This window comes from Argiope bruennichi, chromosome 11 (genome assembly GCF_947563725.1).
Source record: "Argiope bruennichi chromosome 11, qqArgBrue1.1, whole genome shotgun sequence".
NCBI lineage: Eukaryota > Metazoa > Arthropoda > Arachnida > Araneae > Araneidae > Argiope > Argiope bruennichi.
Genome location: NC_079161.1, coordinates 77,500,232 through 77,617,860, shown reverse-complemented (window position 1 = coordinate 77,617,860; position 117,629 = coordinate 77,500,232). Strand labels below are relative to the sequence as shown.

At 27.1% G+C, this 117,629-nt stretch overlaps 4 protein-coding genes across 5 annotated transcripts; 2 read left to right on the top strand and 2 right to left on the bottom strand.

Annotated features, from left to right (window-relative positions):
* Positions 1–11,806: 11,806 nt before the first annotated feature.
* LOC129957650 (THAP domain-containing protein 2-like) lies at positions 11,807–14,081 on the bottom strand. The gene is made up of 3 exons (XM_056070087.1): positions 13,848–14,081; positions 13,435–13,535; positions 11,807–12,734 (listed from the first exon to the last, which is right to left on the bottom strand). Exons 1-3 carry the CDS (start codon positions 14,001–14,003, stop codon positions 12,602–12,604), a joined length of 390 nt encoding a protein of 129 aa, XP_055926062.1. The 5' UTR covers positions 14,004–14,081; the 3' UTR covers positions 11,807–12,601.
* Positions 14,082–18,732: 4,651 nt separating this feature from the next.
* LOC129957644 (protein RRP5 homolog) lies at positions 18,733–60,952 on the top strand. 2 transcript variants are annotated; one of them, XM_056070080.1, is made up of 24 exons: positions 18,733–18,808; positions 19,223–19,315; positions 23,389–23,463; positions 23,869–24,045; positions 24,575–24,730; positions 26,496–26,714; positions 30,803–30,871; positions 31,010–31,105; positions 32,167–32,364; positions 33,268–33,332; positions 35,901–35,957; positions 38,089–38,149; positions 38,241–38,387; positions 40,412–40,591; positions 43,496–43,612; positions 44,498–44,616; positions 46,154–46,247; positions 51,345–51,551; positions 53,715–53,798; positions 54,631–54,751; positions 57,907–58,153; positions 58,627–58,939; positions 59,676–59,773; positions 60,838–60,952. In XM_056070080.1, the coding sequence occupies exons 2-23, from the start codon at positions 19,280–19,282 to the stop codon at positions 59,733–59,735; spliced, it is 2,898 nt and encodes a 965-aa protein (XP_055926055.1). In that variant the 5' UTR covers positions 18,733–18,808; positions 19,223–19,279; the 3' UTR covers positions 59,736–59,773; positions 60,838–60,952. The 2 variants fall into 2 exon arrangements, with proteins under 2 accessions (XP_055926055.1, XP_055926054.1); XM_056070079.1 differs by having other exon boundaries at positions 18,738–18,808; positions 19,276–19,315.
* Positions 60,953–61,656: 704 nt separating this feature from the next.
* LOC129957646 (coatomer subunit gamma-2-like) lies at positions 61,657–90,017 on the bottom strand. Its single transcript, XM_056070082.1, has 22 exons — positions 89,889–90,017; positions 87,208–87,260; positions 84,550–84,630; positions 83,758–83,909; positions 80,649–80,673; positions 80,453–80,503; positions 80,188–80,280; positions 80,001–80,087; positions 79,031–79,147; positions 78,876–78,916; positions 77,957–78,158; positions 76,193–76,404; positions 74,746–74,897; positions 73,922–74,086; positions 72,186–72,365; positions 70,791–70,919; positions 70,112–70,174; positions 69,873–70,018; positions 68,741–68,909; positions 67,602–67,702; positions 64,309–64,444; positions 61,657–62,940 (listed from the first exon to the last, which is right to left on the bottom strand). The coding sequence occupies exons 1-22, from the start codon at positions 89,926–89,928 to the stop codon at positions 62,702–62,704; spliced, it is 2,634 nt and encodes an 877-aa protein (XP_055926057.1). The 5' UTR covers positions 89,929–90,017; the 3' UTR covers positions 61,657–62,701.
* Positions 90,018–90,859: 842 nt separating this feature from the next.
* On the top strand, positions 90,860–107,568 carry LOC129956703 (testis-expressed protein 11-like). The gene is made up of 10 exons (XM_056068635.1): positions 90,860–90,908; positions 91,794–92,405; positions 97,064–97,249; positions 101,028–101,092; positions 102,300–102,556; positions 104,710–104,905; positions 105,913–106,023; positions 106,138–106,260; positions 106,741–106,925; positions 107,388–107,568. The coding sequence occupies exons 1-10, from the start codon at positions 90,860–90,862 to the stop codon at positions 107,566–107,568; spliced, it is 1,965 nt and encodes a 654-aa protein (XP_055924610.1).
* Positions 107,569–117,629: the final 10,061 nt, after the last annotated feature.

Below are 117,629 nucleotides of genomic sequence, written 5' to 3'. Positions count from 1 at the left end.
CTTGTGATTTAAAATCGTGAAGTATTTCTTTGTGGTTTTAATATTTAGACAATATTTGATTCTTTTCTTATTGAATTAAAAAATATCGTGTGCACTTTTCTAATTAATGAAATGAAAGGAAAAGAAAAAATAAACAATTAGAAGGAGTTATTTTTTAAAATTAAATGGAAATTATTTAACATTTTTTTTTTGTATTAAATGTACATTTAATATAAATTGTTTATTTTGAATTCGTACCTTATTTTTTTAAGAACAAATTATATTATCTATAAAATTTGGTTTTGTAAAAATTATAGACTTTAAAGTTAATAATATCGTTTTATGAATTATATTTTAGATCAATATTTATATGGTATTAATTATTTTGATTGTAAATGATTAATTGATTAATATTAATCTAACAAAATTAATGCCTTTAAAATCATCATTTTAATTTTATATTTTAATTTTTTTTCTTTTACTTTATTCTGTTATTGAATTCAAATAGCATTACTTATCTATTTTTTGCTATTCAAAATTTGTGTATCGAAAGAAAGAATATTTTGGATTCATAATGTTTGCTTTTTAACAAAATCTATTTTCTGATATTTTCTTATTTATTTCAATGATCGTGAAACAAGTTCAATGATTTTTTAAAAATGCATTATAACAATTATAGAATATTATAATAAATATGGAATATTTTTTTGATATCCACAAAAAAAAAGAAAAAAAAAAAGGAAAATTGTAATTTTCAGTTTTTTTAAGATTTATTTGTGCTTAAAATGTATTAAAAATTGGTAGAAATAAGATTTGGTATCATATTCAAAATATTGATTTTTATGTTAATCAATAAAGAAAGATTACCAAATGTGGCAGCTAGAGATTTATAAAACGACAAGTAAAAAAAAAAAAGTTATTATAATCAAGATTGAAAACGACTTTTTCGAAGTTAATCATGATATTAAGCCTTATAATAAATTTAAATGTGGTATTTATCCATATTTGGTTGGATGCAAATTGATACCGAAATCTTATACAAATGGATTAACTTTATTTGTGAAAGAATGGGTGTTTATTCCAGTATAAAAAAAAATGTATAAATTTTCATGTTTTCAAGGAACTGGATTCACCCGGAAGTTTTTATCTCTGTACAGTTATAGGAAGTGCTGTGCACATCCTTTTCATATCATTTCATCAGATGAATGAGCGTAATGTTACCAGAATGTGTGTTATTTTTTGTGTTATTGGTAACAAATAGAAAATTTGAAAAACAAACCATTTTGTTTTACTTTTTAATTTGTATACTCAAATCCTGCTATAACGAACACTTGCATAGATGGTTCGTACTGTTACTTTTGTTTTAGAATGGATTCCTAATTTTTTTGTTATGCATTTGTTTAAAAAAATAATTAATACGGCTTTCAAACGACAGTGAACAGTAGTTTGTGCTATAGAATTCGGAGTGAATTATACTATGTAAAATATGCCTTTCTGTTTTTTTTTAATTGAATTATTTTGTAAATTATAACGCTCTCGATTCATTTTGGAACACTTGCTTGATATTTTATTTTATCTTGTGAGCAGATGTATTTTTTTTTTATCAGTTTATTATTATTTACGGTTTCAGATAATCACTGAAAACGATTTTTCTAAAACGAAGCAACAGTTGCCAGATCATGGCATATTATTCAGCAGTAAATTTGAAAAATAAATTACATGTATATAATAAACTTCTTTTATAAACAGTTTTAAATAAGCGTAATAATTTTACAATCATGTTTACTATTTACAAGTATAACAATATTAATAATGAAGCGATCTAATATTCTAATCAAATAGGATGGAATAAATCAAGAAGCTCGATTTTTTTTAAAATTCGTTATAGCGGGATTTGACTGCATTTGTAAAAATTGTGAATATTCGGATCGAGTATGATTACTGCTGTCTATATTGCTGTAAAATGTGATCATATTTGAAATTTTTAAAAATGAAACCACGTCGGCATTTGAACAGTACTTCGCAATGTCCGGTTTCATTGAAATCTGCTCATCCATGGGTTGTTTTGTATAGTAGAATTTTTAAACTGTTTTCTTTTGTACAGATGTCTCTTATATATTTGTAAGTTGAGAGACGGACCAATTGCGGCCTTTGTAACATAGCGCTCTTCTAGTTCAGCTTCGTCTGTATTGAGATGAATTATTTACTGTTAAATAAAATATATTCAAAATATTTTTGTCTGCTTTTTTATAGTAACTAGTTCTTACACCTGGCATTGCTCAGAATTAAAATACACTCAGTTCTAATATTTTTATTGCAAAAATTACTTTTGTATAAAATATTATAAAATTATTTCATCTGAAAAATTTAAATGAGAATATTAATCGAAGCAGGCGATTTATTGGAACCACAGATAAATTTCTAATTTTAAAATCGTCTGCATGTTCTCAATTATTAATTACTTTTTAAAAAAATTGAAGGAAACATTGCACTGAAATGAAAGTAGTGTCATTGAAAAGGTAAAATACTGAATTTAACGATGGTATACAAATATTTTTTCTGTGGTAATTTTCTACGAACTTATGTCAAGAAAACGGCAAAATTTCTCTTAATTTCTAATTACTTGCATATTTAAACGTTTGCCCTTTGTAAAACTGGTAGTATTTTTTTTCCTTGTCTGAAATAATAAGTATTTAAAATTTGAGTGAATTCGTCCAAGTTGCTCTAGAGGAGATGTGGCGCATGTGTATATAAACACTATGGCTTTCATATATATCTAGAAATAAAAAGGAAGCAATTATTTTTTTAATCTAGAAAAGTACAAAATACTTTTTGCTACTTAAAAATTTGGAATTTTCAAATTGTAAAAGCGCAAGGCGCTGATAGAAATACTTTTAAATAGATTAAAATTTTTATCCTATCAATCAAATACCACAAGACATACTTTTAAATAGATTAAAATTTTAATCATATCAATCAAATACCACAAGAGATTGACCGTCTGTCGATCTATACTTTCAAAAACCATAAACTTATTGATGTCAAAACTTAAATATACCAAATTTGGTATGGAATTTCACAACTAAGATTATAGTTTTGTGTCAAATTTTTGTTTCAGTCAGTTGGGAGAAAACGTCTAAAATATTCATTCGATTTTCAGATACTATTAAGCGCGTGCTAGAGATTAATCACCAAATAATTCGTCGCTGATGACACGATAGATTCGGTAAAAATGCTATATTCACGTGAAAGGTTAATATTTCGTAACTATCGTATGCCACTGCCATGCAAGGCCTTCTCTGTGATGATGACTTTATTAGAGAATGTGCGAGAAAGTTCTGGGGAGACTAGTCCAGTTGGTTTAAGTTGTGATAACGGATATTTGCTATTTAATTTTTAATTACAGATCTTTAGTTTCCTTTAACACTGTATTATCATGATTCGGTTTTCTTTTCCTTTAAATGTTTTGACAGAAATATTAACAAAAATTAAAAAAAAAAAAAAAAGTTGTCATTTTTTTTTTTTTTTTTTGAAAATTCTGATACTTTTATAAATGATATTTTGATCTGATTAAAAAGACGTCGCGACCAACAAGGCTAAATTTTTTTCAGTACTTCCTTGAGCTTGCCAAATTTGGCATCAGGTTTAACAATTGTTAAAGTCGAAAAGATTTTTTTAATATTTAATTGGGAAAGGAATAATGATAAAAATAGAAAATTTCCATTTTTTTAATGGAATTGTCAAATCAAAATAAATGGAATTTCATAATGGAAAAAAAGTAAAATTTCCTTGAAATTATTTTTTTTTTTTTTGTTCTTTCTTTTTTTTAGTCGTGCATTTAGTCATGCACATAGTCGTGCATTTCGCAAAACAATGGATTGGAAAACAGGATATTTTACAGGAAACAGCTCAAAAGTGGTATTCTGTGCATTTTTTCTTATTTTAAAATGCATTTCTACAGAGATGACAATTTAAAACTACAAGAACACATAGATTCGTATTAGGTAGATTCCTATAGGAAAATTACCTACTGCAATGGTTCTCATGACAACACTTTGGGAAATTTTCTGCAGTTCTTTACCGATCATGGTCCCTTAAACCCCAAAACCACTCTTCGTTCAAAAGTTTATAAGTATATATAACCGGCTTGGAATATGTTGTAAGAGGTGTAAAACTCTCGGATGAATTCGTAGAAGGGCCGGCCATCTACGAAAGTGGAAATGGTGGTGGTTGAAATTTTCATTTCCCTATAACTTCCCTAATACAAAAGACAGAAAAATCAATCAAAGTAGCCAAATTAGAACCTCATTATAACGAACAACCTTTGTAATTAAAGTTTTCGATAACTGCAATATCTTAAAAGTTAGAGGTTAAAAAGTGATTTTCAAGCCCTAATTTTGACTGTTTTTAAAATTAAGAATTTATGTTGCCAGTTTTGAAAAAGAAAATAAAATGAAACTTTTCTTTCACTTCCATTGGTTGAAACTCTTTAAATGCACATGGAGTAAAGATTTAAAGCTTGAATAAAACTAATTAAATAAAAATAAAGAAGAGAAAAATTTAATGGCAACATTATGCACAAAAATCAGTTTTAAAATTTTCAAAAGCTGCGTGTTTCTTAATACTTTATACATTTTTTTTAAATGAATATTTCTTTTCCTTTGGTTTGATGTCTGCCGTATTACTGAGAGTATACTATATTAAAAGTATTGTAATAATAAAAGACAATCGTTGTGACTGTCACCCAAGTATTATTAACTTACTAATAGCAATTTATCACCAAAAATGATCCACAAAGGTATCATGTTAGTCTATTATGTTCGCCAAGGACATGCAGTTAAGCCAAAATGGCAATGTCGTGCAGTTAATAATAAATACAATAGTTCCATAGAATATATTTTTTTAAAACTTAATAATAAATTTCTTTCTACTACAATTAATGGTTATAGTTGAAATATTTAAATATACAACAATAAAATCTAGAATCCTTTATTAATTAACAAAAGCAGACGATTTTTTTCTTCCAATATAAATGAAAAATCAAACGATAAATTTGTACTTTCTACCATAAAACGTTTTTGTTTGTATTTAATTGAAAGAACAACATTAGCAAATAATAATTTTTATCAAATATGTTTAAAATGCTGAGATAAACTTTCAATTGTAACCGACTAACACAAACTTTTGTTAATAAACACAACTTTCCAATAATCTAAACTTTGTAACAAGCCTAAATTTATAATTATTTTTGTATTTGATATTTTTTTTCAACAAATACCAAATTATTCGGTACTTATTAATTAATGGTGAAGGATTGGCGATTCGTTGGCGATAATTTTGACATCTTTTAATATAAATAGTGTAAACAGATGCTTGTTTTCTTCTCGTAAGTTAGAAGCGCTTTCATAGAGTTGCAATGCGATTTTGGTTTTTGTGCTACATTTAACAAGTTTTGTCTTTTTCACTGTTAATTAATAAAAACCAATTTTCGTTAGCAATATAAACATTACCTTTGGTTGCTTCAGTATGTAATATTCCATTTTACTTCATCGTAAACGAAGTATAGCGAAGATATTGTAATTGTCAAAAAAATTGAAACTCGAGATTTTGATGAAACTCTTTGTTTCGGATGTACCTGAGTCTGAAAAACATTTTTTTCATTATGGCTGTTTGTCAAACTATAACTTTGCGACAAAGATAATTAAAAAAAAGCTTTGAGCTAGAAAATGATATATTTATGCAGTCTTTTCACCAAATTTACAGATTACTATCAACTGTTAAGCAAAATCTGTTCAGAGGAAGTCTGTTTGTCTCGTTATTTGAATAAAAATGGACTCAATATTTACAAAACAGAAATAGCTATGTAATTGGTACATAGCTTTAGCATCTAAAATAAAGATTCACATCAAATTTTGAATATATATGTCAAGCAGTTGACCGTCTGTCGGTCCGTCCTTTCTCATTCATGTAAATGCGAAAATTTGTAAACGCGCTGACTTAAATCAATGAAATTTGGTATATTGTCTTGTGACTACAATTGTTGTCAAATCGGTTTGCAAAAAGACGACCAAAACACGTATTATCAAAATGGATTTATTCATTCAATGATCATGCTAGTGATCTGTACTTTCTAACTATCACCAGATCTGTAATTTGCATGAAGATGATGATCACCATGCAAGGTACATGCGACCTTATCCAAGGTCCATAATTTATACAGTGACATGGGGGAGATTAATTAGAGGATATGCGAGAATGTTTCGGAAAGACCATTATAGTTGGTTTTTGTCTAACCCATTGAAATGAATTTGAAGATAGTATCTTAGATAAAAAATAAAAAAAAGAGTCTATCTACCTTTGCCTTCCAGTTTGTTTCTTTTGGCTTGGCCAACTTACAAATGGCGGAACTAATTTGATTGTTGTATTTATTCTAAAATAAAATTTCACTTTACATTTCATAGATAAAAAAATTCGAAATTTGGATGAGTTGAGAAAAAGATTAATTTAAAGCATAAATTCTACGGGAACTAATAGAAAATTAGAGAGATACATATTATGTTATGGTTGAAAGCCGTTATAATATTATGGAATGGATTATATGACTATTAAAATTTGAAAATATTTTGATGAAGAAGCTATTAAAATAGGAGTTACATAAAATATTTAATTATTAAAATTTTAACGAGCATTAAAATTTGCTAACCGGCTGGTCGTCAAAGGCGGCTAGTTTTAATTAAATCTATCACATGATCCTATGCAATTTTTTTGGCGATGAATCACAGACATTTAGCAATAGATATCCGAAAACTGAATTTGTTTTTTAGATAAGTTATTTCCACCCGATTAAAATCGAAATTCGTCATAAAACTTGAGCTATCGAGTTTAAATGCTGGTGAAAGTACAGACTAACAGAAAGTTATCCTCTTGATGGATTTAGTCCCAAATTTGATAGGTATCTATATTTCGATGTTAAATATGTGTACCAAATTTCATATACATTATCTTCTTTGTTTTGCAGTTACAGAATTTACTTATATTCAGACAGCCAAACTTCCTCTGATTTGATTTTGCTCAAAATTTGATAGATATCTACAAGTCCATAGACCAAATTTCATCTGTCTGCACCAAACATTTTTTGAGTATTTGTCAAACAAGTAGGCCTAATGCCAAAAATGAATTTTTCGAATTAGAAGAGGTTTAAAACAGAAAGATTTGTCAAAATCTCGAGTTCGAATTTTTTCCGGATTTCAATTGCAAAAACAGTTATTGAATATTAAATCTTTATCAAATCATCTTTAAAGGTAAATAAGTTTTGTAAAAATCAATCCTTTCTCTAAAAGCATTTTCATGCCTAATAACAATTTTTTTGTTTGTATAGTAATTTCAGATAGTTTTCTTTACAAAAAAAAAAAAAAAAAAAAAAAAAAAAACTGCTTTTTAATTCCCCGCGAACAATTTTGAATAACAGAAAAATATTTCTTGTTTTATATATTGGCAACAATTTATAATAATTTTTTTTTACGAAGATGCTGTTCCGAAAAGAATTCGGAACTACGAAATATCACATCATTATCTATTAATTATTGAGATTCTATACTAACTGATTATACTTGCCATTGCAGGGGGTGAAATTATTTTCGTGCAGTTTACTATTGAAAAATTTGATATTTAAATGAATGTTATAAAAATTTTTATTAAAACATTTTTCGTGCTTCAACATTTGCGAACAAAATTTATATTTATAACGTAAAAAAAATTATAGCTAAATGCAGTAGCTTGACGCAAAAATTCTTTTATATAAATAATTATAATAAGCAAAATCTTTTTATCGTCTGAAAATTTATCTTTCATTAAAATAAGAAAGTCTGTTATATTATACAATTTTAATATTTCATAGCTTCTCAAAAAGTTATAGACAATCACAAATAATCTATAAACACATTTTTTTAAAAATTTTACCTTGTTATTCATTAGATTCAAAAACATGAATTTAATGGCATCAATCTGCTACAAATAACTGTGGATGGAATGTAAAGAATGTATATACTTTGAAATAAAAGCGGAAGTGAAACTCCTATATCGGATTTAAAGTTCAAAGAAAGCATTTTTTTTTAAATTTAAATTTTAACATTGGCATAAGTACGCAATTGAATAAATGAGTTTGAATTTAAACATCGATTAAAAACATTATTATTGATAATGTATAAAATGTAAACAGTTTTGTACAGGGATGAAATTGATATAATTAAAAAGGTAATTTTTCGAATTTTAAGATAATGCAAAAGTTATTTTTTCCGTTAATATTTTCGGTCATCAATTTCTACTGTAAAGTCATAGTGATTACCTAGCTGGTGACGATTAAGCCTATTTTTGTGTTCGATTTATTGTTTGACGCCTAGGTCTTGATTTCTATGACATCTTGTTTCTTCTGACTGTTTCAAGGGGGTGCGGCGAGCCCTCTGTAGAGCATTTCTGATTAAATTTTGAATTTCCATTAATAAGCGAAGCATTAATTCCATTCCATTAATTAGCTTAGAATGAAGTGCAATTGTAGCTGCAATGAAGCAGTCTGAAACGTTCGTGTAACAATTTGTTTACATTTGATAGTTATCTTTCTGTAATAAAATATAAGCAATTTATTTCTGTGGCACGTACGTTAATCTTTTATTTATAGAGATTTATTAGTAAAACTACACGCTTTTGAATTTAAAAAATTCTTTCAGGTGCTTGTTTGAGTTACCACAGGTATTGCGAGTTCTATCACTCATTTTCATAGCAAGGGCCGACACATCTGCTTTCAAGAAATTGATTTCGCGATGCCTGGAGCATCTCAAGTAGACAAAAATAATATTTTTAATAACTTAAACAACATCCCACAGTTTGGGTAGTCACATGAGCTTGAACCTACTATTTTCACGTGGGGATTGTAAAAAAATGTAAGAAATCTACTAAATCCTCTTGACGATTTTCAGCTGCGTCATCTAAGAAATATTAGAACATTTAGAGCATCTAGAACATTAGAGCATTTACTGCAAGAATACCGTTTAGCTAATATCATTTTGAATATCATCACATTTTTCCTTCTAATTTTAGGAGTTTTAAAAGGGTTACTTGCTCTTGCTATTTCAATGATATTGCATCATTCGTTGGAAATAAAAAAAAAAAATAGATTTCTTTTATAAATGGCGTAGTGTTTTCGAAATCACATGAATTTTTTTACTTTATCGTATACTAAGTACGGAGAAAATGTTGTAATCGTCAAAAAATTCGAACTTGAGATTTTTGCGAATCTTTACGTTTTAGAATTTACTTCCCTGTATTCGAAAAACACATTTTTGGAAAATGTCTGTTTATCTATGACAATGACCGCTTAGATTATTGCTTTTAAATTCTAGATTTTTACTTTCGTTTCAATTTTGCAAGCACCAAGTTTCTTTTCCTTCAAACATTTTGAAAAAAAAAATTAACTTTTCCTTTTCACAGAATTTTCTATTTGGAAAATTCTTTCAATTATTTGTTTTCAAACGATATTTTAAATATTTTTCTTATTTCTGTTATTGGAATTTTAGTTTCTTTTCTGGTTTTTTAAAACACCGTCATTAATTAATATATATATATACAGTGGCTCAAAAAATTGAGAGTACACCTTACTTTTACATCATAAATCCGATTTTAAATATAAATAACACATTACCGGGAAGTGCAAACATGATTTTATTTTTACACATAACAAATGGTTTAAGTTAGAGTAAAAATAAAAAAAAATCAACGAAAAATTTCAAAATTCAAAATTTTCAGAAGCATTTTAAATAAACATACGCAGAATTTTACCTCAAAAAATTGAGAATACACCAATGAAATTTTTGCAATATCACGCATAGAAATAAAGTATCACTATTAAATTGCATGTCTTTTGGTTCTTATAATGGCCTCTAAACGTCATTGTACCGATTTGACCAAATTTTGTTGGTATTTGAAGATATTTTACGCCATTCTTCTTGCACCATTTGTTTTAAATGGGTTTTGTTTCTAATTTTGTGTCTTTGAACGCCTCTTTTGGGTATAGCCCACGAATATTCAATGGCATTGATGTCAGGGTACTGTGGTGGTGTGTGTAACTGCTATTTACAATGAAAAAGACTCCATATTTTGAAGTTACGTGTATTCTGTTTGGGGTCGTTGTCTTACTGGAAAATGAAATTTCCATCTAAACCCAAATCTTTAGCCCTTTCCTTTAGATTTCTGCGAAGTATATCCAAGTAAACCGTATCATTTATAATGCCATCTATAAAAATTAAATTTCCTACCCCGAATGAAGCCTTGTAACCTCAAAACATCACGGAGTCACCATCATGTTAAACTGTAGGACTTAAACGTTTTGGATACAAAGCAGTATTAGGCTTTCTCCATACAGTAAGATGGTTGTCACTGCCAAAAATGTTGAGGTTTCTTTCATTACTAAATATAGATTTCTTCCAAAGGTTATTGGTCTTCAATTGATGAGTTTTTGCAAACTTCAAATGCTTTTTCTGAATTTACAAGCTGGTGAACGGTTTCTCTCTAACAATGCTACTTTTATATCCAGCTTGTTTAATGGCATTTCGCACAGTTTCAGCACTTACACATCTGCCTATCATTTGAAAAGTTTCAGCAACAAGTTGGATAAACCATATGGTCGCAGCAATCTAAAGGAAAGTGTTAAAAATTTGTCGCAGTGAAAGTCGCATTTATCAAGTAAACGTAAGGTGTACCACGACCTCCGTAATACAAGGCCTCACAACTAGTTTGTGACGTCACACGATTAGGATGATTGCCTGCCGTGAGCAGAATTCTGCTTTCTTCCTTGATGTTTAGATATATTTTAAATTCACTTAAAAATAACTTACTATTCCAAATATTAAGACATTAATCTTGCATAAAATTCAAGATTTATTTTTTCCCGTGTGAATAAAAGAAACGACATGATAGAAAATCTTGAAAGTCCTCTATAGCGTATTGACCATTTAATAACATTAAAACTTTCGAAGTTGTAAATTTATTAGATATATACATTGAGGTATTGTTAGTTTTCTTGTTTTAATAGAGTTTTTTTTATTTTATTAAAAGCTGTTAAAAATCGTTTTATTTTTTCCTTGAAAATATTTTTTAAAGCTTGAAATTAAAGTTTTTGATGATTTTTTTTATTGTAGTGACAGGTAATACATGTATTTTATAAATTAACATATAATTGTTTACTTCTCAAATTACTTATGAACTTTCAAATAAAATATTAATGTATTTAATATCAGATTCAAATTTTACACCAACTAATTCTGTTGATAAAAAAGAATTGCTTTCACACCTTGTTTTTTCACATTAAGAATTGTTTTCATTTAATATATTAGTAATTCATACAATTTAATAAACTAGCTTTCACATTTCAATGCATTTATACTTAATCTGAAGTAACAATAAAAGATAACACAAATAAAAAAAAATCACACACTATTTGAATCATAACATTTTATTTTCAGAGAGACAATAACAAAATACATTTTGTTTCCCAACTTTATTATAAATTTCACACAGACAAATGAAAATAATTATAATATTAAATAAAGTTAAAATACAAATTTATAAATAAAAGTTAATAACAATATTAAAAGAAACAATTGTGATAAAAGTCAATTAACAATTTAAACTGATATTACTTGTTATGCTTGAAAGTTTAATATTAAATATTTTTATCATCCCTCCTCTGTTTCAAGTTAGTAATTTTTAATTTTTTTCCTTTCTTTTTTCTGCTTTCTTTACAGCTAGGTTTTTTTTTTCTGAATTAAAGCTTTTGACCATAAAAACTTGGGAACTAGAAGCAGAAGCTTCAGAATCACACGACATGCCCGTTACACAACCACCTTTATACTCAAAATATTCTTTTATGTGAACTTCATCTAGCAATAAAGTCACAATTTTATCTTTCTCCAGCAAATATTTAAATTTCTGTTTTATGTACAACAAAAAATATGAATCTAGCTGTTCTAATTGTGGGCTTACACTATACTTTGAACACAGATGATTTATAGTATTTGGATGAGGCAGAACCAAATATCCACTTTGTCTTAGGAATTTATATGCAGATGGTGCTATAGTATACAGTAAAGATGAAAATATCTGCGTGCATATTTATTATTTCCAAGAAAAGAAACTTGCTCCATCAAAAAATTAATTGCTTGCGAGCTAAATTCAGAATTTTCAGAAAGGGCCTTTAATAAGTTGCCTATTAACTGGATTGTATCTTTTACTTCAATTTTCCCTTTTAACTCATACATAAAATTTTCTAAATGATCTAGAATTTCTATAATTGTACCTGATTTACTTATGACTAATGGAAAAGAAAAATTGCCTAAACTTCTAACCTCATGATCTGCAACATATGCATGGGCTTCTAATTTGGAAGAAATTAATAAAGAATGACTTACCTTAGGAGCTTGAGAAGTGTCTAGACAAATAAAAATTATTTCGTTTGCTTTTTGAATTGCACTCCATATATTTGATTCAAAGTTTTTAAATTTTAAAATTAAATCAGAAAAAGTGTTGATTTTTTCTAACTCCTCTTTTTTTGCTATGTCCTGGAGACTGCTATTTAAGCTGCTTTTAAGTTTTCCATATCCTTACGTGTTGCCCTATCCATTGGAGTTTCTCTTCTTGCTTTTGATTCTGAGGAAAAATATGAGGGTAAATTAGGGAAAATTGAAGGTACAGCACCAGGTACAAGCCTAGAAAAAAAAAAAAGTAGAATTCATTAGATAAAAAAAAATTAGTAATTTTATAATGCATAAACTGAAAGCTAACGTATGTTGGACAGTATTAAATAAAATCATACTATTAAATAATAAAATTTAAAATCAACAGATACATTTATTCATCCAAAATAAATAGTTCAATATTGTGTTGGAATATCTAAAATAATTATTTATTATTACTACCATTCAAGTAATACAATATTCTACATGAATTAATCAATTGATTTTACAAGGTATGAAAAATTGATTTAAAAACAGTTAACTTTTCATTACTTTTTTTAAAAAGTTTAAGATATTTTGTAAAAGTTGCATTCATTTATAATTAAAGATTGTGTATAACTAATGATATTTAAAAATAATAAATATTAATTGTTTTATATATAATCTGATGATTTATAGATAAACAAATAAAAACTATATTTTCTAAACCTATATGAGCATGCAATTCATATTGTTTTACAACTATATCTAACTTTTTTTACATAATATTTTAGAACAAAATATAAATTTAATTTGCTACAATCTATAGTCATGATATATATAATAAAAAATTAAGTTTTATTATTTATTAGATGATTTTAAACTTTTTTATAAGAGTATAATAAGAGTAAATCACTTAAATACTTTGTAAGATTTTGGTGATAATTATTACATATTTCTAAAAAAAACTTACCTTTTATACTCCATTGGTACTTGAATAAGTTCTCCTGTACTGGTATTAAACGCTTCTCTAACAGTTAAAAACTGATTTTCTGGAAAATGTTTAGCACAGACCTACATATATGAAACAAATATTAGGCTTAAGTCAAATTTAAAAAATATATATATGAAGTATAATTAAAAAGATACAGAAACAAAACATTTTAAATATTAAGAACAAATTAAAAAAAGACTATGAGAAGTAACAATAAAACAAAGAAATTTTTTATTTAGCTCAAGCAAACAATACCAAAGTAATTGGAAGCATAAGCAACTAAATGTAGAGAAAACAAAATGACAGAAATGGAAGTTATACATAATTTTAAATGTTTCACAGTTCAAGAGAATTAATTAACTAAAAACTGTACAAAAAAGAATCAAACTTACCTTACTATATTTAGTTGGCACGAAATTGTCCCGCTTTATTGCAGAGATCCATGCTCTTCTAGTGCTTTCATCTCTTGGAAACGAAAATACTGAAATATTGGGGCTATTTTTCGTGTAATTACTTTTACAATTAGGAACACAGCGCGCACTAGGCATCTTTTTTACAATAAATTAAAATTAATATGAAAAAAAGATAAGAAAACTTTTAAATAAAACCAGTAACACATTACCCGCACTTCGCTACGCCAACATCTACCGTGACTAAACGCACTCTTTTACACCAGCTGCCTTTAGAATTTTCCTGAAAATTCATCCTAACTCGTGACGTCACGGGCTGAACGCGTTGGGAGTTGTGAGGCCTTGTATTACGAAGGTCGTGGGTGTACTCTCAATTTTTTGAGCCACTGTATATATATATGTATATATATATATATATATACAAAAGTATTAGAATCAAGTTAATAGGAAAAACAAAAACCAAATAAAAATTAAACCAAAAAAATTATTAAAAAATATTAAAAAAGAATCCGGCCTGAAGACTTTTTCAAGGGTCACCCTCAGGCAGGGATTCATATAAAGGGATTTTTTCTGTGAGGACATACAGACATTAAGTCTAATAATGATTCCTCGTGACCCGAAAATCCCCCGAAATTATGCTCAAGAGATACCATTTTAACAGAAAGGAAATACAAAATAACAAATTAGAAAAAAAACCACAAAGTAAAAATACAATAAAAACAATAACAATAAAAACAAAAACAGCATTAAAATTAAAATTAAAAACGAAAAGGCCAAGACATACCATCCAACAGTGAACGAAACTTTAAACAATCGATTGTGATTTCCTGTTTTTGAAAGTTAACGGTAAATTATGTAAACAGAGGTAGGCAAACTAAACTAAAACTAAAACCAAAGTTCCTTTTTGGTTTTAGTTTAAATAGGTAATAAATTTTAGTTGCGATTTCGAAACTGTTTTGTTTCGTTTTCATTTTAGTTTCGTTTTCAAACTTTTTCTTACTTTAGATTGGTTACTTATATATATATATATATATATTGATCTTCCAAAAAATATGTATTTATATATAATATTATAAATGTTTTGAAACATCTTCATTCGTTAAAATTATAATTAAATAGACCGTGCGTAGACATTTATCTCAAAACGCTTAGCACTAAAATACATTATTTCAAAGACAAGCTTAGAAAACGATATTTCATTTTCTATTAATCCATATTTTTGAGTCTTACAAATAAACAAAAGTAGAATTTTAAATAATTATGCATTCCATGCCAACTGTTTAATTCTCACGAAAGCTACGAGTAAACATTCAAATAAAAAAAGTAAGCCATCAAATGTTGATAAAATGTATTTGTTTTCTAACATCTAATATATTTTTCTGTGTAGTGCATGATCAGAAATATTTTAATTAAGAGCGCTTTTCTGAATATTAGTACAAGTTGTCTTTAAAAGAAATTGATAATCGACAAATAGATCCTTTTTCTATAACGTTGTATCTTTCAATATGACTGTTTTATATACAAGAAGAATGACGAGTTTCGATTAAAAAATGCCAGAGATTTGTTTTTAGAAATTTAAAGATTTCAGGTCTTCTTAATTTGAACACTTGACAAAATTTCTCGGATTTTAATCTTTCTCAATAAATGATTCCCCTGATTTCAGCCCATGTCTTTTTCTTTTCTCCCAATACAATAGCTACAGATTAATAGGATTACTTCGCGATTTAAAAATTCCGATAACAGTTATCGATTGATATAAATAACCGAAAATAACCCATCAACCATACTTTTATCTCATTGACGAAAAACACACTTACATTAGGGCTAGCTGCAATTCAAATAAAAAATAAGAATGGAAAAAATTCATTAATTGTTGTTTGTCGGCAGTTATTTCTCAATAATTCATTTATGTATTGTTTGTAATTGAATTGTTTTTTAAAAATTTGTTTTTAGATACTGCACGCCGAGTTTTAAAATGTCAATAGTTTACTTGTTTCGGTGTTCCTTGCAAGATTTTCTTCATAACATTCGCAATCTTAGGAACCGTCAACATTTATTGCTTGATCTTGCTTACAAAAAAAAAGCTAACAATTTTTGAAAATTTTAAGTTGTAAAATTTTCGAATGTACCACAGCGTAATGTTGAATCATTTTAAGTAAACTTTAATATGTGTTAAAAATCTCAGTTTGTCTTTAATACTTTAATCAATTCTTTTATATTATACACGGTAGTTGATCGGTGAAGTCCTTTTAAACTCTTTAAATTTAAAATGGCGTTTCGTATTGCCAGAGAAGTAATGTGAAGTTGTAGTAAAGTGGCTATGCTGAGTTTATTGAAACAGGTTACAGCGCCCTTAGAAGCGAAATAAGAAAGTTACAAAAAACAATAACAATAATAAAAAAAGGAAATCGACTAAAAAATCCATTGGTAAAATGTACTCCATAAGAGTAAAAATACAGAAAAAAGTTTTATGGAGTTTTTTTTTTTTTAACAAAATTATTGTAAATATTTGCGATTACAATTATGAACTTTCCGTGACTTAAAAAGAGGTTCATATTAAAATTAGAAAATGTATTATCCGGTATTCCCTCCCTCCTTCCCTAGTACGTTTTTATGTTTTTTTTAATTATTTTTGTTTCCTTTCCTCGTTGCTTAAATTTCGCTTCGTCGGTGGATAATTATGATAATATCGGAGAATACATTTTTCAGTTTAGGATATATCTGTAGTGATGAGTACACAAAAATGCAGACCGGGATAGCCTGGTTGGTAGGACGTTAGATTCGCGTTCCTTGGGTTGCGAGTTCGAACCCCGTCGCTCTTTCACCTCTCCATGTCCTCCAGTCCTACATGTCGAGAGTAATACCACTGGGGGTATTGGATCAGAAGTGATCGTTCTCTGATACAGGGCAAAAATTACGACCTGTGGGTGAGTGAACGAAATGCATGAATGAAGTCAGCCCTGTAAAAAGAGTTGTGACGTGTGTGTAGCTAAGTCGTACTCTTAGCACTAGATGGTTTTACTGAAAAAACAAGCGACGCACAATTGGTTTAAAATCACAAACTTCTAAAGTCAGTGGGCTTGTCTATGACAAGTGCCATTAGTAACAACAACAAAAAAATATGTATTTAATATAATCGCAATGTACCCGAAATGGCAATAAAAAATGAATATATTGTTGTAAATATACTGAAAAATTTATTAAAAGCAGATAGAAACTGTTTGGAATTAAAAATAATAACACTGGAAGTGTCAAATTGGTATAATATAGTCGAATTTCAAAGTCATTAAGGCAAATGATAAAATTGTTAATTAAAAATATGATTTAAATTTTGAAGAATTCTTTCTTAGAGAGTGTCTACTGTCTAAAAAGTATCTAATTTCTCTAATTCCAATGAACGGCCCTACAGAACATTTTGAATGATATATATACATATATAAATATTTCATTAGGCATGGTGCAATTTACAACTAGTATTCCAGGCTATGCACATTATAATTTAACCTCCTTGGAAATGTGTCATTAATTTAGTCTATACACATTCTAATTTAACCATTTTGAAGTTAGCTACTGAAAAACGCAAAACATGGATGGATTTTAGAAAGGTTTATTTTTTGGAAGATTCATCTGAAAACAAGATTTATTTTTTGGAAGAACATTTGGATCAAAATATGACTACATATTTTTTTTTCAGTCATCCAAAATATAGATTAAAAGATTCTATCAATTTTATAATCCTGTAAACAATGGTTTTTCGTATATTTTCAAGTGCTGGACCTGCTTAAAGTAGTGATGACGAATATTTTAAGAGCGTTATTACGTAACCAATATCAAAAAGTCACAAATACAAGTGATCAATACTTTTCAAAAAGGGGTGTGATTCAAATCCTTGAAACGTTCTTACTGCTGATATTTCGATTACAGTTTTGGATCACGATAGAAAGTATCAATCGATACGATATCACTGAAATTTGTCGGAGCGGTGACTTCACTGGAAAGTAACAATCGATACGATCTGTCCAATCGAAGCTCTAGAAAGAAATCTGTGATTGGATTGAAAAGTGAACGGACCGGTTATTGGAATTATCGTATCGTTTCATTGAATTGCATATCACTGAAATTTATCGGAGCGGGGATTTCACCGGAAAGTGCGAGGCTTCACTGGAAAGTGCGAAGTTATCGCTCCACTTTACAGGAGTGACCGATATTCGTATTTGATGATACACTATTCCATACAGATCATTTTTAATTGCTCGTGACATGAATGACTTTGATTACATGTATTCTGTTTACTGCTGGCGCCATCTATTGGTAGAATATAGGACTAAAGTAAACATTTTAAAGAAATGACATATATTTTTAACTCACCTTTTCCAGAAAATAGTTCACTCTAATAAATAAATTAAATAAATAGTTTTGAGAAAAAAAAAATTTAAGAAGTAAGGTGAAACAGATAAATTAATTCAACCACACGTTACTTAAATTAGTAAATTAAGTATTAATTACAATTAATAAATTTTATATTTAATATTAAGTAATAATTTTTAATTAATAATATGATTGAAATAACAGATATTTGGAACGCATATTTAAAAATAACAATAGCAATATTATTTGTTATTCAAAAGATCGTGGATTATGCATCTCTAGCTTAAAGCTCCTAAATTTTACAGCTCTTGTTTGATAATGGTTCTTATATTGTCAATAAGACTGAAGGAAAGAAATACGGAAAAAAACTCTTCACCCTTGCTCATGCATTTTATTTAGCATAAATATTTTAGTATTGAAATATAACTTTATCATATAAAAATCACTGATATTTGAGACTCGATAATTACTAAAAGTAAGTACTTCAACTATACCTTTTCCAGTCGCAAAATTTGTTTTCAAACAGCACGTGTAGTTACCCAGTCCGGCTTCTAAGTTAAATAAAAGGATAAAAGGTGAAAATTATCATCTTATCATTTAAATAAATGTCGACGATTAAAAACTTAAATAGTTTGTGTATTATACTTTGTAATTTTTTTAGAATATTTGCGCCTGAATGTTTGTTTTATGGAAATTATTGCTTATAATTCTTAAATTTTTTTTGATTTGTGTAGTAATCTAGGGGAAAAAAAAAAAAAAAATTCTTTTATTAAAATGTTTTGATTTTTCAAATTTTGAACCAAGTGCATGAAATTGATTGATATAATTGCTACCATAAACAAAGAAGAGCTTTAAAACTTTCACATTATGAATATTGTCTAGAAATAAGTTTTCTTTAGCCAATTAATATTTTTTTTCTTTGCTTTGTGAATTGACTGAGTATGCCATTCGAATTTTTTAATTAAAAGATATTTTTTGCTTTATTTCAGCATTTTTTAAGGGTATAAACAACTGTAATTTATTAAATTTCTTCCTTAATTAGCACAATGAAGAAAAAGCAAGAAACCAAAGAACACTCCCATGTAAGTAACAATATGTATTCTTAAGAATTTGTTTACTATCTAATTCAGAAATATTAAAATAAGTGTTTTTTCAAAGTATAATATCTACATAAAAGCACTTAAAATTTACATGAAAAATTTCTTTATTCTTAAAATAACTACAGAATTGTTCTTTTTGTCATCAAAACACTATATGTAGTATTCTTGATTGTTCTGAAATTGTTTTAGAAAAGTAAATATAGTATGTTTTATTTCTTGGTTGAATTTCAGATGAAAATTACTGAGTTTTTTAAAGAATTATAATTTAATTTTTGTAATTAATGATAGATATCTGTAATTTATTTTTAGATAATAAATAATCTGTAATACTTCTTGCTATTTCTGTATAATTGTCTACATAATTGTTTAAGTTATTCTGCATTCTTCCTTTGTTAATTTGATTTTAGATATCCTCAAGTGTAAATTCTGGTATCAAAATTCTTTGTTAATGTAGGAAAAAAAAAAAAAAAAAAAAAAAATGCTATAATGTGCCCCCAAAACTTAGAAAATTTGTATTGTTGTTCTGAAATATTGTTGCATGCTAGTAATATCATGCTGAGAAAGCATTATTTGTTGTGTAATCTGCATTTTTATGATACTGTATTGCTGTCATTTCTAAATAAAGTTTAAACAAATTCATAAAGTTTTAATCAAAAGCAAGATGTTTAGATTAAATTTTAAAAAAAAGTGGAATAAAATTGAAAAATTAATATTTTTGAAATACAAATTTATCTTCTTTTAAAATTAAAGTAGTTATAATGTGGCAATGACTTCATCATTAAATAAATTATTGAAGGGATGATAACAAAAAACTATTGTATTCATTATTATAGAGTAATTTTTAAATATTTTACAAAAATAAAAGGCTGTAAAAATAAATTATTACTGAAATTTTTTTTAAATTTTAAAAGTAGTTTAAAAATGGTTTTTATGCACTTATACACTATAAAATTAAATATAACAATCTTACTATATGAATTGCATGCACTATGATGCTACTGTTCGTGGGAAATTCAATGCTCATTTTTTGTCTGTTACATTAATCAAAATTAGATAACTGTTTTACAGTAAAATCAAACTTACAGTAAAAAAACAAACAATAAATAATATTTAATTTTATGGCTATTATATTTATAATTTAACTCTCTTGAAAGTCTTTTAATGTGGTCTTAATCTCACTCAAGTCTAATACATTTTAGCAACAGATCCTTCCAACCTGATGTAATCTTCAGGCAAATATGTTGTTTACGATTATAAAAGTGTTGATTGTTATCAAATATTGGACTAATTATTTCAAATATTTATTCTATTCAAGATGAAACTTGGTTATAAATTAGTTTATAATGCTGGTATATATTATTAATTTTTAAGATAATTAATGTTTTTTATTGTTAGAAAGTAGTGACAATTTAAACCATTTGGAACAGGATGTCTCTATTCTAGACATTAAATAGGGATGGAGGGTACGTGAAAGGAATCATACTACAGGGATTTCATGTCGTTAAGCCTTTTAAAATAAATAAAATCAGAAATAAATAAAATAAAGTTTAAGTCCTAATGTTGTAAATTTTGGAACCTATTTAAATTATTTGTTAGCTGTCACATACTTTAAAATTAGCATTTAGTAATCTTATTAAAATATATTTATAAAATCTCATTTCTGTTGTGAAATAATTTTCAGAAGCCCTATTCAGTTTTGGGTAAAATACATGAATAAATTTTAAAATAAATATTAAAAAATTCAAACCTGCAATACAAAATAAGTAGAACACTGACACACAGTGAGCTCAGATTCAGATAAAATATCTGCATCAGAATCACTTAAAATCTCTGTTTGCTAATTCTTTAGGTCATGAACTGCGCCACTAATTGCATTATTCATAATGTGAAACTTTCTTCCTTTGATAAATAATATTTTCTTACCAAAAAAATCAAATTCAAGGCATTCCAAAATTAAAAAAAAGAAGTACACATAACATATCTGAATGCTAGGCTAAATGCAACAGAACTGATGGGGAAATGCAAATAGGCCTTGCATAGTAGCAAAAATAAAATAAAAAATAATAATAAATAAAATATGGAGTGAACCCAGCTCTGTTTATTTACATTACAGTTACCCCTCTCTGCCCACAACACTAGATGAATAAAATTACAAAGTGAGGCAGATTATAAGGTAACTGGAGATAAGGACTCTAAAACCACATCCATTTCATAAGTAATGGATACATGGAGCCATCTAGTGACCTTTAAAAATCGTTCCAGTTTAATTTTTACATCATCTGTCCCCTGAGCTTAACTTCCAGCAATGCACGGTGGTGCATTGCCGTGAGAGACATTCATAGGTGATGCATATATGGCATGCCCATCACAATAAGATATAAATAATGATTTTTAATTCAATTTTAATTTTATATCCTACAAAATTACATAAGAAAGTATAATGGCAAAGCAAAAGAAAAGATTAAATGCAAATTTAGAAATTCGCAAGAATTATTCTTAACTTGGGGAATATTAGGACACAATACACAATATGCACATTTTTTACTTTCAGCTCTGATGTCAAGATATGCCATCATATCAAATAAAATTCTTAATATTGTCATTGATTCTTATGATCATTACAAATAGTTAAAATTAAAAAAATAATAATAAAACAGCATTTCAAATACATGAAATAGAAAAGCGTTTTTTTCCCCCCCAATAATTTTTATCTGTTCATATTTTAAAATTTCAATACTTCATTCACATATTTAAATTTCAGAATATATATTTAAATATATGTAAGGAATTTTATATTTATTACAAGGAATTTGTTTTTTTAATATTTGAAATATTGCATTGATTTTTATTAGATGAGCGTCCTGTCTGGACTAGAATAAAACAATATAGAAGTCTCTGGACAACCAATTAGAGCTTCCTTTCCCTTCCCCAACTTTCATAATGAGATATTTTTAGTTAAGTTATTCAATCTTTATTTGTTAGTTTAAATTAACAAATATTTAGGCAGCTTCAAATAACAAAATACTTGCATCTGATTCACCTTCGTGAGAGGTAGTTTTAATGTTTTATATACAAAAAACAAACAAACAAAAAAAACCCATCTTTTTCCTCTGTCATTACTGAAATGTTTTAATGCAAAATTTTGCTGCATAACTTGTCATTTAAACTATTGCAAAAACAAAAACAAAATCTTTGATTATTAAACATGAAAAAATTGTAAAAAAAATTCCCAAAGATAATGTACTTAAATTTAAATTTGGTTAAATTTAATTTGAATTTGAGTACATGGGAAATATGTTGTTGTTGTTGTTGTTTCTTATGGCACTTGCCATAGGCAAGCCCGCTGTTCGAAGACAGCGGATTTAGGCCTGGGGGGGAGCGCTTCTTGTTTCTATAGTAGTGCCATCAAGGGCCAAAACAACGACTTAGCTACACACACATCATAACCCTTTTTACGGGGCGGACTTCATTCACGCATTTCATTCACTCAAACACAGATCATAATTTAGACCTGAATCAGAGAACGATCACCCCTGATCCAGTACCCCCAGTGGTATTACTCTCAACATGGAGGACTTTGTGACCACGACAGATTTAACGCTCATCAGCCACCAAGCACGCGGGGAATCTTCGGCCGGCGGGGTTCGAACTCGCAACCATAGGGACGCGAATCCGACGATCTACCAACCAGGCTATCCTGGCCTCACATGGGAAATATAAACATGATAATTTACATGGTATAAAAAAAAACCTCTGAAAATATCACAAAACAAATCTCAAGGCTACCAAAAGTTGCAGAACCTTAAGCAGTAGTCTGTTTGATAATCTGGTACAATGTTAGTGTTCTGGGATTCTTAAACAGTTACCTAGGTGTACTTGATGGTAAAACCTACATTTCCTCTCTCTTAATATTTTGAACACTTTTTAATGTATGCGTTCTAATTTAAAATAAGTCTTAAAAGTGTGGAAATTTTCTTTAATTATCTGCTTACTTTATTTTTATTTCAAGCCCATTTTAAGGAATTATCTATTTTTTTAAAAATTTATTTTGACAGAAGAGGAAAAAGCAAAAGGTAGCAAAGGAAACAGAGAATTCTGACTTTATAAAAGCTGAAGTTTTAGATTTGAAGGTATGTTTATGTAGTAATATATAATATCACCATTGTCTTAATGTTCTTGGAATATTTTAGTATCTATATTCATTGAAGAAAACTGAAAATACTTTTAATTTACTGAAAAACACAAAACTATTGATAAAAAAATTATTTGAAACATTTATTAAATTAATTTATAAGTTCTTTTGAAATAATTTTTTTTTATTGTTCTATGAAACATTGTATTAAATCTTGCATTCATTCTTTCACTTAATTACAAAATTTATTCATTCTAAATATGTACTGAAAGCTTCTAAAATTACAGTTTACAACTCTAAATGTTATTGTATATAATACTTTTGTAGTTGAAAAATTTATAAAATATTCATTAATTTTATGGAATTTCTTTATAAAAATATTTTTTTTGTATGCTTTAAACAGACTCTGAGGGAAGGTATGCTTCTTCTTGGTTGTGTGATTGAAATTCGAGCACATTGTTTTCTCATGTCTTTGCCTGGATGTCTTGTTGGAAGAGTTCCTTTAGCACATATCTCAAATAAATTCACAGAAATTATCAGAAGTTCTCAAGAAGAAGAGGACCAAGAGGAAGAAATCGAAGTATATAATTTTTTTATAAATATTGTTTAAAAATAATTTTACTTCTCATTTTGCTGTGATATATTTTATGCTATTTTTAGAAATATTTTGTTGGTATCTTTATTTATAAAGCAATTTATTATTATTTTTTTATTCATCCACATTTAAAAGTAAATCTTATATTTTTATAAAATGCAGATCTATTTAATTTGTTTTGCTTTTGTATTGTTTAATCACAGTTTAAAAAAATGGTGCATTAATGTGTTTAAAAAAACATTTAATATATTTTTTAAGCTGATATGTGGGTGTGTTTGTATTAGCTTAACAGCAGTCAAAATATGAACTCAGTTTATCAAATGCAGCAACTGTGTGCTGCAAAACATTCGACATCTTTGCAGTCAAAGTTCTTGACACATTGCATATATTTTAGTAGAGAATGCTCTAATCAGAAATTGACATTTATGCTTTGTGTCTGTCAACTATTAATTTAATTAAAAAAAATTAGATTTATTATCTTATTTTATTAACAAATTTTTCTTTCACATTCTAGGCAGATTTGCATTCAGTTATTGAATTAGGTGCTGTATACCCTTGTAAAATCCTTAATATATCTCAGGAAGAAAGAAGGAAGCCATCTATTATATTATCTATCAATCCACAAGATGTAAATGCTGAACTGCGATTATCTTCTCTGTTTTTGAAAATGGTAAGTTTTTTCTCTTTTTGTTGATGGAACTTACATGTATTTTTCTTGCTTATGAATGTATTTGAAATCGAAAGAATACTGGAATTTTTACTGTACAGTTCTTTTAATTTATCAGAAATTTGTTAAATGATTATACTTGTAATATAAACTGAAATCTGTTTTTAATGCTTAATTTTCTTTGGTGCTTATCATTTTCTGATCAGTCTTTTAGGATTTCTTAATCTTTCATTAAATACTTTTGTATCAGTATTTTTTAAAATTGAGATTTTTTCTTGAAAATGAAATTTAATTCTTCTAGAGTTTTAAATCTGAAGCATATATAAAAATATATTTTAAAGTGTGTGGTTTAATGCATTCCATGAAAAGCAGGTTATAGTGCATTTGATTAAATAGAAAATTTTTACCAGAATCTAAATAGTTGACATTAGTCTTTATTCTCTTTCTGTTGATGGCTTTACTGGAGTGCTTGTGTATTTCTGGTTCCACTGTATAACAGTAATGCTAGGATGGATTTCGTATCTAGAACATTAAATTGTGTAGCTTAAAATTTATTATACAATTATAATCTAAGAATGGAACCTTAAACATTTATTACCAAATGAAAATAATTTTTAACTCTTTATTTACAATACTGGATTCTCTCCTTTTCATTGTATTGTTTGCATATATGTACTATGTTAAGGTAATCAAGGTAAAACATTTTAGAATAAAAATTTCAGAATAATTGTAAAATGAGAATTTTTCTTTTCTATGTTTTTATTGTTGCATCAATAAGCAATAGTATAATTATGCTTTCCTAGACTCAAATAATCAAATATTATATATTAGGTTATTAATTATACATATGTCTATTATTCTTATTTAACCTTGTTTAATAAATATCTTTGTATAAGTAACTTATTAATTCAGTACTGATTGGATATAATGTAAAATTTTAACATTCCCCCCCACCTTCTAACTATTTAAGTTAAAGTGGACTTAAAAATAAGCAAAAATGGACAAAAACATGAAATTTTATTTTTATCATTTCGGCACCAAAATATTTGTTTATATTCAATAAAAATTGTGTTGCATGATATATTGTTCAATAAAATAAGTATTTCCAAATCCTAGAGACAAAAAACAAACAAACATATTTTAATTACTTTCCTCAAAATGATATTGTAATTAGATTTTAATATCTTTGAAATGTTCCAGATGTCTTAATTTTTGAAAAATTTAAATAGAATTGATAATAAAGAATTCGGTTGAACATTAAAAGAAAATAGGGTTTGCATTTTATATTTCGAGTTTTTTTAATAGTTAAAAGTCAATTTCAGTATAAAAAACATAAAATTCTTATGAAAATTCAGTAAATGTGCATAAAAATATTTCTAAAAAATTAGCATTTCATTGGAATTACAAAATCATACACAGGTTTATTCCAAATAAATTTATGTTGGGTAATAAAGAAAAAGTAATAAAAAAATTAAAAATTGAGTTTTCTGAAATGTTTTGAAATTTTAAAAAAAATTATGTCTTTTAATTTTTTAAAAATAATATTTCGTTTTAAAAAGAAATTTGACTTATTTATATTTTAATACATACGTATAAAAAATTTCCTTAAGTTAAGTAAATAATCTGCAAAAATGCCTAATAGTGTCCACTGTTTCCTTAAAAATACTTGCTAAAAGTAATAACTTTGTGTTTTGAAAATTAAGACATGAAATATGTTCGAAAACTTTAAATTCTTAAATTATATTTCATGTTGGTTTTATCTTTTAAGGTTCTACATGCTGCTGTACAAAGTATTGAAGATCATGGTTATGTTATGGATATTGGTGTGAAAGGTTCCCAAGGATTTCTTCCTTTTAGTGCTTCTAGTGGTCAAAGGAATTTAGTTCCTGGTCAAATAATTCCTACTTCTGTTAGGAAACTACCATCCCAAAAGGGTGGAAATGTGGTGTGGCTGTCTGAACTTAGCTTTAATGACCAATTTCCAGAAGTAAGAAAGGGGGAAAAAAACCCTTATTATTTAAGTTTTAATTTTTGAAAAAAATTATTGTTTTTAAATTAAAGTTTTGCTGTTGTCATCTTTTTTGTATATAAATATTAAATGCATTACGTATTTTATGAAAATGTTTGATTGAAATTATCACAGATTATAGAATTATTTTAGTGTTGTATTATGAACTGAATTTGCATTTAATGTTATGGCAATTGAACAGCATTCAGTGTTGAATTAGAATTTGAAGTACGCACCTTAATCCCTTTACTATGTCCTCTACTGTCTAATTAGACAATATTCGCTATTTTGGAAGAGTATAATAATAATTCAAGAGATCAGATATTCATACATTCCATGCTAATTTTTTATTGATGTAATAATGTCTGTGATTGCCTGAACTTTAGTACAATCCTTCATTTCTGAATTAGCAATGTCACCTTTCTTAATTTTTCAAATTTGACAAAAAAAAAAAAAAAAAAAAATATTAAAGATTTTTTTTTTTTTTTTTTTGTAATTTATATGATTATGCTATCCCATATTTGAATTCATAACGATTAAGCAAGAATTAAAAGTATTTCTGATAAAAATTAGAAATGTGGATTATTGGTTATGAGAAATTCAGTTATTAATTTCACCAGTTAAATTTGCTAAACTGATAGGTGATATTAGTCATTAAGTAGTTATTTGGAAATATTATTAAATGTTATAGAAATGATCAGGCACCATAGTTAAAGGATAAACATGTCTTGACTATGAAGAACTCTTTGCACTGAGAATATGGTTAATGGAATGTGAAGGTCTTAAATGCTCTGTTCAGCTCAATTAAATACTCCTGAAAGTCACCACAGAACCATCAAACTCAATAAATTACCCAAAACCTGGCATATATTCAGGGGCGGCGGCAGAGATTTGCCGACGGGGAGGCAAGACAAATCCGACAGGGGGGCAAGCACAATATCTCTAATTTGGCTTCAAAATAACTCATAATAATTAATTTTATATTTAATTAAAGAAAATAAAGTATTATTTAACTTTTTTTAATTCAGATACTGATCCTTTCTTTCATAGTTAAAAATTTGCAAAGATATTTATAAAAAAAATGTTGTTTTCAGTTTCTTTTACTGACTGTCAAAATATCGCTAATATTTGAGCCTATTTTTTATGACTCTTGAGATTTAATTGCATTAAAATCTAATTTTAGAAAAAAATATGATTATATTCTTTCTATGATTATTATTTTAATCTAGGTTGTAGTATATAGATAGGAACATAAATTGCGGCAGAATGGTGTGTCATTCTAAATGAATAAATGCATGTTTTTATCGTGGAATCTATATAAAATAAATGTTGAAAGAAAAAGTTTTATAAAAGAATTTTTTTTTAGAAATCTAGAATAATAAACAAAAAATATTCGATGTTTTCTTCAAAAAATAGATTTTTCAGCGTAGTTCCCTACCTAAAATATTTGTTAAGTAGGGATTGCAACAATGAGCAAATGTGTTCCGAATTCGAGGAAAATAAGTGCGTGTGCTCAACAAAAATTTACTATTGATCGGACACGAACAATATAGAATGCTGAAAAGATACAATGTTATTGTTTCTTAAGAAGGCCGGAGAAAATATTTTCTAAATTTATGCATAAACTTACTGTTTTATGTAAGATATGAAAAATATTCTTATGAAAAATGGACTGCTTAAACGTTAGATCCCCCATGTATTTATTTTTCAATATATATTTAGGCTTAAAAACCAATGCATTTTATTAAAAAACAATTAGATCTTGAATATGAATTCCTCTATCTTCATTTTTAGGCACGCGTTCTATGGTTAAGTACATTTTTAATTCGAAGTTATTGCAAACTAGCAATCCACCCAAAAACGTGAGTTTTATCTCCTCAGTTGCATGCATTGGGTTTGCTTAACCCCTTCATATACAATAGCGAATCTGGCTCGCTTGTGGAATTATTGAATTTCAAATTTTAAATCTGAAATTAAGTGAAAGCATTAAGTAATTTAAAATGCAAAAATCCCTTGAAAAATGCATCATTACCACAAATTCCCCTATATTATTCTAGGGATTAAAATAACAGTAATTGTCCAAAATAAGATCTGCCATCTTAGTAGGAAGTTAAGTAAGTTCGTATGTCAAGGGATTAATGTGTTATTTATGAATATTCTAAAAATAACTTTTAATAATCTTTTTATCAAGACATCTTTATTCAAAGTCTATTAAAAATTTAGAAGCATCTGAAATTATATAGTTTTTGCTGCGAATAGTAATTGAAATAAAAAAATAATATATAAACGATACGTTCCCGATTACATAGTCTTAATATTGAATGGAGAGTCTGAAAATAGGTTGTAATTTATTTATTTAACAAATTGCATACTTGGATAAATTCTTTTAGTGTAGCTAAAAAGCTATCAAACCACAAATATTTATTTTTGTCGTCAACTGCAGTCAGCAATATTTGTTTAGTGTAATAATTGTAGTCTGATAAATTAGATTGCAAAAGAAAACAGATATTTTACTATTAAATAAATTTAATTTACAATTTTACAATTTACTTTCTTCAGTGATTTATAATGAATTCACATAATGTGGCTACAGCAAAATAACTCTTTTTAGCTTGCATATTCACAAGACTTTCAAAAGAAAAGAGTGTTTTATTAAATTTAGTTTAACCATTAACTAGATTTTAGTCAGACTATTCTCATAGTGAAATGAATAAAATAAATTTATCAGTTCATTACTGAAGAAGTAATAATTATATAAATATGATGACGATAAGTTTTAGAACTTGATTTTTAATGATGAATTATGGAAAACAAATCTATCGTCTTATTCATGAATAATATAAAAGCATCAATTTCTCTAATAATTCCACTGAAAGTAATCGAAGTGATGAAAACAATTTTTTTCCATTATCTATGATAAAATCTTATCCGAAGGACAAAGATTAGTCAGGAAAAATGTGACGTCTTATTCATTGGACAGCTTATTGATTATTCTACTAAATTTAGCATAAATAAAATGCTGAATGAACATTATGACATTTAAATAAAATGACTGAGAATTTGGACTCGTCGACAACCATTCACATTGAATTCTTAGTCGACCCATCAAAATTTTTTGACAAAATGGGACATATTTTAGGTCTTATTCACATGTCGTCTTATCGGTTATATTTCCAAAAGTAATGCAAATTAAAAACTTGATGAATGAATTTGAATCAAATGTCTGAAAATCTGTGGATAGAGTCTTCGACATTCATCACATTCAGTTCATAGTCGATCGCCTAAAAGTTGCTGGCAGAAAGAGATATCTTATTCACTTGTCTGATATATTGCCAAATCAAGTGTAAATTATAAGCTAAATGAACGACATTTTAATCAAGTGTCTGAAAATCTGCAGATTTAATGTCTTCGGTATTCACCGCATTGAGTTCATAGTTGGCTGACCAAAAATTGCCAGCAAAACGAGAATATCACCTTGTCGGTATCTTATTCACTTGTTACCTTGTCGGTTATATTAGCAAAAGTAGAACAAATTATAAGCTTAATGAACGACATTTGAATCAGATGTCTGAAAATCTACGAACTTAACATCTTCGACATCCATTGCATTCAGTTCTTAGTTTGGTCTATCAGAAATTATGCGCAAAATACGGTATATTATTGACCTACCACCCTATTGATTATTTTGCAGAATATAGTCAAATTAGTTTAACCATTACTGGAAATACTTCAACTGTTTACAATATATTAACTGAGGTGGATTTTAAATAATCATATTCGATAATGCGCTACTCTCTACAACCGTCCTAAAATGGGAACACTTTTGCCAACGAAACTCTCAATCTCTCGCCGACGAGGGGGGGGGCAAGAGGCTGTCGATAGGAGGGCAATTGTCCCCCTGCTACCGCCGCCTCTGCATATATTTTTGTTTAAACAAAGTGAATAAATTTTATTTTGCTGTTTATATAGCATTTTAATCATGGTATTATGTTGAAAATTTTTATGTTTTGTATTAGATTCATGTTTTTTTAAACATTTTTTTTTTTATTTTTTATTTTGTCTTTTAGGTTGAAGATGAGAGCTTAAAACTGACATCTCTCTTACCAGGGACTAATGTGACAACTTACATTACTGAAGTATGTCTCCTCTCTGTAGGATTGTAAAAATGTATTTTAATTGAGTAAAATATTTTTTTAAGTGAATAATAGGTGTATTTTTAACCTATATAATTTTATAAGACATGTTTTTGAATTTAACTCTTTAATTTTTTTTAGATAAAAAGCTCATTTCTTTATGGCAAGTGTATGGATTTTAATGCATGCACTAATGCAATGTCACTTGGAAATCTAAGTATAACTGAAGCCTGTAAGGTAGGTTGCTGTACATTTTCCTCATTTTTTTATTAAAAAAATTGCAGTTTTCTTTTGCTTTTATGTCACTCTAATCACCTAAGAATATTGATTAACTTTGTTTTCATATAAATAACTTAGATATGTCATGTCTGAGATTTTACCAAATTATCCAATTTTATAGCTGTGTTATTTTAATTTTCTTATGTTCTGTTTATTATATACATGAACCTTTTTATTGGAGACAATCCCATTACATCATAGCACTATTAAAAATGTAATTGTGCGGTTCATATGTCTTCCGAATTTCATAATATTATATTTTCACTTTCTCATTTGTCTTGTAAAATACACAGATATTAAATAATCCTTCTTCCTTAGCTTTCAACAATGGGAGAAACTCATGCAATTAAATATTTGATGAAACAATAAAAACAGTTTGAATTTTAAGATAACAATGCAATCAGTTGTTGGAAATAAGGCAAAAAAATTATTTTTAAAAATTACTAAATTTTGTCAAAAGTTCCTGCAATTATTTAATCGGGTGTCATTTAAAAAATATTTTTTTTTATATTTTAAAATGATGTAAAATTCATTTTTGTGTGGTAATATTTTTGGAAGTTATTGCAGAAAAATGCCAAAATTTGATTTAATTTTTAAGTAATTAAATTTAAAAAAATTGTTTAGAGATGCACATTCCCATCTTCCAAAATTTATTGGTAGCTGTAAGTCAAGTAATCTGACGTGTAGAATGCCAACACACATATATTCAGCTTTATTATTAGTGAAGAAGTGTCTAATGTTTTTTCCCCTTCTTAAAATCCAAGATAGTGTTACAAGAAATAAAAGATGACTTAATATTAGCATTCTTAATTTATAGAAACATATTGAAATGACTCGCTCCTTATCCAATTGTACATTTTATATAATTCAGAAATTTCTTGCATTTTTGAATTCACTAAAGAAAATGGTCTGAAAATATGTTATATATTTAATCAAAATTTATCTTTTATTTTGTGGCACGAGTTCTTTAATTGTTTAAAAGAATTTCTTTCTTTTAAAATTTTCTATTGACATTTCAGGTCTCTGGAACAATTTTGTATATTCATCCAGTCACCCATATGATTTATTTATTATTAGGGCCAAAACCTACACCAAAGTCATTTAAGAATTTTTTCAAAGTAAAGAAGTTTGATATTTTGAAAAATGTAAAATATCAACATACTTGGCATCACAGATTATTTTTTAAAGCCCATCATGGCACCACAGGCTTTGTTAAAGTAAGTTTAAAATGTTTCTTACATGTTATTTTGATAATATATTTTACAATTTACATTTTTCTATGATTTGAGTTCATGAAATTTTCAATAACAAAATTGATGGGGGGGGGGAGACGAGCAGTGGATATTATCTTTCATTCTAATTTGAGATTCTGGGTATCCATTATGTTTAGAATTGTAAAGCATTCATAATTTAATAACTTAATTGTCTTCTACTGGGTTTCATTAATAATGATGGAAGTAAGAAAACCTAATGCAACAAAACTTGTTTGGATTAAATTGTGACAAAATAATCATATGCAAAAGAAAAAAAAAAGTAAAATTAATTTCAAAATGGAATTTTTATTGAAATTTTAAAATTCTGATTCGTACTAAGATGGGAGTTTTAAGAAAAATCTGATGCAAATAGAATGCAATTTATTTATTCTCTTCTTTCTTTGCATTTTTAAAGGAATTGATACATTGTTATTCTTTATTAGGATTAATTTGTAAATTATTGTCAAAAAAGCAATAGAAGATTTAAAAAGTCTTATTCAAGTTTATACATTGCTTTTATTTATTAAAAAAATTTCCATTTAAATAATGCCAGATAAAATATTGTTTGGAAATGATATGCATTATAATTTATTTTATTGTTATTATTTTTTACATAAAGAAGATCTTATTAAAAGAATAAAAATAAGAATCAATTGTAATATATTCTCTTATTAATAATTGCAATATTTATCTAATTACTAAATTCATGTTAGTACTCTTTAAAAGTCTAATCAGTATCAATTTTTGAAATGACTTAAATTTCCACAAATAAAGTATTATCAAGTATCAATACCTATGTTGTATATTAATTATTGAATAATTAAAAATTATTATATGTCTGAAATTCATATTATATCTTTTATTTAGCAAAATGAAATTGAGAAAACTGACATATCTGCAGATTCTTTGTTGAAAAATCCAGTTGTTTCAATGTAGGTTTTTTTTTTTTAAATCTTAATAATAATTTTAGCTCCTTAAATATCCCTACTAAGATATAGAAATTATTATCTTTATTGTTATTTTAAAGAGTATAAGATGTATGAAATATTTTGACATAAACTTTTTAAATAATTTTTTTAGATTGTCATGTAGTTATTTTAGCCATTTTCAACTATCTTGGTATGTTACTCTCCTTTGTTACTTTTCAGTAGAATACAAATATTTCTATCTAGTTGCTTTTGGTGACCAGCTGGTTAGTCAGGGATATTGGTTTTATTTAATATTGATTTATTCTATCAAATTGTTTAGACATATAATTTTATGTTCATGATTCTGCCAAATTGTTTGATATTAAAGCCATGTTATTTCATTATCTTACTTAAAATGCAAATATCCAATTCATCTTCTAAATTTCACAGCACTGAGACTTCATTTTTATTTTCTAGTAAACTACATAAATATTAAGCATAATCCTTCTTTAGCTTTCAACAGTGAAAGAGAGAATAAAACAATTAAATATTTGGTGAATCAAGGAAAATGGCTTAAATTTTAGGTCAACCATGTAATCTGCTGTTGGGAGAAAAAAAAAAAAAAAATCTAAAAAAATTGCCGAAATTCATGACAAGTTTGCATGATTATTAAATTGGTATAATTAAAGAGGCATTAAAATTTTTCTTGAAATGATGTAAAATTTATTTTTGTAGTGTTATATTTTCACAGGTAAATATTGGAAATTCACTACATTTTTAATTAAGACTTTAAAAATTTTAAAAAAATTTGATTTGAAATGCATATTTTCGTCCTCTAAGATATGTATAGGCCAGATTATGTAGCAATAAGTCAAATGGTCTTGTCTATAGAGTAATACTTACACACATTCATCTTTTTAGTAATAGCGATAGAGATTTCTGTATTACACATGGAATGTTTTTAAAGTTACTTCATTATTTTTATTTTGGCCTTTTTTTAATTATTGAAATGAAATTGTTCATAATTTTTTTTTTCTCTTTTGCTAGATGAAATTTTTATATTGCTGTTTTAATTAGTTAATTTTTATTTACATATTTTATCAATGTATGAATATTTTGCTTTATATAAATAGAAAAAATATGTATAAAGTGAATAGGCTTTATTGTTTATTGCAATTTTTTCTTTGCTTCTTTCACCTTTTAATTAATAGAATATTAAAATATGTATAATTTCGAGATTATTTATTTAACCCTTACTGCCTTCACTTATCTACTTAAAAGATTTGAGATTAAAAATTTCTTTTTATTTTGGAACTATATTGGTTAATTAAATTTAATTTTTGAATTGTGTACACTATATCTGTTTATATATTACAATACATAAAATAAAATAAATGCTTTAAAAATATGGTTTTAGGAGACTTATTAAAAAAAAAATCTGAACAATTTAGATGTGAAGTGTTCTGTTTATTTTGAAATTTAATCATATGTTTGTTCGATTTAAAATGATGTATATTGTTTATTTATTCGAAATATTTGTTTATTTGTTAAAGTTATTATTACTTTTTTTATCATATTTAAAATTAAAACTATTACCACTATTTATGAAAATTGTTTAATTTTAAAAGTAAATCTTTTTAAATGCCATTTTTAGTCTGGAATCTCATTTCTGTTATTCTTTATTTTCAGATCTAATTTTTTCTTATATAATTTTTATTGTGGCTACATCAACCTTAAAAATCATCAGAATCATTATTATAAAAATCATTATAGAAATTATATATATTAGAAAATCTTTCTCTGTATGCAAATGAAAATACTTGATATATATTCAAATGTGATGACTCGAGCATTATTTTTTTGAGCTAGTATGATATAAAATTCCTGTAAGACTTTTCAGTGTCTATACTTGCAGAGCTTTGTTCTGTTCCACAACATCTTTTAAACATACTTTTATATCACTTTTATACTATGCTACTTTTGAAAGATGAAACTACTGCTTGCACTATACTATCTTTACATACTCATTTATATATTAGGATATATGATGAACTATTTTAAAGCATAATACAGTCCTGTCCTTTTTAACTCACTTTACATAGCATTTTTTTTAATTTTTTCTATCAAAATATCTTGTGTTCTGAATTAAAGATAAAAGTCATCATAAATTCCTCCCCCTCCACATTTCTTCTCTTTTTAAAAGCTCTTTAACTCAACATTTTCATTTTAATAGTGGTTTTAAAATTGAAATTGTTCTCTCATTTTCTGCTTTATATGGTAATGGCAAATCAGGCAGTTTATCTGAATCTTAACAATTTAAATTGCTTGTATTAATAAAGATATGGGGTTAAAATAGAAGAATTATTTGAAACTGGATTTTATGGTTTTAGTGGCTTACATTTAACTTATTTATATATATTTATTTTTGTATTCTTTTATTCATTCCTTAGTAGTATTCAATTAAAAATTAAAATTGATGGATAAATTCATAATAATATTTATCTTGTAATCTCTTTTATTTCTATTTTTATTGATGTTGTTAAGTGAAAATTTTATTCTATTAAAGATAGAATAATTTTTAATTGATTTCAGGGCTCGAGTGATGTTTCTTCATTACATGGATAAACTTGTTCATTTGTCTGTCAACAAGTGAGTCTTTGAAGTTAATTTTTGATATGATAGAGTAAGATAATAGGATGCTTATATTCATTTGATAAAATATCTTTTATAGCAAACCTAGTTATTAGTAAAACTTTAGTTTTTAATTTAGTGCATTTATAGTTTTTGTATTAAATTGCAAGTTATTACAAATCCATTCATTACTTAAATAATTTTCATTAGTAAATATATAGTAATTTCATAGATTGATGCTCACATGATATGTTAATTAAATGTTTCTTCATAAGAAAAATAAATGGAAGTTTTTAATTGTGAGTAAGGCACAATTCTTTTAGTAAACTAAACTAACAGTTCACTCTCTTTTATTTTCTTGCATATAAAATATAGAGAAACCATTGAAATCATCAAAAATTTGAACTCAAAATTTTGACAAATCTCCATGCTTCAGATCTGCCTGAGTTTGAAATATGCATTTTTAGTATTATATCTGTCTGTGAACACAGCGACAAAAATGCTTTGAGTTAGATATATGGTCTTTATTCCAAATTTGAAGATTTCTATCAAATTTTGAGTGAAATCCATTCTGATTAAATTTATCTATCTATCTGAATATAATTTAACACAATAACTACAAAACAAGGAGAGCTTGTTGGATAAAATTTGGTACTCAGATTTTATTTCTTTGAAATGTAACTACTTATCGTATATGACTAGGCCCATCAAAAGTATTAGTCTCAGAAGCATGATAATTCAGGAAAAACATGATAATTCAAAACTGCAATGATTTAAATATATGAAATTTTGTATATGATTTTATGGCTACTGTTATTGCTGTTTATCAAATTTTGGTTTCAGTAGGTTGGAAAAGGATGTCTGAAATACAAATTTGATTATTAGGTATAAACTGCATACCAGGGACAGTAATAATAATAATAATAAAAACACCCAGAAGCACTCAATAGATTTAGTAAAATGCTACTTATGCAACTATTTACATTTTGTAACTGTTGTTTGTCAGTATCAAGCAAAGGATTTATGGCCTTAACCTAGGTCTACAAATTTATGTAGGAGAGGGGTATAGCACCTTTATTAGAGTGTACATGAAAATGTTTAACACCACTACCAGTAGTTGTGTTCAGTTCTAAAATTATTATTTTATATTTATTAACTTTTCATTACATTTATTTTAAAAATCTTGAATGCATCCGTTCTTTGTTAAGTTACAAAATTTCAATCACTTGATAAAGGTGAGGCGTATCTACTTTGAAAAATAATTACTGAAGCTTAAAATGATTGATTTATTGAATTAAAAACAATATTTTATGGTCTGCTTATTCTAATGAAAAACACCTTGCCAAAGTGATCATGTTCTAAATCCTTGTATGGGAAATTAAATTAGATGACACTGCAATAAAATTCAAGATGGGCAAATAGCTTTAGTCTTTTCATTTCAACATTTTGTTTGAATATTGTTATTATTTTAAAACTCATCCATTTGAATTTTAATCGTCAGTTTTAATTAAGATAAGACCATTGTGATCTGGTAACAGGAACTGTGGAACTAAAGAGTTACAAGTTTTAAATTCAATCTTGCTGCATAGTCATTGTATCCACAGATCTGCTTTATGCTATATCCTTCAAAATAAAATGTTTTCCTACTCATCCATAGTTTAGAATTTCAAAGTTTATGTAAAAATACTTTGATGGAACCTTAAAAATGGTATAATAATCTAATTAAACTAATATCCTTTCAAATATGAGTAAAATATAGTTTAATGTAATTAAGTTCTAAATTTTGTTTTTGAAATACTTAAAACCTTAAGCAAATTCTTAAAAATTATATTTATCAATACATGTTAATAATTTTATTGTTTTGTAGAATAAATATAAAAACTTCATTGGAAACTTAATTTTTTTTTTTTTTTGCATTTATCTTTGAAAATGATATAATAAATATAAAATTATTACTCTTAACATATTTAAAAAATATCATGTTATTTTGGATTATTATAAAACAGGGTGTGTTTTTCCCCCCCATAGGTTAGTGAATTATCTGATGATTTTATAAAGAATATTTTAATTAATTTCTCTAAAGAAAAGAAATGTTTGAATAATTTAATATGTTTTATTTGATGTAATAAATAATAAAAATCAATTTTAGAAAAATGCTTGAATTGGAAATTGTAAGACCAGAAGATGTCCAAATTGGTGATATATACAAGGTAAGCAGGTTTTTGATGAAATGGAGAATTTTTTTAAATCACATTTTAACTTGAATACTAATTTTGTATGAATAATAATTTTTATTTTCAGGCAGTTGTAAAAAACCATACTGCAAGTGGGATGTTTGTAACAATATGCATTGGTCTTGGTGGATTTGTGCGACAAATTCATATTTCGGATGCTTTAGTAACAATGCCTGAAAAGTTGCACCCAGTTGGATCTGAAGTCAATTGCAGAGTAATACTCTTTTATTATAATTTAATGCAAATATTTTACTACTGGAGATTTATTTTCAGTCTTGTTCATAGTGTTTAGTAAAAAATTAAAATAACTGAGTATAGTAATAAGGTAGCAAATAATAGCAAGAATATTTGAAAGATATTGTAATTGTTTATTTGTACTAGCAGAGTAGTCTCCTCATTTACTTCTTAATAAAGGTGCCATAATCTGCCTGAAAATTAGCTGCCTCTAACACTCAGATTTTTTATTGTCCTAACCAATAATGTTAATTACAATGCATGCACGAATCACTTTCCTTCCTTCTGACTTCCATATATAATAACACATCGTGGCATGTTTTATGCTTCATAATTAATAAAGAAATGTATGTATTTTGAAGGCCTTCTTTCACTTTGATTAAATTCAAAATTTAATAGACATTTACAATTTTAGTTGCAAGGCCACATATTAAATTTCATTTCTTTAGATTATGATATTTTTGAGTTATTATATTTATATGTATATAAATAGATATATCGATAGACTTATTTTGTCTAAGTTTCAATCGTGAACTGATAATTTCTTGTCAAATATTGATCCTTAGAGCCAATCTATAGTTCTAGTGATAAAACTATGTGCTAAATGTCATCCATTTAACTATTAACTTTTTTTTTTTTTTTTGGTTTGACATGTACACATATTTCCTGTCAATGGATATTGCCCCACATTTTTATAGAAATCTACAAATTTAGTAGATAGACGCATGCTAAATCTCATCTGTTTAGTGGATTCTTGCCTGAATTGTGATGTTCACAGGCAGACAAATAGACAGTCATAGTGCCTAAAATGTGTTTTTGTGGGATTCAAGGATGTTCAATTTTTTTTTGCTTTTTGGTTACCTCCAACTAACTTTCTATGCTCTGTTTTCAGTTTCATGCTTTATCTGACATTATATCACTCTCATCCAATAATTAGAAATCAGAACAGAAGAATTTCAGAGTGACTATTTTCTAATTTATGTCAAAATATTTGCAGATTTGCAAAATAATCTTTGTCATTTACAAAAAATAACAAAAATTATTTAGCAAATTTGCAAATATTTAGTATGTTTGTATGGAACTCAGAAAGATACTGAAAAGGCAATGTTTTGTAATGAATAAGAGATATCCTTCCTATGCATGTTTCTTATTAGAAATTTAGTTCTAATCGTAGAGTCATTGATTCCTTGTCTCCTTCCTCCATCTTCGAATATTTCAAACAATGGAATCAATTTTTTTCCTTATGTCATCCATTCCGAATGCAATTCGACAGTTTTTCAAGACATGTCTTTTCAAAATTGTAACTTATTTTTGTAAATAGTTACAGCAGATCATACCTGACCTGAATTATTAAGTAATTAAAGAAGACAGCTTATTTTTCGGGGAGGGGATAAATTTGCTTATGTATTAATTTAATGACCACAGAAACTGTATTTTTACATTTTATATGCTCACTGCATTAAATTATAATTGTAGACATTGTTTGAATATATCAATCAAAGTCTGTTACTTTGATTAAGGCTGCGGTGGCCTGGTGGTAAGGTCTTGGCTTGTGAGCCATAGGGTTTCATTTTCGAGACCCGATTCCACCGAAGAACCATCGTGTAAGGGGGTCTGTTGCACGTTAAATCCGTCATGCCAAACGTCCTCCCGCTGGTGTGGTGTGGAGTGAAGAGGGGAGTGCCAGCTCAGGTATCGTACTTGTCATCTGACCGCGGTTCAAAATTACGAGGTCCGTCCCAAAATAGTGTTGCTTTACAACGGGACGTTAATATAACTAAACTGTTACTTTGATTGATATGTATATGATAATTTACTAATTTTTACTTAGGGAAATTTTGTTTGAAGATCCCCCCACACCACTCTTAAACTATTTTAAACTAACTGGATTTCGAATACTCATATTACTACTAAACTATTAAAATAGTAGCTTTGTTCATTTTGTAAACATTTTCTTTTAAATTAAATTAATTTGATCAATCTTATTCTAAAATTGTTTTTAAGGTCTTATCAATGCATCCAATATCTGGTTTGAATCTGACTTGTAAGGCGAGTCTCCTGAATCTTCCAAAAGAGGGTGTTCTAAAATCATATGAACAGGCTCACCCAGGACAAATGTATAAAGGTGTTATAGTCCAAAAAACAGATGCATTTATTCTTGTCTTATTTTTCAATGATGTGAAGGTAAGTCACCTTTCTTATTCTTATTTTTTTTTAATGGCAACTTAAAATTGTTGCTATATAAAAACTTTTACACAAACGTTTTATGAACATGCAAGTTTGCAGGTATTCTCGTAAATTTTGAAAGCTCCTTGAATTTTATTTTGCTATACTTGTGGCCTCAAAAAAATATTTGATTTTTTTACTAAGTCCTTGGGGTAAAAAAAAGCAAAAAGTATATTTATTCATTTTTAAAAGAAGCCAAAACCAGTTTGTGATTTGGTTCTGCCTTGAAAATATGAGTGTGCTTGCAAATTAAGTACGTAATAATAGTTTATGTGATATTGGCATCTAATAGTAGCTTTCCAGCGGTTAATATTAAGGACAATATCATTGTGATCGCAAAACCCTATTTGAGCTGTAAATATTCTTATTAACTGCAAGATGAGTGTAATAGGTGAAATTATTTAAGCTTATCATTTGCATTTCTATGTCTAAAATATAAACTTTTATAATCCTTGAATTTTCTTAAAATGCTCTCTGAAAAATACTGGATTTTTTTTTTCTTTATTGAGATTGGATATCCTGGATTATTTAAAAATATTTGGCTCTGTTTTCAAAACTAGTTGAGGGAACTGAAATAAGCAGATTTTGTTGTAATACAGAATATTAGTCTAACAATGCCTCATTATGTTGGTAAAAGAAACTTTTGCAAATCTGTAATCCCTGTGCAGATTTAGATCATTGTGCAATGAACATCAGATATCTTGACAAACAAGTTACTTAGCTAATTAGCTAGAATGTAAGAATCCTTCCAAGACTTTTTTGTTGTTTAGGGATGATTGTTATTGAGCATATCTGAAAATGCAGATTATTTTATTTTCTGAAATTTGAAATTTTATGTTTTATGAATGTTTTAATGTTTACTATTCATTATTTTAAGAGCACACACACACACGCACGCACGCACGCATATATAACATTCTAAGGCTGATTATATGGATGTTGTTATGTTCATTAAAAAAAATGCCTGTAAAATTTGCTGGAACAAAATCATTATGCAGTCATACCTAGTCTAACAAGTATCTCCCTTAACAAGTTATTTGCATATCAAGCAAAACAAAATATTTTTTTAAAAAAATTGACTTTCTGAATGAGCAATGTTTTACCAAACAAGTGACATTGTGACATCACATGCAAGATTGGCTTGTGTCTTGAGTATGTTGAACACTTGTTTGAAGATAATTCTTATTTCTACACGAGAAAACCTTTAGCTGCAAGGCATTTCTAAACAAGATTCTAAGGAGTTTGAGCTGGAACCTATATAGCCTTAATTGATGATATTTTGTTTCTGTCGATGATTCTGGAGTTAGAGCTGAATAGAATGATGTCATTAAGTTGAACTAACTACTGAGGAATTTGTGGAATTACATTTTGTATAACACACAAAAAAGTATGGATGAGATTTGGCCAGGAAAGGAGAAAATAATAGGCTCAGTAGAGCAACCAACTTCTAATGAAATAAGAGATATGCTGAAAGTGTAGGAAATTGTTGCAGTATACATTGAGAAGCATCATCATAATAAAGCAATAGTAATCTGAGCTACAAATTCATTTAATGATAATACTGTGTCTGATTTTCACCACATTTTTAAGCATAGTCAAAGGTAATGACTTTAGATAACTTTCTTAAAGCAAGCATTACAAATAGTGAATTACTTTATTATAAAATAAATTTTTTTGAGTAGTTTTTTTTTCTTCTTCTTTTCGAATTGTCCTGTTTTACTTGGAATCTTTATTGCAAAAATTGTTTCTCTTAACAAGTGTTTCTCATTACAAATAATATTCAGTACTGAATTATGCTTGTTAAGCAAGGTTCCTCTGTAATCTGAGATGCTGTAAATCAATGTAGCCTGTTGAGTGGAATTTCGCTTGAGTAAATATTTTATTGATAATTTATTGAATATTTGAGCAGCTTAACCAAATTCTTTACATTAAATGAGCTATTATCGTTGTACTTGCATTTTGACGTTGACAACATTTGTTAATATGTATATTCTAATTTCATATTTAATACTTGAATAAAGTACCTACACCAAAATATTTTGCTGATTATACTGCAGTGTCAAAATTATTAAAAACAAATAAATAATTCTCAGAATTTAAATTCTTAACTCTTCAAAAATCTGAATCTGAAGTCTTAAAGTATGTTGAGAATTTGAAATAAGTACCTATGAAATGTTGTCATGAGAGTATGATGATGATTTTGGATTTTTTTACCCATTTTCATAGGTGTTCAAGGAATAAAAATTAATGAAGTTTCAGCTTCAATTATTCATCACATGGACTAGAAACCACTATTTGAGTTTATAGTTTCCAAAGTTGGAACTTTATTTTCTTATTTATATGTTTGAAGCTATATGCCATTGTAATTGTTTAACACAAGATTGGCCTAACATAGTGAGTTGATTTCCATTTGAAACCATAATGGTTCCTAAAATGTCAATCTTTGCTCAAAAATTATTTGTAAGAAATCTGTGGGATGCTCTTGCAGTATTGTTAGAATAAAATAATAATAAAAAAATTAGTATATTTTTGTTATTTAACTAAAAAAAATTAAATTTGTGGGGAAAAAAAAGAATATGTGATCTGAAAAATCACAAGAGACACACATTAGCTGTATCAAATGAAGAGCTAATAGAGAATCTTTGCTAGTAAAGATGTATTCTCAAATTTATTCTATATTATATTATTAATTATATATTAAATTTATTCTATCTTGCTTTTGCCTTTGAAAGTTATCTTGCTGTAATTGCTATGTTGTCTTTTAGTCTTATTTTTATTTTCAATGTTTTTTAATTTTATAATTTAGTTTCATTTTAGTAATTTCATGTAATTTTCTTTCTTGGAATTTTTTTTATTTTTTAGGGAGTGGTACCATCTGATCATATACCTGAATCCTCTGTTTTCTTTGTGGGACAAACAGTGCCTTGTCGCATCATTCAGTGTAACTCTGTGAAACGAAGACTAAAGCTGTCTCTTCTGGTAAGTGCAAAGACTTAATTATTATTTGAGTTTTATGTTCATTTCAAACTTTTACCAGACATGGATTTGTGTAAAGTGATCTAGTATACATTATCTTAATTAAATGTATTACAATTTAATTTTCATTAAGTAATTCTTAGCATCATGGTTAGTTTATAGAGCTTTAATGTAAAAATATTTTTAAATGTAAATGAATGGTGTAAAGATATTATAAAATATAATGTAAAATGATTGCAAACCTATAAATGAGAGAGAGAGAAAAAAAATTTAATTTTTAATAAAGTGAGATAGAAAGAGAGACTGATTTTCTCATATATACTAGATTTGAGCAGTTTATGAAGTTATATGCACTCTTCTTTCTCAAAAGAATTTTGTTCTTTTTCCCCATTTACAATCTAACTCTTCTATTCAATTTGCCCTTAATATCTTCATCATTAATGCTGCATTTTATTTACACATAAGACTGCGATGGCCTGGTGGTAAGGCCTCGATTTCAGAACTGAAGGGTTTCGGGTTCGAGATTCGATTCCACCGAAGAACCGTTGTGTAAGCGGGTCTGGTGCACACTAAATCCGTCGGGGCCAAACATCCTCCCACTGTTTTGGTGTGGAAGTTTGAAGAGGGGGTGTCAGATCAGGTGTCGTCCTCATCATCTGACCACGGTTAAAAATCGAGGTCTATCCCAAATAGCCCTAGTGTTGCTTTCAAACATGATGTTAATATAACTAAACAAACTAAAAACTGTTTACACAGATTTAATAAAATCAATAGATATTTACCATAAGATTTTTTTTATATAATACAATATTAAAACTTACTAAACTATTTTTTTTATTTTTATTATGAAATTCTGCATTGCAGGTTTTTAATGTAATTTATTTTCAGGCAGATAAACACTTCACTCAGAGCTCTTCAAACACTGCACAAAGCCAAATATCTAATAAAACAAAAACTAAGAAAATGTCAGATTTGGATAAAGATCCCAAGAAGAAATTGAAAGCTGTGTAAGTAATTTTTATATGAAAAGAATGCATGTTTATATTGATTCAGAAAGGACATATGTTGTATAAATTGATTGGAAGTATAGAAAGCTTATAAACAAGTTGCAATCGTTTGAATTCAAAAATTAGTTTATTGTTAACTAGTATTTCTTTAATTATGAAAGATGTTTCCAGATATGGTTGGATGCTTTTAATCTCTCTGTTTGCGGCATAACAAATTGTATAGTTTTTGTCATAAATGAAAATAAAAATGAGTCTTTTTAAAAAATTTAAAATTTATCAGGAACATGAAATTTCAGTTTTTTTTTTTGAAAATTATTTGGATAATATTCACAAATTGATTGAAGATAATGACCTCAGATGTTGCAAAAACTTAGGCTTCTCCCAAAGCCTCATATAAAAATGAGGCTTTGGGAGATGCCACTGATTGTATTAATATATTTAAAGAAATTAAATTTTGCATCAGGTTTTAACCTCCATAATAATCGAAATTTTACAATATTTTTTAAAAATAATTTATTTGAATTTAATCCAAATTTTTTTAATGTTCTGAAATTTATCTTTTTTTTTATCAGATAAAAGTATTTACAGAAGATATTTTTTAACATAGAAAATAATAAGAAATTGTTTGGGATTTAACTTTAATCGGATATTTGATATATAGATCTAAAATAATCATAATCAGATACTGAGTTATAATAATATTATCAATGATTTTTCTATAAAATGAAACAAAAGTTGCATATTGTAGCTTATTTATGTAATTTATAAGTTAAAAAAAATTGTATTTATAACATGAACAGACGTATTTATAAACATAAAATACAGATCTGTTATATATACAGACTTGTCTTATATATGTTTATAACCCCCAAAAATTTCTTATATGATTTATTAATGCTTATTTGTATGATTAATACTATTATGTTAATAAAAAGTAATTTAATTATTTATTATTTCCATTTATTCTTATACCAATTTGTGCTATGTAATTAACAGTAAAATATAATAATTATTTTGTATTGAAAATTGTTTCAAAATACCTTCCCTCCAAGGCAATCCCTTCCTACTTTGCACGGACACTTGTTTTTGTTTTGATCAACCTTGAATCTGAATATATATGCTCCAAAATCGCATTTCACTGTAGTTGTTATAAATATGTGTTTTAAACTATGCACATGTTAGATATATATGTATTGGTTACATCTTATTTTACTTCCAAAATTGTATCATATTGTGTTTTAAAATAAAGTTTTAAATTTCATTCTAAACTTTAGCTGAAACAAAAATTTTAAAAGTATATTCTGCAAATAATTTTTAAAGCTTTGAAAAATAAATTAATTTTATTTCTATTTAGAAATTATTTTACATTATATTTTTCTAAATTTATGTTTGTGAAATTTGCTGTGAAATGAATTTTTGGTTAATTATATTAACAAGTAATGTATATTGTTATGAAAAATCACTTACTTTATTTGACAACCCAAAACTCAGTAATGAATTACAATAAATTAATTTGTGATGCTTTGCCCTCTATTAGGATAAAATCTATTACTGGTCACCAACTCAATATTGTGTTAAATGGAGGACTGATTGGTCGAGTTCACATCACTGAGTTGGGTTGTTCTGAAGAAGTAAGTTTCAAAACTTTTCGTTTAAATTTATTTATTTAATAGTCTTAAAGAATTTTTTTACATCCAATAGATTTAGATGCTTTCATATGGTGTTTTTGCTCTTTGTTTAATATATATATATATATATATATATATATATATATATATATATATATATATATAATGATATTTTGAAACTTAATTTAATCCTAACTAATTTCCTAAATTTTTAGCCTAATTCACCCCATGTAAAAGTCATTCTAAAATATTCTCTTATTTCCTGATCTCATTCCACATTTAATTTAACAGAAGCTGTGTAAAAATTACTGCACAATCAGTTCTACGTATCAAGTGAAAATGACCCTTGTCAAAGGTCAACACGTGAATTCAATCGCCACATGGCTTTAAATCCCATGTTATATAAGACTAGTGATCATTTGTTTCACATCCTCCCTTCTTACTTCTGCTTTTGTGTTCCGCTGTGGCGGACGTGCCTTGTCCGTGTCTCTTCTTGTAAATAATTATGCTTTCCTGGAATGGATATTAAAGAGAATTAAAAAATCCAAAATGTCTTCTATGTCTTCAAACCTGCCTTTACTTTTCAGAAATATGCTTACACACACACACACACACACACACACACACACATATATATATATATATACTAGCCGCCTTTGGCGACCAGCCGGTTCGCCAATCTTAATGTTCGTTAAAATTTTAATAATTAAATATTTTATGCGATTCCAACTTTAATAGATTCTTCAACAAAATATTTGAAAACTTCAAATTTTGATAGTCATATAATTCACTCATAATATTATAAAGGCCTTCAGTCATAACGTGATATGTATCTCTCTAATTTTCTGTTACACCTCGTAGAATTTATGCTTTAAATTAAAGTGTAAATGATTAATCTGCAATTAATATAATAATATTTTTTCCTGAAACAAAGCATTTTTTTATAATCTGATTACTGAAAATAGAGTCACTCAGCGTTTAAACTTTATGGGCACTAAAGAATATCTTTTTTTTTTTTTTTAATTCATGTAATATCTCAAGAGTTGGTCAACAAAATTTTCTTAGATTCATTATGAGCAGATCGATTCATTAACAATGTTTAAATTTAAATGCATCAAACACTAAGAAAATAAAACGAATCGTTTAAAATAAACGGTTGAAAACGGTAGAATTTATGCTTTAAATTAAAGTGGAAAGAATTTATCTTCAATTAATATAATAATATTTTTTACTGAAACAAAGCATTTTTTTATAATCTGATTACTGAAAATAGAGTCACTCAGCGTTTAAACTTTATGGGCACTAAAGAATATCTTTTTTTTTTTAATTCATGTAATATCTCAAGAGTTGGTCAACAAAATTTTCTTAGATTCATTATGAGCAGATCGATTCATTAACAATGTTTAAATTTAAATGAATCAAACACTAAGAAAATAAAACGAATTGTTTAAAATAAACGGTTGAAAACAGGTTTTAAAAAAACTACTCAAAAAACGATGTACTTAAAACTATAAGCATATACAAAAAATATATAACTAACATAAATACAATTTACTTACAAAAGCATGCAACTAACCCAAAAATAATTTAAATCATCCATTGATAACGTTGTCATGGCAACAATCAGAATGCGCATGCGTGAATTTTCTTCGCCGGTTACGTAACGCAAATACGTGATTTTTTCTACGCCAGTTGGGGTAACGCTATGCGGATTAGAATTTTTTAATTTCCTTTATTCTGTTTTATTTTAATTCAAAAGTACTTCAGAATGAATCTGAAAGATTGATTCATTAACAATGTTTAATTTTAAATGCATCAAACATTAAGAAAATAAACAGAACCGATTGAAATAATCCGCCGAAAAATTTTAACCCTAGCCTCATTACTGTTGGGAGAAAAAAAACTGAAGACTTTCTCGTTTGGCGCTGGGGATAATGGAAGATTTTTTTTGGCGGAAAAGTTGGCGGTGGGGAAAATGGAAGATTTTTTTGGCGGGAAAGTTAGTTTTTAATTAATAATTAAAATTCTAATTTAAAATTCGAAAAAAGAAACCCCAGGTGCACATTCCCAACCTCCAAGGTATACATGTACCAAATTTGGTAGCTGTATGTCAAACGGTCTGGCCTGTAGAGCGCCAACACACACACACACACACATTGAGCTTTATTATAAGTATAGATATATATGTAAGCATATTATAATATGCAATATTATATACTGCAATTTATAATAATATTATAAATTCCACTGCTTGATACAAGAGTCACTTGTCATAACTTGAAAACAAATTATATATATATATATATATATATATATATATATATATATATATATATATATATATATATATATATATATATATAAAATTTGTTTTCAAGTTATGACAAGTGACTCTTGTATCAAGCAGCAGAATTTATAATATTATTATTTGATGCATTTGGTCTCGTTTGGGTCTGTAGGTTATAGTATTATTTTGTATGATTTAATTTCTGCTATTTCTTTTATTGAAAATCCTGTAGCTTAGTTTAATATTTTACACTCAAAATGCTGTTAGATATATCACAATTAACTTTTCTATAACAGCAAACTATTTAATATTTAAATTGCAAATTTTAGCTTCAGAGTTTTTATTTGTAGTTAGATAAGTTATGTCCATTAACTATAATAAGTGTTTCGTCCTGATTTATTGGGCCATAGTCACTACAATATGATAACCCATTTCTATTGCAAAAATAATAATTACAATCTAATAATTAAAAAAGAACAATAAAATTATCAACTTGAAAATATAAGAAAGAAATATATTCAAATTATTTCAGATTCTTTAATAATTATTGAACTTATAAATTTGGAATCTCAAAAAGGTTTTTCTGGAGCAGGATTATTTAATACATGTAATATCACAACTAATGTTAAGTTTTATGCATGCTTATTTTCTAAAGTATGTTCACAGATCACCTGTTTAATTGCATATGTTACACTTATTTTCATTGCAAAAAAATTGAACACATATAATGATATTTCTTAGTTTAAATTCTAATTGATTTCCTATTTTTTTAATCTTAAATAAATTAGTCCCTGTTGCTTTATTCTAAAATGTTATCTTTTATCCTGATCAAATCTCTTCTTTATTTAATTATTGCTAACATATGATTTAAAAATTGCCTTGTGAGTAAAAGGATAAAAGCCCTTGACAGCTAGGCAATTGTTTCAAAGATATGTAAGATTCTGTTTCCTAAGTTGACAATGTATATATATGCATTATCCTTTGTTCTTCTGTAAAAATTGTGCCTCATAAGGTAAAATAATTTTCAGTTATAATTGTAGTATAATTTTGGCCAAAAGAAAGAGACTTTTTGGCCAAAATTATATTACAATTATTACTGAAAATTATAACTACCCAAATTATATATAATGTGTTACCTTACATTAAAAAAAATTAAATATTTAATAATAATTTTAATTCAGACCTGAAAAAAGTTCTCTGACTTCTGAGTTGTGCAGAGTTCTTTCTTATGCTTCTGAAAGTCTGATTTCTGTCGTTTTAACTGCCCAACTCTAAGCTATAGTATCTATGAAAATCATGTGGTTAAAATATGCTTGCATAGCTAATCTTTGGTAAAATTCTATTTTGAAGGCATATAAGCTTTGAATGCATTCTCACAGCCTCTTTTCTCTGTTTTCTGCTGTGATTTATTAATTATGTTCTAGTACTGACAAACTTTTGAACACTGAAAAATTAAACTTTTGTTCAGTTAAGAGGATGAAGAAAACTATGATTTAATGAGAAATCTTGTAATGTTTATATCTCAAAATAAACATTTCAAGATTTCTATTTGTTATACTTTGTCACAATATGGATATATCAAATAAAGTTTCTTATTGTTATGAATTTTTATTTTATATCTCATCTTCTTTTGAATTCCTAGTAAATTTACTGATAAACCATTAGTTTTTTACTGAATTGTTTTTAATTGAAAACGTCAATAAATTTGCAGCGATTATTCATTGTTTGAATTTAAGAGTTGATATTTTGAACTCTAGTTTTCTTGACTGAATCATTAAAAAAAAAAAAAAAAAAAAAACTAATTTAACTATGAGTCCATGATGGTCGATTTTGGTTTCTGGATTTAAGGATCATTATTTTTAAAATTTGATTCCTTATCTTGGTCTTGTGGTAGATAACCATTTTCACTCTCTATGGTATTGGGGGAAGAAGATGGCTTGGATATCCTACTTTTTATTTGATCAGCATTCAAAATCAAATTAGTTTTTCTGTAGCTTCCCAATGGGTTATCAATAATAAAACTAAACTGAAACAACTGTATTGCTCCATAACCCCCCCCCCCAATATGGATCCTGCAAAATAATTTCAAATCATTTTCAAATATTTTAATCATTTATAGGTCATTGCACTTATTTGAAATGAGTTAAATAATCTGCTATATTTTCAAGTGTATATCATGTAATTTAATCTCTTTTTTTAAAAATATAAAATCAATAAATTTTAGAAATTTTCTTGATTTTTCATATAAGTATGGTGAAAGTTTAATTTATTATTGCACAAGATTTTAAACTGTTTCGAAATTATATGTTTCATTTGGACTTTTTAGCCTGAGCTTGATGAGATTTGCTAATCTTTGGTTGTCTGTAAATGTTTTAATGATCTTTTACTGGCATCTTCTACTCCTTTTTACTGTCTCGGCTAATTAGAGGATGTTACATTCTTTAGTCTAAGGACTGAGTTGTAAAATAGTTATAATAACTTTATTATAAAATGAAATTTGTGATTAGAGGGAATGTTTTATATACAAAAAAAGAAGGGGATGGAGAGGTTTTATTTTCAGTAACCAAATAAAGTCAAATAAATGGGTTTTAAATAAAAAATGGAAGTTAAATAAGGTCAGATAATAAATTATTAATTAGCTTAAAATATTAATAACTTATATGCTGCTTTTGAAGCATTATGTCAGAAATAAATCCAGATTTTAAATGAATATTATTATATTGTCTAAAGGAGAAAAAAAATTTGTTTTATCTTGTGTCATTTTTTTCCCTAATAAATTTATAAAAACAGTTTATTTCTTCTTTTTTGGATAGGATTTCATGCCCCTGAAGCAATTTAAAGCTGGAAAGGATTTAAAAGTTCATATTATTGGTACAAATACCAGAAAAAGTGTCAACTATCTAGCAATTACTCATCAGAATATGAAACATTTTTGTGAGTGTTCTTTTGAGTATCCACCACCAGTGCCTCTTCAGAAGGAATTCTTTCCTGGGATGTCTCTCATCGGATTTGTAAAAGAGGTTTGCGAGTCTTTAAATTTTAATTTTTTGTAAAAATTTTTTCATTATTTTACTATTTGTTATAGTTTTCTTAGGAATGGAAAAATTTTCACTTTTATTTACTTGAATAAAGAGTATGCATAGATTAAGATAATATGACTGAAAAATTCAACATCAAGATTTTGATTAATGTCATTATTTTATATAACAGTATTATATAATTATTTTTTATAACAGAAAATGGTTTATTTTTATATTATAGAAAAATTATTTTTGAAATTATGTCAGATTGTGCTTCCCTTGTTTCTTGTTTCCTTATGGTTGACTGTCTTATAATGACTTTATTTATTTATTTATTTTATATTGTTTTCCTCACTTTGTGCATCATTTTGTATTCTATTTTTTCTTTTAGTATATTTATATTCTTATATATTATTCGTTTATATTTATACTTGTATATATTCATATTTATTTATATTAATTTTTGTATTTAATTTCACCCCCTTTTTTTATTTTATATATTTATAATATAAATGAGTTTGATGATGCTTTCAAAAATGTTTAGTTGCATAAAAAGTACACTAAGTTGAATGATAAACAGTCATGATTTTTTAATTTATTACCAAGTACAGTAGACTCCCGATTATCCACGCCTGCCGCACTAAGTTTTTTTTTTTTTTTCCCTTTTTTTTCCAAGCAAAGAGAAAATGCTTCCAAAGCAAGAAGCAAATACCAATGACTGATTTCTTCAAAAAGGTGTAGTTTTACAGTTATGCTTTTGTAATTACATAAAACATTACAGTATTAAAACAGTACATATGAATTAATTTTTCTGTGTATCCTTGACGCCTCTCGTAAGTACAAAGCACTTTTCTGTTTTTATTAACAAAATGCATTTTAGGTTATTTTTGAGTGATATACTAAAATATTAAGCGTTAGTTAAACATTTCTTGTTGTTTATTTTACGTTTTATTGTACATAAAATGATTTTTCAAAGTTGGAATGGCTGTTTTCTCTTTTGCTATACTCGTTTTTAGCCTTTTTCGGATTATCCGCGATTTTTGTTATCCGCGGCGTCCGCGCCACCCAATTCCGCGGATAATCCGGAGTGTACTGTACAGTGTAAATATTTATGAATGGAATTTTGTAAATGAATAATATACAAATCTGGCAAATAGTTACTCTGCAGCTAATAATATGAAAATAACATTCAAATTCATTTTCTGTTGTTCTTTTTGGGGCTTTTTTCTAATTAGTATTTGGTATTTGGGTATTTTTGTAAAACTTTTGAAATTTTATTTATTATTTAGATATTAATAAAACGCATATTCAAAGCTATGAATATAATTTATTATATCATAAAGGAAAAGAGAAAGTAATATAATTCCAGTGTTTGTAGTTTATTAAAAAATATTGCTGATAATGGTTTAGAATATGAGAATACACTTTATATGTGTTAAAATTATACTAGTTTTGATTCCACCTGAAATTTATTTTTCAATAAAAGTTAAATTAGTAATAATTTTATGTTGATTATATTTTGTTTTATATTTTCACTAATATGGAATAAGTATAAAGAATTTTTGCATTTAACTTATAAATAATTTATTTTGTTGAATATATTTAGTTTAAAATTATAGAATAATTCATTATATGTATAATGTAATAATTTCTAATTCATTTACATTTTAAAAATAATTTCATAATAACTTGAACACAGTAACTTTAACTTCTGAGTTATGTGGGCTATTATTTCCCCCACAAAATCAAAATGCTTATTTAACAAACTTTTTTAAAATTGTCTAAGCTTTGGATGCTTTTTTATGGTCTTTCTGCTATCCTGTTTGGCACACTGCATCATATTCTCACCATGGCTTGGACAAAGAAGTTTGACAAAAGATCAAAATTGTATTATTTTGTCAAGTCTTGAAGAATAAAAATTGTATAAGGACTCCACGACTATTTTTTCAAAGCATGTTATTTATATTATGCTTATGGTTGCAAATTATTTTAAGAACACAATTTTCTTACACAAAACATGATTTTAAAAATTCATAATTTTTTTTCTTTGATCATTAAATTAAAAATGTTATATTACTTTTAAACTCAAATTTAATATCGTATTATGGATGAAATATTAAAAATAAAGAAAGCATTATATTTATGCATTGATTTTTATTTCAGGTTGGTGATACATCAGCAACAATATGGCTTTCTCCAACTCAGATTGGCACATTGGATTATTTAAATTTTTCTGATAATCCAAAGGTACATTTTTAAAAGTCATAATTCTTGAAAATGTTCCCCCCCCCTTTATATTCTTTCTGTAATCTTTTTTTTTTGCAGAAAATATGATAAGTTTTCCTCTGAAAAACAATTCAAAGTTTGTTTTAAATTTCATACAAAACAAATTCACTTAATTTGTGATTGTTTAATTTTTTTTTGATATTAAATATAGGTCTATTTGTAAATTAAAAAAATTAAATTGTTTTTGTATTTTAATATGAGTTACAGGTTAAATTCTAATAAACTAAATATTTAAATCAATTGTTATGGCAATTTATATGAAAGTTAACATGATAAAGTCAAACATTAATTTATAAGTAATTAAGCAAATTCATATTTCAGAAATTAATTATGATCTAAGAAATAGTTCTTTTAAGTTTATTATTTTGTTCAAATGTACAAAAGTGGAAATTGACTATGTTTTTTCTCCTAATCATTCAATTATGATTTTCAAAGTAATCTCTTAATTTCTAGTTTTCTATATAATAGTTTCTGCTTAAAAATTTAAAAGAACCAATTTAAGTTTATAGTTAAAACTGGAGTGCACTTAGTTAAGTGCATTAAGCGGCTAAAGATATTTTGCTTTTCTGAAAGTCTAAAAATATAGTATTTATTGAAGGTTTTCAGCCGATAAATTTCCTTGCTTTCAAATTTTAATGCTATCATAAGGAAGTTTATTAAAATAAGTGCTTGTTTGATTTTTTGGAAAGATTTTCATTCCCTATATAATTTATAAATATAAATTTTTAAAAAAATTGCAGTTTATTTGTGCATGTAAATTATATATTTATTTGTATATGTTTTTATTACATAGGTTTTGCGAAAGTTAAAAAAGAAACTGAAAGTTGGGCTATCATTATCCGTTTGTATCTTAGATGTAGAAAAGAAATCTAAAGAGAAAAGTGGCATGAGCAAAATATCACTATCAAAAATAGGTATTTATTTTATTGTTCTATGCTCTGTGTTTTTTCTTTCCCTTTCTTAATTTCAGTTTAAAAAATTTTTTGAATGTATATTTCTTTATTAAACTATTTGTTTACAAATTTATTTCCCGGTTTGTTATATGAACACATATGATTCATAATATTGTGTATTTTTAAATGATGTCATAGAAGGAGGTAGAGCAATTTCTTTTAAATTTTTTTTTCTATTCAACTTTTTTTTTTTTATTATGATGGATATTGAGAATATATTTATTATGAATTAATACTAGGACACTCCATGGCTTTAACAAATGCATTTTGTTTTATGTTTTCAAAATGTTATGCTGATTTCTTTTTAACATTGCTATGAACTGTAAATTTACACCATTATAAAACTAAATTCATTATTTTTAGTATTATGAATTTTTTTTTTTTTTTCATGAAGTTTGGATTTGGAAGTTTAATAATATAGTGCTATAATTTTTTTAGATGCTGAAATAAATAAGAATGATGCATTACCTTTTTTCTGAATTTTTTATATTTATTATATTTTATTTGACCTTTCTTGTGATCTCCAGAATTGGTACATACATTTTATAGAGTTAAATAACAATTACATATTATATAAAAATCAAAATATCACCTAATGCAAAATTTGTTTGTCCAAAATAAATTAAGCTGAAATCCTTTTTTAAATAATTTATCTTATAATTATTTAAATTAATTGACTTATATTGAAATATTATTTTAATTAAATTATTATCACAGCTCAATTTTAATAGTGATTTTTTTACAAAATATTAATAGTATTACATTGATGTTAATACCTTAATTAACTTTCCTGCAAATGAAAATTAGAAATTATCTATAGGATGAGTACAAGATATCCATTCTTTTTAACTTACTATATTACAACTTAAAAAAAAAAAAAAGTGGGAACGTAAATTTCTTTTTTTTTTTCAAATGGATACTAAGATTCTATCAGTTTTTCTTTTATTATGCAGCCTTATCTATAAGATAGAGTGTTTTGATAGTTATGCCAGTCTGTTGAAACTTAATACCAGGATTATTTAATTAATATAATTTTATTTCTTACTAGATGTGTTGAGGATATCTCATATATAATTGTCACAGATTAATAACTATGTAAAAGTTGTATAAAAATCTCATGCACATTGACAAGGTGCTTAAAAAATTATATATATAATTTTGGCAGTTACATGGCTAAAAGGGAGATATTTTTGAAATTTAATTTCTATGTATTTTTTCACGGGAGTCATGATTTGTGCACAAGGACAAAGGCGGAACATATTTGTTTGCACCAGAAAACAAGAATAAAGTGATATAATTTTTTTTGTGGTTTAAAATTATTATAAACATAATTTTGCAGATGTGTGGCCAAAAAAGAAGAAACTTTTGGAATTAACTTCAATTTATTTTTTCACGGGAGTCGTAATTTGTACAAGTGAGGATAAAAAGACTTCTGTTTACATCACATTACAAGGGCAAAGTGACAATTTTCCCCCTTCAGTGATTTTAATATGAGATTTTGATAGGATTTCTTTGACATGTGTCAACTTAGAAAAAGAAATCTTTGAAAGGAATGTTGGGATAAAGTGAAAATCTCTATCTAAAAGATAGAGAATTTTTTCCTATCGTCTGGAGCTTGAGAAATAGCAAATCATTAGTTTTCTAGAATATGTCTTTGAAATATTTAAAGAAAAAAAAAATGGGTTTGGATCAGGAAATGAGAAAACATTTTAGGATGAAATAACATAGACTAATTTAAGATGGAAATTTTAAAATTAATTAAAAAATATCATAAATATTATAGTAAACTTTAGATGTAAATAAATAGTAATAATGAAAGTTTTGTTCCTTTACAGTGAGCTATCTTTATAATAGATTTGGAACATATAGTGATTTACTAACAAAAAGAAATGAGACATGACAGAGTGTTGTTGGAACAAAAAAAGCTGAACTCCAAAAAATTATTAATTTTGCCAAACATAAACAATAATAAATGTAAAATAAATATGATTATATAGATGAAAAAATGAATGCATTTATGAAAAACATGCTTGAGATATTAAAAATCTTGTAGAATTATTCTTTAAAAGAAAACTAGTTTTATGAAATGATAAAATTTGATTCCAAAAATGCCGAAATCTGCTTTTCCACAGAAATGCTAAACCAAATACAAAATAAAATTATGCTGAAAAGAAATATTTGCAATAACTTCCAACAGAAGTGAGAATAATGAATCATCAGACCTCAGCACATTAACCTTTGTAACATTCAAGCATTAAAAAAAATTAAATAAAATGTGATGGTTGCAATCCCATAACTATATACTGTTAAGAACATTTAAATTAAAACTAATCATTAAAATTGGATTGAAACAAATAGTAATTTACTTACAGAGGAAAAAAAAAAAAAAAACTTTTACTAAATAATAATAATAAAAAAAAAAATGCTGATTAGAAAAGAAGAAAGGGATAATTCAGCACTATCCATACATATGTTCATCAAACTTCTAGGTTTTATAAAAATTAATTATTTATGCTAACATTCATTATTTTCACATGCTGAAACAGAAATTGGCCATACTCGAAAACAGGCATTTCTTGACGATTGTTGTATAAAGAGATTAAACATGGGTAATAGCCACTTTCCTTTGCACTTCATTTGAGGCCTGCATCTGAAAATATTTACTTTATTGTTTGAAAATAAAAATATTTACTTTTTCTAGCTTTCATGAATATAGAAATGTGTAACTAATATTTTTAAAGTTATATTTTCTCAGAACCCAATAATTATTTTCCAACTTTCCTGTACATATATATTCTGGAAATGGCAACATAGATTATGGATTTTTTCCCATTATAGATGCATATTTTTTATATTAATTTTCTTTTTTTTTAACTAATTTTTTTATTCTGATTTTTTATACAAGGAGTTTTTGTATGTTTCATAGTTAATGCTTATATTTTTTGTTGTAATCTATATTCAGGTAATTTATTATGTATGAAATGAGTTGTGGCTGCTATATTTGTAGTTTTTATTCAACCAGATATCCAAATATCACTAGGCATTCCAAATAATAAAAACATACAAATAAGGAATTTATTTTATTATTCATTTTAATGTTTCCTAATATTTTGTAGAAAAGAAACAAATGAAGGTTGGCCAAAACACTGTTGGTTTAGTTCAAGTTGCTAGTCCTGAAAAAGGTCTGATCTTAAAACTGTCTTATGGTTATCATGGTGTGGTATGTCTGACAGACCTGCAAGATGTATTTACTCCAGCAAAAGCAGAGCTTGAAAAGTGTCGCAAGTTGAGTTTTATCTTGTGTCATATCTTGGAAGTGAACCATAACACCAAATTCTGCTATTTGTCTTTAAGGAAATCAAGGTAAATCATTCTTTCAATTTTAAAAATTCATTAACAGCTATTATCATTCATATGGAAAAAAAAATTAATGAAATAATTTATGAAATAATAAATAAGTTTTGAAAATGAGAAAATAGAATATTGGCATCAAGAGTAAGTAACAAAATTTTGAAATTTAAGCAATCACGAAGTATGTGAAAAAATCAATTACAAAATTCTTTTTTTACTCATAAGAAGCAAGTTAAATAAAGAAAATATATATAAAGATCGATTATATTTTGATTCGTCTATAGAATCACTAATCTCTTATATTGAATTTCGTTATATTGCAAAGAAATCTTAGGAGTTAACTTCTTCAATATTACTGTAGTTGTAATTAATTTTGTGTAGTTTAATACATAGACTGTTATTTCTGAACAGCTGGAGTAAGAATCTTATTATATTTGTAAAACTTAAAAGTTAGTTCTGTTTTTTATAAATCCTCTTATTTCTAGACTATACAACATGAAAGAAAGTAGTTTGAAAGGCATTCAGCCAGAATTAACTGTAGCTGATTTGGAACAAGGCAAGAAAGTGAAAGGCTTCATCAAATCAATACAGGACAATAGCATCATTTTAAACATTGGTCGCACACTTGACGGCAAAGTGCCTTTGCATAAATGTACAACTTATGGTTGCTCTCTATGTAAACACACCCAAAATATTCTACAGAAATACACCATTGGTGATGTTTTGGACATTGTAATAGAAAGTACTACTGCTACGAAGGGTTTGTATACCCTATCCTTGCCTGAGTTAGCTGGTTTGGTACGTATTACTAATTTTCTAGTTAAATATTAATAGCTTTTAATTAAATAGCAGCAGAACTATTTTGATCTTGTGAGAAATTAAAAAAATGTAGAAAAGACACATATATGGAAAAGATTTAAACGAAATTAGAACAATTATTAGAATAGAATTAGTGTTAATGCTCCCAATGCACCGGTCCGATCCTCGGGCTGGCAAGGTCGACTCAGCCTTTAATCCCTTCAGTGAGTCAATAAACTGAGGACCAAGCATGTTTGGAAACTAAACACTGAGTATGTAACTTACTTACGTTAGGCTGACCACCTAACCGAGACATATGTCTTGCACCCCAGGGCATTTGGGCATGAAAGCAGATATGGGCATTATAGGCCTTGGCCCACATGGGCTGTCGCACCACTGAGTTTAGTTTAGAATTAGTGTGGCAATCCTGTATATGCTGCTGATAACTCAAAGCTCACAATAGTACAGCATAAATACAGTTCATAAGGTGATTAAAGTAATAAAAATTTTACTGTGCATAGTTAGATTTTTTCAGCTGAAATGATGATTTGAATGATTAGGAGTTCCAGAGAAGTTTGATTTTTTTAAACAACAATGGAAATTTAGATTGACAAATTTTAACTAGACCGAGTTAAATGCTTTAAATATGTTTACAATTCTTGCTTACTAAAATATAGAGTTGTAAGTGTTATGATGTCTTGATATATAAATTTTCTAAATATGTTCACTTTTTTAGGGAATAAACCCACAGAGTAGACTTAATATCACAAAAGACATAGATTGGAATGAATTGTAGTATATCAGCTGATGAGTTTCAAAGTGGAGCAATTTTAGGTATGTTTTTAAGATTGTATAGTAGTAAAATAAATTCTTTCTCTCTTTATTTCGATAATCTTTTTTTTTTTTTTAAAAGCTTTATTTTTGTTTTGCTAATACAATATGTATTGTTATTAAGAAATTCTTTACTAAAATAACTAGCTTTAAAATATTTTGCTTTTTTCTTCTTAATAATTAAAGTTTTAAATTATTATTCATTAAAGCAGCAAGTCTCCATTAAACTTCTCATAAATTCTTGATAAAAATATCCCCCCCTTTCCCACATGAAAATTGTAGACATAAACCTTGACTGTTACGAGTTCTCAGATTTTTATTGGACTGTGGGAGCCATACAATTTTTGGGCATAATAACACAATATGGCATCTCAAACGTTTAATGAAAATAGAGTATGTACTTTGCATCCCTTCTTTTTGACTGATTGATTTCATCTTCTAATTTTGATTGAGAGTCCACATATCAAATTTCATTCAAGTCAGTCCTCATGTTGTGTTCTGTTAATATACAGACAATCAACTTGTCCAAAATCTGATACTGATGAAATATTTCATTTAAAGTCAGATAAGAACCTGTTACTTATTGCATGTTTGATGTGAAGATTCTTCAAGGTCCAATTTTTGTTGACTGTCACAAGTCTTAACCACCAGACGTTTCACATTGTTAGGATTAAAAAATTGATTTTCAATTGCTATATTACTGTTCTATAAAATTTTCTGTTATTGAATCATCAATATCTTGCAAAAATAGGTAGTGATTTATTTTTATTCATGAAATCGGTAGAAAAAGACTTTGCAATAATTAAATTCTAAGATGGTTAATAAAGAATAAAATATTTTTTTCTGCAGAAATTCAGAACTATAACATTGAAATAACTGCTACAAACTGAAATATTTTTATAGCAAATTAATTTTTAAAGCTCTTATAAGCCAATAATGAAAAGTTTTAAGATTAAGTTAATACCTTAAATTTCTATATACAATATAACAATATTGAACTATTTCTTAAGATATCGTAAAAATAATTTCAGATATTCTCTTAAATACTTGTAATAATTTATTTTCAGATTCCAGTGAAAACTGTTCGACATTCACAGCATGTACATATGAATTACTTTACTACACTCGTCTTTTAAAAAGACACCTGTATTATGTGTTTAATAATAAAATATACTTTTGTAAGTTGCATTCTTTTTTTTAAATATATTAAACACATTTAATTATTTGTATATCTTCAGTTACACATAAAATATATGAAATTGTAAGCTGATGAGCCCAACTTTGTTCAAACTAAAATTATATTTTCCTTAGTACTCTGTGTATCAGATCTGTTTCTTAGCAGCTACATGCCTCTTCTTTTTGTCCTTGGAATTTCATTTTCCCCTCCCCTCTATTGCTATGACTTGAAATACATAATCTTTTCCAACTTTGGTCCTCTTCAGTAGGAATTAGGATGTGAAATTTTGGAACACACAAGTTTTAGTTGCATAAAACATCAGATTTCCAACAGCAAAAACTATTTTTTGAGATGTCCTAGGATGTTTTTATATTTTTATCTATACTGATTTAGTTATGTATGAACAAATTTTTTTTCTAAATCATTTTCTAAATCATAAAAATACATTTGAGTCTATTTAACAAAATCTCATTCTCTCATTTAAAAATTACATAACCATGTAAAACATGGGAGGAAAAAAGATCCTTAAATAATTTGATTCCGATTTCAGTACTAGACAATAATAAAATGTTTATCATAATCTTGTACATATTTTGTGGCCCATTTCAAGGCATTAACTTTTTTTAAACTCAAATTTATTAAAACATATATGGATGACAATTATGAAATAACGAGACAATTTCTGAAAATAGCTTGTATTTTTATTCTGTATGATAATGAAACAAAACAATGAAAGATTGTGGAATGATTTTACAAATTTCCCCAAAAATTATAAATATGGTGAAGAGAAACTCAAATAAGAGTCATAATATAAGAAACACTATAGTTTAATTATATTGAAACCATTAATTTCATACTTATAAATAATACAGTAGAAAAGAGCACTTTGGTATCAAAAGTAACCTATTCCCTTAAAAAATACAAGCACTATTTTTCCTGCATGCTTTTAATTGCTCTGGAAAAAGAATCCTAATATATACAATTTTTATTTCACTTTTTTTTCAAACCAAACAATTAGATATTAACTAAGGATTCAGAAGCTAAACTTCCAGGATAAAGAATAAAATCTATATAAGAATTTATATTTAATTAGATAACATCAAATGTTAGAAACACTCTTTGTAACACCATGATTCATAAAACTGCCTCCCCCACTGTAAATATAAAATAAATCTGAGGAGGAAAGATAAAACTTCAAACATACTGTAAAACATATTGAATTACATATCTAAATTTGTACATATGATTCAATTTTTAAGAAATATTACTTAACATATATATAGATGATACAGTTACAATATGCCCATATTATACTTATTTAGAAACAGTATCTAAAGAAAAAAGATAGTCAAAAATATTGAATATTTAACAATTCTTAAGCACACATTCAGCAGAATTTATCATATACAGAATTCATTTAACATTTATTTAATAATAATTTTATTTTTTTGCCAACAAACTTAAAAGAAAGGGAAAAGCACTTCTTTTAACAGAATTGATTATAAATATAAACTTTTTTGAATTCGTTGAAAACTAACTAATTACAATAGATTTCTGAAAACTTAACCGAAGATTAAAGGAAGACATCTGTTACAAAATAGTAAACTAAAATGTGACTGAATAGGTGCTGAAAGAAAATACATAAAAATTCATATGAAGTGATACTGTTATGAATACAAGTCCATCTTTTTGCTTCAGTGTGGCCAAAGCTTTCAAAAATGTACATTTCTTTAAAGATAAAGGACTAAATAGGTTTAACCTATGGCTGAAGCAACTATTTCGCTTACGTTGGGGTCCGTGCTTCTGACTGCAATGTTCATGGTGACGCCTTCTGTATCTGAGCGAATGGCTAACTTGGCACGTACCAGCACGGTGTGGCCTCCCCGGTACACGCCGGATAAAAAGAGAGTGTGAGAGCTTTTGTTCTCGGGCACTTTGTCAGACCTTTCGCAAGGTTGCATTCCAAGGAAGTGCATTATGTTCTTGACGGCATCTGAAAAAATATTGAATCAAGAATGATCTCTTACAGTATTTTATTTGATTTAAAAATCTCAAATATTAATTCCTCATTTCTCAAAACAATTTCTGTAAGAAATATGTTGCTGCAACATCAAAGTTAAAAAAAAATCATAAAAGATAACCAAATTCTTTAGTCCAGACTATTCTCTAAGTACTCAGAAAAAATCCCTATCTCGCCCAGATGGAAAACTGTTTCTTAATATTTATAAATAATACCACAGAATATTTTATCACATTAAGAAGTCTTTTGCTGATGATCAGTGACCTATCATCTTTTTGCACAGTTTTGCTAAAAGCCGTTATAAATGCATCAAATTTAATTTTTTTAACGTAATGAGGAAATTTTGTCTAAAATATATCTAACATAAAAATTATAGTTTAAATACTCTTATCATCAAAGACAATAGTTAAGCCCCAACAAAGAATACACATTTTTATAAAATCGAACCCTCAAAATGTTTCTAATATACAATTATTTAAAAAATACAATATAGAGGTTCTTGCTGAGTGTAATAGAAGAATCTCACAAAATGCTGAACAAAATAATTATGAGCTGAAGAATTTTCCAAATAAAATTTACAATTTAACTTTTTAAATTCCTTTCATTTACTCAGTTTTCCTAAATAGTTAAAAAAAAAAAAATATCTGGAATAATTAGTTGCAACCAACAAATGAAAAATAAGAAAACAAAGAATTAAATATAAATAAAGACCATTTCATAAAGAAATCATTCAATATTATCTTTGACTACCTGTCTGGCAAACAGCTTGTTTAATCGGATTACTTGTTTATTAAAACAATAACATGAAAAACATTTATTTAAATATTTACCTTATGATTTGTTACGACAGAAAATTATGAATTTAATGAAATCAATTAACTAAAAATTAGTGTTCATCCAAATTAAAAAAATATACAATGAAATAAAAGGAAATTTTGCTTCAGAGTTAATATAGAAAGAAAATTTTTTTAAATCATAACATTAGTAAAATCGCACAAGTGAATCATTTAATTGAACAATGAATTTAATTTGAATTTCAAAGTAACCAATATTGTTACATAATATATCAAATCGAATTTTAAAAGTTCATATCAAATAAAAGAAAAAATTATATGCAAATAAAATTTTTTTTTTTTCGTTTTAAGGTAGTTTAAAATTTTTTTTCCATGTGTTAATAACTTCATATAGCTGAATGCATCTAAAATTTAAAAAGTAAGCAACTGCAGATTGCTTATATATCAGAGAACATGTATCCTAAATTTCAGGATTATCATATGACAGTCAAACATTTCATCTTTAAAGATATTAATTTATTTTAAAAGAACCTAAAACTTAACATACCTTCTAATGTTTTTAAATTAAATGCGTAAGTGTCTTCTAATTCGTTCTTAGCAGTGACTTCTTCCCAAGCTGCTGCAAAATTTGTTTTCAAAACCTTTTGAATGTGGTCACTCAGCAAAATATCTAAATCTTCTAGCTGTAAATTAAAAATACAATTAGAATAACCTTTTATACTTTAATGTCATTTTATCTTAAAATAAAAATATTAACAAATACTTTAAAACTATATTTTTGAAATAGAAAATATTTAATGATTTCTACTTTCGCAAAATTTATTTTTCTTTGACATAAACACTAAATGCAAGACAACTTTAGTTAGTTTTAAACTTTCTAATACTTCATATTTCTATAATTTGCAATGAGTAAATTTTATGATGTGAAAATAACAACACAAATTCTTTAATTGCCTTGGGTATATACAAGATGGCCTAAAAGAGTTGAACAAGTGTTTAATTCAATATATACTTGTTCCATTCTTACAGATATTGGACCCTCACAATGACTTCCAATTACAAATTTTCTTTAAATAAGGCAGATAACTGTATGTTAAGACTTTTGGTTCTGTAGAGATGATTAATAAAAAGCGAAAAATAAATTTTTTTATAAGGCCTGCTTAGTATAAATGTGTCACCCAGTAAAATATTTCTCGTATGCATCCATGCACACACAAAGCTTCATGCTTCCATGTAAAAAAAATGTGCATATTATATATATATTTCTAAATTTAGAACTTACCACAAATTTAGAGGAAGATATTTATTAATGAAAAGTAAATTTATTCAACAGATAAAAATTATCATATGGAAATATTGCATATAGTATCCAATCCATCCAAATAGTAGGAAAATAGTTCATCACATATACAGCTGCTCTCTTTGGTTGACAGTTACAATTTTGATTTTACACAGAAGGACTCGACGTAACCCTTTCTAGGGCCATGGGAAGTATGCTTCCCACCAAATTTATCAATCTTTGTACGAAATTATGCAAGTTGGCATAAGTTCTGACACATTTTTTTTAGAAAGACAAACTTAGATGCTTCAGTTCTTTATCTTACACAAAATGATGTGTCTTGATTTGTTACTTCATTATTAATTAACCAAATTAATTAATTAATCAAATTAAATTTATTAATAAGCTAAATGAATCTCGTTTCTTATTCTAATTTCAAGCCTCAAAATATTTTAACAAAATACGACTACAAAAAAATGGCCATTTAAAGAATTAATTTAATTATATTAATATCCCATTTTGAAGCAATACTAGGGTTATTTTGTGTTAGACCTAGTAACTTTCTATTACGCAAGATAAGTACACCATCTGTTCTGGCAATAACCACACTCCAAACTTCCACATCACAACGACAGAATGTTTGTTCCCAACGAATTTAACATGTATCATGCTCACTTACAGAACTGTCTTTCAAACCTGGAACATTTGGCTCAGAAATCAAGACTAATGATCAAGCCATTACGGCCCTTATAATAAAGATGGATAGATAAATTTTAAAATATGCATATTTGAGATATATAAAAGAAGTAGGGGAAAAATTAAGAGAAAATAACTTGTCAGTAATTGTATGTACGATATTATTCATTCCAAATAGAAGACATATTTCAATTACAAGCAACACTTTGAAATGCTGATGATTTGAGCAATATATAACTGTAGTTCAGGATTACCAGCAGAAATATACAAGTAGGAATAGGAATGCTACAGTAAGAAGACTAAAATATGTAGCTGTAGGACTAGATGTACTATAGATAAATAAGGAAATTGAATATGCACAGCTAACTAATCAACAATAAATATTAAATGCAGAAAGTATAAGGATGCTATTTATAGTTCCTTTAAATAACACCAAAGTGAAAGATTCAAGTGCATAGAAAAATTGCGCAAAATGCCACTGGACATATGTTTGAATTTCAGCCAAATTTCTTTCTTTTTTTTTTTCTTTATCAATAATTAGCTACAATTATATAAAAAAAAGAATGACAAAAATATTTATAGGATTCTCTTGCATATTTTCAGCATATGTGGTCATTTGAGTGTGTCAGTGTTCACCTTCAAGACTGAACTGCATTAGGAAAATAATTAAAATATTTTTTTCACATTCAGAGGATTCAGTTTAGTAATATTACTGTCTCTATTAGGGAATGGGTCTCAATTTTGTATACCCAACGATAATGACATCCAAGTTGATAATCCCTTTCCCAAATTTCCACAACACATCAACAAGCACATTTGGTTATGATATCAGATATCAAACCTAGAGCCTTCTAGCCCAGATAACAAGACCTTTAACACAATCAACGGCCAACTGAATGTGTCACACATGAGAATAAATCATAAAATTTTATTAACAGTTGCACATTAATTTCTGTTTTATTCACAAATACTTCGAGTTAAATTTTGAAATTAACATCATCCAGAATACTGTAATCTTTTTTTAAATGGATAAGAGCATTAATATTTAAAAATAATTTTTATTTTATAAAAGTAAAATTTATAATAAGATCAATTTTCTTATATATAAATCCAAAAAAAAAAAAAAAAAAAAAAAAAATTAATTCAAAAATTCCAAGAACTTACAAATTTTCATAATTAATTCTTCTTTATAATTTTTTAAAGTTCTATTCCCTTTAATTTAATGAATTTAGACACACACACAAGAATGTTTTTGCTGTATGCATGTATAAAATATTGAATATTAGAGCAACAATGAAATATTTATAAGTGTACTGCAGTAACTAACTAAATTGGCACTGATAATTTTAAAACAGTAACAATGAAGTTGGCCCACTTTGTTATTAACTAACATTCATGTCTATGAGCTTGATACAAATTTTGTAATTGATTTTAAACTAACTTCTTGATCAATCAGAGAATTGAAATTTTAATCAAAGCTCGGAACTAGATAAACAATGCCATATTAACATAACTTGTATGTTCAGTATAAATATTGTTATCTGGGGTAGCTCATCAGGAAGTTAGTTTAAAATTGATTTCAAAATTTCACACATACAAGACTAAAAAGCAGAAAATTATTTAAACAATTATTTTCTTTTTTTAAAAATATTAATGAGAATTTTTTTAAATATAACATGTTTCTAGTACAGATTAAAAAGTATGAAATAATTTCTCCTAGCCCAATACAAATTGCTAAGAAAAACATGGATGTTCAGGCAATTTCTACATAGATAGGAAAAATTTTATACTTTTGAATTTGTTTAAAAAAAAATTGCAGAATATTTAAATAATTTTTATTTATAACTTTCAAATTAACAACTCACCACATATTCATCTTCATAGCCTTCATCATCGTCTGGTTCTCCACTATTTGGATCACAGTCCTTCACAAGATACTTCAAAGTATTGCCAAATGTCCCAATCACTATAAAATAAAACAATTTTAATTAATAATATTTCAGTTACAAAAAAATATTGAATGGAATTTAATGTAAACAAACAGAAAGTCCCTCCCCCCCAAAAATAATAAATAAAATAATCACAGCACACAAAAATCATTTGGTATTTACTAAATATAAAAAAAGACTTCTCAAAATTCAGAAGTTACTTTTATATGCTTTAAACAAATTAAATTAGCCAATAATCAAAGTAAATATCATTTGCAAAAACCTCTATTTCTTTCATTATATAATTATCCCATTCCAATATACAGAATTAAAGTGAACTCGTTGATACACTAGATATTGTTGGGAATTAATATCCTTTTGTGAATAATATCTTTAATATAGAAACTAATATTACTTAAAAATATAAAATTTATAAATAACTTACATTTTAATTCTTTAAAAGATTAATAACAACTGAAAAAATATTGCATAGAGATGCAATTAATGCTGCTGAAAAGGCATAATTTTGAATTTTAAGATTGTTTAAAAATATTTTTTTGGCATAAATTAATTAAAGTTACGAAAAAAAAGAATTAAATTTCAATTAATTTCTAATTAATTGAATATTCAACTTTGGGAAAGCTGACAGTATTCTTTCTTTTGGCCTTAAATAGTAAGAACAAAATTCAATTAAATTCAGTTATTTAAGATGAGATGTGAAAAATACATATACACAAAGATTTATTCATGTGAAAGTTAAAGTTTAATTTCATTAGATAGACATTTATTTTCATGCTCATTCAGAATCACTTTAGTAAAAACAATTGAAAACTAATTTCATATGACACATCTTAATCAACATATTGTAATTCAAACTTTGCACAAACTAATGAGAGGGCATCTAACTTCAATAAATTTCATGTGTGTCAGGTGGTTTAAACATAAGATTTGGCATTACATCTGAACTTTTTGATTCTGAAAATGAAATTCTGCAACCATGCAAAATACTTCAAAGATGAATTCATTAAAAATATAATTAAAAATATTTCTATTACTTTGGATGCAGTAAAACTTACCAACTAAAGGATCTGATGGTAGCCTTATACAAGCATATGTAGTTCCAGGTATGCTATATTGTAGCTTAGCACAGGGTGCATAAGCAAGAACTTCAAACCCTTCACTAGGTTCAACTTGAACATAAACATTCTCTAAAACTTGATCAGATAAGGTATTGGTGCAATCAAACTAAAAGAGAAGAAAGAAAATGTTATAGAAGCCAAGACTAAGATGAAATATTCAAATTTTATTTAGACAAAAAAATTCAAAATATTTATTGAATTTTAAGATGTTAGTTCTTAATATATTAAACTTCTCATTCTAAAATTATTCAAATTCAAGTATTCAGAATACCAAAAAACCCAAGTTTTTTTTTTTATATAAAAATTAGATTCTTTCAAAAATTATATTGACAGCCTGTATCTTTAAGTGATTGATATACAAAGAAAGTTCACTAAACCATTGGCTATTAAGCAAATGTCTACACAGACATCCTTTGGGAGTTCTCAGAAAAACCTTCCCTCAAATCCATCTAGGTAAGCTTTCCTATACACAATATATACACCACAGGTATTCAATCAACCACTGGAAGAAATGTTGAAACGATATCCAGGAATCTTAGACACCTGATGCAGTTTTATTTAACACAGGCATTTCTGGACTTTCATTATTGATGAAGAAATCACAGCATATTGAAATTTAATATAATTTAAAACATCTCAACCAGTGAAATATCTAAAAATTATTGCATTTCATCTAATGTAAAGTTGCATAAGTAAAGTTATAATTAGAGAAGTTACATACGAATGTTTTATAATAATATACTATCTCTATACGTATAAAACACCATTTTGATGCCTGTACACCTCAACTACTTTTCCAATTATTTATTCAAAAGCATTCTTTTGATGGAATTTAAAAATCAATTGTTATGATAATAAATTATGCAAAATTTATTAATTCCTTTTTGTTAGTAAAGATTCAAACACTATCTTAAATATTTTAATATTGTAGATGATTTATATTACAAATTTTTTTTATTGAAAGATATTAATTCATTGACAAAGAAATGATAAATAGAAATGAATTTAATTTCCATGAAATTTGCAAAAAATTACCAAAAATTTAATAAAAAATACAAATAAAACATACCTGAAGAACTATATGATTAGTAAATGTATGTTTTATGCATCTGACTACAAATTCTGTTTCTGACTCTGTAAGTTCAATAGGTAGTGAAGATTTGAATAGAGGACCTAAGTTAAGAGCTGCAAGCTCAGGCACGGCAGCAAGTTGTTCTGTAAAAAACATATATTAATATTAACTTAAGAACATAACTATAAGATTAGAAATGCATATAAGACATACTTAAATCATAAAAATATATTTACCAGCAAATATGTCTTGTCGTGAAGCAGCCACTTTTTCTTTGGCCTTACCAATAGTTGGAACATCTGCAAAAAAGAATTAATTGGCATATAAAAAATATTAATGAAGGTGAGTATAAAATTTGTTTTTTAAAACTGAATCCAGCTTTCAAGTCATTTGAAATATTGTTATTAAAAAAATTAAAATATAACCAGTGGGAGCATCTTGCCCTCAACATTCACATATACAATATAGTAATTATTTACGCCATCTTCTTGGCCCACTCGTAATAATTTACATATTGTAAATGTGAAGGATAGGGAGGGAGATAGTATAGGTCATATCAAAATTCATAAGTAGGAATGTCCCCCCCCATTCACTTATTTTAGCATGTATTAATACAATATTATATATTCTATGCTTTATTGAATAATGAGGGAAACTGCTCCAATATTTAAGAAAGATTTTTTTTAAAAATTTGTTTAGTGAACTAGAAAGGACAGTTTTAGTATTCTCTAAAGAATTAATAACTTTGTTTTCATTATTTTTAGGAAAAGGTCTGATGTTTAACAGATGTTCAAACTGCACAGAAGATGAGTCTTGATGAAAGATTATAAGCACAGCATTATGCTAAGCATAAAATCCAACGTACATAAAAATTATCAGATTTTGATTGCAAAGAAAATTCTGAGCAATGCATACCAGCTTTCTTCTCTTCTGCAATAGGTGCAGTGGCAAGAGGAACACTCTTGATATCGAAAGGTGCTTCAGAAGGCTCTAAAGTATATTGGTGCAGGGCCTTTTCTAGACCTACTATTGAGACTTGTAAACCTATAAATGAGAAAAAACATCACATAAGCATCACAGATGCATATCAGTAAAGTAATGCTTTTTAAACTATTATTATTATTCATTAAAAACAATTTTTTACTGAAGGTAGATCTTGTTATAAAGATTAATCCCTTTATTATAACTAATTCCCATTCAGCTTTCATGAATGCCAAATATGCAAGGCATCGTTAAATATTCATTAATTAAGGAAATTATCTGCTTTATGATTTACACATAGTTGAAAATATTAGTTATAAGAGATAATAAAAATTGGTGAACTATACAAAGGCACTTCTTCAAAAATTATTCAAACACTGATTTCATGCTAAAATGTCAAATGAGTAATGCTTTATACTATGGTAAACTAGAAAAATACTTGGCAATCTCTTAAATAATATAAAAGTATATAAAAAGATTGGTAGTACAAACATTTTTTTGGTAATTTTCAAGTATTTTCGCTTTTGGCACTTGTATTGCTTACCTATTTCAATCCTAAATTTATTAATATATTCTTACAGATTTACAGTTTCAATATTATTGAAAGACTTATAATTTAAGTGAATAAAATGTGAAGTGAATCTAAATTGAGTTATTCTTTTTAAGTCATTTTGAATTTTATTACATATATCTTTAAAAAGATATATGCATATGTTTAAGATTCACATAAAAAAAATGCAAATTCCACAGTGTAAGAATATCACCTTCAGGTCAATACTGTTAGATATCAGATTTAAATCAATTTAAATAAATTACAAATTATCATGATCAATTTTGGATAAATACCATTAATGAATTCTCTTTTAAAGCAAATAAAACTATTTGCAAAATGAAAACTCTTTAAAGGCACACTGAAAGACATACAACATTTTAAATTAGGACTAATTCAGACTAAGTGAAACTGTAGGTTTTGTATTAAGATGGTGATTTTAATAGAGAAAATGTGCATTCTCTTCTCTTCTTTCAAAACATGAGGAAATAAATTGCAATCTTTTACAAAAGGCTATATCTATATCAGTTCTCCCTGCAATTGGCTAGAGGATTAAAGATTAGACCCATATCATAATGGAAGTAAAATTGCTAATGACCTACCTGTAAATATATATATCTGCAAAGTAAATTTGAAAAACAAACAAATAAGTACAGTATTTAAACTGCTAGAAAGAGTCAAGTTAATAAAACATTGAACCATTACAAAGAGTCAAGTTAACCAAAGGTTACAAAAATAACTTTCTCATAAGAATGCATTTACACAAAATATTGACTTACCATTGAGGATATACTGAGAATAAAGACTCTTCTGCTTTTCATTGAGAATATTGAGATAATAAGTGGCTCGATCACGCACTTCATCATCGGTATCCAAGAGGCTGCGCTGAAGTAGGACGGTTACATTGGGAAGCAAATCTTCACAGTGGGCTCCAAACTTAGCCAATGAACTCACAGCAGCTGCAAAATGAAAACAAAATCAGAAAATATAAATATTTCCTAAATTAAAAAATTAAGAAGAGAATCTACTAACAGAGATAAAGAATATTAGAAAAATAGATAGTTTGAAGAAAATTAACTCTGATTTATGAAAGTAGTCGAAAAGTATTTTAGCCAGATTAATAGCAAGAGGGTTAAAGTTGAGTTAATTAATCACAATATTGTCCCACTTTCATGTTCTGATCTTCTAACAGTTTAAAAGTATTTTTTTTATTAGTCCCCTCTTTTTTCCTATGTTCCTGTATTATATATGTCTTTCATTTTTTCTATGTTGCAATAAATTCTCTTCCATCTTTATTAAATCATAACTGTTTATATTATACTAAACACATTGAGAAGAAGGGTAATGAAGAAAAATGAATTTATAATCAGACACTTCATGAACATTATCTGTAAAAAAGATGATCAAAATAATTTTGGCAGCCTTTAAAAACTTTGAAAGGTAAGCAGAAGACATTCATGTTATAAAAATAGTAGTTACTAAAAAACTACAAAAATTTCACAAAAGTTTAACCTGTCATACATTTATAGCATAAGATGTAATTCAAAGACAACACAATGAAAAGTAACCAAATTAAAAGAATATAGTTCAAAAAATTTAAATCCCTTTCTTTTAAGTAGTGGCAAGAAGAATTTCAAAAGCAGAACAGTAGCAACAATTTACATTTTTATTTCAAGTAAATATTAAGAACGAGAAAGGAGATAATTTGTAATCTTCTGCATGTGGTATAATCTATCCAGTTTTCCCATATTTGCAATTGACAAATATTACAATTTCTTCTTAAACATATTTTGTCCCAAATACCTATACCTATATAAGCAAAGGCCCATACAACACTACCTTACCATTTAAATCACTATTCCTTCAATAAAAAGTGCAACAGTCATATTATTTCCAACAGATAAATTAAGACAATTATAGAATACTACATTATAATTTTTTAGGTCCAGAGCATGTGATGTTCTTACTTTTTCAGATTTGCACAATAATATATGATCACAAAAAATTTTAGATGGCAAGTTAATTATCAAAAACAAAATCATTTGAGTTCACTAAAAATACAGGATCAATGAGAAATTTGTTGAACAAAAGAGGAGGGAGTGATGAAATGGACATTTAAAAACATTCTCCATTTAGATATATTGAGGAAATAACTCTGTTTACAGTCAAATTTTAAGGCATTAATGCTGATACTAAGAGTTGATTTAGATAAAATAACAACATAATTATGGCTTAATCTTCAAAGAGTATGAAACGACTGTCGCCTTTCATAATGATTAATTTAAATTCATATTTCTTTGTAAAATTTTCTTTAAAAACATGAAATAAAAATAATCACCTTACAAAATTTTGCTCACTTATGATAAAATGCTGCTCAAATGATAACCTATCTTATTTAAATGCTTACTACACACAAATGAAAATTAATATTTTCAAATAAAAACTATTTACATGACAAAAGAAAGAAAACTAATAAAAAATAAATCAAAATGGTTAAGAAAATATTCTGCCATACCTGCTCGAACAGGTGCATTTTCCAAGATTAATCTATTATAAATATATCTGATATATTTGCAGGGCTGAGATGTTTTGGGACCTTCTTTACCCAATAAATATAACACCTTTACTCCCAAAGATGTATGCTCACAGTCTTCAATAAATTCACATAAATGGGCTAATCCTATAAAAGAATACAATATAACAGTTAATAAAGCATTTTATAAATTTAACAGTACATTGGCATAAGTAATATCACACTTATTTTATATATCTAAAAAAAATAATAGATTTAAATAAACAAAATATTCCTAAAAAATATAAAATTTATATAACAAAAACTTTAATACTTAGTAGTGTAAAATTTTTATATTTAGAAGGACAAGATGTATTCCATAAAAAGAAATTTTGATTAAATTTGCTAGAGCTATAAAAATAATCGAATTACATGACAATTATAAGCTATATTTTTCAAGAAATTTTTCCACAACAAAAGCATGCAAAAAATCAAACTGTATGTTAAATCTAAACTGTAAATAGTAATAATAAATAAATCATTTTATGGAATAATGTTAATCACAATGCAGTAAGAAAACATTTTTTAAAATATATAATTTTTTGAATTAGAATATATTTTAGTTAAAAATTTAGAATACTTAGATTTAATAAAATAAACATACAAATTAAAAAATCTACTAAAATGTAAAAAGAGGTTTTTGAAATATTGCTAATAGGCTTGTAGTATACACACTTGCAGCATTACAGTAATTATAAAAAATATCTGCATTAAAAATTATTTCCAAATTATTATTTTCTTTTTTAGAATTTGCAATTAGAAATTACCTGCTTCCTTTCCATCTGGACTATCTTCAATAACATTGATAATTGTATCAACAATAGCTTTTTTGTATTCAAAGCCACCTTCATCTCTTAAAATGCCAGACAAAAAGTTCATCATGACATTGTGTTTACGAGGGAATTTTTGACACAAGGACCTAGCATTAAAAAAAGGAAAAATATTTTATATAAATTATCCAAAGCAACAAACAACAATGAGAAAATGTGATACAATGTTAATAATTATTAATTAAGGAATTATTAGATCAACTATTTCCAGAAACATTTTGTATCTTAATGACTGGTCGATGATAATCAGGATCACATTGTACTTAAGAATGTTGAGACATTGACTTTAAATTTACATATTAACAAGCATATGTACACTTAATAATCATTATTGATAATAAAGATGAATGTGTGAGTGTATCTGAGTTAACACACTGCAGGTCAAGATATTTGCTATAAAAATTTACTATTTGTTTGACACAACATAGGCAGACTCTTGTAATATAGCTCCATAAAGCAGCAGTCTGATCAAGAGCAATCAAACTTAGTATACATATAATTAGCAGGAAAAATATGCATTTTAGAGTGATATTTTTGAAATTTCACTTAGCAATTGAGTAAAATTTCGGTGTTTTCCTAATACAAATTTTAAAAATAGCATAAAAAAATTTTTACATCATAAAATTAAATAAAATTAACTTTTTAATGATACAATTTTCTATTTTTAAACAATTTCTAAAAAATACTTTAAGCACATTTCATAATATATTTCATTATGATGGTCAAGAAGATGAAGAATTGCTTTATTTTCTCACGATGAACAGGTTTCAATATATGATATACTTTTAACACAATTTTCGAAATTTTGTTGTACGAATAATTAAAGTTTAACTTCAAAACCAAGCAATGGTGAAATTCTTTTAAGTGCACCCATTTTTAAAAACTGTTGCTGTTTTCAGCAATATAATTCAGAGCCTAAAAATGAGTATACAGAAAATTAACAAAATGCATAGCACAATGATCAGAATGATGCAAGGCTTCTCAAATAACATAAGCCATTTGTCTATAAAAATATGAAGGTCAAAAATATTTTCTAAGGAAGCCATTAAAACAGTTATACAAAATATTTAAATGAAATTTTTAGCAATTATTTATCCCAAAGATCCAACTAGTTGTAAAAAGTGACTAGTATATTATAAATAGTAATAAGGAAAGAGATTTTTAAAATACAAGGTGTTTACATTTAACATTATAAAAAAATATAATTTAAAAACAAGAAATTCCGAAACAAATTATTGCAAAAAATTAATAAAAGCTTAATAATATGAAATAAGGCACGGGCAATAAAGTTGAATTTTAAAAGATTCTGAATTATCTCAAAATTCAGCAAAGACAATTTATCCTATTTAAAAAGAAAAACAATGCAAAGTTATTAAATTTATACCTGATGGATTGTACAACAACTATTTTAAACTCATCTGAAATTTCAGACATGAAGGATGTGATCTGCTTCATCAATCGATCAACACTACTCTCACTCCCAGTTTTGAGAAGAGTGGTAATGGCTAAAGTAGCAATATTACGGTTTGAGTCAGTGATGAGATTCTCAAGGTCAATATTGCAGGCAGTTACAGCAGCAGGATGAGTCATTGCCACCTGTAAAAAAAGTTTGTAAAAATAAATAAATAAAAGAAAAACTTCAAGAATAACCAGTTCTGAAATGAGGAATTACAACAATCAAAAATCAATATTTTTTTTTAATATACAATTTGTTTCTGATAACTATTCATTGCTTAATCTTTACATATAATAATGTTTCATTCTCTTGAAACTAATGAGGAAACCCTCATTTTCAACAGCATAAAAGCATTTGCCAAATAATGTACTTGAAATATGTAAGGTATCCAAAAGGTATGTTTACTTATAAAAAATATTAAAAATAAATTAATAAAGAACAAGCACTTTATTTGTTTTCACTTTAAGAATTATCGTGCATGTTGTTTCACAATTCCTTAAAATTAAATCACTCATTAACTATAAAGTCCATTTAGTATAAATTTTAAACTACATACAATCAAAATCCATATTCAAGGTCAATGCATAAGTCAAATTATAGTAATCTCTGAAACTGGCTACTCTAGACAGATTTTAAAAAGACCTCAGTGGAAATCCTAAATTCAATATGAAATACTCAATATTCAATATGATTATTCAATATGATATATTCAATTAAATATTCAATATGAAATTCCAAATACAACAAATGATAGGAGAAGTGAATTTCTCAATATGTTAAAAAAATAGTTATAAATTCTAAATTGAGTTCAGAATACCATAAATACATAGCTTTATTTATTTATAATTTTTTTTATATAATATAAAAATATTTTTTGGAAGTCTCATTTTCTAAATATATAAAAAATGCTAGAAATTACAATAAAAGATAAAGACTTTTCTAATAAATAAAAAAAATATTTTAACTACATTAATAATGTAATACTAAGTAACAGAAATAGCCGTATTTAGCTTTCTTTAAGGAAGAATTAAACAAAAAGTTTATCTGAAGTCTTAAACAATTATATAAGTAGTTTAAAAGTAAATTCAATAATGATTTATTGTACTTTTTTTTTTTTAATCTTTTAGGGATTAAATATATTATAATCAGTAAAATAAAGGTACCTGAATTCATAAACTATCTGTCAGAAATGAAAATACTTAGAAAATTTGGCATATGAAATTATAACCCTGTTTGAAAGTATCTATTAGAGTAAGCAATTATTTTCAATTAAGAAAGGAAATACATCTCTTGTAGGATACATAACTGCTTCAGTCAGTTCTGAAAATAATAACTGCAGACAAGATATTCCCTTAAGTAAGAAAGATGGGAATAGAAAAGATTTGGCAAATATCAGGAAGAAAACAGACTATACCAATCATCTAGTACTTTTATTTTAAAAATAGATTTTCAAAATAAAACTTTCATTTCTAAAAATATTCCTGGTGAAGCATATGCATTAATACTTTATTTATTTAGTCTGTAGCAGCATTTAAGCCTGCTTTGGTTCCAGAAACATTCATGGAACTAAAATTTTAAGAAAATAATGAAAGGCAATTTTTTAATATAAAATAACTAAAGTTTAATTAATTATAATACAATATTTTACTTGTATCTTTTTAGTATTTTTAAGATGCACTGACTACCTCTCACCTTATTAAGTGTTTTGACTGCAGCAAATCTCAGTGTAGGCTTTGGTGAGGCACAGAACAATTGTAATACGGATACAGCGGGAGCCAGCTCCCTTGGAGTGGTGGATTTCATATTCACAATAGCATGGGCAGCTTCATAAATGACCATTTCACTTTTATGTCGTAGGCAACTCTCAATGAAATCAAAATGAGAACTTTCGAGGCTGTGAGAAGGAAGGAAAAATAAAAGTAGCTATAAAAAATAGCATTTCAATATTGTTAGTGAAAGGAGATAAATGTATATATGCTGTGGAATACAATACTATCAAATTTCTTAGACTATTACACAAAAATTTAAAGATAATTTTCCTTTCATAAATTTATACATAATATCAGTATTACCGAGTATGTTCTTTTAACTGCTAAAAGGCAGTTCTATGTAATTAATCATAGACTCGAATAAAATAGCTTTACTATTTATTAAGTAGCAAACTAGTGATAAATTCTTATGAACTTGCATTTTTCTACGATAAAGAATGCAAGAGGAGGAATGCCACTGAGACAGATACTCCATCCAGTATCCAAATAATTATACGGTTAGTAACTATCATTAAACTAATGAATTTTCATCCTTATTTCAATGGATTATAATTGAAATCCTCATTTACAACTGTATATATCATTATAGATATTTAAGTTTAAAAGTTAATATACAGAATATAAAAGATCTTTTTCTAACACTGTTCATCACAAATTTGGCAACCAACAAAAAAGAATCACTTCCATGTGGGCAAACTTTCTAATAACTATTAAAAAATGTCGTAAGCATTTAAAATGACATTAAAAGATGGAATGTATAAAGATGGAACAACGAATCATAATTATTCTACAACATCGGAACAATTCAATAATTATATTAATAAAATTTTAAGCATTATTACCCAGCATCATCATCTTCAATCAATTTACTTGCAATTCGAATCTAAAAAAAAAAGAAAAGAAATTACAATTATTAGGCACTCATATTAAGCAACTAATTTCAGAAAAACCTTAAAAAACGGAAGATATTTTTAAAATAAAAATTCCTATAACTTACTAATAAACAAACAGCATAAGATGACTTGAGTGATGGTCTAGTATATTTGGTTAGAAGTTTGGATATGGCCAATTTGTCATTTTTACGAATCTGATACAGTAATCCCAAAGCATGATACTGAAAATAAAAAGGGGGGAAAATGATGAAACTATTTGTTTATGTCACAGTAAAATCTGTATTAACATTTTCAAATATTGATTAAATTTTTTTAATAATTAATATATAATTTCCAGTAATAAATAATTTTTTAAAGATCTCATTAAAGCGTATATTCTCAAACTTAAAATTTTTAATCTCGAATTTGTTCTAAAAAAGTGATTTATCATCATACTATCAATTAAAAATTAATACATTCTCTGTGAAGTGTTTATAACAATAAAAGGGATTTTACATTCATATTATGCTCACTAATGAAACTCTAACAATAAAACAAATATGCTACATATGTTTATGAACATGGAATAATAAGAAAAGCAAATATTTATTATTCAGGGGATGAATGCAATACTTGAGATTGATTCACTACAATGGTCTCGATGGCAGATTCTATCTTCATTCATTTCAAACATTTCAGGAACAAAATGTCCTATTTATAATTATTAGCAAGGCTGAATGATCAGTTTTGCACTGAAAACCTTAATTTTGTAAATGTATCAATATTCACCTCACATTTGTGCTTTAATGAATAATAAAATTTGAATAACTATAGTTTCTATTTTTGCATTTTAAAAGTACAATTTTATGCTTATAATTATATTTTCTTCATTCACGAGAAATATTTATATTATGATGGAAATTTAGAAAAATATTTTAATAATAAAGTTAATTGTGTTTAGGTTCAATTAAAAGAACATGGATAATATAAATTCATGTTACATAATCATAAAATATTTTTGTTATATTATATTGGACAATAAAATTGCAGTAATTTCTAAGAAAAAAAAAAAGCATCATATCTGAAGAAGTTTACCTGGACCATAACATTATCAGCATTAACTGCTTCTTGAGCTTCATTGACCCATCGTTTCACAACATCTGGACATTCCTTCATAAAATGCTAAAAAAAAAAAAAAAAAAAAAAAAAAAAAATCTGAAGAAAAATAGAAAAAATGCATAATCACTATAAATCACATATTATGCAATGAATATCAACTTACCAGAGATGATACAAGGGCAGCGCTAGATACTGAACTATTTTTATCAACAATAGCCTGCTTCATGTAACGCTCAATAGCTTGTAGCATGCCACCCTAAATGCAATTTAAAACAAATATAAGCCTAAAATATTCTCTTACAGTTTCAATAAAGTCAGTTATTAACACAGTTTTATATTGGCCTTTTTAAAATCAAACTACAGATAATTATACTTATTTTGGCAATTTAATTTTAACTAAAATTTAAAATAAAGAAATGATAGCTCACATCAGTAATTTTGCAGAGTGCTCGAATAGCTGCTGGTCGATATTGTTCTTCCTGCAAATATTATGGAGACTGCATTAATTTAATTATTATAATACTAATATAAGTTGAAAATAAAAGATTTTAATAATTACACAAAATAAAATTTAAACAGCTTTCAAGATAATTATAAGATAAAAAAAAATATAATAATCCATACCTTCCCAGTCATATCTTTAGTAAGACTAAAAAAACAAAACAAAAACAATGTTAATATTTTTTTAAAAATCAAACATTTTACAAGTAGTTTTGTAAAAACAAAATAATATTCAAGAACTATTTTGCCAAGTTGGCTTTCTATTATTCATTACCAATAAATGCAAGAATGGTTAATTTGAAATGCTGACAAATTCATATTACAACAGATATTTAAATTTATAAAACGGACATTAATAGAAGGTTACAAAAAAGGAAGAAATGAAATATCTAATAGTGAATCAAAAAGGTAAAGTAGATTCCTTATGTCCAAAAATTTAGCCATTTTGACTTTATTTCTGCATGGTTAAAATTTTAAAATAAAAGTATTTTTTTTTTAAATGATATTCCATGTAAAAATGGAACTTATTTATTAAACAGGGATTGAAATCTAATCTCCAGGATGTATATGCTATTACAGCTGAAAAGGTTAAGGAGAAAAAATTTCACCCTTTTTGCCATTTTGATTTCATAAGGATTGGAATTATGAGAAATAGAAAATGATGCAATGAATGAGATCTTCCAAACAAAATGACATGCATACTTTTATATTGTAAGTAAATAACAAATTTATAGCATACTAAGAGCATTAAAATTAGAGGTTGAATAATCAGACTATAGCTCCTAACTTCCCAGTTGTCACAAAATTTGAGATAAGATAATATTTTGCCCAATTTACATTATATGGTTATCTTCAAACATAACAGAATCGTAAACAGAAATTTTAAGCTTCGACTATTTTCACATTTTTAAGGTAAATAGTTCATTTATAAATATTAATTAAGATATTCATTTTCTCTCCAACATATCACTTGCCAATTCATCTCTATTAATAATAAAAATAAATATATGTATGTCTGTGCATCACTATTCTACAGACCAAACTTTCTGACTTACAGCTACCAAATTTGGTTCATAGGTTCCTAACAGGATAGAAGAGTATAGCTCAGATAATTTTTGAAATTTCTGTTAGAATTTTAAATAATTTAAAACTAAGCTGCATTTTGACATTTACTGTGATAAAAATAATGCACAAAAATAAATTTTTCTTAATTTCAAAATATATATATTAAAAAAAAAAAACTTTTTAATCATATCACTTTAAGAGTGATGCACTATTTTTTTTTTTTTTAATATTCACAATTTTTAAAAATATTTGCTTATTTTCAATTTAATGTTTGCTGAATTTAATATTTTAATTTCAATATATTGCATTACTAATTTGAAATTGAAACCATTTTGACTATCTGACTAAATATTTAATTTTCTTCCATAGTTCACTACTTGAAGGATTCTGCTTAAATCTGTGTAGTTTATAAAATGAATAAAAAAGTGAAATTACAATACTACACAATTTTTTTGGATGAATTGCACATTTATGTTTTTAATAGCACTATGATGTTACGGAACCTACCTAATTGTATTACAGGGAAACAACTTTAACACTTATGCTGAAAACTGAATAAGCTAATTGGTATCAGTATCAATAAAACTAATTGCAATTAAATTAATTTACAAAAAAAATTGCTTATTTTACAAAAGAAATTTGTATAAAGATGTCAGTTTATTTAAAAAGCCTAGAACAGGTTTATCAATCTTTTAAAGTTTTGCACCAATTAAGTAAGAATAAAAACATAGATACATCACAAAATAATCTTCTGATTGAGAATCAATGCATTTTTGATAAAGTGTTTATAATAAAAGGATAAAATGTTTTAAATTTATATTTTAACTTATAAAAATTATTAATTAATATTTATAAATACAAATTTTACATGATAAAATATAACCACAGCCAGCCAAAACAATAGATAATATTACATAATACAATATATTCAGATTTGTTTTATTAGTCCTATTTCATGTGCTAAAAGGAAAGGAATTAAACATTTTATCTTTGTTGAAAATATATTTATATTCTTATCCCCTCCCCTCCCAAAAAAATAAATAAATAAAATGATTGGAATTTATTTTTTAATGTAATTTCTGCCACATTAAATGTTTCAAAACTGATCTCTTTCTTGGATTGAAATGTCACCAAAGAAAGAAAGAAAGAAAAAAAAAGTTGCATACGAAACCATTTTGATACCACCCCAAGCATTAATTTGAAGAAACAACAACAAAATTGCATACTATTAAAACAACATTAAAAGTTCAATTTAAAAGAGCAACAAAAATACATATTTATATGTATTTATATAGTAATATTAAGATTGTGTTAAATGATGAGTTTATATAAAAAGTAAACAATGTAACAAATTGGCTTGGTTATTTTTCAGATAAACAAGAAAATTTGTTTTTTCAAAGAAAATTCTTATCAATTTAAATATTAAACTTTAAATAAAAAAAGGAAAACTTTTCATTCAATATATTATTTTATCAATTTAAATATTAAACTTGAAATAAAAAAAGGAAAATTTTTTCATTCAATATATTAGAAGCGGATATTTACATTAAAGACTTTTATTCATTATAAAATTTCATAATTTTTAAAAAATGCACTCATTTAATGCATGTCAATTTTTTTCCTTTGTTTTTGCTAAGCACATAAAAATTAAGCTAAAATATACTAAATAAAATCAAATCTTATATCTATGGATATTTAAAAAAAAAAAAAAATGGAAAGAAATTTTCCTAGTTGTAATTCTTTATACAAGTATTTAATATTATTATAACATCAGTGTTTTTTCAAAATGTGTATTCTAAAAGATAAAAGGGATAATAAAGCATATGAATGTTTAATAATTCAAAGCATATTTGATAGACTATTTGCATGTTATGTTTTATTATTAATTTTCTACAAAATCATAAAATGAATTTTTGGATCTAGATTTATTGCACAAAGCATTGTATAGAACTGTGGATTCTTTATAAAAGAAATTAATACGTTTCATATCAAAACATTCTTAAAATATCCAATTTTTTCCAAACGAAATTTTTACAAATTATTACAGATATAAAAGAACTAGTACAGAAATCAAATGAATAAAACATGAACAAATACAATCTTATTAATATACTGGAGTGAAGTTTTACTGTACAAAATTATAAAACATTGGAATATGAGATAATACCTGCTGGTTACAATAATAACATCCTCAGCAACTGAAGCCAATTCTTTAATACATAGATAAACTAAGCGACGGATAATTGGATCATTTGATTGAAAAAGCTTTGTCATAGCAAAGAATGCTTCTGTTGCTTCTACAGTGCCTAACTGCTCTCCCTATATGTCGGGGAAAAATCATAAATGTGATAAGTAACATAAAAATATTTTCAGTTAATACAGATACATCAAAAACTAAATTCAAAAATATAAACAAATACAAGATAACACAAATGAGCATTTTCTTCAGATATATATTTGAAGTATTATGTATGAAACTAAATTATCCAGAAAAATTCAACAGAACTATTCTTCCATTCTAAAATATACACAATAACAAAACATAACATAATTAAAAGCCATATATTTTTGACAAGATTTTCTTATTACATTAAAAAATTTAAATCTGATGCATTTATAACAGTTTTTAGCAAAACAGTGCCAAAAGAAATAAAATTTTAAGGCAATTTAAAATCATTTGAAAATTTTTTTAATTCTTGACAGGAAAGTTATTTTTCATTTTTACAGACTGAATATTTTTAAAATTATAGGCTATTTGCATTTATTTGATATAGTAAAACTACTTAAGTTACTTGTTTAATTTGAACCATATATGGAATATCAGCAATGTTTTAAAACTTCTTATACATAATATATAGCATCTTAATGCATAATTTTGAATTTAAAAAAATAAGTTGAAAAATGCAATATACAATAAAGAAAATGCAACATGAAGTTTTTTTAAGGGATTAAAACAAACCTGATTCAGAAGGTAGATGATCTTGGTCAGGATGGTTGCACATTTTCTTGGATTTAAAGGCGTTTCATTAAAAGTTCTAGCCTGGAAGAAAAATATATATATCTTTTAGAGAGATGCATGAAAGCAAATAATTCAAACCATTTATTAGAAAGTAGTAAATCACACAAATCATTTCTCACAGAAGTATCTACCAACTTAAGGGGGAAAAAACTTTTAAACACAGATAAAATTCAAATGAATTGATAGGGCATACACATTTCAGAAGGTAGATATTTCAAATCTCAAACATCCATAATTAATGTTGAAATTTTAAATCAGGCTGTTAAAATTGGCTTTCAAAGAAGTTTTACTTGTAAATTATTTCATTACTATAAAATATTTGTAAAGAAATTCCAAAATTTTCTTTTCTTTCATTATTGCTTAATCCAAAGCATTCAATTATGAGTAATGATTAAACTTAATCAATACTCATCATTTCAAGAATTAAAAAAAAAAAAAAAGGTTAAGCACAATTCTAATCAAACTCATATTAATCAAAAATCTCAATTATGTTTTCAGAAACATGGATTTTTATTTTTTTAAAATTTTTATATATTGAACAGAAATTTTGCTACAAAATTTTGTGCATATTTATTGCAATCCACAAAGTTCGAATGCATTTTGCATATGGCAGGAAATATGCATAATTTTTTTAAAAAAATCTTTCCCTCCAATTTTTACTGTTCACAGAAAACCAGAAAGTTATTTATAAAGAAATGCCAGCAAATTACAAGACATTCTTAATCTTACAAATTCTTTTCCTAACTTACAACAAGATTTTTACTTTAAATTCCATTTAGCTTTAGTTTACTTATGGTGAATATAATCCTGAAATGGAAATCTTTAAGAGTGAAAATGAAATTTAGTTTAATAAGAGACATAGAAAATATAATGAAAAATAATTTAATTTTGTCATTTTTATACATTTCTTTTTAACAAATTGTAAGAAAATTAACATGTTATATACACAATTGTTTTAAGTCTTTTTAAAAATTAACAATGCATAATTGCACTTAATAAGAAAATAAAAAATTATAGCATACAATTCTATATAATGCAATTTCTATGAATTGAATTCTTCAAGTACAATATATAGTTTCACTAACTCTAAATAATATTTGAAAGTAATTTACTCGATCATTAGAATTGATAACATCTTTTTTCTAAGCATCCTTTCTCAGAGGCTATTGTTGTGCAGCTTTGAAATGTTACACTTTGGTAGAATCAAATTAGTATATTTTCTTAATTTTAATGTAGCTCCAATTTCAACATAATTGTAAATCCAAAATAATATTTACACAAGTTTGAGACCTATTTTTATACATGAAAGACAAAACATTTAAAATTGATCATAATCATTGATTTGATCAACAATATCTTAAGACTATGTTACCAATTATTTTAAAGTAAGCTAGAGAGCTAACATATTATAAAAATACACATTTCATCTTAAAAATTATATTTTTCTTCTCAATGTACCAAAGAGATTTTTTCATATCGAAAAATACCCAGAATTATTTCTTATAAATAATTCTGGTTATTGTTATAGCTATAAATTAGGAAAATAATTTATAGCAATAACATTTTTTTTTAAAAAGTTTTTTTAAAGTGAATAAAAGGAAATATTTTTAATTCATTTTTTATATAACACAATTTAGAAGACAAAAACAAATATTTTATTTTCCCAAAGAGACCAAGTCAAATGAAATGCATGCCATATCTATTATTTATATGGTTAATATTAAAAATTACCTCTCATTAATGAATTTTCAGGAGATAGCTATATTCATATGTACAAATCATATTCAAACAGGAAGTTCTTAGCATTTCCCAATTTGATGACTTTTCAATATCAACTTTTATTTATTATATTTAAAATAAATTTAACTGAAAGGAAACAATAATAAAGCAGGAACTATGATGACTTTAGGTCGGAATCATGCTTTGAAATGTTTTAATTTCACATTCTATTTTAAGAGTTATTTTGATACAGAAACAGGGAATTTTTGAACTATAGTTAGGAGAAAAATATGATATTAGAGCTAATAATCCTCTCTGAACTTCAACGAAAATCAGAATTAAGAGATTTGAACCCCAACTTTAACATTTATTTTCCCATTTTTAACAAGATATATAGACGTTACTAAGTCTTGTCTATTAATCTTCAGTCAATAAACATATGAATATAATTACATGCACTATAATTTACTTTCTGACCATTGATTAAGAATTTCTATTTCTTTGAAGTGATCTACAACAAAATTTTTAGTTATTACAATTATATGACAAAATATGTTCTATAAATTGTATTATATAATTTGTAAAACCAATTATTATTCAATACTTTGTACAGATTCACCAATTTAAATCAAAGGATAAATTAATATTATGGAATGATTTTTATCAAAAAAATTCAGCAAATTCTAAATCTGTACAAATAATAGTTCCTGTAGCATCTACTTAAAACAGTATAAAAAAATTTAATACCAGTTTACATATCTAATTTGAACAACCAATTAAGATTTTAAAACTTTATGCAAAATGTTGAATAATTTGCTTCCTATATTGCTAATACAGATGCTACATGAACAATTTTGAAAAGATAAATGTAAAACTTACTTCCTGAAGAACAGTAGTTTTCTCTAAGTTATGAAAAGGATTGCCACTTGCACCTGAGTGGGGAAAAAAAGCATTTAAGCAAAAAAAAGCATTCAAAAGCTTACAGTATATAAAAATAGTAGGATAAAAATTTTATGTCTAAAAAACAATTCATAAAATACATTAAAAACTTTCTGAAAAAATGCATAATCATTAAAATAAATTTAAAATTTTTAAATGAAAATTTAGCATGAAATTTAATTTTAATCAATACTTTATTTAAAAATATGTCACTAATGCATTTTTAAAATTACATACTCAAGTTTTAGATTAAGTAATCGGTTAAGAAAATATTACATTTGATTCTTCATCAGTAATAATTTTATAAATTATATTAAAATTAAAATTATTTACTACATAATAAATATTCAAAATAATGCATTATCAAAAATATCAACTAATGAAATTACATATTCAATATTCTATTTTAAAAAATTTACTTAAACAACTTTATTTTACAATGAAATCAACTTGCAGCAAATTCATTAAAGAAAAAAAAAAAAATGACATTTTTTTTTCAGGGAGCTAATGTTTTATAAAATAGTATTTGAGTATTTTTATGGATTGAATTGTTAAGAAAACTAGATTTTAGTGACATCAATTTTATGGCAGCTGAATGCTATAAAAGTGGGATTTAGATATCAATCAAAACCATGAATAACAAATATGATGCTTTAAGAGTAAGGGCTAAAATGTTATTATAATTTTAAGAATAAAAATTTAATTAATCTTCAACATAAAACTAATCTGTGATGTGTAACGACGTAAAAGCAATTTCAGACAACTGATGTAACATTTAATATATTTTCAAGCGATATTAACAGGAAACTTAATTTAAACTAGTGTATAGACAAAATTTCAGAGCATACAAATCAGCATACGTAATTTAATGTAGGAGTAGACATGTTTAAAAGTGCATTTTAAAATGTTTATTGCTTCAAATAAAAAGAAATTTATTAGAATAAATTATTGATAACACATGAAATAATCTTTCAATACATACTAAATGAAAAAGTTTTCAACCTACAAATATAGAAGAAAATTTATGAGGGAAAAAAAAAAAATCTACTGTGGCAATTGAGATCTTTTCCTAACAACTATGGGTTGCCTCTTCAGAAGACTGCATTGACAGGGTCATAGAAATAATAAGTTTTTCATTGCTCAATTACATTTTTGTCATATACACTAACTGCTACATTTGATGCAGAGCGTGATTTGAAGTTTTAATACTGTACTTTGTTCAAAAGCAATGGCTTTTCACATCCTAATAAGATATGATTAATACATTTTTTCATCTTTATTCATATAAGATTAAATTCTTATTATAGAAAAAGCTGATAAATATCTCAATCAAATAAATAAAGTTATCAAAAAATTAAATGCCCCCCCCCCAAAAAAAAACACCTTCACATGTGGGATATTTATTTCCTACAATTTCACACAATGATTATTAAAATGTTATTAGAAAATATTTTCATTGTGATACTCGTCACAATAAATAACGAGATCTTGCACTTGACTTATAAAATTAAACTAGGCTGTAAAGATTAATTTATTTCCATTTTAAAAATACAGTAAGAAAGTAAGCATAAAATTATAAATCTCATGCCATTAGTGTAATCATTAAGAGGCTAATAATAACATTAATATTCCATGATTTCATCATTTTTGAAATTTATATTAGGTAATTTACATAACAAACTATTTCAACATTTTGTTAAATTGATAATTTTGATGATATTCTTTAAGAATGTTAATTCATGTTAAAAGGCCAAATAATAGACACATATCAAACTATGACAAAATGAAACTGAATTTGACAATAATAAGAAACTTGACAAGTAAATAAACACAATCAATAAGTAAATCCAGTAAACACAATACAGACAAATTTGATAGAACTTTAAAATAATTAAGGTTATTTGAATTTAAAATTCGCAATTCAAAGCAATAGTTTTGGCATGCACAATAAATTATGCTCTCTCTTTTCTCATCCTCAATAAACAATCTAAATATTGAAGTATTTTTCATAACGTGTCAATGAATACCATAATACACTACATTTGTAGAAAATATTGAGTTCTGCATAAAAGTTCCTTATCTTTACAAAATATCTTTACGGATTAATATAATTTATCATGTTTTAAAATATGTTCTAAATTTAATCTAAAGGATGCGACAGGAAAAACGTAAGCTAAATAAATAGCATTTTCTGTCAATAATGATGCAATGAGTAATGAAATTTTTATAAAATAATATTAATTATTAAAAGTAATTTCACTTGATAAAATTGTTTATTACTGAAAAATATTTCAAAAAAATTAGTTACGGGTTGCTGACATGAGGAATATCATCACTTGAAGTAGAAAAATTCCAACACTGGGATGTAGAGTATTAGGCCGATATAATAATTTCGACACAATAACTAAATAGTATGTAAAATCTTTCTAAATAATACTGAATCCTTAAAAAGCAGTTATAATAAAAACCGATCCAAAATATAATCAGAAACCAAAACTACATCAAAGTAAACAAAAAATGCCGATCAATCTCTAAGCCTAAGAAATCGAACAGTATAACGTAATAAGTATGCAATTTAAAACATTTAGGAAAGTATATTAAATATTATTAAACATTACTACCATCTTCTTCCTCTTTTTTCTCGCGCTTAAGGGCGTACATATTTGATGTTGTATTATGGTTTTATTGTAACTCAAGTTTACTCCACGTCAATAGCAATAACACCACATCTCTGCTCTCGCAATTTTACGGCACAGTTAAGAAACTAACTCAGTTGTCATCATCATCTTAGTTAACGTTTGAGGCTTTCAAGTAGAAATAATTATTGCCCATTTTTGATTTTTACTCATACAAAAATCTAAAATTTATATTAAATTACATATTTTCTAGACTCTTCTTCGTGCCTTTATAGATATTTAATCAACTCGGTCTGATTAAAGCTTTACATTTGTTTTTTGTAATCCTGAATTAATTTATTACAGCTAATTTATTTATTCTGTAGTGCCTTTATTATTTTATGATATCATATCATTGTTTTCAGAGTAATTTGAAAAATCAAAACTGGAGCTCCATTAATTATATATAATAATCACTAATTAATTATATTCTTATTTATTGCTCTAGAGTGACTTTATTTTTCAGAATGTTATTCGATTTATTTCGAATTTCTTAATAGTATAATTGTTCTGAGAACTATTTTGTAAAGAAAAGTAGAAGTAACTGAATTGGAATTATTTTCGTTTATCGGAATTAGAAATTAAAATCTTTCAGAATTAGCAAGAGTTTAACTACTTTGATACTGTTTTCGGGTCATTCAATTCGATTCGATCATTTGATTTCGGTCAAGTAAAATTCATTAGAAGGAGCGAAAAATATTGTCTTTTTTTTTTTTAACTGACTAATTCATAAAGTATACCTTTAAATTTTTGAAAATTCCAATTACATTGTTGACTTCTTTTGCAGACGATAATTCTTTTTTTAAAAAGAAAGAAAACAAGTTCGTAAGAATTTTTTTAAATGTGTTTAAGTAGTTCGAATCACGGAAAAGGTGGATTCTCCTTCTCTGTAGTTGGAATTTAGGAACTGGAACAGTATGGAAGGAGAAAATTGCTCAGTTTCCCATGGGAATAGCATTATGAAAGGTACTTCAAATTTTAAATTACTTACTAGAGAAATAGAAGATCTTTTAAATTTATTAAGAAGTAACGCAGATCCTGAAACATTAACGAGATATATAGATTTTTTAAAACAGCTGGCTGATAAAAGAGATTTAATTGAAGATGAAAAGGAGAAAATAACAAATATCATTAAAGAATGCATCAGCTTTTCTTTATCGTACATAGAAGATAGCAAAAAATGTTCTTCTGAAGAGAATGAAATTCGTCTTGAATTATATTGTATGTTATCATTAACGGTTTTGAATTTGTTAAATGATAATGATATCGAATATAACAGCATTGCGTTTACTTTCATGAGCAAATGTCCGAAAATGGTCAGACTTTTTAACTGTCATGGGCATTATGAAAAAGGAGAATATTATGTCGTGAAGTGTAAAGAATTAACAGAGACAATAATTGATAAATATAAACACAGTGACGTATTTGTAACTAAAATACTCATGGATAAAAAAATATCTGTAGATTTGTATCACATTGAAACAATAAGCAACAGAGGAAAACTTGATGAAAGTTTTGATGAAATTCAGAAAGTAAAGTCAAGACTTTCAGATTTTCCAGATCATCGAGAATATTTCATTAATATTTGCTACAACGTTAGCATCAAATTCTATAAGAAAGAACGATATGAACATTCAATAACGTTGTTGGAAACAGCATTGAAAATAGCAACTGACGTAAATCCGTCTTGCGAGAGTATTTCTATTATCGCGAAATTATTAACCCATATTTATACGAAACAAAGCATAGCCACTAATTGGCAAAAATGTTTGAAAATATTTAATTTGATAAAGGAGAAAGATGTGCCAGTAGCATTCTTACCTGATTTATTCACAGCTGCGTTCTTTTCAGGAAATCAAAATACCATTGCAGATATTTTAAGTCATTACCACAAATCAGGTGATTTTTCTACATCTTTTATATCAGAAGTTGTTGAAAAATTGAATGGAAAAGGATATTATAGAATTGCTATAGATTTTATTCATAAAGAAAGACAAAGACGTTTAGAATTGAAAGAAAAATTCTATTTATTCAGCTTGGAATTACAAGTACATTTAAAAACTAGTTCCTTGGAGAAGGCAAGTGCTTTACTCGAAGATGCTATAAGATTAGCAAAATCTACAGATGTCACTCTAAAGCAGACAAACTCCTTTTGCAAAGTTTTGTTTTCTTACGCTGATCGTTTATTCAAATCACAATCTTTCATGCAATCTTTAACATGGTATAAAAAATTCCTGAAATTTGTTGAAACAACGAGAATAAGTGGTGCGGCTATAACTTTCTTGAAGCAAAGAATTTGCTTGTGCTATTTGGAAATGAATGAAGGACAACTGGCTAAACAAATGTTTATGAAAATCGAATGCCCTAATTCAAACACAGATTTTCTCCATCTATATTTGGGACTTCAAATAGCAATAATGTGCGAAGACCAAGAACTGGCTGATATAGCATTAAAATACACTGGTAAGATCATTTTTTTTTAAAAAAAAAACAGTTTAAATTTTTCTTCATAATTTTCCTCTTAAATCCAAAACTGAAAAGTTTGGATGTAAAGTCTTCATTTCGCCAGCTTGAAACGGATTTTAAGAGGAATTTTTGCTTATTGATTTCGGTGTATTGGCTCAAGTGTCAAAATTACTATCATATTGTACCAATTCGATGCTTGAGATGGTGCGGCGCATTCAATATGTAGCTATAAGGCAAATGCCCCCAAGCTGGCTTGGTGTGGAAGTTTGGATTGAGGTGTATTGCTTCAAAGCGGCAAAATCAGCTGATATTCTTTATTAATAATAAAGAGAAAAAAGCAGATTGCTGGAAACAAAGATAAAATATTTACCATAAATATACTCAGGAGTGAAGAAATATACATAATTCTTGACAATTTGCAAAAATTTTTTTAGCATAAAAATAAATTTTATCCATAATTTATTATTTTATCATTATCCATCTTTTCTATGATATCAATTTAGCTGCCATATTTTTTAATTTTTAATGGACTTTTTAAAATATAAGTATATTTTACAATACCTTTTATTATTATAATTAAATTTAAATCGCTTTCAACTATTTATCGTTACGTTTTTTTTTTTTTTTTTTTTTTTTTTTTTTTTTTTTAAATTAGAATCCAGGGTATGAAGATTTAGCCTACGTTTTTCATTTTGATTAAGTTTCCATTCTTGAATTTCTTTTTTAATTTAACCATTTGTAAACATCACTGCTCTTATCTAATATTGTTGAATGTATAAAAATGTATTCAGGTTCTTTAAGTTCGGAATGTTTCTTTCTTATTGTATAGCACTAATTTCTTTTGTTCAATCAGAAATTAAAAATCCACTAAGATATTTCAAAAATTTAGAAATATATTCAGTATTAGGATCCAATGAGGAAAAGTTTTCCTTATTATTGTTGCATATTTTATGGATGTGTTTCAATTCACAATCCAATTATTCGCTTCTTGAAGCTTAATTATTCCCTGTTTCGTTTAAAACTGAAATTGTAAATGAGATGACAGTCAGAGAGAATTGACCAGGCCCATCGCGCAGTGAACAAAATAGGCTCCAAAGTTCCTAAAATTGGGGCCCGTTTCCACATCTATCAAATTTGAACTTTTAAGCTACTTTATTGGAGAAATCATTAGAATCAAATTGCTTATGAGCGCTTTTATTAATTTTTTTGGTTGCAATTATTGTGCCGAACCAGCTGGTCGTCAGAGGCGGCTGGTCTTTAATAATACTGAAATTTATTCCTTTAAAGCAAATAAAGTTTTATTTATTTCTTTTCTTATTTAACTAGAAGAAAATGCAACTCGCTTGTTGTATTTCTTAAAGGCAGCATTTCCAAAATTTCAGTGTTTTAAAGAATAAAAGATAAAATTCTTTAGTTTTAGTTAAGTTTCGCATATTTTTTTAAATTTTTAATTTTACTGTTGAAGCAAAAACATATACTTCCAGCTTATCTGTGAATCAAAATCGTTTTATTTCCAGAATGTATGCATATACTGAAAAAGAGAAAGAATATAAAATTAATTTAATTTCCAAAGGCGAAGAAATTTTTGTAAATCGCTGTGATTTTTTGAATTAATTTTTTTCAGATATCGAATACCTGACAAAGCATTATTCCTTTCATATTATTTCTATTATTGATCCTATAATGATGATGGCTCCATTTTTGTCCGGGAAGGGTAATTTAGAAGCCAAAGAATAAGTTTTTATTGATAACTAGCCGAATTTGGCGATCAGCCGGTTCGCCAAACTTAATGTTCGTTAAAATTTTAATAATTAAATATTTTATGCAATTCATACTTCAGTAGCTTCTTCATTAAAATATTTTAAAACTTCAAATTTTGATAGTCATATAATTAATTCATTCATAATATTATAAAGGCCTTCAGTCATAACGTAATATGTATCTCTCTCATTTTCTGTTAGCTCCCGTAGAATTTATACTTTAAATTAAAGTGGAAAGGATTAATCTGCAATTAATATAATAATATTTTTTACTGAAACAAAGTATTTTTTTTTTGTAATATGATTACTGAAAACAGAGTCACTGAGCGTTTAAACTTTATGGGCACTAAAGAATATCTTTCTTAATTTATGTAACATTTCAAGAATTTGTCACATAATTTTCTCAGATTCATCATGACCAAATCGATTAATTAACAATGTTTCATTTTAAATGCATCAAACACTAAGAAAATAAAACAAATCGTTTAAAAAAATCGGTCGAAAACAGGCTAAAAAAAATACTTAAAAACGATATATTTAAAACTATAAGCATATACAAAAAATATATAACTAACTTAAATACAATTTAATTACAAAAGCATGCAACTAATCTAAAAATAATTTAAATCAAGAATCATCCGTTGATAATAATTGTCAATAATCAGAACACAATGCGCATGCGTGAATTTTCGACGCCAGTTACGGTAACGCAAATGCGTGAATTTTCTACTCCAGTTGGGGTAACGCTATGCGGATTAGAAATTTTTAATTTCTTTATTCTGCTTTATTTTAATTCAAAAGTACTTCAGAATGAATCTGAAAGATCGATTCATTAACAATGTTTAATTTTAAATGCATAAAACATTAAGAAAATAAACAGAATCGTTTGAAATAATCGGCCGAAAAATGTTAACCCTAGCCTCATTACTGTTGGAAAAAAAAAGCTTGAAGCCTTACTCATTTGACGGTGAGGAAAATGGAAGATTTTTTGGCGGGAAAGTTAGTTTTTAATTAATAATTAAAATTCTAATTAAAAATTCAAAAAAGGCACCCCAGGTGCACATTTCCGACCTCTAAGGTATACCTCTACCAAATTTGGTAGCTGTAGATCAAACGGTCTGGCCTGTGGAGGGCCAACACACACACACACACACACACACACACACACACACACACACTGATCTTTTTCATAAGTATAGATAAAGGACAATATGTGTGTGTGGATGTCAGTTCGTGTATTGGCATTCTAAAGGATATAAGATCTATAGTTGGCAAATTTGGTGAAAATATACTTTGGAAGTTGAAAATGTGCTCTCTGAGAATGTTTTTTGAAATGTTAACTAAAAAAAAATAAGCAAAATTATAGCGGTTTCCCGCAAGGATTTCTAAAAATATTACTGCACAAGAAAGATTTTACATCATCTAAAAATTCAAAAAATTATTTTTTTCTACTACACCGATTTACATGTCGTATAACTTTTTCTATTTTTAATCAATCGAAAAAAAATATTTGAAGCACATTTTACAATAATATGTTTCATGTGGCATTCAGATCGTTTTCATTATTGCCGGAAATATTTTATCTTGAATTTTTCTTCCATTGTTGTTGGTGAAAATGTAAAGTCTTATGAAAGTATAAAAGTAAGAAAGTAAAAGTAAGAAAAAGTAAGAAAGTAAAGTAAAGTAAAAGTAAGAAAGTAAAGTCTTATTAAAGTCTTAAAGAAATGTCTTATTTTCAGTATTGAATTGGTTTCAATATAAAGCATGTTTTTGTAGTAAAATTTCGAAAAATAGTTGTTCTTAATGCTTCAATTTAACTTCAAAACTAAGAACGTTGAAGCATTTTGCAAACGCAGCGTGTTCCCGCTTTTAAACGCTGCTGCTCTTTTCTATGATATAATTGGATGTATGAAGATATAATTAGGGAAATGAAGAATTCTGTGCACAGAGCAATTTTTCTAATATAATATGAATTAGATGTTTCTCAAAATTTGAAGTTAAATTATATTTTGCTGAAGAGGCCATTAAGGCCAAATTACACAGAATAGTAAATTGAAAGATTTAATTCTGAAGAGTTAAACAGTTGCCAAAGATAGCTAGTTGAAAATTTAAAAAAAATTCTCTCGAATCTTTTTACGATAAAGAATTTACTTCATCAAATACTTTTGAAAGAAGAAGTTAATTTCACAATTAAAAATTGATCCACTGTAAATGCTAAAATGAAACTTAAAGAATTTACTTCATCAAATACTTTTGAAAGAAGAAGTTAATTTCACAATTAAAAATTGATCCACTGTAAATGCTAAAATGAAACTTAAAGAATTTACTTCATCAAATACTTTTGAAAGAAGAAGTTAATTTCACAATTAAAAATTGATCCACTGTAAATGCTAAAATGAAACTTAAAGAATTTACTTCATCAAATACTTTTGAAAGAAGAAGTTAATTTCACAATTAAAAATTGATCCACTGTAAATGCTAAAATGAAACTTAAAGAATTTACTTCATCAAATACTTTTGAAAGAAGAAGTTAATTTCACAATTAAAAATTGATCCACTGTAAATGCTAAAATGAAACTAATATGTAGTAGTTAGTCTATGTAATTCGTTCGGTAGGAAATAGTGTTGTATGAAATTTTTCTCGTATAACGCTAAAAATATTTAAGTAATATATTTATTTAATATTTTTAGCGTTTATGTATCTTATATATTTCATTTTAAAAAATATTAGGTAATAAAAGGCAATTAATTGGTAAATCAATGTTTCCTTTTTGTTTTTATTTATGCTGACTTTATCAATAACTAAGCTTGATGTTTAAACTGATTTATTTTAAAATAAATCTATAAATGATTTTATTGCAAAGAGATCGCTTTTCAAATGTGAAATATTTGTAGGTGGCTACGATCATTCACTGGAAGAGGTTCTTCTGGCTTGCTGCAGAAAAGCATTATCTATTGGAAAAACAGCTTTCATTTGCAAGATCTTAGAATTACTGATTGAAAAATTCAACGTCAACGAAGGAAGCCTTTCTCATCTCAAACTGTCTCAAATTCTTATAAAGCTCTATCTTGGCTCAACAGGTAAAGACGTTAAATACATCATTGACTTTGATATAAAATTAAAAGCATCATGAGTTGATAAGATATAGGCTACTTCAATTTTTAAGTAAACAAACTTAGAAAATTTTGAACAAATAAATTAATAATCATCTACCAAGTAAAAATTGTAAAAAATTCCAATGGCTGTGCAGAATTTATTTGGTGGAATGATTCTTACTAGAAAGATATAGGTATGTATGCAAAGTATAGATACTTCATGTGAAAATGCATACTTTGTATAAGTATAAAAATACTCTCATCGAAAACTGTGTAATCAGTTTTTCTGTTTTGCCATTAGTGAATTCGTGCAAAAGAAGACAGAAAAGGAATAAATTTATTCACAATTAAACGGATTCAGTTGTTAAGATGCGGCAATGAAAGACAGCTTACAGAATTTTAAACAGTATTTTAAAACACTGTAAACAACACTTTTACTTTTGCACTTTTAATTTTAGTTTTGTGCTTCTTTATAATTTTTTTTCATGCATGTTTGACGTACCAGAATTTTTTTATTTTTACACTACTTATATAACTGCAAATTATCCCTCTATTTTTTTACTAACAAAATTAAATGCCTGCTTTAAACAGTATTAACAAATTACAATCAAATGTCTGCTTCTATCAATATCAACGAGATTACAATTAAATACCTATATTAATCAGTGTTTATAAATTCCAATCAGGTACATGTTTTAACAACCCTTCCTAAAGAAGAAAAGATTTTCTTTATGAGGTTTTGATTTCAATCTTTATTAAAATTAAATGACCGTTTTAACCAGAACTAAGAAAATTTCTATCAAATATCTATTTTTTTCTAATATTAACAAATATACATTTAAATGTCTGATTTTTATCGGTATTAACAAAGCTGAACTGGAGAAATAGTAACGCTTGCTTAACACTTTGAAAATGTTTTTTTATTTTCTTGTTACAAATAGTTATACAGAGTTAATTTTGAATATTAAAAATTTAAAAGAAATCAACCATGAAAAGAAATCGAGCAGAATTAAACCCTGACAGAAAAATTTGGGAATATGTACCAAACAAACAGGTGAACCTTATGCAAGGCCGTAACTGCCATTTTTTATTTCAGAGTCCTGCACTTGACAGTTTCGTTCTCCGTAGTACAGTGAAGAAAAATATGTATTTTAGGCATATTTTTTTCAGCTAATTGAAACTGAAATATGAAAGAGAACTACACATTTTAGAATTAAAATCACATACTGGATTTGCATTTATCTAAAGTCACTGAGTTATTGTCTTTAAACAAATGCGAAGATACAAGATGCCATTGATGAATTTGGTCCAAAAAATTGATTTGTTTTTATATTTTGGATGCTAAAACTTACACCAAATTTCATTTATTTAGTTCTTTACGTTATGTAATTATGGTATTAACTTACTCTCAGATAAAAAAAAAACATGAATGGTTTTCTTTCAAAATTTGTTAGAAACCTACGAATTTTACTCAAAGATCACATTACAAAAGGTCATCAAGTCAAGGTCATAGATAAAATTGTCTGTAATGGGATCGGGGAAATCTAAAACGTAAAGACTCGTCATCATCTGGGGATGGAAATTATTGAAAACAGTGATGTTCTCTATTTGTATATTTCCTACAGGAAATAGTAAAAAAAGAACTCTATTCTTCTTTTAAAGCATTTTTTTAAAATCCAATTTTAATAGTAACGTAAGGTAAACATTCAAATTAATATTAATTTTCATTCAGAGAATTTAAAATTACTTCAAGAACATTATGAATAAAACTAATGTTTCGTACGAACGAAATTGGAACTAAAATTGTGACTAAACTTAACTGATTAACTTGGCGACCATTTGGCGAGTTGGCGACGAATTTGGCGACTTTGCCGCCCAAATAGATTATACCCGAAACATCGAGAATTTTCCCGATCCGTCCAGTAGGAACGGAGATACCCCTCGAACGTTCCTGATTGGTTGAGAGGCTTCTAGCCCCGCCTCCTGAGATCTATAAAAGGAAGCACTCGCAGTTGCCGGGCAGTGGTGAATAGGGTTGGGAACCAGTGAAGTCGAAGAGTAGTCGGAATCGACAGTAAAAAAAAAAAAAAAAAACTGGCTTTCCAGAGATAAGCGGAGCAGCGACGGAGTGAAGCTAGTGCTGAACTAAGCTGTGTGCTATTGTCTGAAGTAGAATCTGTTGTATGCTGCTGTTTATGTTGTTTCGTATGCTGCTGTGCATGCTGTTGTTGCTGCACGTCTCTGCTGAAGATAATCGTCTTCTGTGCTGTATATAGTTGTCCTCTTTGTGCTGACCTGTGTGTCTTCGTGTAAATAAACGCCGTTGTTTTATTTTCTACTGCCGCCTGGTGATTGAGCGTTCTTCACACCATATAACTTTCACTATCCAAATGAACCCCGGAAATTCCGTAACAATATCCTTTTATGCCAGAGGAACCATGAGTAGACTACAAATGAATGCTAAATATATGTTTGCATCTATGCATAGTATAAAATGAAGTCCACTGAAAGTGTATGTGTGTTTGAAAGAGAGAAACTCGATAAATACTTAACTAATATTGAAGATATTTGTGCTATTTTATAGGACATTTATTGGGGAAGGTTTTAATATATTAAAGTCATATCAGTGTAGAAAAAAAAAAGTTTTATAATTGTAATTTTAATAATTTTCCTACTACGAATCGCGCATGCGTAAAGCAGCAGTACATGTTCTTTGCACTTATCAGTGCATGTGCGAAAACTTCAAACTACGCATGCGCAAATAGCAAGAGAGTTGTGGTATGCATATGCGATAAATTTATTTGTTTACGTCTGATTTTAAACAGTGATTTAAAACTCATTATGCCCCCCCTTCTCCAATAAAAAAAAGAAGAAAAAAGAAGAAAATCTAATCTTGGCCGGAGCACATTAAATGCCAAAATGCTTCATTAGTTGCATGATAATGAAAATGAGAGGAAAGAAACGTTCGGTTAGCGAATATTAGAGAAAGAATGTCCACACTTAGGGAGGGAGGGTCCTCTGTTCAGAGAAGTAACCGTCTCTCCTCAAATCGCACTCCAATTGAATTGCAGAGACAGGATGAATTGCATGAAGAGTGATGTGACTGACTGTCTGCTGGCAGAGAAAAATATTTAAATTTGAGACAGAGGAGAAGAAGTGAAAGAACAAATGTTCCTGATATTTGGACCGAAAAGGAGTATTCCGCCCATTACGATCCATGTGGATTACAGAATGATGCTTCAACTTTTCTATTTATAGTTTTAGTGAATTGTTTTGTCTATGAATATATAATATTTTTACCTTTTTAACAGTCTAAATATTTCTGAATGAACATGTATGCTATGAAAACTGGTTTTGCAGTTATTTTTGATGATTTCTAAATATATTTTTTATGTTTGATGTTGCGTGGTATGTTCATATCATATCGGGTGGAAGCTAGACTTAAAGCTAATTTTTCCTCTTGGATGTTATGCCACAGGCAACACTGCGCTGCTACTGCTAGTATACACACATGAAAAACCTATTTTCCAAGAGGTCTTGACACTATTAAGAAAATGTTAAAACCTGTTGGGTTAGAAAAGAAAGGAATGTATTGGGAAAATTTTCATTCCTTTTCAATAATTTTACAAACAAAATGGTATTTTATTTTGGAGGGGGGTAGACAAATAATGAATTCAAACATTAGGAGCAAGCTGTGTAATAGTTAGAAATAAGCAACATTTTATATAAAATTAAAATTTTGTAAATGAAATTATTTTTCCAGAAATGATGGAAGAGCAAGAAAAAATCATAATTTGCTTGAGGAAAGCCTTGGAAATTTCTGAACATGTAAGTAATCAATTATAAAACGTTTTCATATAGACTTTTCTTGTATAGTACAATTCATTCAGTAACATTTGATTTCGGAAAGTCTTTGATAATTTTTCTAATTATGGTATTGGAACAAAAATTGGTAATTATTTCAAGATTTTAAAACAAAAACGCCACGAATTAACTACCATTAGATAAACATTTTAAGGGGTAGGATCATTTTAAAGAGTATACTCTTGAATAAAGGCCTTTTTATTGTGGAGTTTGGGGATGGGGGTCTATGAAATATACGAAATCTGCTGAAAATAAGGCATTGGGTACTAAACCATGTTGTTATGCGCCGTACGACCTTATTTTAAATGCAAAATTAGAACTGAGGTTTTCAAATTTTAGTTACTTATTTTTGTTGGAAATAAATAGAAGTGTTAATGCGAAATTTTACTTAAAGCTTCATGATTGCCAACTGTCAATTTTAAATTTACTTCAAACTTGATCATATATAATACTTTCTATAAAATATATAGAATGTTTTTCAACTCCCTTGATAACACGTAACACATCGAGGCTTCTTTGATATTATGTGATACGTTTTTATAGACATACTTGTATAGAATGTATTAGAGTTCTTAACAGTGATTTAACACAAGAGTTCCAAACGGCGAATTAATTTTTCATTATAGAAGTATTTATATTTTTAAAGAAGACTGGATATGCAAGCCACAAAAAGATGCATTATAAAAATTAACCAATATTTAATTCTTTTATCTAGTAAATTTCAATTATTTTTTTTATCAAACTTTTTATATAGCTCCGATTAGAAGTTCCAATGCGATCATCGGTACGGCAGCATTTCTAACAGAATCAAAATATATTGTCTAAGGTTTCGAGGAGTCTCCCTTCTAATCTATGGTATGTTCGTTTTTCAACGATTCATTCAAAGAAAGGAACTTAAGTATTACAAACTTATTGTGAATAAATTTTTAAAAAATTCGCAGAAATTTAAAATTTTATTCCATTTTTGTTTTCTACCAATTCACAAAATTTAAAATTAAAAGACAACCAAGGAAGAATAGGAAATCTCAGCTGGATCCCTCCAAAATAAAAATTGGTCTTTTATGTTAATTTTTATATGACTTCACGGTTAATTGTAACCTTTTTTATATGATTCACGTATCATTAGAAAAACTAACTTCGATACAAATAATATATTTAATGGTCTTTATAGGTTGAGAAAGGAAATGCGACTGAAGACATGATGGAATGGTTTTGTAGAGTAGCTTGGAATATGGCTCTGAAAGAAGGCACTAAAGTCAAAAACGTCTTTGAATTTTTTTATATTTGCTGTCAGTTTCTTGAGAAACTAAAAGGTTCATATGTGCGTCTTAAAAATGCCCTCATTTTTGTAATAGCAGCTGGAATTCAAACTCTACGAGAAAATAGCAAGTCAGAAGGCATGGAAGAAGAAAGCAAAGATATTTCCAGGTAAAAAAATTATCTTTTGAAGTAGATTGAATAATATTATATATATATATATATATATATATATATATATATATATATATATATATATATATATATATATATATATATATATATATAATATAAAACTAACGAATGTGGCACAGAAATCACTTTTATTATTACGGAATGGCAACAGTCATATGTAAACATTACGATGTATGAAAGTTTCAGCAGACTGCTTTATTCAGCGATTTTACAGCTGCTCTTAATTCAACATTTCGGTGATTAAATAAAATTATTGTATGATAAATACTGTTTGCCGTGTCAAATACTTCATTCAGTCAGAAGATGTAAAAGAAATTAAGAAACAATCATTAATCGGAAAGTTTAATAATAGAGAGTGAAAATAGGTTTAATCATCGTTATGGATAATCATTATGACTGACCTGTGGAAATAGATGACATCCAAAACTATTAATTTCCCCAAAAATTTTTGCATTATCCTAAAAACCAAAAAAATCATCTCTTTAATGATATCGATTTCATTTCTGTAAGTTTTTTCTTTTCTTTAATAAGTTCTTTACTTTAATAAGTTTAATTTATAATGTTACGTTGCTTTGAATGTTACGAAATTCAAACTCATCTGTAAAAATATTCATTCGCCTGCTTTTGCCAATTTTAAAATTAAGATTAAAAACTATTTTCTTTTTGTCATTAATTTCGAAATAGGCGTTTCACTTCCGCTTATATTTCATAGCATATACAGTTTTAATTTTGTCACAATAATTTCTTGCAGAACGATGCAGTTAAAGTCCTACTTTTGTGTTGTATCAAATAAAAGTGATTTTTCTTAAAAATACATTCCATATTAATCTTTTAATAGCCTAAAAAGAAGAAAAGTTCTAGAGAAAAGAACTTGTTGCTATTAGCGATAGGCGAGGATCGAACTCGCAACCTTTGGGTTCGTAGCCGAGTAACAAGACCACTAGACAAAAGAAATTTTTCGTGTCTCGTAGCTGTTATCTGGCTTATAAAGCGTCACCACAAACTGTTTTACAGTTTTTCACTTTTCCTTGTAACATTACATGCGTAATATTTTTAGAGTGTAACTAATTATTATCTAAGAATGATATTCAAAAGTAATTTTTTTGTCTAATATATGAAATTATCCTCGAAATTTCGGAATTTTTCCAACAATATTCACATAAACAATCATAAATACACTTCTAGAACATTCAACATCAAATCTATAGTTCATTACATTCTGCATAACATAACGTGCACTAATTGTAAATTTTCTTAAATAAACGATTTTTTTTTGAGATATGACAATACTCTTACAGTAGAATTATAAAAGAACTCGTTCTTCTGAAAATGCATTTAAACTTTTTAAATGCTTATGGATAAGTATGTAAATAGTTTGCTATAACGTGGCTTCTAATTGAAATAGAAACAAAACAAAGATATCACCGGAAAAAAAAGAAACGTGCCTATTTTATGAAACTTTAAAAAATAAAAATGAGAATTTTCATGAAATTCATGTTTTTAACCTAGTCGGATACCTTAAGCAAAATAACATAAATCAAACACCGATTTATTTCTCTGTTACGGTTATAAGTTCATGAAAACCTCATTAAAAGTCGAATGTTATTCATTGATGTGGAAATTCGTTTCTGGAAACAAAATAAAATGTGAATTACTGATACCAACAGTGGACAAAATTTAAATAGAAATACAAAATTTTATTGATTTAAATAGTGCTTTGAAATTATTTATCCAACTTAGCAAATGCTCTAAAAATTGTACTGATAATTAAGTTCAATTATATTAACATCCCGATTTAAAGCAACACTAGGGCTATTTTTGGCACGGACCTCGTAATTTTGAACCGCGGTCAGATGACGAGGACGACACCTGAGCTGGCACCCCTCTCTCTACATCACACCACACCAGTGGTAGGACGTTTGGCACGACGGATCTAACTTGCAACAGATCCCCTTACACGGCGGTTCTTAGGTGGAATCGAGTCTCGAACCTGAAACCCTACGGCTCACAAGCCGGGACCTTACCACCAGGCCACCGCGGCCTATTATACTGATCATATAAACATCCCAGATTTTACCTTTATTCGATATTGATCATCTTCTCATGAAATGCTATATTATTTCGTCTAGGAAGATTTTATCATCTATAGATATATGCAGAAATATTGAAAAGGACAACACCAGGATTCTTTCTTTGTTGCATGTCTACGAATTTGAAACCAGACTCCTGATGGAAGATCCTTCAGCAGAAAGTATTCTGAGAAGGATGTTGCAAATGCCTTTTGTCGATGCTGAAGCACTGCAATTAGTGGCGTCGATAGCTTACGTGAGTTATTATTCATATCAATGATCTATCATGAATTCAGTATGCATTAAAGATCTATAATGTTAAAGATCTGTTTCTATGAGATTAACTGTTCAAGGAATCTATATTACAGATTCGTAACACTATCACAACCCCCATTCAGAGACATGCAAAATGTTGTATTACGGAGTTCCTCCTCTTAACGAATACATTACTCAATGCAAAACGCGCATTAAATTTATTAGTTTCAAACCATCTTGTCCCAAAAATTTTGAATTCTAACGTGAATGCTTGGCAAGGCCGAGGATTACGTCGAGAAATGAAATTTATATTCAATCTGTTTATTTGTCTGTTCAAAAGTGAAGCGCAAATTTCCAATTATTTAAAAAATTACCGCTAGTGCACAGTAATGCCTTATGAGTTTTACTATATGAGTAAACCAATTAAATGATAACAATAAGAGAGATCATTAACATTGTTTTTGGCGATATCTGTTTTATTTCGGTCCTACGAATAAGCCACTTGACATTCTTAAAATAGATTGCAGTTGAGAACTTAGATATTTATCATCAGTGTCTTAGCAGCAACAATCAATAATTTGATCACTTCCGATTACTGACAAAACTCTACAATTGTTCAAATTTATTTGTGCAGTGACAATTTGATGCATACTTTTTAGTTATCTATATAATGCTACTTTAAAGTATGTATACTTTTCTGAGCCTTACTTTCTAGGTATACATGTATTGTTCATATCATTGATATGAGGCTAAAATGCATATTACAAGCAGAATTCAACTATCACTGCAATAAGCCGCAGATAATGACAAGATGTTGAGAAAGATGCAGAAACATATAACTATGCAGCATCTTATTCATAGAGCACGAAGAGGAAGGTTTTCACTTGTCACTGCGAGGGACTGTTAAACTTGATTGCCCTTCAAACATTTTAAGAATAATTAAATTAGTTTTAAGTCTTATAACAACCTGCACATCTTTGCTAATATTTTCTTTTCCTTTTTTTGCAGGAAGATTCTTCAAACAACTTTAAATTAGTTACAATAGCCTTGGAAGGAGCCATAAATAAAACTGATCAGACTGATAGTCGAATCGGTCAATTATATCATTCATTATTACAGGTAAGTTTTATATGAGCATTTAGAGAATGAAAATGAAAATAATCTGAAGCCTCTAATTTTCTGTTAACTTATAGAGAAAAGTGAATTTTAAAAGACGATTTTCTTTTGTGCCAGGTTTTGTTCTTTACGCAAGAATATGTAACGTCCTCTGTTGAAGAACAGACTATGAATGTTTGCAAAACTGTCTTAAAAAGACTAGAAGAAGATGATAGCTTTCAAGAATATCCGGAGATGAAGGTATTTGATTTTTTTTACAATTAAATCCTAAACAAATCTCCTTTTTATAAAGTTAATTTAAGAGATTCCGATTCATAGTAGTAATCTCTAAAATTAACTAGGCAAGATAAATAAAACGGTTATTTCATCGAGACTTTTGAATTCCCTTTGGCACTAAAATGATCGCATTCTTTGTGTGACTTCATTATTATTTCAGTCGATTCATTGTGATGTCAAATTGGAATGATTAATGAAATTGTTCATACCAGAAAAAATTCCATCTCATCCTTTCAATACAGCACCAAGCTCATCTGGATATTTTATCTCTAGTTTTACTTACACAGCTAGATAGACCTGAAAAACATCTGGGGAGGTATAATAACCAATAGCCTCATTATGAGAGTTTTTCTAGTCACTTTTTTGTGAAAATAAAATCTGATTCATACTGTTCGAAAAGGTATTTTAAGATGCAATAATGCGAAAAGTACTTTTACTTTTCAGGTTTTATGGCTAATGACTAAGTGCTGGAATTGGGGCGTACACAAGCTGTCTGCTGGAAATCCAACGAGCGGTCACGAATGGTGCACCTTGGCGATGAAACTTCTGCAAAAATTGAAAGGGCTCAAAGGGTTACACGAGGAAAAATTACAGGCACTCTTCTCCTCTTATTTTGGAACTCAAGACGTGTAAAGAATACTGAAAAGAAAATCTCTGTAATACATCAAATTATTAAAAGAAAAGTGTTTATTCCATGTGCTTTCTTATATTCATTTTGGTTTTCTAATATGCGTTGTGTACAAAGATAAAGTATTTTAAATTACAAATTTTTTCACAAATCTGTTATTGTGATGCAAAGGAAATATATCTCATAAACAGAAAGAGCTGAGCCTTGTTCCTCACTGTGGGAAGATTTCGGCATAAATACGTCCTACTTCCTATCGTGGAAATGAAAAGTTCTGCTGTTGTTCTAGAGAAAGTGACCTTCCCGTGAAATGCCGATAAATACTCGTTTGTCAAAGGTCAACAGCATTTTGCTGCCCGTAGTATGGCTATATACCGGATGTTAATATAATCACCAAGGGAGCAGTGCCACTGGTCAGATTCTTATAGAGCACGGGTTCTCACGTATGATTGCAACAAAAACACAGGCCATGGGAGCAGTGCCCCTGGTCAAGTTCTGATAGACCACGGGTTCTCACGTATGATTGCAACAAAAACACAGGCCATGGGAGCAGTGCCCCTGGTCAAGTTCTGATAGAGCACGGGTTCTCAAGTATGATTGCAACAAAAACACAGGCCATGGGGGCAGTGCCCCTGGTCAAGTTCTGATAGACCACGGGTTCTCACGTATGATTGCAACAAAAACACAGGCCATGGGAGCAGTGCCCCTGGTCAAGTTCTGATAGACCACGGGTTCTCAAGTATGATTGCAACAAAAACACAGGCCATGGGAGCAGTGCCCCTGGTCAAGTTCTGATAGACCACGGGTTCTCACGTATGATTGCAACAAAAACACAGGCCATGGGAGCAGTGCCCCTGGTCAAGTTCTGATAGACCACGGGTTCTCACGTATGATTGCAACAAAAACACAGGCCATGGGAGCAGTGCCCCTGGTCAAGTTCTGATAGAGCACGGGTTCTCAAGTATGATTGCAACAAAAACACAGGCCATGGGAGCAGTGCCCCTGCTCAAGTTCTGATATACCACGGGTTCTCAAGTATGATTGCAACAAAAACACAGGCCATGGGAAGAAGGCTATAGACAAATGAATTTTGGTTGGAGTATTACTGAAAGACCAGAGGAGGGATAGTCATAAGAAATTGTCATGACCAGATAAGAGGAAGCAGGAGACTTCCTCTAGCAAAGTGTTCAAACGTTTTGTGAGTTAAGAAGGCAAAAATCATTAGGATTTACTGAAGACCAGTTTTTTCTCATCTTTTGTTTTGGCCTTGCAGCAACATTTAATATTTAAAAGTAATCTTATTTTTGGGAATGATTCAAGCACTTCTTGGTGGGATGAGGTGCCGATCAGGAGTAGTTTCCAAAAGGTATTTGATTTGGGAGAAAAACAGGTTGATGGTTATTGAATTGTCATCTGGCGCCTTCATTTAAGAATTTCTTGGTGGATGATTTTGATTTAATTTGGGGAAAATCTTTCCGTATCAGTTAGATGTCAGTTTATGTAGGGTGGAATTGCTATTTCTAGCACTATGAGAGAAACTTGCACAGTTTAAATACATTGTTGCTTTGCTCCATCTCTGGTAGGTTTGGACTCGGCTTTGTAATAAGGCTTTAGATTTGACATTATAAATATCTTTGATCGTTAGATTTCAAAAGTCGATATCTTCCATAGATCGACTTTTTCAGTTGAATTAAAAAGATCGGGCGCAATACTTTTTTTCTACCAAAATTTCTGAATTAAGAGATTCTGATTGGTTGAATTTTTTAAATTTCAGTTCTATAAAATTTCTTCTTTATTTGAAATTTATTGGCAGGTCTTTGATAATTACTTTAAAGTAACAATTTACTTTTACATCAAAAAGAGCACTGATTTTACCGTCTAGGAATTGAATAATTCTCAGTCTGATATCTTCAGGTTCTGAGATGATCTGGATAAAAATATCGAGGAATAGATTTTAATATTACAGTGGATTCTGGTGATTTTTTTTCTGAGATTGCAGTAATTAACTGATTTTTTAAATTTTATATAAATTACTCATTTTTTAATATAAATAATTTTTGGGTGAAAATAAATGGATGATAAATTATGCGAAAGTGTTTTTTTTTACAGTCATTCATATCTTACATATATCTAATGATGTTAAATGAAAGAAGTCTAGTTAGAATTTCAGAAAAGGAGATGCTGAGACTTCACTCTCATAGGCACTAATGCCAAAACTTAACATTGCAAGTTAACAGTTCCACCATTATTCTTAGAAAATAGAACTAACCGAAAGTACATACCTCTGGAGTAGTAGAAAAAAAGCATGTTTTTAATGTCATGACCACAGTGTAAATAGTAATTAAATATTTATTGCATTGTTATTCGTTTTTCAATAAATATTATTAAATTCAGGATTAGATGATTTTTTGCATAGCTAACGTTACAGCTTTTAAATTAGGGAATTAGTAATTCCGTTATAATATTTTTCTCCATAAATTATATTTTTCTTTAATATAGATATTAAATTTGGAGCATCTTTGTAGTATAATAAATTAGTATATGCAGATAAATAATTTAAATTTATAAAATTACTGAAAATTGCATTCAGGCCCTAAAATTTCTTAAATAAACAAGACAGTATTTTTAGTTACTTAAATATTATTCTATCGCTTTCAAAATACTTTTTATCTTCAACAATAAATTAATTTTTGATTCAGAATCATAATTTTTAGAATAAAAAATAAAGTTATCTGAATTCCATGAATAAAAAATAATTTGTGAAATTTTTAAATCTTTACAGTATATTAAATATCACATTTGGTCAGGCAGCAAGTAAATGTACCTTAAATAATACAACTTTATCTTATTTAATAAGCTTATTAGTCTATAAAATATTAAAAACACATAAATTTTTCCATTTCAAAAATTTTGTGAAAAATGTGAAACACTGTAACAAAAACATTACGTATAAAAATGTAAAATTATTTCTTATTCTAATTTCCTTACAAATAATTACATTTATTCCAATTCACAACTAAATACGAGGAATGAAATTTAAAATAAGATTAAAATGGTGAATTCAAAACAGAGCAGTTTAATTTAAAGATGATGATTCTTTTTGTAGACAAAACCAAAAGCACTCCAGAAAACATAATATAATATAATATGACAATAAAGAATAAATTCAAGTGGCCAATAAAAAGAATAATAAGAGATAAATTTAAATACATTGAGATAAATATAAATTTCAGAACAAAGAATACAAAAATAAAAATGCAAACGATTTTTATCAAATCGATCCAGATGATAGACTACAGTTTTCTTTATATTATTTCCAAAATTTTTTTATAAAGTGTGAACAGTTTAATTGATAAACTGACTTACTCAATGTAAATATATATATATATATATATATATATATATATATATATATATATATATATATATATATATATATATATATATATATATATATATATAATACAATTTTTCTAAAATTTGTGTATTTTCTTATTCTAACAAAAGAATGAGAGAGGTGACAGAGAAATTGTGTTTGTTTAATTATTGGGAATTGCAGATTGTTAGAAAAAACAAACAAACAAACAAAACAATCTTCTGGCTAAAGAGTAATTTAAGCTAAATTTAATCTAGTATTTTTTGTCTAATTTAAGCTTGATTTAATCTAGTATTTTTTGTCTAATTTAAGCTTGATTTAATCTAGTATTTTTTGTCTAATTTAAGCTTGATTTAATCTAGTATTTTTTGTCTAACTTAAGCTTGATTTAATCTAGTATTTTTTGTCTAACTTAAGCTTGATTTAATCTAGTATTTTTATGTTTAATTTAAGATTGATTTAATCTAGTATTTTTTGTCTAATTTAAGCTTGATTTAATCTAGTATTTTAATATGGCATTTTTAGTATAATTTAAGCTAAATTTAATCTAGTATTTTTTGTCTAATTTAAGCTTGATTTAATCTAGTATTTTTTGTCTAATTTAAGCTTGATTTAATCTAGTATTTTTTGTCTAATTTAAGCTTGATTTAATCTAGTATTTTTTGTCTAATTTAAGCTTGATTTAATGTAGTATTTTAGTCTAATTTAAGCTTGATTTAATCTAGTATTTTTTGTCTAATTTAAGCTAAATTTAATCTAGTATTTTAATCTAGTATTTTTAGTCTAATTTCAGCTAGATTTAATCTAGTATTTTTGGTCAAGCTTGATTTAATCTAGTATTTTTAGTCATATTTAAGCTAGATTTAATCTAGTATTTTTTGTCAAGCTTGATTTAATCTAGTATTTTTTTTGTTTAATTTAAACTAAATTTAATCTAGTATTTTATTTTAGTATTTTTTGTCTAGCTTAAGCTTGATTTAATCTAGTATTTTTTGTCTAATTTAATCTTGATTTAATCTAGTATTTTAGTCCCACATGAATTCACTTTGTATATATAACGAATGAGATCAAGTTCATAATTTATCAAACTCATCTTATGACTACTACAGTGTAACTAACTCTCTTTTACAAACTTTCAATTAGAAAAAATAATAATTAAGAATCACATAATGGAACTAAAAGAAAGTCTTTCAGAAATTTAAAAAAAATTTCATTTTTATTATTTTACCTTAATTTTTACTAACTAGCAAAGTAGTTGGTTCAGTTTTAAGTTCATAAAAATTATATAATCAAAGATATTTTAAAATTTAATATATTTTTCAATATTTCATATCATAAAATACAATTCCATATATTAGGGCAACATTTGACATTTTCCGGCTTCATCCTTCCACGTGATTTCTTGCACTTTATTTATAGGTTTATTCACTTTAATAGTCAAGACCTAGAAAAAAAAAAGAAGAATCACTAAAGGATAGATAATTACTTGAAAAAAGTACATGTTTGTACCAAAAAAAAAAACATATTTTCTTTAAGAAGTCAGTGGAATTGAATATTTAAATTGGATATATTACAGATAATAATTAAAAATATATCGAAAAATTTTTCGACTCAATTCTTGGCTCTGTTATTTCTTCCTCAAAAAATGTCTTCTCATTCTCAAAAGTTGTCTTCTCAGTACTCAACAAGTTGTTTTAGAATAACATAAAGTCAGGTTTAACAAGAAATTTCTTTAAGGTACCTAACTAGGTTCAGAAGGGATTTAAAAAATACTGTTTATATGATGTTTTTATTTAATAACATAATTATAAAATGATGAATAAAAGTGAAGTTATTTAAATATATAGGTTACTTACTTATACTGTACGTATAAGTAATACTGTATGTATAAGTGTATGTGTAAGTTATATGTATACTTATGTACAAGTATATTTTGATGTAAATTTTGGAATTTATTTACAAAAACTAAGATTGCTATAGAGAAGAAAGTTGTTACAATTTCTCATTTTTCTTTGAAACATTACATTACAACATATTTTAGGATGAAGGAACTATTATCTAAGAATGATATTCAAAAATAAGATTTTTGTGTGTAATATATGAAATTATCTACGAAATTCTGGAATTTTTTCAGCAATATTTACATTAAACAATCATAGATCCTTTTCTAGGTCATTCAACATCAAATCCATAGTTCATTACATTCTGTATATCATACCGAGCACTAATTATTAATTTTATTAAAATATCTTGATTATTTTTTGAGATATGACGATACTCGCATAGTAGAATTAAGAAAACCTCGTTCTTCAAAAAATGTATATTGTTACGGAATTCCGGGTACTTTTCTTGATTTGTTGATCGATGAAATAAACAGACCTTTAGTGATGGACGACGACCTTTATTAAACACGAAGGCACTAATACAAGGACAGAAAATAAACAGCCTAGACGAACAAAAGCATACACACAGCAGCACACTACAACAAACAGTAGCTCACAAGTAGTAAACGGTAGTAATAACAACCACAGCACACACAGCGGCCATCGGAATTCAGCAGGAGGAGGGAATCTACGTGACAACACTCTACGGTCTCTCCAAACATCTGCACTTCACCACGCTCTCCCCGCTTTAACTGTATACAACTGCCGACTCACCACTATGCGACTGGCTATTCCTACACGACTCAATGATGCCTCTACAGTAAACAAAAGGACACGGCAGACAGCTCAATACAGCAGTCTCTTGAGCTCCAACGCTTGCGTTTCACCGGACTGATCCAATTATTACCCCTTCTCTTTCCACGATTCAATACACGACTGACTTTGGCTTGAGACTGCCGGCCTTTTATAGTTCCCGGAGAGGGCAGAGAAGGTTCTGAAACAATCAGGCGTATCTTGGCTCCTATTGGCTCAATCGCTAAAATTCTGGAAGTTTCCAGTATTATCTATTTTGTTGAAAAAGTCTCCAAATTCGTCGCCAAGCTCTGAGATCACTGATTCGGCACCCGATCAGCATCCAATATAGTTGATCGCAAAGTGGTCTTTTCAGTGATTGAACTAACCATGCTAGGAAGCAACAATGCAGATTTGTAACAGTATAAAGTTTTTAAATGCTTATAGATAAAACTAACTTACATGCCACTAGTTTTCTATAATTTGGTTTCGAATTCACATAGAGACATAATAAGGATGTCACTGAAAACAGATACGTATCTGTCTTTTTAAAAACTGCCAAAAATAATAAATAAATAAGTAAATAATAATAATAAATTGTAACCTAGTCGGATATCTTAAATGTTGGAGGTGATTATACGTCGATGAAATTTTTAAAGGTTTGTCCTACTTAGTGATTGTTTTGTCGGTTGTTCCTCCCCTCTTTTTTTCTCTTCATTTTAGAGTATGTTACTATTCTCCAGAGCCAATTAAGCTTTTTAATACGTACTAACATCATTTAATTTTTTTTTTATAAAATTCAGTTGGCAGGTATAAAATATTGTCAATAGCTTGTATTTTTTTCTTTAGAAGAAATTGTGCCCGATAAAGAGGAGCAAAGAATTCGTTTTTAAATTGTGGAATAACACAGTTCAGATTTTTTTAAAATTTGATTTTTTAAAATAAGTTAATGAATAGCTTTTTTTTACAAATTACTTGTCCAACTTAAATGAAAAAAAAAAAAACTTTTTAGTTTAAAAAAAAAAAATTAACATATTAATGTTTTTAAGTTTATTGATATTAGTTTAAATTATATTAGAAATTAAATTATTTAGAAATCTTTCTTTCAATCCTTAAACTCTCTTATTGCTCTGCCATATTATTGAAAAAGAATTTGCACAGCACAGATTAAAATACAAGATACAAAAAAAGGCAGATTAAATATCTTACTTGGGATACATTATTCAGAAAAAAATTCATGTTCTGCAAGCCAATCTTTACGCCCTCGGCTGCTTTTACCTTGAATACAAATATCTTCGTTAGATATGCGTCGAACGATGCTGAAGTTGATGATGACTTCCGGATCTTGAGAGTGCACTAAAAAAGGGACTCATTTTTTTTTTTTTTATATTTCTAAATTTATAAAAATTTTGGCAAAGAGCTAAACTTTTAAGTTTATTAATACTTCACAAAACTCTTTTGTTATTTGAATGTATGTTAAAAACACCCCCCCCCCCAAACATTCTCTCTTTCTGCATATATGCATATGATCCTCGGAATGCAATCAGGTAGATACTTTCGTACATTTCAGCTAATAAGTGTGGAGAATGCTTGTGTTTATTCTCGATGTGTAGCTTAAGCCATTTGATAGAGAGCTACTAAATTTGGCACAATAATACTTTGAAGGTTGAGAATGTGCCCTTTGTAACAATTTTTTAAAATAAATTTTAACTAAGATTGTTTATGATTAAAAATTAAAAAGAAAGGAATTTGGTTTTTTTTTACCCTCTATAATTTCCGAAAAAAAAATATTTGGAAAATTATTGTACAAATGTACGTCATATAAAATTGAAATGATTGCCTTTTCAATTGTATGAATGATGTGAAATTTTTTTCTGAGCTTAGAAATTTAAAAAAAAAAATGTTGCATATTTTTAAACCAACTTTTTTTTATTGTTACATTGAAATTCAAAATGTTTTCACTGTATCTTCAAATACTCGATCTCATTCATTTCTTCCATTGTTGACAGTTAAAAGAGAATATATCAGTTATTTAAGCTCAATATCATTTACTTTATATCCAGTCATAGCACATCTCTAACCATGAGTGTTCCGTCAAATTTTATGGTGGAAAGATTTACTAATTTTAATAAACCCGAAGCTTCCATTTTAGGTATAGTATTTATACATAAATCATCTCATTAATAACTTTATTTGTAAAATTGCGCGGAATTTTTCTGAAAATTACCGTCTTAATAATTAACCAAAACGCATGTGCTAATAAGAAATTTTATTTATTAATATTATGTTTATCAACACATATAATAATAAGAACTGCCAACATGTATATTAGTATATGTCAGGGGTGGCGAACCTTTATGGATCAACGTGCCATTTTTTTCTAAAGAAATGTCTAATGAGGTATAGAAGTGCCATCAAATTATTTTGGCCTGTGATTATTGGGAAGATAATAAAACTAAATGCTAACAATTCAAAACTCTTTATTTACTACAAAAAATACATTTTTCACTGTATAGTAGTAAATGTTTTAGTTATACGTGTAATTGAAATTAAAGTAGCATTAATGTGACTTCTGTTGTCGCAGATTAGATGACAAATAGTTTATATTAGGATTGTAAGATGTTCAGAATTGGAGTCATCCGCTAAACGGTTTCTACATCTTTACGGTTCTTTAATGTTATTCCTCTCTCAAAATGACTTTCAGACATAGATGAAAAATATGCTTAAAATAGAATGAGCCAGTTTCTTCAAACAGTTAAATGTTTGAATCGAATTCCATGTTTCCAAAATTTTGTTACTGGCATTTTTACTTATGTTGCTTGTTAATCTTTCTGTTTCAATCAATTCCAACTTTTTCCTTGTCTCAATAAATTTTTGAATCCATATTGAACTATACTGGAAATCAATCAGTTGCATTTCAAATTCTTCGATTTCCAACGAATCGAATTGGTACAAATTTAGTTTATCAAGTGAAGTCACATGCAAGTCGTTTTGCAAACCGTAAAATGCAAAACGGTTTTGAGCTGCGGCGTGCCCAAAATATTGTGTCACTGGTTCGCCATCCCTGGTATATGTGTTGACGGAACTGTAATAAGTACTGTCAACACTTATTCGAATAAGAAATTTTACATATTAGTATATGTGTTGACAGTGTCAAAAATATTTAACTGAACTTCACGCCCCATTTATAAAATCTTTTGAGAATCATTCTAATCATTTTCATAATCTTAAATGGGACAAACAAATTACAAGTTCTTACATTTTTATACATGAATTCGAAGACTTCATACTGTCCTTGTTCGATTGGATCTAGGAAAAGAAATTGAGTTCTAATTAATTCTTACGCACGAGGTATTGTAAAATATACGAAAATATTATGTAGAAGAATTATCGGTTAACAAAAAGTATGAAGTAGGGATAAATAGGAGGTGAATTATGCTTCTGTACGAAAAACAATTATTTCGTTACTCTCATGCTAGAAAAGCCATCGATTCCGAGTTGATTTTGGAATTCAGTATTTTTAGTTAGAATCGCATTTTGAAAGCAGAAATACAGGACAAAAACAGAAACCACTAGTTCTCGTATTAAAAAACTCTCTGCGCTTTTGCGCATGTGTTTGGATGGGTTTATTTAATCAAACAGGGGTGAAAGGAAAGATAAAAAGCAGATGTCTGCATTCAACAATAATGTGAATTCGGATTATCCGCTAATTTGGGAAGCGTAAAAACTGCAGATAACTTGTAATATTATTTGTAAATGTATTAATTTACAATAATGTACTAATTCACAATACAGCAATTTTTATTTATTACATAGGGCCTAAACATTAAATTATCTATACTTATATAAAGCTCAATGTGTGTGTGTGTGTTGGCGCTCTACAGGCCAGACCGTTTGACCTACAGCTACCAAATTTGGTACATGTATACCTTGGAAGTCAGGAATGTGCACTTGGGATCCATTTTTTTGAATTTTTAATTAGCATTTTAATTATTAATTAAAAACTAACTTTCCCTCCAAAAAAATCTTCATTTCCCCACCGCCAAATGAGTAAGGCTTCAGTTTTTTTCCCACGCTAATACGGTTAGACTTAATATTTTTCGACCGATTATTTCAAACGATTCTGTTTATTTTCTTAATGTTTGAAGCATTTAAAATTAAAAATTGTTAATTAATAGATCTTTTAGATTCATTCTGAAGAACTTTTGAATTCAAATAAAACAGAATAAAGGAAATTAAAAACTTCTAATCTGCATAGCGTTACTCCAACTGGCGTAGAAAAATTCACACATTTGCTTTACCAACTGGTGCTGAAAATTCACGCATGCGCATTGTGTTCTGATTGTTGACAACTATTTTAAACGGATGCGGACTTGATTAAAATTATTTTTTAGGTTAGTTGTATGCTTTGTATTATATTAATGGCAGATTAATCATTTCCACTTTAATTTAAAGCATAAACTCTATGGGAGCTAACAAAAAAATTAGAGATACATATCACGTTATGACTGAAGGCCTTTATAATATTATGAGTGAATTATATGATTATCAAAATTTGAAGTTTTAAAATATTTTAATAAAGAAGCTATTAAAGTAGAAATTACATAAAATATTTAATTATTAAAATTTTAACGATCATTAAGATTGGCAAACCGGC

What these genes read in the sequence shown, in the direction of transcription:
- LOC129957650 (XM_056070087.1), bottom strand. Translation starts at nt 14,003, where the DNA reads ATGCCTAGTGCGCGCTGTGTTCCTAATTGTAAAAGTAATTACACGAAA. An exon ending in TGCCAACTAAATATAGTAAG is followed by an intron (nt 13,536 to 13,847) that starts GTAAGTTTGATT and finishes TCATATATGTAG; the next exon opens with GTCTGTGCTAAACATTTTCC. An exon ending in GTACCAATGGAGTATAAAAG is followed by an intron (nt 12,735 to 13,434) that starts GTAAGTTTTTTT and finishes TTTTTTTTCTAG; the next exon opens with GCTTGTACCTGGTGCTGTAC.
- LOC129957644 (XM_056070080.1), top strand. Translation starts at nt 19,280, where the DNA reads ATGAAGAAAAAGCAAGAAACCAAAGAACACTCCCAT. An exon ending in AAACCAAAGAACACTCCCAT is followed by an intron (nt 19,316 to 23,388) that starts GTAAGTAACAAT and finishes TTATTTTGACAG; the next exon opens with AAGAGGAAAAAGCAAAAGGT. An exon ending in CTGAAGTTTTAGATTTGAAG is followed by an intron (nt 23,464 to 23,868) that starts GTATGTTTATGT and finishes TGCTTTAAACAG; the next exon opens with ACTCTGAGGGAAGGTATGCT.
- LOC129957646 (XM_056070082.1), bottom strand. Translation starts at nt 89,928, where the DNA reads ATGTACGCCCTTAAGCGCGAGAAAAAAGAGGAAGAAGATG. An exon ending in GAAAAAAGAGGAAGAAGATG is followed by an intron (nt 87,261 to 89,888) that starts GTAGTAATGTTT and finishes TTCCCCACTCAG; the next exon opens with GTGCAAGTGGCAATCCTTTT. An exon ending in CACTCTGCAAAATTACTGAT is followed by an intron (nt 80,281 to 80,452) that starts GTGAGCTATCAT and finishes AATTGCATTTAG; the next exon opens with GGTGGCATGCTACAAGCTAT.
- LOC129956703 (XM_056068635.1), top strand. Translation starts at nt 90,860, where the DNA reads ATGGAAGGAGAAAATTGCTCAGTTTCCCATGGGAATAGCATTATGAAA. An exon ending in GCTCTATCTTGGCTCAACAG is followed by an intron (nt 97,250 to 101,027) that starts GTAAAGACGTTA and finishes TTATTTTTCCAG; the next exon opens with AAATGATGGAAGAGCAAGAA. An exon ending in TAGTGGCGTCGATAGCTTAC is followed by an intron (nt 104,906 to 105,912) that starts GTGAGTTATTAT and finishes CTTTTTTTGCAG; the next exon opens with GAAGATTCTTCAAACAACTT.